The sequence below is a fragment of the Delphinus delphis genome, chromosome 19 (assembly GCF_949987515.2).
Source record: "Delphinus delphis chromosome 19, mDelDel1.2, whole genome shotgun sequence".
NCBI lineage: Eukaryota > Metazoa > Chordata > Mammalia > Artiodactyla > Delphinidae > Delphinus > Delphinus delphis.
In genome coordinates, this window is record NC_082701.1 from 55,425,242 (window position 1) to 55,569,420 (window position 144,179).

Consider the following 144,179-nt stretch of genomic DNA (forward strand, 5'->3'; position numbering starts at 1 on the left):
AGTTGAGGGGAAATGTGGAGTGCGCTGGAAATGCTGAAGAGCTGTAATAGCCTAAACTTTTTTTTTTTTTAATTTAGAAAGAAAAAGAAGAAAAAAACTGTTCAGGCCTAAATATAGTATAAAAGTGCTTTGACTCATTCTATATAAAGGTAAGTTATTATTATTCTAGAATATTTACTTGGACTTTTCATGACAAAGTACAACTGATCTGGGGTTTAAGGGGTAAGATCAAGTGGTCTGAAACAAGAACTATGTTTTGCTCTGAAGGTATCAGTTGATAGTAACTCATCAGGAACTCTGTTCCCTCTGAAAAACTGCAGTGAAATGACTGCAAAATTTTCTTGCTTCCTACTGTTCCCTAGTTGAACAGCTGTTGCAGGCTTGAAATAAAGAAACCTGAGCTTAGATAAGGCTTTGTGGGAAAACAGGTGGGAGGAAAATGCCATTGCCCAGACCAGAGGCAGACAACCTTTCAGGAGTGGAATGCCAAGTTGCTGACCCTGGTTCTTCAGGTCAGGGATGAAGGGCAGGGCCCTGGGAACCTGGGAGGTTCCAAGAACACCTCCAGCTCCAGTCAAAAATGTGCCCACAACTTTCACCTCTGTTTCATCCATCTTCCTTTGGGCCCTGTTTTCCTAATGCAAGTATTCTCTGGGAAAATGAAACTCATCTGACCTGCATCTGTCTGGGTGTCTACATCAGATAAACAGACTACTTTCCGTAGAGCTAAAGCTCAGAGCAGTTGCCCCAGGTGGACCACAAGGTTTTCCCCACGAATCTGAAGCGTGAAGTGGACACCATCAAGTATGGTGCTTCTGATGAGAGGGCAGAACTTAGACCAGTAGGGTTAAGCCCGTAAGGACACAAGGGAGCAGCGGACACAGGCAGGATGGGGGGAGAAGTTACTTGAGAAGTGAAGGAAGCGGGGGTCTAGGAGGTAGGAGGGGAAAAGGCACATCACTTCTCTTTGTGATGAAAACAAGCCCCCAAGGATGGTAAACACTTTATGATTAGTATAAAGTGACTTTGGGGACGTGGACCATAGTTGGACAACGTCTAGACCAGACAGTAACCTGAATGCCCCTGAGGAGTTATCAGTTAGCGCCAACCTAGGAATCTGGCCTCATCGTGTACCAGCCAGGAGGAGCTAACGAAGGATGCCATTTCTCATCACATGTGATCCTTCGAATATACCTAAAATATCAGACCCAGGAACTGGGGGATGAAAAGGACTCACAACAGAATGTATGATCCCTCTGTATTGTTACTTTTTATTTTGACAGTAAAATTAGAGGAGAATTAAGATGTTGAGCCTATAGCTATTAAAAGAACACAACCAACTGTTGGAAATTTAACTAGATAATTAGGGTTATAGCCTGAAACATACTAACTAAATATCCTAAATGTCCCACGATGGATTCATATATTAGAAGCAATTTCTATTTTCAGTTTTATTTCCTCCTGACGTAACGAAAATCCATTATTTTGTTACTCTGTATTTGAGGTTGCACTGCCTTGTAATTTTCCAAAATTCATTTCTTTAAGCTTTAAACGAAAGACCTGCCATTCCACAATTTCATGATGTGACAAACAGGTCTGTACTTTCCCTGTCCATGGTTTTCACCATATAATTGAGGCTCTGGATGCAAATCTGTCTTCACGTCGACGAAGATATTTCAAAGACCATAAATTCTGCAGTAGCGCTGACGTTTCTTGATGTTTGGGTTTTTAAAGTCCCCTTCTTCCTCAGTGATTACAGGATGCAATAGGAGAACAGGTGGGTGTTTTATTTCTACACTAAGACTTTCACTGGACGGTGAGCCATATTTTCTTAATTTGGGGAACCATACGATTGTCTCTTCCTTGATTCTGTGGTGGGCCCATACAAAGACCTGGGGTTTCTAGAAAATGTGGCAGTAAGAATTCATCTTCCTTTGCTATTACTCAGCCATTCAGGGCCAATTGTAAACCATAGCACATCTATCTGGATTTAGCTGGTTTACAGAAGTCGAGCCATTTACTTCTATTACTCGACACTTGGTTGTGTCAGGTGACAAGAAATACTGTCATGGCACTCTCATGGAGGCAAACTGAAGCTGCAAGACTTGAACTTGAAAAAGACTTCAGAAATGTTTTATCAGAATGACATTTTTCCACCCGAAGCTGACTGATTCCACTTCCCAGAAATGCAGTGATCCATTTGTTACAAGCTGCTCCTGTATCTCAGTTGTAAAAAGCCCAGCTCAGCGATGCTTCTCTTTAGTACTTCTCTTGACAAAGCACACCCTTAAACACTGATCTAGTTACTATAGTGGAGTCACTTGCAGAGTTAGAGAAGGAAAGGTTTTCAAGAGAAAACCTAGAGCGGTGAGTGAAAGAATTACTAGCCAAACCTTAATTAAAGTCTGGTTTGGACACAGACTAGCTGTAACTGGTGTACTTCTTCGTCAACTGGAAACCTCAGCACTACTGAGGTGCTGATGTCTATGTGTGATAACAAAGAATTATCACACATTTTGGGTGTGATAATACTTTGTTATGAAGGCTCTCATGTACATTATTAGATGGCATCTATAATCCACCATGCTTGGGACCCCCAAATATCTCCAGACATCACTTGGAATGAAAAACTGCTTTTCGTTGAGAGCCACTGTCTTAAGTGTTAGTTTTTGATCTGTACGGTGGAATGTAAGTGGAGAGTAGGTGTTGGTTTAAGGGGAGAAGATGTACTTAGGGTAATCTGCTACATTAATATAAGCTATTATCGCTTTATAGACACATTTATTCACATATTAAATGTTGGTTATCTTCATGGGTAACAGATTTGGCAGGTCTCAGCTGACAGAACAGGATGCAGGTGTTTAGAAGAAACGTATCCTCTTTACAACTGTAAAATCAAGAGTTAATTTAGAGACACATCAGTGTTTTAAACCCCTGCATAACCAGCTAAAGAAAGGACTCAAGTGCCAAATGGGGATTTAATCCGCATTACCATTCAGGTTTATTCTAACTTTGAGGATTTTTGAAAATAAGAAAATTACAGTGGGATTAATACTTCTGGAATAATAAATATCTGTTCTCTAGAAGCTTATTAATCTATAGTTAATAGGACAAAATTAATCTCCCTTAAAATTTCTTAGTTACTGGAAGAATTTATACACTATAGGTGTGGCCTCAAAAGCAAACGATTCAGAATGAAGCTGTAGACCTCTGGTTGTTCCCTAAGAGGGGTGAGCTTGGAGGAAGGATGATTACAATGTTCAAATCAAGAGCACAGCCTATGATCTGATGTAGCCAAATGGACGAACGAAATCCGAGGCCAAGTCCGTGTACAACAAGAGGAAGTACCACATAAAGGCAGAAATGGAAAATTCCTGTTCTGAGGTAACACTGACCCAAGATCTTTATACACTTGGCTGGGATCTAAAACCTCTACCACTCTTATGAAATCTTAGAAGTTAGAAGGCTTTCCTGGAATGCTCTGTAGTCATTCATTTTAAAAATCATATGACCAAACAAAAAATCTACATGCAAGAAGAGGTTCTTTGCACTCAATTCTGTTCTTTTATTATTTCTTAACACAAAAAGATGAAGGTTGCTGAATACAGTTGTCAGATGCACTTGTGTCCCTGTGCAAAAGCCACCTTCGCAGGAGGTCCGGCACATGCTTATTAGGGAGTCAGAAGCACAAACGTGAGTTAAGAGAAAAGACGAAAAGAGTTTAAAATGCGTTTCTTGTTGCTGGTAGTGATGATTCAAGTAGAACAAAAAAACAGGCTGTAGCATCGGGAAACTGAGGGCCTAGAAGGGAAGGCTGTCGGCTGGGAAAGGGGACCTGGATTGGGGGTTTACTTAACCCCCGTAAAAGAGAATTAATAAAGCCAGAGATTTAGAGCAATGATAGAATAGCTAGAAACTTAAACTTTTTTCCTTCATTTTAATCCCGTGTTAGACGTCTCAAGAAATATTTACTTCACCCGATGCAGCATCTATGTCAAATGCACAATGAAACTGCATATTTTAAAACAACTTTAGTTTCTTTTGATTGACAACACTGGAGAAGAATATTCTTTTAGAATACTGGAGTGGCTGGTCCTTTACATTTTAGCAGATATGGAAAATTTCCATGAGATTGGAGACATTTTCCTCTTGGGTTTAAACCTGTAATAAAAATGTTGCTGACAGACTAATTATGAATGTTTTATATAGTTTGTGCATATGTGCTCTTCTCTAAACCAACTTAATTCCCATTAATGCTAATCTCGTTAATGCCCACTCAGAGAGGAGAGGAATACTCTTAATAAACTATTGATTTATTTGAGCTATCTAAATGGGGAACAGGCAGCAACAGATGGGAGAAGAGGAAAAATCACCACTTTACCCATATCTGCACTTCTTGTTTTCCAAATATTAACGAATATGAGGTTATAACTGGTACAAAGAGGAAATGGGGAAAAATAAAGTGACAAAGTGACAGCCCTCCCTCCACCCATGAAAAATTGGGGCCTTGTAAATGAGATGTTGATTGACCTTCTTTTAGTACTAGCTGCAAGTTTAGAAATAAGATACTACAAAGAGAGGCAGATTTTCTTTGTTAAAAAAGAGGTTTGTAAAATGAGATTCATATTTGTAAGCTCTTACTGAAGTGGGTTTTTCTTTAAGAAAAAAAGGAAAATACAGTCAAAACAAGAATAGGTAAATTCTTCTCCTACCACACCTTGTACTCCTAGTGTGACTGGCCATCTTGTTCTCCATACAAGGATCCAATAATTTCTCTCAACTTCAATTGAGTCGAGATATCCATGTCTTAGGGTGCTTTAACAACCCAAGATTGGCTCTTAAAAGATGTTGTGTTCAAGACAGAGTGGTTTCCTTGAGTACAACTGTGTAAGGTGTCTGAGTGCCATAGAGGCTAGCCTAGAACTTAGAAAGCAACAGGAAACCCTCTCTGTTGGTCCCCAAACTAGCTAACCATTTCTAAAGGCTGTCTGTGCCTTTCCCATTCTCACTGGAAAAAGTGGCACAAAATAGGGAACAAGTGGAAGGTAAGGTTTTGTCCATAGTCCGCCATCCGGCCTTAGGACACATCACTTAAGCTCCCTGAGACTCAGTTTCCTTATCTGTAAACCGGGGGTAATAATCGCCGTGCATTATGTTATTATATCACATCTGAGTGTAAGGATCAAGAAAGACACTGTACTTGAAAGCCCTGTGGTAACTGGGAAGTGATGTGCAAACATACAGAATCACCAACTGGGAAAGGGGTTAAGAAAAAGTGGCACAGGAGAAAAACTACAGGGAGAAAAACATAAGGGTAGACATCAGTCTTATCCGGGCTTTGTTAAAAAAGGAGAGAGAGCACGAGCTATACCCTCAGGAGTTTCTTAAGAGTTTTCACGGCAGCTGATGCTCATACTTCATAACAACTGTGCCTATAAAACATGAAGTGAAAATGGAGAGAATTTAGTTAGATGCCTGCACGTTTCCTTTTTTGTTTCTCCAGATGTTTGCGCGCACAGTTGTACATGACGGTGAGGGCGGAGGCGAGAACAATCTCGAGAACAATCTCTTTAACAACATTCATGGGAAAAAAATACTGAAATATCAGCAGCGCAAATATTAAACTGCCTCTTCTCTACCGATTGGTAAAAAAATATATTATCTTCTGATATTTTTTTTTCTTTTTAAATTATAAGGTTATCCGTCCCAGCCGAAGTCGTGGCCCGTCATCTGGTAGAACTTGCGGTTGAAAGGCCGGTAGAAGTCGCGCAGCCGCCGCAGGACCTGGCCGTCGATCTCGGGGTGGGGTCTGCCCTTGGTCTTGCCCAGGCAGTGAGGGCGGCCGCTGCCCTCGGCCTTCTTGAGGCAGGGGAAGCCCTTGGTCTGGTTGAAGTAGAAGTGCTTGTCGGAGATGATGCGCTTGAGGCCCAGGAAGTCCTGCACGCGGCCCAGCTCGCCGGCCGGGTCGCGCACCAGCCGCTCGCCGCTCACGAAGAGCAGCTGGCGGGCGGGAAAGTGGCGCAGCCAGCGCTCCAGGTGCTCGGCGTACAGGCCGATCTGGATGGCGCTCCACGCCCGGTCCACGAGGCCCGCCGTCCGGTTCCTGAAGGCCAGGCTCTCGAAGCTGGGGATGTCGGGCCGCTTGGACAGCGTCTGCGTGTAGTCCGAGACGGCCCTGGTCACCGGGTCCCGCACCACCACCAGGAGCTTGGTGTCCTTGGACATGGCCGAGATGCGCGCGGGCGCCTCGCGTGTCACGAAGTAGCTGGGCGTCTTCTCCATGGTGATCTGCCCCTCCAGGGTCCTCGGCATCAGGTCCCTGAGCGGAGCAGAAAGGCACGTTAGGGCCTGAAAACTGAGCGCCTTCCCCTGATTGCCACCGCGAGCTCCTTCCCAGCAGAGGGAGGGTCTTACAGACCCGGAGCCTGAGTTGAGGTACTAACTGCTCCGCTTACTAGATGTGTGACCGTGATCGCGGAGAAGTTGCACAGACGCAAGACTGTGCACCCCTGGCTCCTCGCGGATGTACTTAATGGGAAATAATAACACTACCGATCTCCTACGGTTGTTGTGATGATTAAACGTATTCATCTACCTCAACAGCTTAGAAAAGTGCCTGGCATAGAATACGCGCTGTGTAATTTTTATTTTTTATAATTATCAACCCACAAGGCTGTAAGAAAATAACCTTGATCTAATTCTTTAGGTGAATTAGGATAGTGTAATAAACACAATTGTATGACTATGGGATGGTGTTAAAATACCCTGAGCCCTTTCTGTAGTTTTCTAACAAAGCAGTTACAGTCAACATAATACCATTGCATAGTACACAAAGTACTTCTCTTTATAATTCCTGAATTTTCCTGTAACAAGACATGAAATAATCCATCTTTTATCTAATAATTTCAAATGCCATCCTTCCAGTAGTCTGAGTATCTTGGTTCCTCTTTCCATTGGCCCAGTTATCACATTATGGTATATTTTCATGTATATCAAAGTAAATTCTGACTCTGTTGTTCAAAACGTTCTGAATGATTCTTGTCTGTTTATTCTTCCAGATGAATGTTAGAATCACTTTGTCCTGTGGAAAAAAGAAATCCTGTTGGAGTCTTGATGGAGCGGAGATTGCTACCTAGCTCAAGCATGCGTTCCTGCTGAGAAGTGATGGGTCTCGAAGCCAGTCCAAAACTGTGAGTAGGAGAGATAAAACCTATTTATCCTTCCAAAAGTGTACTGCCATTAAAGCCACTATTTATTATATATATGAAATACATATATATATTTTTTCTAATTTTAAGGCACCGTCTTGCTAATTCCAAGTTTTATAAGAAATAGACATTGTTCAAGTCAATATTAGATAAATGTATTTGGGAGATTTATTGCAATGACAAAATGTATTTTGTCCTTTGATCCACTGATCCAAACTGGTAAGTACCCTAATATTAGATTCACTTTTATTCCTGGAGTAAACCCTATTTGATCATGGTATATTATTCTTTCAATATAGTCCTAGACTTGATTCATCATTATTTTGCTTTGGATTTGTCATCCATATGCATTAATGAGATGTTCCTGTAGTTTTTCTTTTGATCAATAGCTTAATCAATTCTGAGAACATGAATTATTCCACAAATAAAATGAGAAATGTTTCATATTCTTCTATATCCTAAAGAAGTTTCAATAGCAAAATAATTTTCTATTCCTTCAAAATTTGATGGGTCATCTACAAAGCCACCTAATACTGGTACTTTTGGGGTAGAGGGTAAGAAAGGGATTAGAATCTTCAAGTATCTTTTCAGTTTCTTCTGTGGTTATTGTTTTTTGTAATACTCTGCCTCATCTTGTGTCAATTTTGGCAATTAATATTTTTCTAAATGAATTATTTTGAAGTTTATCTCAGACATAATATCAACTGGTTCATAAACACTCTGGTGCCCATCTGCATTACGCCCGGCACAGATTCCTCAACAGTTGTGGCCATAAGCCACTGGTGCTGTGTTAGTTTAATGACGCACGTTTTCTCACACTTTTGCCTTCTTTGATATTTCAGTCAAGTTATCTTTACTTTTTTTTGGAGGGGGAAATGATAATTAGATATCTCATTTCTGTTGCTTTTTTCTTTGTTGTTTTAAAAATCTGCAATTCCTTCTTCAAAAGAACTTTTAATGTGTGCCCATTCCCCATTTCTTAAAAATGCCTGAAGGTCTGGGTAGGATAAAGCGAAGACCAGGGAGGTCAGTGTTGACACAAGGGAGACACAGACTGTCTTTACTGCCGACGCAATGCTGGAGCCAGTGCGTGACATGAATTCACAGATTTCACCACCGTATGTACATATACATGCGCACTGTACATATATATTCCCTTCATGGAATTGAGAAACAGGCTAGGCCAACCTACTTTGGAAGTTCAGTTACACTTTTATAAGATGAGCCAGGAGATCTATCCAGAAACTGTTGGACTATCTCAGTGAAGAAAATTGGCTCAAAGGTGTGAAAAAGTTTTGGACTGTAAAAGCAGGCATCAGGCATCACTGAAACTACAAGAAGGAGTATCTGGTGATTTTTTTTAAAGTCAGCATTCTTGCCTCCTTCCCTATCATCTCTGACTTTTAACCACTCGACCTCATATTTCGGCCAGTAAAATAGAGATAACATACTTCACGTGGGAGCTACTGGTTGGTAATCTCAGCCTTCCTGCCCTCTGGCCCTGGGGAAAAGCACAGACTCCCCAGTAGCCTTTCAGCAGAGATTAGAGCTGCAGAATGTGCCATTCCAGAGGAACTATTACCAATATTTCTGAAAAAAGAAACCATATTTTAAATTATCTCAGTAGGGTAGGAAAAAGAGCTATCCAAAATAGGAGGAGTTTGAAGAGGAAGCAGCTAAAATAGGATTTCAGAGGAAAAACACATTAATTACTGTCATCTACAGGATGAGGAAAGCTGACGGGTTTAGCATCCCCATTGGGATGGGGAGTCGGGTTAACTATGAACTCTCTGCAGTCTACTTTCCTCAAAAACAAAGACGTACAAGTGTAAATAAATCCTCAATGAGGCTTACGTTGTAGAGCACAGTTGTTTGGTAAAAGGATTCACAACAGAATTCTTTAAAGAGCAATCTCCCTTTTAAATTCTACATTCATTTTCTTACTGCAATTTGAATTTTAACGTTCAGAAAGGAGATCCTCTATCACATAAAACAAAATGCACATGTACTTTGGAATATCGTATTTCGAGGTGTTTAGGCAAACTTAGAAATCTTCCTTCCTTACCAGAGTGAGGCATGTACTGTGACTCTGCTCTGTGCAAGGGCTCGGCCTGGGATGGGCGATGAAAGAGCCATCCCAGTACGATGAGAGCTTTGCAGAAACACCAGGCATGCGAGGGGAGCAGAAAGGTGTACGCAATGAGAAGACATTTGAGGTTTGTCTAAGGACAAGCTGGGGCGGAGGGTGAGAAATTCCACTGAACAATGGGAAGGGGAGGTCCTAGGACGCCTTAATTTCCAGGCAAACAGTATTGGCTATTCCATTCACTTCTCCATAGTGAAAAGAATTTGGAGACATTTATAGTAAGTATAGGAGAGGAGAAATGGGTAGAAACTAGAATAATAAAGAAAAATTAGAGACGCTTACTTGTTTTCTCCTGAAGATGACAAGGAGAAGAAGGAGTTTTACAAGCAAATGAAGGATTATTACCAGGTGTGTCCCACACATTTGTTCTTTGTCCCCAAAGAACAAAAGGAATTCTCCATAGCCAAAAAGTAGAAGCAACACAAATATTCACAGAGGGCTGGATGGGCAGGCAAATGTGATCTCTCCATGCAGTGGAGTAGTATTCAGCCCTAAAAAAAGAACAGGATTCTGACACCTGCTGCAACGTGGATGAACCTTGAGGACTTTATGCTGAGTGAAGTAAGCCAGACACAGACGGACACAGATTGTGTGATTCCACTTGTATGAGGTCTCTAGAGGAGTCGAATCCACAGAGACGGAAAGTAAGATAGTGATCGCCAGGGCCTGGGGGTGGGGGGCCGAGGAGTTCGTATTTGATGGGGACAGAGTTTTAGTTTTTCCAGATGAAAAGAGTTCTGAAGAGTGACTGCTCAGCACCGTAAATGTACTTACCGCTGTTGACCTGGACACATAAGAATGGTTGAGATGGTAAATATTATGTCTGTTTTACCCTGATTTATTAAAAAGAGAACTCACCCAGAGGGCAAAGACTTCAAATTGCATCAATAGACTTGAATTAGATAAATGAATCTTTTTGGCTTTGCAGGTAATTAAACACTAGCATGAGGTACCTGAAGAAGATGGTGGCCTTGCTTTCCTCTTGCAAGACCAAAGGGGAATATAATCATGATGAGATTTTATGGAGCTGAGATCAGAAATATTTGTGGCCTGTGTCATTTCTCATTTCCTTTTTGTTTACAGTGCTTCTGATTTTTTAACTACCAGCAGGGTGACCATGTGCTACTCCTAACCTTTCCAATCTCGCCAGAAAAATCAAGCCAAGAGCTTGGGAAATCTGGATTGTAACGAAGTGTCAGCACGAAAATTTCTACGAGGAACACACCCAAGCACTGCTCTTAAGAAAGTGACGCCCAGTGTGCAGAATTCCCAGCAGTCGGGAGAACCCCATTCCGTCCAGATAACTCGGGTCCAGGGGAGATCAGAGACCCCCGGGCGTGTTCCTGGGACGTCCACACACATGCTCGCTTGAGGCCTCCTGCTGAGGAGGTCTGGATGGTAAGGAGGCTGATGTGCGAGCTGTGAGCTGGCAAAGCCGAATTCTCTGGAAGGACAGAGGCTGGCTGGTTCTGGTAGGAGAGATGAGCTTGGCTTCTCAGGGGCAAAACCCACCTGTAGTGTTAGATGTCAGGACAGCTGTTGCCTTTGTGGAGGGGGGCGCTTATTGACCAAAAGGGGCCACAGGGGGCTTCTGGAAAGTCAGGAATATCCCAGTGCAGGACCTGGGTGCTGGTTTCACAAGTGTATCCACCTTGTGAAAAGTCACCGAGTTGTATGCCAGGATCTGTGTCCTTTTCTGAATGGTGCTATACTTCAATAAAAAGTTTACGACACTTACAGAGGGCGGAGGGGAAGATGGCGGAAGAGTAAGACGTGGAGATCACCTTCCCCTCCACAGATACACCAGAAGTACATCTACATGTGGAGCAACTCCTACAGAACACCTACTGAATGCTGGCAGAAGACCTCAGACCTCCCAAAAGGCAAGAAACTCCCCACGTACCTGGGTAGGGCAAAAGAAAAAACAGAGACAAAAGAATCGGGACGGGACCTGCACCAGTGGGAGGGAGCTGTGAAGGAGGAAAGGTTTCCACACACTAGGAAGCCCCTTCGCGGGCAGAGACTTCGGGAGGCACAGGGGGGAGCTTCGGAGCCACGGAGGCGAGCACAGCAACAGGGGAGCGGAGGGCAAAGCGGGGAGATTCCCGCACAGAGGATGGGTGCCGACCAGCACTCACCAGCCTGAGAGGCTTGTCTGCTCCCCCGCCGGGGCGGGCGGGGGTGGGAGTTGAGGCTCGGGCTTCGGTCGGAGCGCAGGGAGAGGACTGGGGTTGGTGGCGTGAACACAGCCTGAAGGGGGTTAGTGCGCCACGGCTGGCCGGGAGGGAGTCCGGGAAAAGGTCTGGAGCTGCCGAAGAGGCAAGAGACTTTTTCTTCCCTCTTTATTTCCTGGTGTGCGAGGAGAGGGGTTTAAGAGCGCTGCTTAAGGGAGCTCCAGAGACAGGCGCGAGCCACGGCTACAAGCGCGAACCCCAGAGACGGGCATGAGACGCTAAGGCTGCTGCTGCCGCCACCAAGCGGCCTGTGTGCCAGCACAGGTCACTCTCCACACCCCCCTTCTGGGGAGACTGTGCAGCCCGCCACTGCCAGGTTCCCGGGATCCAGGGACAACTTCCCCGGGAGAACGCACAGCGGGCCTCAGGCTGGTGCAACGTCACACTGGCCTCTGCTGCCGCAGGCCCGCCCCGCACTCTGCGCCCCTCCCTCCCCCCGGCCTGAGTGAGCAAGAGCCCCCGAATCAGCGGCTCCTTTAACCCCGTCCTGTCTGAGCAAAAAACAGACGCCCCCCAGCGACCTACATGCAGAGGCGGGGCCAAATCCAAAGCTGAGACCCGGGAGCTGTGAGAACAAAGAAGAGAAAGGGAAATCCCTCCCAGCAGCCTCAGGAGCAGCGGATTAAAGCTCTACAATCAACTTGATGTACCTGCATCTGTGGAATACCTGAATAGACAACGAATCATCCCAAATTGAGGAGGTGGACTTTGGGAGCAAGATTTATGATTTTTTCCCCTTTACCTCTTTTTGTGAGGGTGTATGTGTATGCTTCTGTCGGTATAGCTTTGCTTCCACCATTTGTCCTAAGGTTCTATCCGTCCCTTTTTTTTCCTAAATATTTTTTAATAACTTTATTATACTTTATTTTATTTTACTGTATCTTCTTTCTTTCTTTTCTCCTTCCTTCCCTCCTTCCTCCCTCCCTCCTTTCTTTCCTTCTTTCCTTCCCTTTTCTTCTTTCCTGCTTCCTTTCCTTCCTTCCTTTCTCTCTCTTTTCTTTCTTTCCTTCCTTCCTTCCTTTCCCTCTCTCTTTTTCTTTCTTTCTTCCTCTCTTTCTCTCTCTCTCTCTTTCTTTCTTCCTACTTCTACTAATTCTTTCTCTCTACTTTTCCTCCCTTTTATTCTGAGCTGTGTCGATGAAAGGCTCTTGGTGCTGCAGCCAGGAGTCAGTGCTGTGCCTCTGAGGTTGGGAGAGCCAACTGCAGGACACTGGTCCACAAGAGACCTCCCAGCTCCACATAATATCAAACGGCGAAAATCTCCCAGAGATCTCCATCTCAACACCAGCACCCAGATTCACTCTATGACCAGCAAGCTACAGAACTGGACATCCTATGCCAAACTACTAGCAAGACAGGAACACAACCCCACCCATTAGCAGAGAGGCTGCCTAAAATCATAATAAGGCCACACACACCCCAAAACACACCACCAGACGTGGACCTGCCCACCAGAAAGACAAGATCCAGCCTCATCCACCAGAACACAGGCACTAGTCCCCTTCACCAGGAAGCCTACACAACCCACTGAACCAACCTTAGCCACTGGAGACAGACACCACAAACAACGGGAACTACGAACCTGCAGCCTGCAAAAAGGAGACCCCAAACACAGTAAGATAAGCAAAATGAGAAGACAGAGAAACACACAGCAGATGAAGGAGCAAGATAAAAACCCACCAGACCAAACAAATGAAGAGGAAATAGGCAGTCTACCTGAAAAAGAAGTCAGAATAATGATAGTAAAGATGATCCAAAATCTTGGAAATAGAATGGACAAAATGCAAGAAACATTTAACAAGGACCTGGAAGAACTAAAGATGAAACAAACAATGATGAACAACACAACAAATGAAAAAGACTCTAGATGGGATCAATAGCAGAATAACTGAGGCAGAAGAATGGATAAGTGACCTGGAAGATAAAATAGTGGAAATAACTACTGCAGAGCAGAATAAAGAAAAGAGAATGAAAAGAACCGAGGACAGTCTCAGAGACCTCTGGGACAACATTAAACACACCAACATTCGAATTATAGGGGTCCCAGAAGAAGAAGAGAAAAAGAAAGGGACTGAGAAAATATTTGAAGAGATAATAGTTGAAAACTTCCCTAATATGGGAAAGGAAACAGTTAATCAAATCCAGTAAGCACAGAGAGTCCCATACAGGATAAATCCAAGGAGAAACACACCAAGACACATACTAATCAAACTGTCAAAAATTAAATACAAAGAAAGCATATTAAAAGCAGCAAGGGAGGGGGGACCTTGAAGATGGCGGAAGAGTAAGACGTGCAGATCACCTTCCTCCCCACAGATACACCAGAAATACATCTACACGTGGAACAACTCCTACAGAACACCTACTGAAGGCTGGCAGAAGACCTCAGACCTCCCAAAAGGCAAGAAACTCCCCACGTACCTGGGTAGGGCAAAAGAAAAAAGAATAAACAGAGACAAAAGGATAGGGACGGGACCTGCACCAGTGGGAGGGAGCTGTGAAGGAGGAAAAGTTTCCACACACTAGGAAGCCCCTTCCCGGGCAGAGACTGCGGGAGGCGGAGGGGGGAGCTTCGGAGCCGCGGAGGAGAGCACAGCAACGGGTGCGGAGGGCAAAGCGGGGAGATTCCCGCACAGAGGATTGGTGCCGACCGGCACTCACCAGCCTGAGAGGCTTGTCTGCTCACCCTCCGGGGCGGGCGGGGCTGCGAGCTGAGGCTCAGGTTTCGGTTTCGGACGGAGCGCAGGGAGAGGACTGGGGTTGGCGGCTTGAACATAGCCTGAAGGGGTTAGTGCACCACGGCTAGCCGGGAGGGAGTCCGGGGAAAAGTCTGCACCTGCCGAAGAGGCAAGAGACTTTTTCTTCCCTCCTTGTTTCCTGGTGCGCGAGGAGAGGGGTTTAAGAGCGCTGCTTAAGGGAGCTCCAGAGACGGGCACGAACCGCAGCTAAAAGCGCGAACCCCAGAGGCGAGCGCGAGCCACGGCTAAAAGCGCGAACCCCAGAGACGGGCGGGAGACGCTAAGGCTGCTGCTGCCGCCACCAAGGGGCCTGTGTGTGAGCACAAGTCACCATCCACACCCCTCTTCCGTGGCGCCTGTGCAGCCCGCCACTGCCAGGTTCCCGGGATCCAGGGACAACTTCCCCGGGAGAACGCACAGCGGGCCTCAGGCTGGTGCAAAGTCACGCCGGCCTTTGCCTCCGCAGGCCCGCCCCGCACTCCGTGCGCCTCCCTCCCCGCCGGCCTGAGTGTGCCAGAGCCCCCGAATCAGCGGCTCCTTTAACCCCGTCCTGTCTGAGCAAAAGAAAGATGCCCTCCAGCGACCTACATGCAGAGGCGGGGCCAAATCCAAAGCTGAGCCCCAGGAGCTGTGAGAACAAAGAAGAGAAAGGGAAATCTCTCCCAGCAGCCTCAGAAGCAGCAGATTAAAGCTCCACAATCAACTTGATGTACCCTGCATCTGTGGAATACCTGAATAGACAACCAATCATCCCAAATTAAGGAGGTGGACTTTAGGAGCAAGATCTATGATTTTTTCCCTTTTCCTCTTTTTGTGAATGTGTATGTGTATGCTTCTGTGTGAGATCTTGTCTGTATAGTCTTGCTTCCACCATTTGTCCTAGGGTTCTATCCGTCCATGGTTTTTTTTAAAATTTTTTTCTTAATAATTAATTTTAATAACGTTATTATACTTTACCTTCGTTCTTTCTTTCTTTCTTTCCTTCCTTCCTTCCTTCCCTCCTTTAGACAACGAATCATCCCAAATTGAGGAGGTGGTCTCTGACAGCAAGATTTATGATTTTTCCCCGTTTACGTCTTTTAGTGAGGGTATATGTGTATGCTTCTGTGTAAGATTTTGTCTGTATAGCTTTGCTTCCAACATTTGTCCTAAGGTTCTATCCGTCCCTTGTTTTTTTCTAAATAAGAATTTTTTAATTCAATAACTTTATTATACTTTATTTTTACTGTATCTTCTTTCTGTCTTTTTTCCTTCTTTCCCTCCTTCCTTCCTCCCGCCCTCCCTCCCTCCTTTCCTTCTTGCCGCCTTTGCTTCTTTCTTTTTTTCTTTCTTCTTTCCTTCCTTCCTTCCCTCCTTTCCTTCTTTCTTTCCTCATACTTCTACTACTTCCCTCTACTTTTTCTCCCTTTTATTCTGAGCCTTGTGGATGAAAGGCTCTTGGTGCTCCAGCCCGGAGTCAGGGCTCTGTCTCTGAGGTAGGAGAACCAACTTCAGGACACTGGTCAACAAAAGACCTCCCAGCTCCACATAATATCAAACGGCGGAAATCTCCCAGAGACCTCCATCTTAACACCAGCACCCAGCTTCACTCAACGACCAGCAAGCCACAGTGCTGGACAACCTATGCCAAACAACTAGCAAAACAGGAACACAACCCCACCCATTAGCAGAGAGGCTGCCTAAAATCATAATAAGGCCACACACACCCCAAAACACACCACCAGACGTGGACCTGCCCACTAGAGAGACAAGATCCAGCCTCATCCACCACAACACAGGCACTAGTCCCCTCCACCAGGAAGCCTACACAACCCACTGAACCAACCTTAGCCACTGGAGACAGACATCAAAAACAGCGGGAACTACGAACCTGCAGTCTGCAAAAAGGAGACCCCAAACACAGTAAGATAAGCAAAATGAGAAGACAGAAAAACACACAGCAGATAAAGGAGCAAGATAAAAATGCACCAGACCTAACAAATGAAGAGGAAATAGGCAGTCTACCTGAAAAAGAATTCAGAATAATGATAGTAAGGATGATCAGAAATCTTAGAAATAGAATGGACAAAATGCAAGAAACGGTTAACAAGGACCTAGAAGAAATAAAGATGAAACAAGCAACAATGAACAACACAATAAATGAAATTAAAAGTACTCTAGATGGGATCAATAGCAGAATAACTGAGGCAGAAGAAAGGATAAGTGACCTGGAAAATAAAATAGTGGAAATAACTACTGCAGAGCAGAATAAAGAAAAAAGAATGAAAAGAACTGAGGACAGTCTCAGAGACCTCTGGGACAACATTAAACGCACCAACATTCGAATTACAGGGGTTCCAGAAGAAGAAGAGAAAAAGAAAGGGACTGAGAAAATATTTGAAGAGATTATAGTTGAAAACTTCCCTAATATGGGAAAGGAAATAGTTAATCAAGTCCAGGAAGCACAGAGAGTCCCATACAGGATAAATCCAAGGAGAAATACGCCAAGAAACATATTAATCAAACTGTCAAAAATTAAATGCAAAGAAAGCATATTAAAAGCAGCAAGGGAAAAACAACAAATAACACTTAAGGGAATCCCCATAAGGTTAACAGCTGATCTCTCAGCAGAAACCCTACAAGCCAGAAGGGAGTGGCAGGACATACTGAAAGTGAAGAAGGAGAAAAACCTGCAGCCAGGACTACTCTACCCAGCAAGCATCTCATTCAGATTTGATGGAGAAATTAAAACCTTTACAGACAAGCAAAAGCTGAGAGAGTTCAGCACCACCAAACCAGCTTTACAACAAATGCTAAAGGATCTTCTCTAGGCAAGAAACACAAGAGAAGGAAAAGACCTATAATAACGAACCCGAAACAATTTAGAAAATGGGAATAGGAACATACATATCGATAATTACCTCAAATGTAAATAGACTAAATGCTCCCACCAAAAGACACAGATTAGCTGAATGGATACAAAAACAAGACCCTTACATATGCTGTCTACAACAGACCCACTTCAGACCTAGAGACACATACAGACTGAAAGTAAGGGGATGGAAAAAGATATTCCATGCAAACGGAAACCAAAAGAAAGCTGGAGTAGCAATTCTCATATCAGACAAAATAGACATTAAAATAAGGACTATGAAAAGAGACAAGGACACTACATAATGATCAAGGGATCGATCCAAGAAGAAGATATAACAATTGTAAATATTTATGCACCCAACATAGGAGCACCTCAATACATAAGGCAAATACTAACAGCCATAAAAGGGGAAATCGACAGTAACACATTCATAGTAGGGGACTTAAACACCCCACTTTCACCCATGGACAGATCATCCAAAATGAAAATAAATAAGGAAACACAAGCTTTAAATTAGATACACTAAACAAGATGGACTTAATTGATATTTATAGGACACTCCATCCAAAAACAACAGAATACCCATTTTTCTCAAGTGCTCATGGAACATTCTCCAGGATAGATCATATCTTGGGTCACAAATCAAGCCTTGGTAAATTTAAGAGAATTGAAATTGTATCAAGTATCTTTTCTGACCACAACGCCATGAGACTAGATATCAATTACGGGAAAAGATCTGTAAAAAATATAAACACACGGAGGCTAAACAATACACTACTTAATAATGAAGTGATCACTGAAGAAATCAAAGAGGAAATAGAAAAATACCTAGAAACAAATGACAGTGGAGACACAACGACCCAAAACATATGGGATGCAGCAAAAGCAGTTCTAAGGGGGAAGTTTATAGCAATACAAGCCCACCTTAAGAAGCAGGAAACATCTCGAATAAACAACCTAACCTTGCACCTCAAGCAATTAGAAGAACAAAAAAACCCCAAAGCTAGCAGAAGGAAAGAAATCATAAAAATCAGATCAGAAATAAATGAAAAAGAAATGAAGGAAACAATAGCAAAGATCAATAAAACTAAAAGCTGGTTCTTTGAGAAGATAAACAAAATAGATAAACCACTAGCCAGACTCATCAAGAAAAAAAGGAAGAAGACTCAAATCAATAGAATTAGAAATGAAAAAGGAGAAGTAACAACTGACACTGCAGAAATAAAAAAGATCATGAGAGATTACTACAAGCAACTCTATGCCAATAAAATGGACAATCTGGATGAAATGGACAAATTCTTAGAAATGCACAACCTGCCAAGACTGAATCAGGAAGAAATAGAAAATATGAACAGACCAATCACAAGCACTGAAACTGAAACTGTGATTAAAAAACTTCCAACAAACAAAAGCCCAGGACCAGATGGCTGCACAGGCGAATTCTATCAAACATTTAGAGAAGAGCTAACACCTATCCTCCTCAAACTCTTCCAAAATATAGCAGAGGGAGGAACACTCCCAAATTCCTTCTATGAGGCCACCATCACCCTGATACCAAAACCAGACAAGGATGTCACAAAGAAAGAAAACTACAGGCCAATATCACTGATGAACATAGATGCAAAAATCCTCAACAAAATACTAGCAAACAGAATCCAACAGCACATTAAAAGGATCATACACCATGATCAAGTGGGGTTTATTCCAGGAATGCAAGGATTCTTCAATATACGCAAACCTATCAATGTGATACACCATATTAACAAATTGAAGGAGAAAAACCATATGATCATCTCAATAGATGCAGAGAAAGCTTTTGACAAAATTCAACACCCATTTATGATAAAAACCCTAGAGAAAGTAGGCATAGAGGGAACTTTCCTCAACATAACAAAGGCCATATATGACAAGCCCACAGCCAACATCATCCTCAATGGTGAAAAACTGAAAGCATTTCCACTAAGATCAGGAACAAGACAAGGTTGTCCACTCTCACCACTCTGATTCAACATAGTTCTGGAAGTTTTAGCCACAGCAATCAGAGAAGAAAAGGAAATAGAAGGAATCCAAATCGGAAAAGAAGAAGTAAAGCTGTCACTGTTTGCAGATGACATGATCCTATACATAGAGAATCCTAAAGATGCTACCAGAAAACTACTAGAGCTAATCAATGAATTTGGTAAAGTGGCAGGATACAAAATTAATGCACAGAAATCTCTGGCATTCCTATATACTAATGATGAAAAATCTGCAACTGAAATCAAAAAACACTCCCATTTACCATTGCAACGGAAAGAATAAAATATCTAGGAATAAACCTACCTAAGGAGACAAAAGACCTGTATGCAGAAAAGTATAAGACACTGAAGGAAGAAATTAAAGATGATACAAATAGATGGAGAGATATACCATGTTCTTGGATTGGAAGAATCAACATTGTGAAAATGACTCTACTCCCCAAAGCAATCTATAGATTCAATGCAATCCCTATCAAACTACCACTGGCATTTTTCACAGGACTAGAACAAAAAATTTCGCAATTTGTATGGAAACACAAAAGACCCCGAATAGCCAAAGCAATCTTGAGAACGATAAAAGGAACTGGAGGAATCAGGCTCCCTGACTTCAGACTATACTACAAAGCTACAGTAATCAAGACAGTATGGTACTGGCACAAAAACAGAAAGACAGATCAATGGAACAGGATAGAAAGCCCAGAGATAAACCCACGCACATATGGACACCTTATCTTTGATAAAGGTGGCAGGAATGTACAGTGGAGAAAGGACAGCCTCTTCAACAAGTGGTGCTGGGAAAACTGGACAGGTACATGTAAAATATGAGATTAGATCACTCCCTAACACCATACACAAAAATAAGCTCAAAATGGATTAAAGACCTAAATGTAAGGCCAGAAACTATCAAATCTTAGAGGAAAACATAGGCAGAACACTCCATGACATAAATCACAGCAAGATCCTTTCTGACCCACCTCCTAGAGTAATGGAAATAAAACAAAAATAAACAAATGGGACCTAATGAAACTTCAAAGCTTTTGCACAGCAAAGGAAACCATAAACAAGACCAAAAGGCAACCCTCAGAATGAGAGAAAATATTTGCAAATGAAGCAACCGACAAAGGATTAATCTCCAAAATTTACAAGCAGCTCATGCAGCTCAATAACAAAAAAACAAACAACCCAATCCAAAAATGGGCAGAAGACCTAAATAGACATTTCTCCAAAGAAGGTATACAGACTGCCAACAAACACATGAAAGAATGCTCAACATCATTAATCATTAGAGAAATGCAAATCAAAACTACAATGAGATATCATCTCACACCAGTCAGAATGGCATCATCAAAAAATCTAGCAACAATAAATGCTGGAGAGGGTGTGGAGAAAAGGGAACACTCTTGCACTGCTGGTGGGAATGTGAATTGGTTCAGCCACTATGGAGAACAGTATGGAGGTTCCTTAAAAAACTACAAATAGAACTACCATATGACCCAGCAATCCCACTACTGGGAATATACCCTGAGAAAACCAAAATTCAAAAAGGGTCATGTACCAAAATGTTGATTGCAGCTCTATTTACAATAGCCCGGAGATGGAAACAACCTAAGTGCCCATGATCGGACGAATGGATAAAGAAGATGTGGCACATATATACAATGGAATATTACTCAGCCATAAAAAGAAACGAAATTGAGCTATTTGTAATGAGGTGGATAGACCTAGAGTCTGTCACACAGAGTGAAGTAAGTCAGAATGAGAAAGGCAAATACCGTATGCTAACACATATATATGGAATTTAAGAAGAAAAAAAAAATGTCATGAAGAACCTAGGGGTAAGACAGGAATAAAGACACAGACCTACTGGAGAACGGACTTGAGGATATGGGGAGGGGGAAGGGTGAGATGTGACAGGGCAAGAGAGAGTCATGGACATATACATACACACTAACAAACGTAAGGTAGATAGCTAGTGGGAAGTAGCCGCATGGCACAGGGATATCGGCTCGGTGCTTTGTGACCGCCTGGAGGAGTGGGATAGGGAGGGTGGGAGGGAGGGAGACGCAAGCGGGAAGAGATATGGGAACATACGTATATGTATAACTGATTCACTTTGTTATAAAGCAGAAACTAACACACCATTGTAAAGCAATTATACTCCAATAAAGATGTTAAAAAAAGTTTACGACACTTATAAAAAAATAAATGGACCAATTTTCCATAATTCTCCAAGGAACACATGGATTTCAAACAAGGGCATTTGCTAAACCAGCTACATCTCCAGTTTGTGGACGTTTAGGTCATAAAGGCAAAGGAACTGAGCTCCCATTTCTAGGAACCAGTGGTCCTTATAGTGACCTCTTGCCCCGCACCCCCGGTAAGCATCAGAACAGAAGCTGCCTGGCTTCTGTCCCAAACGAGGTTCTCCCAGCGCTATAAGCACTACCGGGTTCACGTTATCATGGAAGATGTGTCTCTAAGGTGTGGACACAAGCAGAGATACCTGAAGAATATATTACGCTTGCAAAACATCTTATCAATGGTTTTCTCCCTTAAGATAGGCATTATGCTCCCCCATTTTTCTGATGAAGCTGAAATTCAGGGAGGAAAAGCTGCAGGTCCACGTTCCCACAGTCAGTATATGGAAGGTGACAGAAGTCCTCCCAGTGCCTACGGCCAGGTTATTTCTGTTGCATCGGATGAGAGGAAGTCAGCAGACAAGAGGGATGGGAAAAGGGTATGCCCGAGGTGACTTGGATGGAGCCAGTTGGACGGATGGAGAACCCAAGGACGTGTGAAACTCACCCAGAGGGTAGCTGTGAAGAGCCTGAAAGGCCCAGACTCTGAATTGGACACAGATGAAGAAATTTGTTTGAAACAGGGGAACTGTATGAAATGAGGCTGCAAGTGTGAGGGTGTGATTAGAGTCAGTGATAGATTTAAATCTGAGTCGGAGCACAAGTCCGGACAGATCAGGAAAATCGTGCAGGTAGTGAGATATTTTGCAAGGCTCCTCCGGTGTAATCCAGGCTTGAGGAGCTGAAGACCCTGGGTTTGGGGGCTGATGGTGAGAGAGAAAAAGGTGGTGAGAACGAGAGGAACATTGGTGGGAGGACGGAGGAGGCTGCACAGCTGACTTATGGACGGAACACGTTTTCAAACGTGTTCCCAAAGCTTTAGAGGTGGAAAATGATAGAAATTTTACTTTAAAAAAAAACCCAAAACAGTTCTTTTCAAGGAATAAGTAGGGCCCCCTTCCTCTTAAAAAAGGGGGAAAAATGTAAGTTTCTCCTTCAGTAGAGTTGAGGCTAATTTTTTTTATACATTTATTTATTTAAATTTTTGGCTGCGTTTGGTCTAAGTTGCTGCACGCGGGCTTTGTCTAGTTGCGGTGAGCGGGGGCTACTCTTTGTTGTGGTGCACGGGCTTCTTATTGCGGTGGCTTCTCTGTTATGGAGCACGGGCTCTAAGCACGCGGACTTCAGTAGTTGTGGCACGCAGGCTCTAGAGCGCAGGCTCAGTAGTTGTGGCGCACGGGCTTAGTTGCTCTGCAGCACGTGGGATCTTCCTGGACCAGGGCTTGAACCCGTGTCCCCTGCACTGGCAGGTGGATTCTTAACCACTGCGCCACCAGGGAAGCCCGAGGCTAATTTTTTAAGTTAAGATTTCTGCCTGAGAATTCTAATGGAGACAAAAGACAACACATGATTGGCTTTATCCCAAAATACGGCTCAGATGGATCACATATTTCCATGAAGAAACCACAGTCTTATGGGACACTCAAAACTGGGAAGAGAAATGTGGATTCAGTCTTGATTCTGCTGTTAAAAGCTGTGTGATCCTGAGCAGGTCACGTCACTTCTCTGGGCCTTGGTTTCTTCATAAGCAAAATAAGACCACCGCCCTCCACCTCTCAAAGGCCATCCCACCTCTCAGGTCCCATGCAGATTCAGGGCTTTCACTCCTTAGTAACTTGTCAAATTCAAAGTTCTGCACAGCGTCACACTTGCTGCTCTGTTCTGAAGTGTGACTCCACCAATCAAATAAAGGAGATCTGTGTAAAGCATTAAGCAGGGCAGTTCTGCATCAACAGAATTGATTTCAGAATCAATGAGGTCGGAAAGAACGCGGCTCCCATGACAGATGCCTAGGGAAGGTGCTCAGGCTGGTTCAGACGAAGGCTGTCCTGGCCACGTCTCTCCTGCCTGGAGCTAGCAGAAAGTCCAGCAAGTCCACCAGCTGAGTGCTGTCACCGCCTTTAAGAGGGCAGGGATGAAGGAGACCCATCTCTGTCCCACGCGTCCTCTGTGCCCAAAACATCAAAAGGAGATGTATGTCCCTGCTAGAAGGTGAGGTTCCCAGATAGGGCACTGTTACCAATAACACACACAGGGCAGACAGGGTTTCAAGTCCAAGTGTCTTAGGAAGAACATGATGAAGCAAATGAGCACTTACTAAGCGTTTACCGTAGGCCAAGATCTGATGTATCCTTTCCTGTGTCTCACAACAGCAAAAAGCTAGAATTACTGGCATAATTTCTCAGATGAGATAGTAGACTCAGAGAGGTAACGTGAGTTGTCCAAAGACACACAGCGATGAGTGAAAGGGACAGAATGAAAATCCAGGTCTATTCTGCTCTAAAGCACACGCTCCTTCCACCGTCCCAGACACCCAGGCAGCATGAGCAAGAGTCGCTGGGTGGATGGTATAGCCATCTTTGATGTTCTGTCAAAACATAGGAATGTTAAATGCACTACTTCCCTATTCATCTCAGAGTATAAATCATTGGAATCTTGCAAACAGGTAATAGACATGTTTTTCAAAGGCTTTCTTCTGTAAGAGAAGGACCTGAGTGGTAAGGCAAAGGTAATTTACCTTGAGAAATAAATAAATCTGGCCTGTGTACACATACAGTTTTCTTTTTTTTTTAAAGTCTCTGCAACCAAAGAGAACCATGTGTCTGTTTTTGGAAGCCTCCAGCAAAAGCAGAAAATTCGAAGGGAAACATGCTCTTTTCACGGCCACGGCATGAAGGTGGTTCCTGGGGGCCCTGGTGGCGTGAGCTTGGAGCAGAGGAAGCAAAGCAAACTCCGGTGCTGTCGGGCCTGCATCCCTGGGGCCAAGGACCAGCCACATCGATATTTCTTTTCCTGCTGCTGTTATGCGGGACCCTTCCCCCCCCGCCCCCCCACCAAACGTGCCTTGTGAGGCTGGAAAGAAAGCTCCCTTCCATTGTTTTTTGAGTTGGCTTCTGTGGGAGAGGAGGACGTATTGTTTTTGAACCGGTTCCCACACTGACCGAATCTGGATGTGCAGATCTAATAAGCAAACTGTCGTCAAGATGTTCAAGCATCAAACTTAAAGGCAGGTACGTTTCCCAGTGCCCTTGATGGCAGGTTCCTTCTAAACCTCTGAACAATCAAGTAAACGGACAGAAAGGCATGCTTCTCACCCTCCCCAGGCTTAATGACAGAGGAAACAAGCTTATTTCAAGAAAGCAACACAGTGTTCCTTGGCACTGAGAGGAGAAGAGTCAAGAATTCTTGGTTGATAATTTGGGGTAACCCGTGAAAGGGCAGAAAACACATCTCTCAGGTCAGAAAGAAGGGCAGCCCTGAAAGGGAAGGGGCAAGGGTTATCTGGGATCATAAATTCAAGCAAGAATCCTTGATGTTTGTGTGGGACCTCAGAGTTTCCCAAGCAATTCCACAATTTTTCTCATTCGTGGGCTCTTAGGAAGTGTAAAAATAGACCAGTAACTTCCAAGGCTCATCGCTTCACCCTCTGATTTTCTCCTTCTAAGTTCACTTCATTGGGAAACTCATGTATTCGTAAGATTTAAAATATCATTTCTAACCTTGTTTACAGCGTCCCAAACTCTGTTTTAACATAGTGTCTGGCTCTTGGGAACTGAGAGCTTCTCCCAAAGTCCTAACAAACTATCAAAGAACATCCAGAAGGAAAGCCCTCACCCCCTTAAACACTAAAATGCACAGACCCGCTAATGATAACGGCAGAATCTATAAGAAAATCGGAGCCTGAGAAAAACATAGGAAGTCGCCACTTGTCCACGGTGGGTCTGTCTCTGGATGTCGGATGTTCTTTATGCTTCAAGCTAGAAAGGGACAACCATTGTTCTACCCAGATGCGAAGAATTCCACACTGCACTACCCAGAGAGGAAGCACCTCCTCCACTTCTGCACCCTGTGTGCTACCGATGCCTCGCCCTAGCTCTGGTCCTGGTAGAGACCTACACTCTGAAATGTATGAGCAAAATGCTTTAGAATTTGAGGATAAAGAAAGTACTTCACAGGCGTTCACATAGAAAAGCGAACGAAAGAGCATAATAACTGGGCTGCTGACGAATGAAGGTGACGGAGGGGGAGCTGGGCCCTGACTTCAGTAACGAGGGCCCAGAGCTTACGGAAGATTAAAGAGAACAAGACCTTTCGACTGAGCTCAGTTTTTACTTCATTGAAAGTAGTATCCAAATACCATCTTCAGATACGCAGTGATTCCAAACACTTGGCATCTAGGCAAGCTTGAGAAAAGTGCAACCTTGAGATTTCATTTCAACTGACCCACAGATAGAGAAATGAGAAGCTCACATGTTCAAGGAACGGAGGGGACATCTAAATTCAGTTAGAATAGAAATGTCTTCAAGAATGTTTCCAAATCTAGTTATAAAAAATGACCATAGAAAACAGAGATAAACTGTGATTAAATTAGTCAGGATCTACAGCCTGAAAAATATTTAGAAACCCTTAGAAGTGTGTGTGTGTGTGTGTGTGTGTGTGTGTGTGTGTGTGTGTGTGTATGAGAGAGAGAGAGAGAGATTGATTACAGAGAGACAGAGAGAAGAGATCAAGAATGAATGAGCTGGAGAAAGTAAGTCAGACAGACAAAGACAAATACCATATGATATCACTTACATGTGGAATCTGAAACAATGATACAGATGAAGTTATTTCCAAAGCAGAAACAGACTCAGACACAGAAAACAAACTTACGGTTACCAAAGGGGAAACATGGTGGGGGGGATAAATTAGGAATTTGGGAGGAACATATATGCACTACTATACATAAAATAGATAATCGACAAGGACCTACTGTACAGCACAGGGAACTCTACTCAATACTCTGTAATAACCTATGTGGGGAAGGAATTTGAAAAAAGAATAGATATATGAATCACTTTGCTGTACACCTGAAACTAACACAACATTGTAAATCAGCTATACTCCAATATAAAATAAAGCTAAAAACAAAAAGAATGAGCTGGAGAAAAGGAAGCCGGCAGACTGGGCTGTCCCGTGGGGCAGCATCACCAGAACTGGGAGGGTCTCAGAAGCCCCCGCCCCAGCCCCATGGTTTCACAAAGGCGGGAAGTTCTGAAAAGACATGCAGCCAGCTGGACCCGAGGCTTGGCTTCACTCTGGTCTCCTGAGCCCTGGTTCACTGTTCTTTCCATGATACAGAATTCTGCTCCAGTTCTAGAAATACAGCATGCTCAGGGTTTGACCACCTTGAAGTTTCAACTCCCTAAAAAATAAAGTTCATCCCTGCAGGGGAAATTCCCTCGTGGTACTTCTGAGGCAGGAAAGGTGCATTAAATACGAGCCCTAATTAAAGGGAGAACTGATTGTCCTTCATCCTATCTGGTACTTTTAACCACGTTCTAAGATCAACAATCCAGAGGGGATGTGGAATTCCTCATCAGAGTGGGCGGGGCCCGGGTCGGGGCTGGCGGGCAGCTGTCCCGGCTCTGCAGCCACGACCCCGCACACCCCCAGCTCAGCGCATCTTGGCTCCTGACAGGGGTTTTTATAAACGACTGGTCTGAGAGCTGCGCTATCAGCTTCTGTGGCACTGTGGATGGGGCCCTCTCATCAGCCTGGAATCATCAGGTTTTTGCATACATGCCGCTGCAGATAAGGGAAGAACCGTGCTTTCCTGGCCCGAGATCCACAACCTGAGGACACTGAGGCAGCTGAGAGACAGGCCGAGGGCATGATGAGGAAAACCCTGCCATTTTAGACAATGTTACATTTGGACAATGGTGCATTTTTTGTTTTGGTTTCCTTGATTTTTTTGTCTGTTGGTTGGTTGTTAGGCTCTGGACACAGAGTGGGTGCTCATCAATAGGTCTTTCAAGTTTAAAACAGGAAAGGTGACGTGAAGCTATTATTTCGCAGCGTCTGGGGCCCTGGCCTTCCTGGACGTTCTTTCTAAAGTTTGCCATCAGGACCCTGCCATCAGCCTCCCTGGGTTTGAACAATAGAAAACGACCCACATCCTGTCTCACTAACAGAACTTCCAAAATTATCTCACTCTGGTGACACAAAACAAACCTCCAAATTTATGGCGTCATCGTGAAGTGAGGCAAACGGACAGAACAAACTTCAGGAGAGCAACCAGTGAGGGTCGTTAGACCCACACCATCGGCGTGGCTGCCAGATGTGCCACCAAGAAGGGGAAAAGCCTGCAACAGGGACACAGGTGGCCCATGGGTCAAATCCAACTATTTTTTATCAGTAACGTTTTATGGACACACAGCCATGCCTGTTTGCTTACTTATTGTCTATGGCTGTTTCTGAACTTGGACAGCAGGCCAAGCAGTTGTGACAGAGACCAGATGGCCTGCAAACTCTAAAATGTTTCTGACCTTGGCCTTTTCAGAAAATGTTTGCCAACCCCTGCTTTAGATCATTATTGCCAGCAGAACAAAATTATTATGAAAATCTTGATGGTAACATATTTAGTATTTTGCTGAAATTAAGCAGGAGAAATGAATTGTACTGCAGAAGACATAATTGCTCATGATGTGTGTGTGTTTCCATTTTATTACTCACCCACACGTCACTGGTCCATGCACAGAACACCGAGCAGAGCAATAACAGTCAAATCGAGTTCCCTCTGGTATTTTGCCAAAACTTTCAGACATATAAAAACAATAGATTTAAGCACATTTTTTTCTGTTTTGTTGTCATGAAGGAATATTTGTCAAAATAGAATATATTATGTTTAACAGTTTATTAGCTTGATTTATCACTTTTGAAATGTTTAGGTGCATATGGGATGTGGGGCTTCCATGAGTAGTTTTGTCCAGGGACCCGTTAAGGGTGGATCAGAAGAGGATGTACCAGGGCTTGGAGAAGAAATCACAGAGAAATAGAAGGCAGACAGACAAGGCTCTGGCTCCAAACAAGCCTGAGGGCCTCCAGGAACTGGGCTTTCGAAAGGAAGCAATTCACAGGGCCCAGGTGGTCCTCCTACGGCAGAGATGCCACAGATGTGCTGTCACTACATCCCTGTGATGGACCAGGAAGGAATCTCTCGCCTATCGGCTCAAGGAAACAAAACACTATAGGCTGCAGGGTGAGATCACGGAGAAAAACAGCTGCTTTCCAGAAGGACTAGTTTTTTTTCATTAAAAATTTTTTAAATTTACAAATTGCACAAGTTAAAAAGAATTGCACAAAATTGCACAAACTGCACATTGTAGAAAAATGAGAAAATTCAGAGAAGCCCAAAATTCTTCTACACTCGGATGTAGTATCTTGAAGTATATCCATCCAGGCTATTCTGTGCAATTCTTTATAACATTTGTGAAATGAGATCGTTTTGTATGTAAACCATTCTGAACTGCTTTTCTGCACTGAGGAACAGGAAATTCCTGACCTTAAATGCACATCGACTTCATTTTAAACGACTGTGCAGTAACCCACTATATGAATCACCGTAAAGTGTTTAGTGAATCCCTTATTATTGGATACTTAGGTTGTTTCCAAAGTTAAACATTTTCATTCATGTTTAATTATTCCCTTGACGTATAAAGGAAGGTGTGTATACTTTAAAGGTTTTTGAATCATACTGCAAACTGGACTTCCATAAAGATTTTTAAACTTTATCTTTGAATTTGAATATGTTACTTTAGATATCTCAGTTCTATTTCCGTATGTTAAAATATGTCTTCTAATGCATTCATTTATACTGTGTATTATGATATTGCATAATTAATTCCAACAAACATGGAAATGATTTTTAAATATTTTAATACTTACATTTTAAGCTAGTGAGCATTTTCTCAGACATTCATTAGAAAAGCTACTTTTAAAAACACTACCTGGCTATGCATTTTTGTCTATTATTTTCTACTGAGATGCCTCTTAGATTTTAAGTATTTCCTTTATATTAATTTATTTATACCTTTTCTTTTATGTAGCAAATATTCTGGTTTATCCTTTCTCATTTCCTTTTTGTTTATAGTGTTTTTGATATTTTAAGTGTTTTTAAATCTCTCGATCTTTTTCTTTGTGACTTTTCCTTCATGATGTTTTCTAAGGTCGTCCTTACTTTAATAAATATTAAATAAACAAGTATCCATCTTTGATTTTAATTTTATTCATTTTGGAATCCATTTTAAATTATTGTTGAGGTTGACTTCTAAATATTTTTCTTTATTAAAAATTACAGATTTTTATCCATTACTGATATGCCACCTACTTCATATACCAAATTCTTGTGTAACTTTCATTTTGTGTATTAAGTTTTTATATTCTTTTCTACGTTTATTTTGGCACTAGTAAAGCAGTCTTTTAATTATTGTAATGTTATGATAACGTCTTAAATCTAACACGAAATTGCCCGTCCTATTCTTGAATATTTTTTATTAAATGTTTTCTTCCAAATGGACTAAAGGATTATCAAATATTTTCATCAAGTCCTCTTCTCCTCATTTCCATTGGAATTGGGATTTCACAAAATGTAAGGACTAATTTAGGAAGAAATCACATTTTTCTATATTGAGTCTGTCAATCTAAGAAGATGATATGGATTTCATTTATACAGATTTTCTTTTATACAGATTTTCTTTTATACTCCTCAGTAAAGCTTTTATTTTATATTTAAATTAACAGATAGTAAAATTGACATTTTCAAAGCATGATTCAATGAAATTCAGTTATATCTAGATTTGTGTAACCATGATGACAATCAGAATGTAAAACAGTTCGATCACTTCAATACTGTGCTGTCACTTTGTAGGTAAGGTATCCTTTCTTCACCCCTAACTCCTGGCAAACATTGAATGGTTTTCTTTCATGACAATTTTGTCTTTTTGAGACTATCTTATCAATGGAATCCTGCAGTATACAACATTTCGAGACTGGCCTCTTTCACACAGCATAATGCCTTTGAGATCCACTCAAGTGTTGCATGTGTCAACAGTTTGCACCTTCTCACTGCTGAGTAGTTTTCCATTGCATGGATGGACCACAGCTTCTTTATCCAACCACGTGTTGGAAGATAGTTGGGTTGGTTCCACTTTTCAACAATTATGAACAGAACTGCTGTGGATCTTTGGCACAGGTTTCTGTGTGAATATGTTTTTCTCTTGGTTAAACAAGGTGTGGGATTGCCAGGGCATTTGATAAGTAGACATTTCACTTTATAAGAAGCTGCCAGGCTGTTTTAAAGATTAGCGATACCAATTTGCATTCCCAAAGCAATGTATGAGGGTTCCATTTGCTCCAGTGTATGTCAGCACTTAGTACTGTCAGGTTTTTAATTTTTTGGTTTAGTCTTTCTGACAGTTACGTAGCGGTATCTCATAGTGGTTTTAATTTACATCTCCCTAAAGGCTAATGATACTGAACATCTTTTTGAACATCTTTTCATTTGCTTAATTGCCTCTTGTTTGAAATGTTTGTTAAAACCTTTTGCCCATTTTTAAATTCGGTTATTTTCTTACCATTAAATTTTATAAGTCCTTTATATATTCTAGCTAGAAGTCCTTTGTTGGATACAGTATTTGGAAATATTTGCCAAGTCTGTAGTTTGTCTTTTTTTCATGATTACTGCACTAAATAGTAAAGATTAAATTTGAAAACTTCTTTTTTTCAATTTTTTTCTTTTTCTTTTTTCTCGGTGAACACATTTAAGTTCTGCTCTTTTAGCAAATTTCAATTATACAATACACTGTTATCAACTATAGTCACACCATATAACTACAGTTATACGTTAGATCCTCAGACTTTATTCATCTTAAAAATGAGAGTTTGAACCAACCTCTCCCTATTTTCCCACCCCCCCAGCCCCTGGTAACCACTTTTCTTCTCTGTTTTATGATTTTGACTTTTTTTAGATTGCACACGAGTGATACGATGAAGTATTTGCCTTTCTTTTAGCAGTGTCTTTGGCTAAGTCGAAGTTTTTAATTTTGATGGAGTTCGATTTATCCATTGGTTTCATGAATTACGCTCTTAGCATCCTAAGAGCGCTGCCTCGCCACAGCTCATGAATCCTCAGTAAAGACCTGTACAGGCGAGTTGTGCACACTTCTTATTGACATTATTCCTAAAAGTTTGTATTCTGGCTACTCTTTTGCATGGGATACTGCTGTTTCATTTAATCTAAAAATACTATTTTTAAGTGTTTTTTAAGATGCAGAAGTCATATTTCTTATCCAGTGAATTTTTGAACTCTCTTTCCTCCGAGAAATAGAACATATCTATGTATTTACACAGAATTATGGTTAAGTAATGTCAAATGAGTCTTGAGACCTATTTGTGGTAGATGTTTCCCTTTTATATATCTGTAAGTCTCCAAAAATATTTTAGGGGTAGGTAAGGTCTCTAAAATATAAAGATAGTGATATGAAAATTCCATATTCTGGCCACTTGCACACTTGTCATGAAGTGAGAATTAAGGCCTATGACGGGGGAAGGGTCATGACGGATGCTCTAACCCCAAGTCCCCCAAATCTGTCCTTCGTGGAGCTAAGTCTGACATGGGGTCATGTTCCTATCAACTGGAGGTAGAGGTTCTCAACCGAGGTCCCAAGACTGAATACAGGAAGTAGAGAACTCACTGCAAGTGTATGTAAAAATGGGAACAAGTACATATACCTATTTTTCTGAGGGAAAAGTCTGAAATTTCATCAGACTCTCTCAGAACACCGTCCGACGTCAAGAAGCCACGCTGACAACATTCTTGCCAGCTTCTCATTTCAAGTATATCCAACTCACTGCACATATTCAATAAATATTTACTGAATCACTGAACAAATATCTATTAAATTATTTTGATATGGCTACCATTAGTTTTGACCCCCAAGTGTAAGATTTTTACTTAGCAAACCTTTGTCAAGCACCTACTTTGGTCAAGCACCCAATTAGGAAATGGAGCTATGAGGCTCAAAAGACGACATCCCTGCTCTCGGAGAGCTTTACCCTCTTGACAGAAAGACGTAGCAGCAAACGTGTTTGGGAAAATGACTGTAACGGGAGTGTTTAGATGTTCAGAGAAGGAGTACCAGTCTGCCCAAGGAGCTTAGAGAAGGCTTCACAGGCACAGCGGTGCCTGAGTGAAGACTGGAATGACGTTCAATTGCCAACGCTGTGAACCTGAGATACTGCAGGGTGCGTCTGGTAGGGAGGCTGGCAGCCAATCACCAGTGATGCTATACGCAGGTTCACTTTCTCCTGGGTGTCACTGTATCTTACTGGCCAAGTGGAAGAGGGAGGAGGATTTTAGAAGCAACAGTGTTTGATGAAAACATGGGGGCGTAGAAGATGGGGGCACATTCAGGGGATTACAAGTTGCTCAGTCTTGCTGGAAGATAAAGTAAGAAGGATCCCACAGGTTCAATTTACTGGAATATCAGTGTCAGTACACAAACCGTTATGCAAACGTGTCCACTGCAGCACTATTCCAAAGTTCCCAAAACAGAAAACAACTTACATGCTCAAAATTAGGGAACTAGATAAAAACTTCTGGTATATTCATATAAAGGAACATTTTGCAAGGTTAACAAGATTGAATTATATCTGTTTCAAATTAAGAAAGGTCTTCCATATTGTATACGCCATAAAATGGTAGGATAGAATACTATCTCATATCTGTAAAAACAGGCAATTAAAAACCTGCTCATGTGTTCATTACGTTTCACTGACTGTTAGGCTGGGTGTGCTGACGGCCCCAATTCTTCATTCCTCTCTCTCTCCCGGCCCTTTGCCATGAACTTAGCAGCTTTTTCATCATGAAGGTGGAATCTATTTTCCCATGCCTGGATACTGAGTGGCCATGTGTCTTGCTTAGGTCAATGAGCATTAGCAAGTGTATAGTTATTTCAAGAAGAGGCTTGAAAAACCTCCTGTATGTTCCTCTCACGTGCCTGGCCACCTCTGTGAGGACATGTCTGGATGAGCCTTCTGGAGGATGGAAGACAACTGGAGTAACATTGAGTGACCAAGTTATCTCAGCAAAGACCACCTGAGATCAGCCTTCGGCCAGCTAATTCCCCAGACATGCGAGCAGACCCAGGAGAGATCGGGACAGTCATCTGGTTGACTCACAGCTGACCACACACACATGAGTAAGGCCAGCTGCGACCTCAGGCCAGCCCGGATCAGAGGAACCCCGTAGCCTTGTCAGATAAACAACGGTATGTCTCTGAGGTTTCACGGTAATGTTATGAAACATGATTTTAGCCATAATAACTGATGTGATGTATTTGTGTATAATACTGGCTTACCAAAAATCTGGACGGATGCACACCAAACTACTAACAGTGGTGACCTCTAGGGAATGGAATTGCTGGTCAGCTTATACTTCCCAACGCCGAAAGTACTGCTGTATCTTCTAAGAAATAGAGTTGCACCTTCTGATTTGATTCATTTTCCTTTAACTTATTCTTAAAACGCCAAAAGCAGAGTAGATAAGAAAATAGGCCCTAGTCCTGAGAGCCTTAAGATGAAGTCTAAATGGTTACAGCACCGGCTTTGTTTGCAAAAGGTTTCGAATGGTCGTCTTTGGTTCCTGCCTGCAACACTGATGGTCCGAACATCAGTGAAGGAGCCACTTAACCTCTATTTTAGCCCGTTTTTCTTTTGTAAACAGGCAAGTAGCTCCTGCTTGGGGTGAGGTCATCGAGATAATGGTTGTGTCTCCCAGGAATGGGAAAAGCCAGGATGAGACACTGTTAGAGCTACCCACGATGCCCTACACACACGCAAACCAGCTGAAGGTGCCCGGTATGGTGAAGCTGATGATGCAATGAGTTTATTTTTCGCCACAGGAATGGCCACCTGCTACATGATCTCTTAAAGTCCTTGAGGTTGATCTAGTTTGGACTTTCAGATGATGAAAATAAACGAGATATTTTTAAATACCAGCTACTGGTGTGCATAGTTGTTTCATTCCTTCATGCCGCCTGTCTGGGAGACCATACGGCTATTGTTTAAACGTGACCAAGTCCAGAAGAAGAGAAAGTCACTACAGACTCTTAGGATGTGGTTGGATTTTTCTTCCCCACATTAAGCTTCAACAAATACTGTTAACTGCCTGTAAGGCATTTACAGTAACTAAAATCCAAAATATCAGAGGACCATCCCCTGGTGTGAAGTACAGAATGCAGAGGTAGTAAGATGGGGAAATGGTGTAAAAACGGGTCAAGTTTGGGGACTAAACCAGAAGCATCTGGTTCCATTTCCTAACAATTATCTGACCCGTAAGTGTCTTACTTTCTGTCTCAGTCTCTTCCTCCACTTAATGGAAACAGTCAGTGCCCCACCGTAAAAGTCAAACTCAGTCATTTGCCACCATCTCCCCACTTCCGCCTTCCTAACAGTAAGAAGCCTGCAAAGGATCAACGAAGGCAGAGCTGGTTTACATACCACTGCTACTGACACTCTCCATAATTCTTAGAATCGGGAAGTTTTAATTCGTTACTAACTCCCCTTCCGTGGTATGCTTTTATTTTCTAATTCTGCTTGGGTGGAGATACGTAGAATCTGCCGTAATAGACCAGTTCTATCATTATCCAACTCTCTTAAGTCCATAGTAAGTTCAAGGGGAAACAAAGCTTTATAGATGACACCAGTCCAACCACACATTTAAATATTACAAAAGCCTGGCTGGGAGATGCAAAATAATTTGCCCAACATTCTACTAACCAAATAGGAACAGAAGTCTAAGACTGCAGGCCAGAGCAACCTCTAGAATATTTCCTAACCAGTGCACGTCTGTGGAGCCAATCCACAGTGATTATAGCTAAGAATGCTGAAGGACAGGCAACATATTTCCGTCTAGATAAATAAAAGGCATCGCTTATTCATAGAAAAACCAGAACCGCATCCTGTATGCTGAGTTTGATGAGGGCTTGGTGAGACCACCCTAAACCTTCCACCCAAAGCAACTTCATCAGCTTCCTTCCAAATTCTCCATCTTTCACACGCATCCTGCTGAACTTCTCTGGCCCCACTGGCATCTTTCCTTCCTACTCAGGAGCAGCTGTCTGCAGAGGCACCCTTCCCAAATCCAGGCTTCTGAGTTTCAGTCACAACCTGCTTCTTGGCCGGGTTGGTCTACAGACTACATTCCAAGTCTCTCCACTTTGGGTTCTGCTTTCAGATTCTTTGCTAAGCGCCTGTTTCTTTTGAGGGGCACAAAAAGGGCCTTTGCTTCCTTGCCCCAGTGGGCAGGATGTCCTCTGCTTTCAGATGTCTTAGCCCTTCCAAATATAGTCTTCATCTTGGGAAAGGAAGTAATTAGCCTGATGGGGAAGAAACCGCCATTTCAGCAGTTTTCTCCCTCTTGGGTTTTGAAGTAATAGAGGCCCAAGCAGGTCAGAAAGAAGTTGAGGGCTGTTGGGTCTTAATGCCCCACTAAGCTCAAATACCAACTACGGGCACCCGAAGCTCATTAGCTCTAACCCGACCCTGCTAATCACCCTGAGTGCTGAATCAGCTTCCATGGACGCTTAGAGAAGCATTCATTAGTGTTTTAACCTCAAAGTGCCCTGTGTGGCCTTGAAGACCTAAGTCTCACTAGCTGACCTACACTTGAAGAAAGAGTACGCCACGCACTAAAGTAAGGAAAAATGGGTCTATTCTGTGGGGAGCCCTTAAAGACAAAAATTGTACTTCTTATTCCCCTTGGAAGAACCTTGGCATATTATTAGGGGCAGTGTTCCCCCTTCTTGGTAACCCTAGCAGAGAAGTGTTTTTAGATCTGAGGGCACAAAGCTTCAGATCAGCACTTCTCAGCCTCAACACGACTGACATTTCAGGATGGATAATTCTTTGTGGTGGGCTTACCCGGGTTGTGTAGCACGTGAGCAGCACCCCTGGCCTCTACCCACGAGATGCCAGTAGCACCCTCCCCCCAGCCCCTGCGGCAGGACAACAAACAAAGATGTCTCCCGCCATTGCCAAATATCCCCTGGGGGAGCGAAACCTCCCCCTGCTGAGAACCACTGCTTTGGAAGATTGCCACCTGCATTCAAAAGAACAGACCTCAATAAAATAGGAAGGATAGAGATCACCAGACAGCATCACAGAAGAATTCTTTTTTTTTTTTTGAAAAGCACTTGTTTTATTGTTTTATTTTTATTTATTTATTTTTTATTTTTGGGCTGTGCCGCGCGGCACGTGGGATCTTAGTTCCCTGACCAGGGATCGAACCTGCGCCCCCTGCATTGGAAGTGCAGAGTCTTAATCACTGGACCGCCAGGGAAGTCCAAAAGCATTCCTTCTTGAACATGTATTTCGCATTTTGTTTGTATGTATATGCACGTAAATAACGTGGGTCATGGTAAAAAAAAAAAAAAAAAAGTGAAAAATTCTGATAGAGTATCTTGACCCTCACAAAAACAATTACTTATCTGTGCTTCTGCTAGGAGATGGGTATTAGTCTCCCACTTAAAAATCTCTAATTTTTCTTCAAAAATTTATTGCATGTTTTTTACTGGGTTCTTTTTAATTTAACATGGCTTTATTTCAACAACAAATGGGCACTCTGTCTTCTACCTTATTAAGACAATTGTGCTGATTTATCTCTACTCTAGATTTACAAAATCATCAAAACAAAACATTGTGGGTCATCCAGCAGATTAGGGAGTCTTGACTATGGGCTGAAAGAAAATGTGTGAATCCAAACGCTGCCATTTCAGGGTTTATCATCTGTTTTAGGAGACCATGCATTAAACGATGTTTCTTTAAGTCTAACTTTGCAGGCAGATCACACAGTTAGTCGGTGAATATCAAGTCATACAAGAAATGATATCTGCTCTTTAGGGATGCCTGACGTAAACACATAAAAACTGAAACAAGTATGCAGTGGTAAAATAATCTTTCACAAACCAAAGCTGTTATGAGTCAAGCTTCACAGATTCACCAAAAACAAAAACAGTGAGCACAGAAGAACATATTACTCCCAGTTTGGGCCACATCACCATAGAACACACAAGTGAAGTTTTGTAGGCGGTGGCAGAGCACGTTCTCAAGCTGAAATAGACATCTGGAATGAGGCAGAAATGCTGAGTGTTTGGAAATGAATCAGAAGTGGGTCAAGATAGGAACCAGAGGCAAGAGGTAAGGTCAAAAGTGAGACATTATACAAGCCAACAGGTTCATAAAGGAGAGAGGAGGAACTAGATCTCAAGGGTTAAGCATCGAAGACTGTAGAGTCATCTGAGACTCTAGAATCAAGCAGAAGATCAAGAGAAGTTTTGTCCACTTTCCTCTGACATTAGTTCCTTTCTAGAAAAAAGATGTCAAGATCTGGCCGTGTAGTTGTGCAGAAAGTGGGTAAAAGAAGGAAAAGACAAAAAGAATCTGGTTAGTTTCTTGAGAAGGAAACAGGATCTGGTGATTGAAACAAAGAATATAACAATTGATGGGACAAAGCAGGGGAGGAAGAGGGTAGTGTCGATGAAAAACGAAACAGGGGACGGAGGAAAACCTTTTAAAAAGCAGTCCTGACCAACAATGTCAAAAATTAAATGCTGCAAAGATGTGGGTAAGGATGGTGAGGGCTGGTGGATTGGAAAACATGGTGTACCTCTGTTACCCAAGGAAAGTACGCCCTCCACAACTCCCCATGGTGAGGCTGGTATTTTCCGTGCCTTGGATAATGATAAGAGAGGAGCGTACTTTTCCATGGAGAAACCTCTAACAGTTTTCTCTCAGTAAGATTTTGTCTGCTTTTCTTTGGTTGTTTTTAATTTACTTTGGATTGCCTTTCAATAACTGATGTCCTTCGTGTTTCCTGCAGACAGTTTTGGTGACTTGTGTCTTTCAGTAGATTATATATTTCAGGGATATAGATGGTCTGTGATTTATGATGCTTCAGCCTATGATTTTTCAACTTTAGATCCTGCAAAAGCAATATACACTCAGTGGAAACTGTACTTGGAATTTTTTTTTTTTTTTTTTGGCCACACCATGTGGCATGCAGGCTCTTAGTTCCCCGACCAGGGATCAAACTCGTGCTCCCCTGCAGTAGAAGTGCAGAGTCCTAACCACTGGACTGCCGGGGAGGTCCCCCGCACTTGGAATTTTGAATGTGGATCTTTCCCCAAGGGAGTGGAGCGACAGGAGGTACGATGCCCTCTCATGACGTTGGGCAGGGCAGCCATAGTTCCCAGCCAGCCCCGAGATCACAAGGGTGAACCACCCATACGCTTAACAGCCATCGTGGACCCAGACAACCGTTCTGCTTTTCACCTCAACCCATTATAGGAGACGTTCAACACTTTGTTATCAAGTAGGCTTTGAGTTAGATGGTTTTGCCCAACTGCAGGCTCAGGCAAGTGTCCTGAGCACATTCATTTCCTTCACCGGAGGACACGTGACGGACAAGAAGCGAGTGAAGGAAAGGTCACGGACAGAGGTGGTTTCCTACGGGGGCCCCTTGGGGAACCTCCACCACACTGGGCTTCTGGCTGGATGCTTCACTGTTCTGGGGACCAGGGCCCCATCCCCAGGGACTTCCTGCCCCTCTGCATGTGTCCACCCCAAACAACCTGCCCGTTTCCACTCCTCAAGCCCCAGGAGCTGTAAAGAGAGAGCTGAGACCGGCAGTCTGGGTCTGCCCTCACCTACCACTGCTCACGTCCATCCTTTCCAACTGCTTGTTTTTTTTTTCTCCCTTTTCTGCCTGGGCTTTAAAAAAAATACGAAACAAAGGCTTTCTATGTCCACAAAGTGACACTTTAGGGGGAGGGAGGGAGGGAATGGGGCACGATAAAGAGAGAGGATGCTCGAGAGACACAGAGTGGATTCTGCCTAATTATACTTTTTAAACTCCCCTAATTGCTCTGTTTAATTATTGATGTGGAAAGTGTTTCCTTTGAGGGAGTTCAGTCATCAAGAGCCCTCAGGACCAAGGAGACAGACATCACCTGCTTTGGGCTTGGTAATTAAGGCGCAATTGTCACCCAAGAGTGGGGCAGACCCCTTGGGAGGGGAAGGTGGGGCTGTGCCCACCGCCAGTGCACAGCCCCCAGCCCCCAGCCCCCAAGCACAAGTGCACCTAAGGCCTTGTGCTAAGCCCAGCAGCTTCTAGGAAGAGCAACTGACAAATAGGACGGGACTCTGCCACAATCGACTCCCATTCTGTCACTGATCTTCCTCCTTTTACAAACAAACAGCTGCCCACAGACTCCCAGCTCTTGCTGCGGCTCACGTGTCTTTGTGGGTTCAGCTCCCCTTATGACCTCTAATTGTTTGGGGACTTCAAGTCACAAAAGCCTAATATTTGAAGTGTCAATACAGTTTTGTTTTGGTTTTTTAATGTGTAGCTGGACCACTGGGCCTAGTGCCGATATCACAAGTAATTTCCTCATTTCCTTCCCTGGCGTCCAGCAGTATTCATTTCCTTGGCCCCCAGGAAAAGGCGGTGCCTCCCGGGGCGGCCGGATAAATGGATGCTTGAATGTCACTGGAATGAAGGAACAGGAATGGGAGTGGGTGGATTGATCTAGTAGATTCTGATTGAGATGCAGTTCAGAATGGACCCTAGAATGAAGGAAGTCATAAGACGGTGTCTCCACTTCCTCGTCTGTAAAATGCGGGGGCTCCAGTGCACGACCCTTAAAGGCCCTTTCCGGTTCTCATATTCTGGGTATATGTAGGTCAAAGAGTAAAAACTCTGATTAGCAGCAAAAAAGATGGAAGACACAGAGATGAACTACTCTGATCCCCTTTCATGCAAGGACCTGCAGCCTGGCTGTGTGACCAGCTGCCAGGTCCCAGTCGTTTGAGCCCTTAGGGTCCATCTTACTGCGAAGCACAGGCTCTGCTCCCGGGGTCTCTCCGTCAAAGCCTGGACAAGGAGGCAGCCTGGGGGCTCAGCCCTGTCTGCCCAAGTTGGGACGCCTCTGATGACTGATCTTTGCTCTGGGTCTCCCACTGCGGCTGGCAGAGACTGTCAGGTCTACACTGGGTCTGCCCAACCCAGATTCCTTCCCTTTTCCTCCGCAGGTGGCCTCTCTCCAAGACATCTTTTATACACCTAACTCCTTCTCAGGATCTGCTTCCCGGAGAAGGAGAACCCAAAGGGTGATGGGGAATGAGCTGTAAACAAAATGGCATAAAACTCAGGAAAGGATGCCATGATTCCAACCATGGGGGAAAGCACGGTCACGAAGGAAGTGGCATTCGAGGTCGCCTTTGACGAATGAGTGGGTAGAAAAAGAAGAAAATCGGCCTTGCAAGCAGAGGGATGGATGCGTGCACAAAGGCACAACGATATAAATATATAGGACGTGGGACCACGGGCAGTGCCTGGAAATGGAGTATTCCGTGTGTGCAGCGGTGGCGGCCGGAGGGTGGGCCGGAAAGGTAAGGCTGGAAAACACGGGACCCAAGATATAGAGCTGTCACAAAAGCCCCGTACATACAGCCACTGGTTTGTAGACTCTGACATAGGGAACCGGGAACCCTGGGAGAAGAACGAGCTACCCAAAGCAATAAAATACGGGAAATTCCATAGCACAGTACTTTCGACAGCCCTAAAAAAAAGATATTTTACCTCTGTGTAGGTGGCTTCCTTGAACGAAGACCACCAGCTCTTTGTCAGCGAGGAAATGAATTGCTTGTCCCACGTTACGGCAAAATCAATCATATCGTAACACCGATCTATCAGGGAGAATTCAGTCTCTAGGCCCGTGTTTTCAGGGGCAGTTAATACTCCGATCCCTTTTTAGTTATTCAGGAGAAAAAAAGGACCTGCCCCCTGGGTCTCAAAATAACTTCCTTACGACCGTTATCAAATTCTGACACTGAAGTTCATCCGTCCTAACAAAGTTTTCATTTTATAAATCACAATTTGCTGTAATAAAAACAAAACAGCATTTCCCAAACTTTGTTCCAAGGAACACACAGTCCTTTGGGTTTTCACTGTCATCAGGGAGACACTGTGCATGACAAATCCCATTTACTTGTCATATTGAACCTTAGAAACACAGCTCTTAGAAGTCCACCATGGGAAAACACTTAAAAGACCACCATTTAAGTCTGCTGAATCCATTTCCCATTCATATCTGACCACAAAATCTTCCTGCCCTCATGACACCCACAGACACTACAGAAGTCACATTATAGGGAATACATTTTGCAGGCTGACTTTGAGGATTTCAAAAGCATTTGCTATCGAAATGTGACAGTAGTGAACAAAACCATCGCTTTCACAAAATCCCATCTTTTATTCTTGAACTTGGTGCCTCAGGACTCAAGGTAAAGTTAAAGGGGTTTCACTCCCAACCAGGTATGTGCATGGTCCTTCCAACCGGTCATGGTGTGGAAGGTCCAGTGAAAGGTGGGATGGGGAATATTAAATTTACTGTTTCTGTGGTCAAAAGAAAAGCTCTAAGCTGGAAGCACACACTGAAGGTATAAATGAGAAGCTCCAGGCCTATGGTTTGCTGAGCTGCCAAACAATCATCTATTGAACGAACTTCCTATTCTGCAAAATTAAGGAACGTTTGTATAGAGTTGTCTTAGGGTTTGTGACCCCAGGGCAATATTCCTGTGTTCCCCTGAAGTCTCGGTGATGTGATCAAAATTGCACATTATTAAAAAATGATGCAAATCTGTCCCACACAGCTAGAGAAAATGCAAGCCAATGAACTGTTCATTCAAACTAGGCTGAACACAAACCTCCAGGCTTCTTGGAAATGTGTTAGGGACACCCTACTAGGTGAGAGGGTGGGTCAAGCAGGTGGGTTCTGGACACCCGCCCTCCCTCATTCAGTCAGCACGGATTCTTTTATAGACTAAGAGGTGGCAGGAGGTTTGTACGAACATTTGAAACCAGAACTGTAATCTATCTATCAACATGCACACACTGGAAGGTAAATCTGTCATTAGGAAAAGGGACACGACCAGGGGCTTGATGGCAGGGGAAGAAATGCCCTCCTCTTTATTGCTCTGAATAAATGCAACATGAAGTTCCCAGGGGATTCTCCTGGTTAGATACCCACAATCCCACCCAAAATACAGCTCTTATTTTCGGCTTTGAAAATAAGAGGAAATTGCCGGGTCCAATGTCTCCAGTCACTTTAAGTGCAAAGGATGTTTACAAATGATGGGTCCAGAAATGATGGCTTCATGAGGTCATGGGTCAAATGACAAAAATCACAACAATAATAACAAGATAGTTCACATACACTATCTCTATGGTCTCCAACTTCCCGGATGGCGAAACTGAAGTGTGCAGAGATTCAACAACTTGTCCCAAGTTACCTGGGGGTAAGAAGGAGTGTTGGGACTTGAACCCCAGATCGGCAGTGCTGTTACAAAGGCAGTGGGTCACATTAAGCAACTTTAAAAGGCCCTAAGTAACACATCTGTTCAGATACAGGACAAAACAGGTTATTCTCAAGGATCCTCAAGGGGAGCTCGCTTTGTGGAACTTGGAGGCAACTGCTACCCACCAAAATTTAAATGGTGCTCAAACAGCTTATATCCCTGAATCATGGCTTCCTCTGCTTGAACTTGCCAGCGGCTACGCTCGGTACAATGTGCAGTCATTGCACGCGGACACGCATTTAAAGCTTTGTAAATGTGACGAGGATGAGGCGGGCATTTCCTCTCTTCCACCCAGTGGTTTTAGAGCATTGAGTCAAGGCCTTCTCTTCCCTATCTCTTTGAGGAGGGCCAGTGAGTGTGTGCTCACTCCAGCCTGCCCAGGAACGAGCCCACTGGCCACCTATTCTGATAAACAGAATCAAGACCCATTTCCACTTGAGCCAGTCAGGCAGCTCTTCCCGAGGTCAACTTGGTGTCGCCCAGAATTCGAGAGAATCCATCTACTGCCCAAGTCTGGATGTCTTGACTCATTCAATCAAACACTTAGGGAGGAAAGCACCAAAAGACGGCTGTGTAATTTTATCATGGCTTCTCTCCCAAGTGCATTCAAAGCAAAGCATGGATTGAGTTTGTTCAAAGAATGGCCAGCTCCTTAGACACACTCATTAGTAAATAGCTCGCCTTCAAAATCTAGAACCCACGGTTGCATTTTCCATTTTCAACCAGTTTTCGTCATCAGTGCAATTCCTGGGTGATCACCTATCCCCGCGCGTGACATCCCCTCTCATCAGAACAGGAGTTTGCAAGTGGCAGCGCTTGTGAGGGCGGCGTGGGGGTGTTGGTCCTACCCACATCCCAATATCGGAGCGAAAAAATAAATAGGTTTTGTTCCCTTAAAATGTTTCAGGCAGGAGAGACCGCCTTGAATGTTATAAACTTCAAGAGAAAAAAATGTCCATTCTTCTTCCCCACACCCCACTCTGTTCGAGTCTCAAAAAACATGTAAATCTTGGCCCAGACTAAGCAAATCACCTTAAAAAGGAAGGTTGGAGAACTGTTTATTATTTGAAATGTCTCTCCCTAGGCCTTATTTTTGATAAATTGGCTTCAGCTCCATTACTTCATGATATATCTCCCTTGACATTTAATTATACTTACTTCAAACACATTAAGCGAATCAGTCTGAACAGCTTCTTATTAATATGCAAATTTCTCCTTTGAAAACCCATGAATCTGTGGAAAATCTCTTTAGGCTTCCGTTAGACCCACTCAGGAAGTTGTATACCTCACACAGACACTCGCTTCATTCACTGACTCAATGATTCAGCACTTACTAATTGTCTGAGTTAACTATTCTGACCACATCAAGGGGAGTTGGGAGGAAAGCGGGGGGGGGGGGGGGGAGAGGGGGGACAGGGAACCAAATGGGATTCAGAAGCTGAACACTTAAAAGATGAATGATCAGAAGGCCAGGCCTGAATTAGCGGCTGTAATTAGAGTTGAAAAGCCTCTCTGCAAACACAATCAGCCGTACAGCCAGATGAGCTGACACAGCCCCCTCTGTGGCGGAGGAGGCCCAGCTCACCAGTGAGCGACTGACTTCTCCGGCCACTGCTCTCCAGGACAGAGGAGGGGCAGCCGAAGGTGGGCTCCTGCGTGCGAGAGATCTCCGTGCAAGCTCAAGTGTTCCCTGCCCATGTGTTCACTTACGATCATATTTGCAAAAGACCTGGTTGTCCTGTAACAGGGGGACCAACATGGACTCTTGTAGTTCTCAGAGGAACAAAACAAAGACCAAACGGAGCGCTCAGAAGTTCAGACTTCAACTTGGCAAAGGCATGGTCCTGAGGCTGTCGGGGGTCAGAAGCAAGTTCCAGAAGAAGAAGCCATAGCTCCCCAAATCAGGACAAGAAGGCTACGCTTCCGGAGCAAGGAGAAGTCCTGGCACCGAGGAGACAGAGACAAGATGGTGCGAAAGTGAGATTTCTAGGAGAATCCAAAGCCTGAGGGGTCAGAAAAGAAGGGGAACAAAGTAGAGATCAAGGGAGAAAAGGAATCTGGAGAGCCAGACTTCACGAGAGAATTAAGGGATTCTTGGCTCTCTGATGATGGGATACTCAAGATGGGGAAAGACCACCATTCTCCACGGTCCTCGGACAAAAGTGTGGGATTTGGGACATCTGGGCAGCAGAGGATAAGAACATCGAAAAGCAGCGTATGCCGGAGGCAGATTCCGTGGCCTTATAACCGTGATGGCATTGAACATGCCCAAGAAATACTTGCAACTGGTAAGCAATAGGGTGGCGTATTTGCTTTGACTCATGATGAAAATGGAGGAGACGTAACAGGTTATTTTCAGTGACATCTGTGAGTGCCACTTCGTAGCTGTGCCAGCCGGAGTCTTTGCTCCTATAAATGGTTTAATGCCCTATCTGCAGCGCTGCTGAGAGAATCTAAAGATGATATATTTAAGGTACTTGGAATGAGGAGTCACGAATGGTCGGTGCTGTCATTAAACACTCCTTGAGGATGCAATGTGTTCTACTGCACTTTGCATCCTTCCCCTGAACAGGTGGGCTCTCAACCACACAGTCTATTCTCCTTATTCCAGGCACTTTACAACGTCCCGCAAACACTGAATCAGAAAATACTGAATCATGCTCCTAGGGGAAACGCAGGGTTAGGCTCCCATGAGCCTCTGGTCACAACATTTTCATCAATCAATCAGTACATCGCCTTGTCTTATGTGTGTTTCTGTTTAAAGACACCTCACTTAATATATCCTGTTGATTCATTAATGTTGAGCTTGCAGCCAGCCATGCTCTAACTCAGGCCTGAACGAAGCTCACCTAACACACGGATTTTCTCCATAGGGCACCTCGCAGCCTCAGGAACACTGGACAGCCCTTCAGTTCTACGCTTCGGGGCCACTTTAAAGAGTGAAATCACCAACAAAAAGCACGAAAATGAGAAAAGCATGGCACTAAACAGATCCCCAGAAGGACATCTGTTCACAGTCTGAGCTGAAACGGGAGGGCAAGGCGTTGCTTTTTTGTGATCTCAGGTGGGAACACACACACAGGGCGACTTAAGTTTTCTGTGCTCTGCCCGTGTCCAAAAATGACCCCGAAAGCGCTGCAAGTGAAAACTGGGGGATTGCAAATAAATTTTAGCAAGTAGGCGAATTCACAAACACAAATCTGTGAATAACAAAGGTCCACTGTATTTATTAAGTGGATGAATAGAAAGTGAAATGAAAAACCTGTAAAAAGCAGGCCAACTGCATTGCAGGGCTTCTTCCAAATTAGGTTTTCTGCTCTTACCAAAAAAAAAAAAAAAAAAAAAAAAGCAAAACATCTTTAGGTCAGAAACACACTCATTCATACGAAATGGCACGTTGATGTCAAATTGCTTTCCCTATGCTAATAAATGAATGTACTGACCCACTATCTATTCTCTGGGGCATAAAAAGGGAGAAAAGAACAGATCTACAGAATTATTTTAGATTCTCTCATCAAGACCCAAAACGGAAATATCAGCATGTTTTTCTGACTCCAGAACCTTCTCTAAAGAACGCAGAGAACCCCAGAGTCACCCACTGTGCGGCTGCGGCGTGCAGAGTGCTGTTCCTCGGAGCTCACACACCAAACCTGTACGCTCAGGTTCAGTGACCCTTTCATGGTTCAAGCCAGAAAAGTTATACCTAATCCCATTCTCATTTGTCAATAACCCAGAAGTTCAACTTCAGAGCGCAAGCTTTAAAGAAGGCGCTCGGGTTTCAAGGTCTCTTTCCAAATAGATAAACCTGCCAAAGTCGGCTGCAAAGTCTATTCCAAGATAAATCAGCTTATGCTAGTTTTTAAAACTTCTGCTTGGGGACCAAAAAAGAGGTTTAAGTTGTTTTTTAAAAAAAAACTAATTTTTTAGGCTAACTTTTAGGCTAATTTTTAATGCAACTGAATGGACTTGGTTTCATTTTGTAGATATGAGAAAATACATTCTTTTTTAACTTAAGTTCTCCTTTGCTCTACAAGACAACGGCCACAAGCTTTCTGCTCCCCACCTTCTGGGTACCCACGAGGGTCCACAGACCTCTCTGCACAGATGCATGGTTTGCAGAACAGAATAGGGAGAGGCCCTTCGGACTTAAGGTTTGAATTTCTTCTCTTCTTCGAGAGAAGATCCTACTTAATAATAGTGTTGCTAACTCATCCCACCGATGCTCCCCCCGGCCAAGGTGAAAGCTGACAGTCATGTCCAAACCATTCAAGGCATGAAAACCGAAACCTCAAGATGAGCAAAAGCTTCTCGTCTCAGACTCGTCACCGGGTCGGGATGAGCTTTGCGGGCATCAGACCCACCACCCCACAGGGTGCACGCTCAGAAGGGCTCCACTCCCTGCTCAGTGCTCTGCTGCTGCACCTAAAACTTCGCAATAACTTTTTAACAAGGACCCCTCCATTCTCACTCTGCATTGCGCCCCGTAAGGTACGCACCTGGTCCTGCACGGAGCTAATTACTGACTGAGGGAGAACTCCCCAGATCCCTGGTCCAGTGCTCCTTCCATCTGGACAGTCACCACACCTGAGGTCCATGGGACAGCTCACCTACACAGACATGTGGCATCAATTTTGTGCCCCAAGAACCCATCCATCCATCCGTTCATTCATCTGTCCATCCATCCATCCGTTCACTCATCTGTCCACCCATCCATCCATCTATCCACCCATCCATCCATCTGCCCAGGGCGGGCTGTGAACCAATCTCTCTGCACTGCCCGACTCGAACGCACTGGAATCACAGCCTCCGCTCTGCTCTGCACAGACCCAGTTTAACTTTATTAAAAGAATGAGCTAACAGACAGGCAGGTTAGGGATACAATTGTTTCCTGGATAAATAGCACGGCCCTCATATGACTGCATCGGTGGCATATTTTATGCGTATGTATTTTTATAAAGCAGCTAGAGAAATAAAGCAACGTTATATCATGTAAGAACAACAATACGTGACTTTCTGTTTGGCCGGCTGCCCCGCAATCCTTCCCTCCACAGCTCCTGGAGTGGTCCCCTGCCTGTCCCCATTACTCTGCACAAAGGTGAATAAATCAGCATGAAACTCTTACTATCTCATTTTCTCTCTGCTCCCCCCGCTTCTGTCCTCCGCATCTTGAACGGCTTGAGAAAAATTAATGCCCGTGTCTCTGGCAAACGTATTGCACCTATAATTCAGCTTTAAAACAAGCACACCAGCAGCGGCCAAACCTTGGGTGGAAGGTTCATTTTTCACATGAGTAATTGAATCCTTCCCTTCAATTCCCTTTCAAGTATTAAAGACGACTTATGCCTCGCTGAAAAATCTTATAAAACTTCCACCAGACACTTGTCAACTGAGGGTAGAGATGCCTCTTGTACCAGACAGGGATGGGGGGAGGGGAGAGGAGACGAGACAGCGGGAAAGCATTCTCCTGTGGTTCACAGGTAGAAGGTTATCCTGAGGTACTGAAAGTAATAAGAATCCTCTATTTCTTCAGCCTCCACTCTATGCCATCAACATTTCAGTAACATGAAAATCTGGACTTCAGTGTTTACGTAGGTGACATCGCCAAATTTAACTGAGTTTTCAACAAATGCAATAAACATTCTTTAGCAGATTGCTTTGCCCTGCCAAGGTTTTAAAGAGTGTTTTCTACCAAAAAATATCTGTTTGGCCTGTAAGTGCTACATTTGTGTATTTCAAGTGACACATAAATTTTATAGTGTTTTTCTATCCAACAGAAGTGACATGTCTGACCACTTAATCGTCAGACAACCAGCAACAATTTCATGCAATGAAGCTCACTGTGGTACTGCATAGCTAAGTCACCCTTTGTGTTTACAGACGGTGATTCCACCTTTTTGTTGTTTATCAAACTTCTTTTACTGTTCCCTGAAATGGCTCAGTGATTCACCTCCAACCACCTGGACTGGCCACTGAGTAGCCCAGGAGACATGGACTCAGCATTTTCCGAGTCCACCCAAGTTGTCTCTTGATATTTTGACGGTAGCACTTTCTTTTCCTTGAAATTCATCCCCCCACCACCTTACCTTATAAGTGTCTAATTTCCCATTTCTGGTCCTTATCACTACCCCCTTCTCCCTGAGGGTTTGTATTCTTAAGAAAGTGTGTGTCACCTGTCACTGTCTTCCTTTGCCATGAGAATTGAACACAAAGCACCAGTAAAATAACATGGAATGTGAAATTCAGAAAACTGTGACCCGCACTGGTGACCACTCCTACGAAGCTGGGAGTCACATCAGGACACTGGGGCCAGGTCCTCCAGCCCCATCCTTCAGCCCCATTTGGGTGGAAGGGAAGTTCTGCAGGGTCTAACACTGAGAAGTCCCAGATGTTTTGTTTTTGTTTCGCTTTTCTTCACCTAGAGTCTGGGCAGCATCAGAAGACAAAAGAGCAGAAGAGTCTATCAGAAGGAAGGGAAGCGTCTATCAACCAGAGTCCATCAGCAATCTCCCGGCCAGTTGTCTCAGCTCGCTACTGCTGCTTAACAAAGCACTCGATGCTTAGAGTGACGCAAAGCATTTTGTGTTTTAAGAAGAGCTTGGCTAGGTGGTTCTTCTGCTCTACATGATGTCATTTGGACTCATTTAGCTTTATTCATCTTGGAGCTCAGCTGGGGCTAGAATGACCAACATAGCTTCCATCACACGTCTGGGTCCTCAGCTGCAGAGACCGAAGAGCTGGGGGCTGGCTAGCCTCTTTCTCCAGCAGGGTTGGACTCCTTGTACGGCGGCTCAGGGCGCCAAGAGAGCAAAAGCAGAAGCTGTCAGCTCCTTGCAATGGCTAAGCCTGGAACTGGCATGGCATCACTTCTGCCTCCCTCTACTGGCCCCTGCAAGTCACATGGCCAGCTCAGATGCAAGGGGAGAAGAAATAATTAGATTCCACCTCTTGATGGGAGAAATGGATGAACAAATATGGATGGGAGGAGCTGTCTGTGGCCATTGTTGGAAACAACCCCAGACCAACCCCCAGTGTTCTTCTAGTCCGAGGTCCTAGCTTAGGGGAGGGTACTAAAGGTCAGTTGGGGGAATTTGTGGTCATTCTCTATGATTTCGCTTCACAGGTTAGACGCATTGACAAAGAACACCTTTTCCCTTAAACAACACCGCATACTTGCTATTATATCCTCACTTCAAGTTTATTTGAGTTACACATCAGTGCTATCACTAGGAGTCAATTTGTGGATAAAGTAGGAAACTTGTATAGTGGAATCAGATCCCATGCAATTCCTCAACGTACTCAACTAATCACTCTCAAAGAGAATGAAACATTCTAAAAAAGAATGGAAAATTGGGAGATTGGGATTGACATATATACAATAATATGTATAAAATGGATAACTAATAAGAACCTGCTGTATAAAACACTAAATAAAATAAAATTCAAAAAAATATAAATAAAACGACAAGTTTGTAAGAGTGCTATGAATAAACAGACTGATGAGGTTTAAAAAAAAAAAAGAATGGATACATGTATACGTATAACTGAATCACTTTGCTGTACACCTGAAGCTAACACAACATTGTAAATCAACTACACTCCAATAAAATTTTAAAAAGAAAGAGAACGAAATGTATAATATATTTATGCTGCCCTGCTTAGTTCAAAAGAGACCTTGGCTTCCAACAACACAGGAAAAAGAATATCTCAGCCAAATGTCCAGGAAGAAAAATAATATATGATTTGTCTTTGGGCTTCTATGGGTCTAAAGGATTCTCAGAGACCATTTTGATTTTGTAGCTCACTGATATCAAAAGCTCAGCACAAATCATATAAGATGAGATTCCACTCTACACGTTCCAAACTTACCACAGAAGAGCTATAAAGAAAGGGTACCCGCCCCGCTCCCGAGTCTGGGCTCAGGTAAATAAACCCAAATTCCCTCCACGAAAACATCTGAGCCTTGCTGGTGAGACTGACAGACTCATCTTTAGAGTTCCAGCAGAAATTAGCTCCTTGCGATACATCTCCGGTACAGATGAAATGCAATTTTGTACAAAGAAAGTAAATGCTTTCTTTTAAATTTCTGATTGCCTCTGATTACCGAGCTTTTCTGATAGATCAGATCGTCCTCAGGCAACAATCCATACTGTTCTAGTGTTATCTGTGTCACCGACTAGCTTCTCAACATCGGGCAAGATATTTTTCCATTCTCTGAGCTCCAGTTAAGGGGTTCAGTGGCTGGTCATCAAAGGAATGTTAAAGAAAAGGAGTAAACATCATCATCAACACTTATTCTTGCAAAGTGTTTTACAGGTTACAAAGCACTTTTATGTCATTATCTCATTTGATTTCAATTTCTAGGGTCCCTGCCATCTTCAACACTATCGATTTGATGGATTAAAAAATGCATGGTCAATTGATAAAATATACCTTGTTTCAGCAGTTTGCTTTAAAGAGTCAAAGAGTTTTAAAAGCTCCTGCTGTGGGGAAAATCTGATTCTTTCAATCCCTACATTTATGTTGGAAGACCACATATCATTTTCAAAATAGTTTTCAAAACTTAAGGAGAGGTGTGATTTACTACTTAACGATCAGCTTCCACTCCCACATGCTCTGTGGTCCAGGAGAAATTCACTGTAGAATGAGAACCTCCCAGAGAAAAGGCATTCGATCTATCTTGGAAGATCCTGGCGTTTGTTTCCGTTGGGTCTCTGCGACTTCACATCCTTTCTTCAGGCAGAGCACCTTGCTCTTACCAGTACTGTTCTATTTTACCTCAGTGTAAAATTTCAGTTGAACCCAGAGTCCTAAGGTCACCAAGTATTTGAAAACTACTGCTTAAAGAAACACATGTGGATTTGTACATCTTGCTAAATCTACTTAAATATTGTGATGTAATTCTCCCTACCGATGCTGCAAAAGAACTTTTTTCTACGGAAATCTACGATATGAACTATTTAGACTGACCCTGCCTATCCCCAAAGGCCTCCTTCATAGCTCTACCCTGTAGTTTGAGTGAGTGTTGAACGGATGCCCAACATTTCCTATCTCTGGGCTAAAGAGCCTAAGACGACAAAAGAAATCACGCCAGGAGAAAATAAAAATGAAACAAAGATCCAGCCATAGAGTTTGAAAGAATTCTCAGATGTTAATTCTGACCCAAGTGCCAGTGTGAGGCACTGTTGGGGGAGATGCTGAGTGATCTCACTCTGGACTTCTTAATCCATGTTCTATTAATGGATTTTAGCCACAGCTCCAAAGGTTAGGAATTAAAGACCACATTTCCACCTCTTCTTATTAAATTATTCTAACCTCACCCTGGGTAATTCATCACTGTCTCACTCACTCCTGGTATACATGTTGGGAATGGAAGGGCCGGTGTGTATAATTACCCTCTCCACCTTCCCAAACATATTATAAGAAATCAAGGCCTGAGTCCGGTTTCTTTGAGATTTGAGAGGCTGATTCTTCCGATTTTACATCCTGTGCTATAACAGAACAGCCAGTTCCAAGAGACTCGTGCTCCGGGAGAACTCTCCTCTCTCGGTGGAGTCCTAAGCTTGATTATTTTCAGCGTTGATTTAGGTTGAGTCTTCAAGCATCACGGCCAGACGGCTCTCTGTTGGCTGTTGACACGGCACTCGTTCGGTGCACACGAATTCCGAAGGCTGTTCAAATGAGGGAGGTGCAGGCCTTTCTCCATCTGTGGATGGTGCTGGTTTTCTCTGTTCTCGGCATATGTAATAAAGTATGCTGAAGAAATGAAAACCTTGACCTAACTGTACCTGTTTATGCGCTCAGTGCGGCTCCTTAAAGTCTGTGTGTTGAAGCTTTAACCCCTAAGTGACTGTATTCAGAAACAGGGCCTTTAAGGAAGTAATTAAGGTTAAATGTAGTCATAAGGGTGAGCCTTAATCTAAAAGGACTGGTGTCTTTATAAGACGAGACAGAGACAACAGGGATGCACGTGCAGAGGAAAGGCCCCTTGAGGACACAGAGAAAAGGTGGCCATCTGCAGCCAGGAAAGAGGTCTTACGAGAAACCAGCCCTGCTGATACCTTGATCTTGGCCTTGCAGCCTCCCAAACTGTGAGAAAATTAATTTCTCTTATTTAAGCCACCTAGCCTGTGGTATTTTATTACGGTAGTCCTAGCAGACTAATACAGTACCATATAACCGCAAGACCTGGAAATCAGCATAAAGATTAGTTTCCAGGAGACATTAGGACTGTCTTTATGTGAGGGGCTGCTACACAGAGAATCTAATTTTTTTCTCTGTGTACCTAGGAGGAAATCCAGAATCTGCTAGAATTATAAAGCTAAAGATTTGGGCTCAATTATAAAAAAGAAGTTTTAGTGGCTAAAGCTATTCAAAAGAAGAATGAGCTATATACAGAGAGAAATGAGATCCCTTCACAAAACAATCATCTGTCAGGATTCTGAAGCATCATGTAGAATGTCAGACTACTATGAGTCTATGATGACGTTAAGTGGTATAAGTAGGACTAAGGAGACCTCTCATCAAAGTTGACCACTAACCAGATCATGATCTTGGCAAGCTGCATAACATCTCTTCATCTCAGTTTCCAAAACCTTTTTTTAGAGCAAGTACCATTGTTGTGAGAATCAAAAAAGACTATTAGTGAAGCACGATATGAATGGGAAAAACTACTCACCATCACCATCACCACATGTTTTTCGGGCCATCAGGCGCACCTCGTTTCATTGCATCTAGGAAGCTTTATCGCGCTTCACCGATTTGCACTTTTTACAAGTTGAAGGTCTGTGGCGACTCTTCCTCAGGCAAGCCTAACGGCGCCGTTTTCCCAAGAGCATCTGCTCACTTCAAGTCTCTGTGTTACACTTTTGTAATCCCCACAGTATTTCAAACTTTTTCATTATTATTACATTTTTAGGGTGTTCTGTGATCAGTGATCTTTGATGTTACTGTCGCAAAAAGATGATCATTTGCTGAAGGCTCAGATGCTGGTTGGCATTTTTAGCAATGAAGTATTTTTTAAGTAAGGTATGCGCATTGCTTTTTAGACATAATGCTCTTGCACACTTGACAGACCACAGTACAGTGTGAACATAACTTTTATGTGCCAAAACACCCACACGACTTGCTTTACTGCAACACTCGCCTTGTTGTGATGGTCTGGAGCCAAACCCGCAGTATCTCCGAGGTATGCTCCTGTCGGCCTCACCCAGAGCATCAGCACAAACACTTAAAAACCATCAGATGAATCTTTATCTGCAGCCTCCTGCCTGCGTCTATATACAGTTGGCCCTTGAACAGCACAGGTTTGAACTGTGGGGTTCTTGAAGATTTTTTTCAGTAAGTATTACCTGATCCTCGGCTGGTTGAATCCATGGACGTGGAAACGAGGATAAGCAGGGCTGGGTATGGGACTTCAGCATCTGTGGATTTGGTATCCATGACGATTTTTTTTTTTTTTTTTTTTTTTTTTTTGCTCTGGGCTTGCTTTAAAAATATAAACATTTATTTTTGAAAGTGTTTATTGAAAAGGCAATCATCTATACTCCTTTACAAACCAAACCCTAAACTTTTGTATTACATCAGAAGAGGAAGAAAAAGCAGAGGTGAACTTGGACAGAGGGTTCTGTTTTCCAAAATAGGTGTAATGGGATCTGTATCAGCTGTAGATGGAGAGAAAGAAATGTCAGTCCTTCATGATAAGGTCTGGGATGACCTTTGTAACTCGGGCAAAACTGCCTTTCCTGTGAGTCACCCTTTGGAGGAAAGGGCCGTCTGCCCGGGAGCAGATCTGCTGTCTCCCATGCTTTCATCCATCACTCCTCAGGCCCTGGACGTCCGGCACAGCCCCTGCCTCTTTCCTGGCTCCCCTTGGCTCCTGCTGCCGTGGAGAAGAGAGGTCAGGAAACTGTGACTCAGGTGAGCGACAGGGAGCAGATGGCGCCTACACTACCCCAGCCCCTCCGTGCACCCGGCTCCTTGGAACACGAGTAATTATTATAAATGGGCGGGTGACTGGAGGAGCAAAGACGGGGGTTTTCCAAGGGGACCTGAAAGCCTCATCCTCTAAAAAAGAAATGCAGCCTCGGAGCTGGGCAACACAAAGGGACCCCTGACTGGACACTGTTTTCTGACACGATGCTCCCTCCGCGGGCTGTTGTTCTAATCTGATTAATGAAAGGACAGTGTTAACGGTGGGGGCGGGGGGGGGCGCACAGCCTGCTGCATCTCGTGGCGGACCAAGTCGGGCAATTCCCTCTAGAACATCAATTCTCGGTGCCCTTGTCAGATAATTGTTTATGACGAGATGAATGTATGTGGCCATCTCGGGTAAACGAGGCTGATGGATGGGTTATTAATGATGGCAATAATCAGTTTGGTAATAGCCGGCTCGCGTGTGTCAAGTGGCAGCCAGGAGGGGTAGCCTTCCTCAGTGCCCGCATCTTTATCTCCAGGCTGGAGTCTGACAACTGCCCAAGATCACCCGTGAATAAACACTGCGTCTTCCCCAGACATCATTAACCTGCCAATGCTGATACGCCTAAGTAATGCTGATATCTTAGTGACACCAGAGAGTGTCCAGGTAATGAGAGTGGCATGAGGGGTCGGGGACAAGGCATGGAGACATCGACCCTCTGCTCACTCCAGGGAGCAACTCCCCCAGTAACCCATCCCAGGGTTTGCTTATCATCAGGCTTTCATTTCTGGATTTTCCTCTCCCCTTGGTTTGCCATCACCACCCCAGAAAGCTTTTCTTTCCTTTCTAGTCTTGGGGGCTAAGCATCTCTCCTCATGAAAGAAGTTTTCATGTTTTCTATCCCACTCCAATGGGCCCAATTTCCGTGGTCACGTGGCCTCTGAAATAAGCCAACTGTGCTCCGGACACGGATGAACGTGAATGTGGATCCTGGACCTGGAGCTGCATCACCGTGTCCGTGAGGTCATGGAAGAGACCCCGGTCCTGGACGTGACCGTCTCCTGATCTGTCTGCATCACCCAGAGCATCCAGCCCAATAACTTAAAAAGTACCAGATGAATCACCATCCAACCATCTTATGGCCTCAGGGGATGCCCCTAACACTGATTCCTCACAGTGAACCACATCCATTGGTCCTTTTCTGACGGTAGCTGGTCCTTACTCTCAACTTTTGTTTACAGAGAAGCTCAGATCGGGGGATTTATTCAAAGACAGGACTAGGGTGACATGAGTGAGAGATTTTCCTCTGGTATGCAATTTAAGGGGGCACAAAAAATTCAGTCATCAAGATAAATAAGATGTTAATGCAATATTTTAAGAAATCAGAACTGATGCAAAAAATATCGATCACAAACAAATGAGCAACCTTTTAAATAAAGGCAGGATCACCGTTCATTTGCTCCAGCAGCGTCCTCTCCTAATTTGATAGGTTTCCACCCTCTACCATGCACACAGCACCAACGAACTGTCCTAAAGAACAGCTTGGACCTCACCCTGCCCTGTTCAGAGGACCACAGATAACTGTAAACTCCTGAGCCAGCGCCCTTCGCGCTCAGGCTCCAACTATTTTCCGTGCTTTGATGAATTTCTGTCTCTGAAAAACAAACGAACAAACAAACTTCTATCTTCACTATTCACTTCTGCCTTGATGCTGTGCTTAAACTTTTTCCCATTCTTAAATTTTCACTCTTTACCAAACCCTCTCCATTAAGATCCAATCATCTCCTTCATGCAACTTTCTCATAACGACCTCTTTGCCTCCTGCATTTCCTTTTCTGTTTTTCATATATGATTTAACCCAAGAATTACTATTCAACTTTGTAGGGCTGAGTCTACTTTATTCAACTAAGCTGTACGCTTTGTGAAAGTGAAGAAAGTTCTGTCTTATCCGACTGACAGGCACTTAACTGATTTGATTTAGGCCTGAGTTTATGGCTGTCTGACCGGCAACTGCTGGTTTTGGTTTTGAACACTTTAATTTTCCCTTGGCTGACCACGGTACTTACAATCCAAGTGCCAAGGTACGTCAGGGCAAAATACGATTGCGACACTGATCGATACAGCCTCCCTGTGAAAGCATCCTCAAGGGTGTACGGAAAGGGGATGTGGGGAGGGTGGGAAGGGGGTCCTTTCTGTCTCTTCTTAGGTGGATGGCTTTGGCTCTGACACCTCATTTGTAATCTTATTTGTACAAAGAGTTCCCATCTGTACTGAAATGTGTTTGTCTCCAAACTCTGCCCACTGGCTGGAGCGGCAGTGCCCCAATCGACCTTCAGCATCATGATGATTCAGTACTGCATTTGTTAGTAACTTTTCTGGCAGGTCTGGGGGACTTTTTCAAGTGCAAATTAAGGCAAAGAAAGGTAAAAAACTATAAACAAAACTACCATACGACCCAGCAATTCCACTACTGGGCATATATCCTGAGAAAACCATAATTCAAAAAGAGTCATGTACCAAAATGTTCACTGCAGCTCTATTTACAACAGCCAGGACATGGAAGCAACCTAAGTGTCCATCATCAGACGAATGGATAAAGAAGATGTGACACATATATACAATGGAATATTACTCAGCCATAAAAAGAAACGAAATTGAGTTATTTGTAGTGAGGTGGATGGACCTAGAGTCTGTCATACAGAGTGAAGTAAGTCAGAAAGAGAAAGACAAATACCGTATGCTAACACATATATATGGAATTTCAGAAGAAAAAAAATGTCATGAAGAACCTAGGGGTAAGACAGGAATAAAGACACAGACCTACTGGAGAATGGACTTGAGGACACGGGGAGGGGGAAGGGTAAGCTGGGACAAAGTGAGAGAGTGGCATGGACATATATACACTACCAAACATAAGGTAGATAGCTAGTGGGAAGCACCCGCATAGCACAGGGAGATCAGCTCGGTGCTTTGTGACCGCCTAGAGGGGTGGGATAGGGAGGGTGGGAGGGAGGGAGACGCAAGAGGGAAGAGATATGGGAACATATGTATATGTATAACTGATTCACTTTGTTATAAAGCAGAAACTAACACACCATGGTAAAGCAATTATACTCTAATAAAGATGTTAAAAAATATATAAAAATTTAAAAATAAATAAATAAATAAAAAATAAAACATTCCCTCTTCCAGCCTCTTCTCCAGCCCTTGAACTTGAGAAGGGGGAATGGAAGCTGCAGAGTAGGGTAAAGAGCTTCCCACGTCTAATCTTTCTGCAGCAAAAGCAAATAATCAGAACCTCCAGTAACCCCGTTCAGATTATTTGGTTACTGACTAATACTGCTTCCCCTTTAGCAGAGAGAGGATTGAAATCAATTGCTTAGAGAGGTGGCCTTTTGGTGTCATTTGGACATTTGGTTCCCCTGGGACTAAGGCATGCTGGCTTTTTCCATGATTAAGTAACTTTTTAAAAAAAAACTTTTTATTTTATATGGGAGTAGTGCTGATTAACAATGTTCTGATAGCTTCAGGTGTACAGCAAAGTGATTCATTTATACATATACATGTATCTGTTCTTCTTCAAATTCTTTTCCCGTTTAGGTTGTTACATAATATTGAGCAGAGTTCCCTGTGCTATGCAGTAGGTCCTTGTTGGTTATCCTTTTTTTTTTTTAATATATAAATTTATTTATTTATTTATATTTGGCTGCATTGGTTCTTCATTGCTGCGCTCCGGCTTTCTCTAGCTGTGGTGAGCAGCGGCTACTCTTTGTTGCGGTGCGCGGGCTTCTCATTGCGGTGGTTTCCCTTGTTGCGGAGCACGGGGTCTGGGCACGCGGACTTCAGTAGTTGTGGCTTGCGGGCTCTAGAGCGCAGGCTCAGCAGTTGTAGCGCACGGGCTTAGTTGCTCTGCGGCATGTGGGATTTTCCCCGACCAGGGCTCGAACCCGTGTCCCCTGCATTGGCAGGCGGATTCTTAACCACTGCACCACTAGGGAAGTCCCCTGGTTATCCATTTTAAATATAGCAGTGTGTACATGTCAATCCCAATCTCCCTAACTATCTATGATCGATTTAATTTAAATTCCTTTTTTCTTTCTTCCCACAGAGCAGAGTCAACTCAGTAAGCATCACTGTGGCCCAAAGGCACACACGAAATCCAGAGCCCTATGAACAAGGGGTTGGCTTGTGTCTTCAAGGCTGAGTAGAGACTGGTGCCAGTGCCCCCTCCAGCTCCACGTGGACACTAAGCGTGCAGGGGTGGGGAGACAGGAGAGAGTTGGGGTGCTGTGAGTTCACACGATGGGAAACTTGATGCTGCCTGAGCAGGTGTAGCGGGTGGGTGGAAACCCGGGAGAGCACCTCCTGGACCCCGTGCAAGAGAAGCTGCCTGTGGGAAGAAGCAGCTCTCACGGCAGGAGCCATCCTGAGGCATCACTGCAGGTTCCGAGTGCGCTGATACGGATTTCTCTGCTGATGATACTATGTTTTCTCTCTTCATTGAAAAAAACACAGATCTTTTCTACCTGTGGTTCCTTCAGGGTCCTCACGACTTGTCCAGATCAGATGACGTTCTAAAGAAACGATCCAGGTACTGAAATTCTAAACAGCAGTTCAGATCTCCCTAAACATCTCTGAGATGATGCCTCACCGATCAAGTTGCCATCCACAGCACTCCTTGCTTTAAAAAAGGGGTATTTCGCCTGAAGTGCCCCTGGCCGGCTGCTATACTACTTTCTGAACGCTCTGGCATTTTTCCCAGGCACGTGAAATAGTGTTGATTTCCCAAAATATATATACTTTTTAAGTTCATCATCCCTAACCTCCTCCCCTTACCCTTTCAGGTACTTCCTTTTAAAACTGTAACCATCTTGGCCTAACCCCTCACATCTTTATCAAATTTCCCTTAAAATGATACCCAGGAGGAATCTTACTCTTTTGGAAGCCCTTACAGATAGAGACTTCAGAGCAAGGGATGATCTAATAATTTTCCTACGAAAACTCCAGGCAGGAATCTACAACGGAAAGTAGACACTGAGATAAGGAAACGGAGCCTCTGATATGATCGCCAGCAAGTATGGGGGCTGGAGACCCCAAGGAAAATCAGAGATTCAAACAAAAAAGAACCTTCTCGGTAAATTAACCAGCGTTGGGGACACTTCCTGCCACATAAACGAGACATCTTATCCATTCGACAGATCACAGGTTTATTCCTTGGGGTTTTCTTGCTTGTTTGTTTTCTTTTGCTTTGTTTCTGAGAGCTTCTATCGAGTTGCCAGCCTGTGCTCCAGGCAGGACTGAGGCTCAGAGCTTCGCAGGTCCAGCTGCAAAGCCCACGGCCCAAGTCCAGCAGTTGAAGCGGCCTGGAGCCCTCCACGGACTGCAGCAAAGCAGCAGGGAAATTCGAAGTTCTCAAAGCGGTAATTGCCAGTTATTGCTCTACTGGTTCCAATTTTAGTAGTAAATTAGCAATGCATCAGGCTTATTAAAAAATAAAAATGAGAAATAAAAGTGCTCCAAGGGGAATGGCAAATCCACGAAGTTTTTCCAGACACAGCGGTGACCAGAGCCGCCATCTGACTGCTCAAGGCCCCACGTGGCACTGATGTCCCTGGGATGCGGCCACCCGCCGGGCGCTCAGGGGTCACTGCACAGCCCTGACCGGAGCACAGCCTTCCGCGCTGAGTGCCAGTGATTCAGGGACTGTCATGACCCAACCCTATGAGGGCGACCTAGTTAGCAGCGCACTCAGCCTTCTTCCAAAAGAGAGAGAAGGCAAAGGCTTTGTTTTTCAAGCAGGAAGAGGAAAGGTTCATCGAGGTTTTCCAGACCTGCTGAGGTGGGGAAAGACGCTGTCCCCGCCACAGATGTCACCTCCCTCCAGCATCTGTCCGCCCTCCGTGCCTTCTTATCTGTAAACTAAACTATGTGATGTCCTCGTAAGTGACCTCCTTGTAGGCAAACCGCGTGAGCATGCTTCTGCTGAAAACAGACAAAAACAGCAAAGTCCCGAGAAGCCAAAGCCCACGTCAGAAGCAGCCACGCAGCTCAGCAGGGTCACAAAATGAACAGGGGCTGGGGGACAGGCTGGAACGTTTCCCTGGCAGGGCCTGTGAGACGCCACCTCCTCCCTCCGGCTCACAGTTGCCGAATCACTTAACGAGACTGGATTTTTCATTAGCTGACCCTCCTGTTTATCTGGGGTGATTCACACACTCTATTTTTCACGCAAATGAAAAGCCTGAATAAAACCTTGAGCGTTCAAGTACGAGTCAACAGATAACAACAGAAATCAGCTCTAGAAAGAGGAGCCACAAAGTTAAAGGAACAAAGCCCTAAATAGAAAGGGACTACAAAGGTACATTTTGGAGAGAAAAAAAAATTTACAACAAATAAACAAAACCCGAAGTAAATTTTAAGAGGTATTAGCCCGATATGCCCACAAAACTTAAATATGGACCTTACGGAAACAGAGATAAATTGTGAAATAGTAAGGATAAAGAGAGGCTCAGAAAGAGCGAGTGGATGAAAAGAGTTGCCGTACAATCCGGCAATCCCACTCCTGGGCATCGATCTGGACAAAACTCTAATTCAAAAAGACACGTGCACCCCTACGTCCACAGCAGCGCTACTCGCGATAGCCAAGCAACCTAAAAGTCCGTCGACAGAGGAATGGATAAGGAAGATGTGGTACACATATACAATGGAATACTACTCAGCCAGAAAAAAAGAATGAAATAATGCCATTTGCAGCAACACGGATGGACCTGGAGATGATCACACTAAGTGAAGTAAGTCAGACAAAGACAAATACCATATGATATTACTTACATATGGAATCTAAAATATGACACAAATGAACTTACCTACATAACAGAAACAGACTCACAGACGTACAGAACAGACTTGTGGTTGCCAAGGGGGAGAGGGTGGGAGAGGGATGGATTGGGAGTTTGGGATTAGCAGATGCAAGCTATTATATATAGAGTGGGTAAACAACGAGGTCCTACTGTAGAGCACAGGGAACTAGATCCAATCTCCTATAATAAACCATAATGGAACTTTGCTGTACAGCAGAAACACAACATTGTAAATCAACTATATTTCGATAAAAAAAAAAAGTTACAAAAAGGAGTGGGTTGAAAGGTAACAGAAATGGGAAGGGAAACAGGACAATCATTAAAAGACACGAAAAATACAAAGGTAGAAAAGTTCATCATCACTGTGGAGGCCAAAGGTGACTCTGTGTCCTCTTAGGCTGCAGAGAAAAGTTGTGGAGAGAAAAGGACAGAAAAGGGGGAAGGGCAAACAGAGACCAGGGCTTCACGATGTGGGGATGGGCTACTCCAGATGAAGCTCTCATGACCCTGAATCTTGAGACAGAAAGGGTTTACCATGGACAAGGACGACTACTGAAAAGGGGCAAACATATGATGTACCCAGGTAAACAGTTTGAATTTTAAGAATAAAGACAGAATCATACAAGTTACCTAAAAGCAAGACAACAGTTGCCTAAGGCATCTCTTTCACAGCATGAAATACCATAAAAGCAGAAATCAGCTTCTGCGGAATTTGGTGGGGGAAATATCTGTGACTCAGGAAAGCTAACATTTACCAAGATTTCATTTAAGAGAAGATTTTTTTTTTATATTGGACATGCAAAGAATCATAATGAAATGCTGAAATATTAAAGTACTACAATGAATACATGGATAAATGGAAATAAAATGTTCAAATATCTTACATAAATTTTAAAAACAAAAGAGAGCAGTTATTTATGGTATGCGTCAGTAATAAAAATAAAAATATACAACTGAATGATTTTAAAAAAAGATTACCACAAGGGACAGAGTATAGGGGCTGGAATCAAACAGGGACACAAGGAAACTGACATGAAACGACACCAGTTTATATCTTTGAAAAACATCTATATCCATTTCTACCTATGTCTGAAGCAAATATGGAAAAAGGTCAGGTCTGGTACATGAGAGATCAACTGTATTATTTCTATGCTTGACATTGTATATGTCCGTTAAAAAATAACTGAATAAAGGAGAGATCAGAGAATAAAAGGCTTTATCATCAAATAAGCTAAATACAGAAGTCTAAATAATTGTCATAAAGAAGTTTATAAAATGCCAAGGTCAAAAATAGCTCTTGAAAAAATGACAAGGTTAATGAAAAGTAATAATAAGATGCCAGGGGATATAATATTAGCGGTTTGAGGTCTGAGTTCGGGGATAACACTGATCTGTGTTCCGAGCCTGACTCCAGCACCTAATGGCTGTGTGACTTTAGGAAAATTGCAGCACCTCTCTGAATCAGTTTCTCCCTTTGTCTTACAAGGTTCACAGTGATACCTGCCTCCAAGGATAACTGTAACAATTATGTGAAACAACAATTACAAATCTCTCATCCTAGAGCCTAGAACATATGGATTCTGAATTAATATTAGCTATTACCAGTATTATTAAAACAAAAAATGGGACAGGGTGGAAAAAGTGTTGCAGGAAATAAAAGCAAGAATATCAGTTCATCTTTCAGAAAGTAAATCGGTACTTTCTCTCTCCATATTCTCATTATAAGAGAAATATAGTTTCAATTTTTAAAAAATTAATGATAAAATTAGCAGAATTAAGAATACGATAAACTTCAGCCAAGTTAATAAAAAACATAGTCTGGGCTTCCCTGGTGGTGCAGTGGTTGAGAATCTGCCTGCTAATGCAGGGGACATGGGTTCGAGCCCTGGTCTGGGAGGATCCCACATGCCGCGGAGCAACTAGGGCTGTGAGCCACAACTACTGAGCCTGCGCGTCTGGAGCCTGTGCTCCGCAACAAGAGAGGCCGCGACAGTGAGAGGCCCGCGCACAGCGATGACGAGTGGCCCCCGCTTGCCACAACTGGAGAAAGCCCTCGCACAGAAACGAAGACCCAACACAGCAAAAATAAATTAATTAATTAATAAACTCCTACCCCCAACATCTTCTTTAAAAAAAAAAACAAAAAACAGTCTGTGTAGAAAAAGAAAAGTTTAAAAATAAGTAACAATGACAACAAAACGCATGAAATGGGATGATCGTTTGTCCAAACATACGATATGCTTATATGAACAGATACATGAATGAATGTTCATTCATGCATTTGTTCATCAATGAACAAAAGTGGGTTCAGCCTATCAGACTGTTACACGTATTGTAAAAAACCCAGCAACGATTTGCTCTGAAGAGATATACGTAAAACAAGGTGGCATCAAATGGTTTTAAAAAGTAAAATTAAGGCAAAGAACTTGAACAAGCAACAATGAATAAACACATTAAGTAGGAGAGCGACACCAAATAAATCAGAGTTTAAGGGCAAATGCACTGAATAATGGTAACAGTCAAAACCTCTCTGTTGCCCATATGGCACCTTGATGCAGATGTGGAAAAGCGCCCCATCCTTGGGTGCTGCAGCCCCGGGTCAGGATGCTCAGTGTGGCATCACCAGCCGTGAGCATCTTTGTTTCAGCACCCCAGCCCCTCAGCTGGGTACCAGCACCGAGCAAAGCTGGGGAAGGTCATTTCATATTAGTGGACGGTTCCTCCCCCAAATATCTAGGAACTCAAACAACTGTATATCCAAACTTTAGTTCTAGACTACACTTACAGCTAAAGAGAGATTAACATATATATTATCCATATCTCTATATAGCTACAGTATATGCAAAAAGGTTTTAAGCAATTTATTATGTTTATGGTATCCTTCCCCTTTATAAAATTCTGGAAATGAACACACTGTGACAGTAGATAGCTTCAACGAACAGCTGACAGGGACCAGCATTTCCTTAGACACGTTCTAGGCACAGAATGTCAGCACACACCAGCCTTAAGATAACTGAGGAAACTGATGAACAACAGGCAAATACAGATTTTGATTTTTTTTTGTTTAGGTTGTGCAATTAACAATATTCATTTTTCAAGGAGTTCATTTATAGTTGGGCCACCGACTTATTTTTAGTCAATTCTTTGATTCCATAAACTTTTATTTTGAAAAACGTCAGAGTTCTAGGAGAGTTACAACAATAGTCGGAGTGAATTGCCCGTTAAATTCTTCACCTAGAATCACCAACTGTTTTTGCTTTTTGCCACATGTGCTCCTGTGTGTGCAAATGTATATATTCTTTTGATGAACTATAACAGAGTTAGTTGCAGGCATAGTGACACCTCATCCCTAGATGCTTCCACATATATCTCCTAAGAACAAAAGTCATTCTCCTAAATAATCAGAATACAGTTGCCACGCTCAGGACGTTTAACATTAAGGCTTTTTTTTTTTTTTTTTTCTTTTTTGGTCACAACGTGTCTCGATTTTTGGTTTAGAACATAAGGTCTCCATTAGTCTGGATACCTTTGCTGATTATGCTTATGCTAAAGTGAGCTGACCTCTTCCAGGGCAAAACAATATAGCTCCCTTGCTCAAAGGATAAATCTCTCTAAATGATTCAATACCACAACTCTATTTAACTCAAAGTAAACTGCAATATAGGTATCTAATAGAGAAAGTGATTTTGAACTAAAGTACTCAGTGCTTCAAGAGAACTCTTTTCAATGTTTTCTTCTTTTAAATGATAAATACACCAAAGTTTGGGAAATTAAAGTGGCATTCCTCAAGTTCACCGGCTGAGAAAAGGCTGGTGAAATTCAGACAAATTCCAGCAGCGTCATCCAGCAAAGCAAGAGAACTTAAATGCTCAGCCTGTGGGGGGATGTGGCCGTAGAAGAGTCGCAGAAGACCAGAAACACATGTTTCCCTCTCCCTCATTCCTGTAACTAACACATCCAAACAGAAGCCCCACCCTTCACGCACATTAGAATCATCCTGGGACCATTTACAGGACGCCCAGATGCTTTGGCGTCCAGCTCAGACCAATTAGATCGGAGAGCCGGGGCATCAGTAGTACCAGCTCCCCAGGGGGTGCTAGAAAGTGGCCAGCCCCAGGACCCAGTGCCCTGGAGGGACGGCAGCCTGGACATTAGCTGCAGCCAGGCACTTTTGTCCACTTCCCACAAGTGGGAAGTTTCTCGTCTTAGGAGGTAATGCTAGTCTGCATTTTTTCTCTTCCCACTGCTGACTCTCTCCCAGGCATTCTCCCTGAGATGCTGCCAGCCCAGAAGCATCCCTAAACGCACTGGCCACAGACCTCCCAGCGAGCTCGAGGCACCGAGGAATCCCACCAGTAGGCGGGCCCAGCAGCAGGCAGCAGCCCTTCGCTCACAGAAGCACCCAGAACGCTGTGCATTTTGCAAGAGCGAAGGTCCCCATCACAGGGGTGACAAGAGGAGGCTCCCGAAGCAAAGTGGCAACGCTGTGTGCTGGTCTGTGCTGAAGGCAGCTTCCGCGGATAAGCTTTTGGCCGTGATGGGGTTCTCACTGCGCTGGCGAGCTCGGCGGCAGGAGGACCCCACACTTGCCAAAGCAGGGTGCAAGGTCCACCCTTATGGACAGCTGGCTCCTCAAGCAGAGACCAACCAGCAGTCTGTTCAGCCTGTCTCCAAAAACCTAAAAATGGGAACCGACTACGGATCGGACTCCGCCCCCTTTCCCTCCACCCGAGGCCTTCCAGCCCTGTCCTGCGTGGCTGAGACCAGCAGTGTCTTTGGCTGTGTCTCCAGCTCTGCTGGCCACACGACAGGCCAATGAATCGGAGGTGAGGTGACTGGCCCGCAGACAGAGAAGATGGCAGACTAGCGTCTCCGAAAAACGACCTTCAGGGGGTTTGGATGCCAGTTTCTTTTATAGCACAGAGAGGGGAAGGAGATGAGGAAGTAAAGTAAAAAGGCCATACGTTTCGCAAATATCCCCTGGAATGGCCAGCCTCAGCGAGGGGATATGTTAATTTCTTCTTCCTTGCAGCCATCCACAGGTGGACAGGGTCCAGATGTGTCCCTGAACAAAGGCACTTTAGTTTAACATTCAGGCAGAAGGACAGGGTGCCCCGAGGCAGGCCGTTATGTATATAGAGGCAGTATCCTTTCAGTGAACAAAAGCAACGGGAAGCAAATGTTAAAGTGAAAGAAAGACCCTTGCTGTTACAGGGGGTGCCCAGCCGCCTGCAGGCATACCACGTACCAGTAGATGAGTCAGACACAGACCTGGCCCGGAGGAGTCCAGGGTAACTCCCTCTGCAGAAGGCAGGGACAGGCCCAGCTGCCTCTGACGGACACCCCAAGCCCTTCTGTGAGCACTGCACATCCCGTCACCAGTGTGGTGGCCGGGGACTCACGGACCGTAACCCTATCCGATTCCTGACACTGCCGCCCCCTGCCACCCCCTCTGATCTCTCTTACATCCTGGGATCAAATGGCCCTATAAAAATGTCCAGTGTGAAAGACAGATTCAAAAACTGGAGAAACATGACCCCGAAGGAAGTGCTTTACCATCCTCCCCCCAGGCCCCTCCATCGCCGCCCTACACCCCAGCCCCGGTCAGGCAGAGAATTTATGGGCTGTAAGTCCTGTTTTTCTACATCGATGGAAACTGCTGGCAACACTTCCATGGGCCAAACTCCATCCAGAGTCAAACATCAAGGCAGCCAGCTGGGCTCCAGGACCCAGGCTTTATGAAGCCAGCCGACGTGCCCCGCGACCACAAACCACCTTAGATTTACTATGACAGGACTGTATTTGAGCTCACAGAAAAGGTGATTTTTGTCTAACTTCGGCTGCCTGGAAGGCCTGAGCTTCTTCTACAAGGGGATTGTGTATGAGGAGTGGGTACACAGCCTGCGAAGCTCAGTGGGCCCGCTGTTGCTGCTCGCTTGGTAGGGGTAAAGGAGTCGAATCAACCCCATGCGACCCACGACAAGACCCCCGAGATCCTCAGGGCTGCACTGGACGTGGGAAAGATACAACCTGTGATGTACAGTGCAGACGGAAGGCAGGGGAAGGGGAACCCATCTTCCCCAAACGAGTACCAGACCCTCCTCCCTCCAGGGATGCATGGATCCCATTCGGAAAGTAAGTGATGAACCTTTCGGACGGGCCACCAGAACCCTGGGAAAAGTGAGATCACAGGTCATCTGTTCAGGGGGCAATGGTACTGAAAGACACTAACGGTGGGGCCCAGGGAAGTGGAGGAGTTAGAAGGGCACTGACGCTACTGAAACAGGATGGCGAATTCTCTGCGCTCTGAGGCACCTGAAGGGTCTGTGTGCTGGTACCAGTGTTGTGTTCGGATCGCGATGCAGGAGATCGTTACGTCAGCTGGAACCAGGGCAACCGGAGGAGGATCTGTGTAGGTAATCTAGAAGTCAGAATCTGGGCAAACTGTGAATGGCACAGATGTCCAGCTCATCTGCCGATCCCAGCGCAGGGAGCATTTAGCTTGTTCATGTCTATAGCAGCTTGGCGGGTTGGAAACTCAGAAGGTTCTTTCAAGCTCTACCTCTAGGAATCACTAATACAAAGGCGTTTGGCTCAGCAAAGCATCACAAAATGACCTTCCTCCAAGACACGGGTTCCCCATGCCGGACTCGAGGCTCTGTCCTCTCTCTTTCTGGCTATGGAAATGTGTCCCCAAAGAACATGGCTGGAGCTCCTTCCTGTCTTGAGCAGATGTCTCTGAACTCTTAAAATGCTTTTCATCAACTGAGAGAGGGCAAGTGAAAAATCACAAAATTGCAACTATTAGCACTGGTGCTGGGCGTACAGTTTTCCTCAATTACTGTTGAATGCATGGCCCAATGTACTGGTACACAATGAAACACGTGGACGGGTCGCCCCGACCAAAAAGCTGCATTACCACTGCTCTGTAGGAAACTATAGAGTTTAGGTTTGATTTTAGGAAACTTTTAATGTTAATCCAAGAAAAGCCATTCTTCCATCAGCGGCACCTCAGGACACGTGTTAATGATATTTTTTCTACACACTGATCTTTATTCAGCCTGTGCACAGCGACATGTATTTTAATGCCTTGGTGTAGAAGATACTAGAAGTGCGGTGTACTGCGGAAGTTTGAAAGGAGTAGAAATTTTCTCCAAAGATCCAGGTTCTTTCTGACAGAGACTTATGTTTCTGAGAAAATTATCCAATCCGAGAATCTTTCGATGTCTGAGTTTAATCCATTTACATTTATTTTGATTACTTATAAATTTGGACTTCTTTTCTGCCATCTTATTTGATGCTTTCTAGATTCTACGTCTATTCCTATGTTTTCTTGTTCCTATTCTATGGGGTTTTTTTTTTGCTACTTTGTTGACTTCTGTTGGGTTGACTGAGTTTATTTATACTGTTTTACCATCGCTCCAGTTTGAAGTTATTTTTATTCTTTTAGTGGTTACATGCAAATGGTCTGCATGATGGTTAACTTAAGAAAATCTAAAGTGAATATCACTCTCCTTCTCACTATCAACACTACCCTTCACCTCATTCTCATTAACGATCCAACAAATTTATGCCTTTTATTAATTTTATATCCTTGCTCATTTAGATGTACTATAGCATGTTTACCCAATTCTTGGCTCTACACGGCTTTTATTACATCATGCTTTCCTTACGGATTCAGTCTTTCTTGCTAACGTATATCATTTAGTAGTTGTTTCAGTGAAAGCCTGTGTGTAGTTAACTATTTATCTGAAAGTTCTCCACGTTCTCTTCTCTGGATGTCTTACTAAATGTACCTTGGACCTAGGTTAGTCTATTCTCTGTGCCTAGAAACCACCCTCTTCTAGTTCTCTGCCTCTTTATCTCTTTGGTAATTTCATCAAACCTTTTAGTTATTAATATTTTCCAGCTGCTTGGTTCTGCTGTTTGGTAAACCTATCAGACTGATCTCTTAGTTATTACTAAGTTTGTTTCTGCTATTTTAATCTGCAGCTTAGCCTATCCATTGAGTTTTTAATTTCAACTCTACTGTTCTTTTCACATTCTCTTTGGTTCTTTTCCAAATCTTTTTTATGCTGTTGTAATTTTTCATTGTGACTTTTATATATTTTAAAATTTCTCTAATAATTTAAAACGAGTTATAAACACCTTTCAAAGTGCTGTGCCTCTGAGGTCTTTCTGGGGTTTGCTGAGTCCCCTGTTTCTCACTCATGGTTGATTTCTTTTCTCAAGTGATTGAAATTGCTAATGGTGGCCTCATCCTCCATCCTGGCTGCTCATTCTGGGGAATTCTCCTGGGAACCAAGTTATAAAAAATCCAAAGCAGTTTTTTTTTTTTTTTTTTTTTGGTCTGCCAAAGATACCAGGGGTTTCAATGGCCCTGAGACCAGTTTTTACGTTGATTTCTCAGTGTGTGAAATCACAGTTTATACTTCTCAGTTTATACTTCACAGGAAGTATAAACTCAGACCACATGCCAACATACAGAACTGCGGTTTTAAGTTTTTGTGGGTGATTTTTTCTTTTGTCCAAAAACCTGTTGAGAAGGCAAGCCTCCTGGCCACATTCTCCTGAGCTTGATAGGTGAGCCACGAGGACAGAGAGCAGGGCATTTGTCACGGCATTTGGCAGATGTAGGGGCCACCGTTTTGTCTCTCCTGGCAAACACAGGCCGCATCCCAGAACCCCGGCCTTCCGCCTGTGGGCCCTCCCTCCTGGGCATCCTCTGTGGGTACCACAGCCTCGGCCTGCATTGCTCTGGCAGGAGAATTCCCTGCCTTTGGACTCTGGCTGGGGGTACTTGTTTTTGTTGTGGTGGTTGTGATATTTTCTGCAACATTCCTGTGTATTTATTGTTAGTGGCCAAGGGAGGTGGGAAGGGGATCATATCTTTCCCCAGCTCAGTCCTTCTCATCACTGGAAGTGTTTCTGAGATAAATAAAGGTTCTCATGGTGAGGCTATATTAGTCCCACATCTCACGAGCGGAGAGGCTAAGCGTACAGCATCTCCGTGCATTGCAGGAACACACGGCAGATGCATACAGCACAGGAGCCCTCCGAAGGAGACGACCCTGAAATGCAACACCTGCCCAAAGCCTGATGCTCACAGAGGACCCAAGAATGAATTCGATGAGTCATCACTCCTGTTCCCAGGCCGCGTCCTGCCAACTCTTCCGGTTCCTCTTTCTCTGTACAACCAGCCATGACTTTTAAGATGTCCATTTCTCACAACTAGCAGCCTCTGAAATTTTAATGCAGGAAACTAGACTGGAAGTAAAATTCTGATGCAGATCCCTTTCCCTTGGGAAAGACAGTGGGGGGAAGAAAAGGGCAAAACAGAACTTCTGAAGAGCGCACCCAAGAACTTCCAGGACGCCTGCCCTCGCGACCTCGCTGGTGTTCGCATTCTCTGCTTAAAAACCTAAAACGGGGCTTGAGCTGTCCCTCGCTCCTCCCACCTTCCTGCTCACGGAAGCTGGGCCCTGGGAATTCTATTCCGGGTGCCACTAATCCCGCCTGGGAAATGGCACAGTGCGGAAGACAGGAGTTTGCAGGTTAGCCAACGGTTAATCTAACCTCTCAAAGTCTTCTCACAGCTCCAAGTGATAAAATCTTCTAGAATCATTGACAGTCAAATCTTCTCCACACATTTGTGAGACCCCAGCTGTTATCCAGGGATGCAAAGTAAACAAATGTTCTTAGGCTACAGAAGGTATAGATCAGCAGTCAGTACTACTCGTAGGCAAAGAAGGTTCATTTCTGCGAGATTTCAGTTTCTCCCCCAAATGACGGATTGCTTCCTTCTTCCACTACCTACTACAAAAGTCATTTCTTGCTTTTTGTCCTAAAATGATGAGAACAACAGATGCTTAGTCCTAATACACTTTTTCATGATAAAGGGAGTACCACCGTATAAACAATTTTGGAAAACAGGAAGAGGAAACTATCTCTGGTCCCTAATTCTAGCATGCTGGCATTTTACTGGATCTCCTTTCAGTCTTTTTTTTTTTCCTTATGACTTTTATTTCAATATCATAAAATGATACTTAAAATCATTTTACCCCATGTGTTTTTCATGTATTTACAGGAGCTTGGGGTTCCTAAGTATCTCATTTTTTTTTTCATCACAACCACCCTCCCACTTGAGCCTGGTGAAAATTCTTGGCCATATTTTACAGAGAAAGAAACAAGCACAAGCGTTTATTTGGTGGCGAGCTGCTCAGCGTCACAGAGAGACAAGAGAAGCTTGCTGTCATGAAAGCTCTCGCCTTAGATGTCTGCAAACACAGGGAACTCAGCCCGCACAAGCTCATGGGTGCTGAGAACAGTAGCCACAGATGGGATTAGAGGGAGAAAGGGGGACGAAGGGTGGCTTGGAGGAGTAGCGTCACTAGTCTAACCTGCGTCTGTCTGTTCCGAGCAAGAAAGCCAGTTTTCTTATGAGCTGTATAGTCCTGAGGGGAATTCCAAAAGAAAAAATCCCCCCAAATACTCTGGGTGATGGCAACACTGAAGGAGGCATATAGCCTCCACTGGAGACTGCTTTGATGAACTCTGCTCATCTGGATCTACAGATCCTGTGCCTTTTTATATTCAGTCTCCTTATTCTTACATTTTATATTGTGCAGTTGATGCATCATTTCAGCAAAAGCTCTTTTCTGTGAAGCTGCAGGAAGAAACTCTTCCTCAGAGGACATCCAAGATGGCGCTGGGTACCAATCTGCTGACTCCAGTGGTCTCAGTGACTAACTGGCAACTTACCCCAACCTTCCCAGGGCCCTGTGGTGTCTGAGGAGAGTCACCATGCCCTAAGGGACCGTGCAAACAGAAGAGAGTCCACAGTGCACAGAGGACACATCGATGGAAAACTATGTGATAAAACGAGCACAATAAAATTCTAGGAACAGACTCGAGGTAGTGAGCAGATGGGTGTTTACTGCAAAAGTCTTTCAACTTTACTGTATACTGAAATATTTCATAACAAAATGCTGTTTTGAAGATTAGTGTTCTCCTAAGTAACAGAATGCTGCTGGATAGATTTTTTTTCACCCGCCTTTATCTCTCTTCACCTCACCCCCTCACCGTGTCTTCCTCACCTCTACGATTCCTTGAGAACACATCTCTAAAGATGACCAAATATGTTCAGAAAACACTGAGTCAAACCCAGTTTTTAAGAAAACAAAACTGAGGTCCTACCAAGGGGAACAGACTTGTCCCAAATCAAGTCATCACCTGGTGGGTTCAGGAGTACGTCTCCAGTTTCCAGATCCCATTGTGACACTTTCCTTCCTAGGAGATGGACAGTTGGACCTCTGTATTGTGGACATTCCTTGAAAGGATTAGAAAACCAACACATCTGGACATTTTAGAAGGAGGTTTAAAAGAAGCCAGGGTGCTAAGGACAAGGCAAGAGCCAGCAGAGGCAACATGTGAGCAGCAGAGCAGCTGATTCTGTGGATACAGGGCTCACATTTTCCCAGTCCAATGAAATTGTCTCTCTGTTGTTTTAGAACCCCAGAAACAGAGAAACTTGATCACACTCCTACCTGTACAATACTGCTGGGAGTAGAAATTCACACAAGCCTTCTGGAAATCAATTCAGCGATAGGTATCAAATATTCACAGCCTCTGACCTTGTGACTCTACTTCTGGCAGAGCATTCCAAACAACTTGCATTCAACATAAAAAAACGCGTTACAAAGATATGCATCAAAGCACTGTGAATAAGAGCCCCAAATTAAAAAGTGCCTAGAGCCCAAATGATCAGTAAATTATGATACATTCTTAAAAGGGGATTTAGAAGTCATTACAATATTTATAAAAGGTCTAACAATATAGTTAGAAAATGTTTATATGATATTCCTCAATGATAAAATTTCTAACAAATTGTACATGTGCCCTGAGCCTAATTAGATTAACAAATTTAAAAATATGTGACACATAGTAAAAGGCCTGAGAGGAAATACATCACATTGGTTACAAGGCTTGTCTGTACTGCATTTGCTACATTTTCTGTAATGGTATCCAGTCAGCTGTGCTATAACTCCAACATATGCATTCCTAAAATCCCTCCACTACGTAAAATCACACAATAAAAACCACAGAGCTTATGGGGAAAATGGACTTAAGCTACAACACTCTCAAAATCTATCAGTGGCACATTTTTTGAAAGGTAGGAACCAATAATAACAGTACCCCAGTTTTCACACTTCAACTGGTTAAGTGATTCATAAACACATGACACTTGACCTTGAAAAAGCCCTGAAGTTTTCTAGTGGAATCGCGCGTTGGGAGCGTTGCAGCTTGGGAGTTACTGCGAAGTGGTGGAAAGCAGGTTATCAAAAATGGGACTGTTCAGCAGATGTAGATGAATGTAACTCAGAACTGGCTCTGAGCTGAGGTGGCTGGTGGACAGTTGAGGCACATGTGTGCAAATGTGTGCACGTGTGTGTGTTCTTACACGACTCACTTCAGCTGAGTGCAGTTTTCTGCATTCATCTAGTGTTTCTTGCTGATGAAAATGTACACGAGCTACAAACGTACAAATCTAAAACTGGCAGTATACGCAAACGCTTTCCTAAACTATGAATTCCACTGGAACAAACTCAACGTGTTCGAAACAATCACTCTAGCAGAACTGCTGTATCATCTTTCTAATAAATAAATAAACGTGAATATGAGCTACTAAAATCCTCTTTCTAAAGTGGTCTACACCCTCTGCACTCTCTCAAAACAACTAGTCACGTGAATAAAGAATAAATAGATGAGATTCTGCTTGGCAACCAGTAGGCAAAAGAAGCCAAGAACTGACTAAATAGTTTACGCTTCAAATAAGTCAGGTTACGTCAGTGTTTGAAGACGTATCAGAAGATTATTTGTTGACTAGAGCAGCTATGGGACTCATTTAATATACTTTGGTCTGTCAGATAAGTATTGGGCCAGATGACCTGGAGGTCATTTCTAATGCTAATAGTGAGATTTTATGATAGTGTACTTATTTCTTAATAATTAGATAATTTATTTGGGGGTGAGAACAAGCAAGTTCAGTGCCGAGAGAATTGAGATTTAGTACAAAGTCCGTGAAACTCAAACAGGAATTGAATATCATAGAAGTAAATACGGTCACACTGTTCTGAGCCTAAATAGTTCAAGTTTTCAAAAACTGTTTATGATACATTTTACATTTTGTTGTGGCTGTGTCTTAAAAAAAACTGCAAATCTGTCTTATTTCCATCACTGTTATGTGAACATACACTATTAAACAGTCTACATTACTTTCCTCTGATTACGGATTCCTCTTTCCTTTAACTACTGTCTTAGCATTTCTGTGCCGACAGAATACAACCCACAGACTCAAACTTGTAAATATCACCTGAGAACAATATGAAATTTTCCTCTGATTTTAAACTTACCTTGACTTAAGCAAACAAACACACGCACAAAAAGGCCTTCCTGGGACACAGTTTGTCCAACAGAACACTTCCTTTTTCTGATGGATGTGATAAAAGGGGAAACGACTCATTTGGCAAAGTATAGCACATCATTACTCAAAGCTGGGTTCAACAGTTCAGATTTTTAAGGCCTTGGGAGTAAGGAAAAGAATTTTCTTTATTTAAGGAAAATGATTTTGCCCACGCTTTCAAAACGGAGCTAGCATTCTACAAAATTCTGATAAGAGGCACTCAGAAATCAGACGCCGAAATCAATACATTGAAATTGTTTACATATTTAGTTATTATGCAATTTCAAGAACTTCCTGTTTTGAAGGGCAACGATTTCACCCAAACCTTTAAAACTGTGCTGCAGATCATGACAATAGGTACACATACATCCCATGTTCAAGCCAATGTACTAATGGAGCTGTTTAAATAAACTATTATTTATTTGCTTTCTTTTATGAAGGAAGGGGAAACAATGCCTGAAAGAAGAGAGTCAAAATATAATCTATCTGAACGGACACACGAGGTCCTGCTGTAGAGCACAGGGAACTAAATTCAATGTCCTGGGATAAACCATAACGGAAAAGCATAGGAAAAAGAGTGTATACATATGTATAACTGAGTCACTGTGCTGTGCAGCAGAAACTAACACAACATTGTAAATCAACTATATGTCAATAAAAAAACCCATATATATATATAAAAAAAAAAATATATATATATATATATAATCTAACCCTTGACGTAGTTTGATGAACCATCAGGGGATTGGCCACGGAATGAGACATTTCACGTCCAACAGATTTCCAAGTATTTCATAATAATCATCTTTTACATCTGCATACCCCTGTTCATACATTGTATCATGTGACTCATGATTTTCCTGTTTCCTCTCCCCAAGAAATCGATAATCTATTAAAGAAACTATATTTGAAATACTGTCATATTTTTCTGAAATCCTCTTTGTTTGTCGTAGATAGTAACCCCCAGCAGACACACTGATGATACGTAAGCAGACTGCACAGTTCACAAGGTTCAGACACACGTTAATTTTGTAGACGCAGATGATGTGAATTCCTGTGAAGGCACATAGCCGTTCAGTCTCCGCGAATGTGGGGAGATGCTCTTTTTCAAGAAAGATCAAGTGGACAGAATAATGAGGACCTTTACTGGAAACCGATGGCCACAGGAAGGATTGTGGACGGGGAGACACACAAGGAGGGGCAGGTGCGAACATTTCCACATCTGAGAATTTCAGGACTCACAGAAGTCCCCAGAGGTATCTACCGAAAACATCAAGAGCGCCAGATCCGAGCCAGGTCTGAACCCTCTTGCCCACCCCACGCCCCTCCTCGTGGGTCTCTGGGCCCCTTTACTGGTGGCCTCTGAAGCATTAGCTCAGCAGTGCCTCTCTTTCTTTTCCCCTTCTAGTTTTCTATTTTCGCCACTGCTGCAATTATGCAGCCCTCTGGCCACGCAATGAAAAGTTCTCCAGTTCTGTCACACAAATGCAAAGGGCAACACGGTGGCCTGCTTCATTTTAATCAGGATATTAGATGAGTGAAGATTTCATGCAGTCATTTGTTTACACTTAAACCCTCGAGCTTTTGAGTTCCTCGGTTCTCTGGACGTCTCACCCCCCCCTTCCCTCCTCCCTTATACTTTCCAAATCTCACCACCAGGCTGTTTAAAGGTCCACCCTCAATTTCTGAGTGGACTAGAAAGGACCATCATGGTGAAATAGATGAATTATTTGCAATACTCCAAGACTAAACCTAGAGAGATGCCATGAAAATAGTTTCTGAACTTTAGGTACGCGAGTCCCCTTATTTTAAGCAATTTTCAACTTGAAATGTCCTTCACGTCCTTTCCCTAAGAGCCTCTATGAATCAGAGAGAAATGACTGCCATTGACTTAAGTGAGAAACAAACACTACAAAAACAATTTTTTTCCCCCATACGCAATAGATCTGTGAGTCAGACAGTAGGAATAAGTTGGTTTGGTTTTCTCACGTTTTTCCTTTTTTTCTTTTTTTTTTTTAATGCTTTCTCAGCAGCAGCAAAATTTCCAGGGAAAAGAAAGGAAAATATTAGAAGCATTACAAAGAATGTCTTCAATTTGGTATTCCTAGAGAAGAAATAAGATGTCACCAATGGGGACTTCCCTGGTGGTCCAGTGGGTGGGACTCCGCACTCCCAGTGCAGGGGCCCAGCTTCGATCCCTGGTAGGGGAACTAACTAGATCCCGCACACATGCCGTAACTAAGAGCTCTCGTGCCGCAACTAAGACCTGGTGCAGCCTCAATAAATAAACAAATAAATAAAAATCAATCTTAAAAAAAAGATGTCACCAGTGAAAGAATATCCATGGTTGAAACTTTAAATTTCAGTGTTGGTGAGAGAAAACACAAAGCATTCACAAGTCCTCATTCTTTCAGGGAATTTTCAAGTGAGTTTTCAAAAAGACGGAGATTCTTAAAGCAAGTTTCTTTTGCTGCCCGGCCTTGCAATGGAGTTTAGAATAGGCTGGTACAGCACTACCTTGAAAGTTAGCCACTACACTTTCACCAGAATGTTCAAGAAACTTAAACAGGTCTATCAGATGCTACTTGTGCTCAGTAACTAACGCAGGAAGTTTTAAGCATCCAGCCAAAGAGCACAGTCTGCAATTTAAAAAAAAAGGCTTTTTCCTAAGACCTTGTGATAAAGGAACTGCTGATCAAGCCACCAGGCCTAAGTAACGACATCCACGCAGAAAACAGGACACACAAATGCAGTAACCAGGACAGAAACGTACTAAACACACTGTAAAAACCTCCTTTCTATATAGGGAAGTTTTATGTACACGGATGACCAGCCATAATGGTCACAAAGCAAGCAGGAGGACCCCACTGGCCAACTCAATCCAGGAAAAAGAGGGAGACAGCAAAGATCAGGCAGACACATGGATGAAGTTCATCACACTCTCTGCCTCTTCCGAGTAGCTTTCTTTTACCCATCAACACACTGCCTGCTTTGTCACACGCCATAGCCCACCTGGTCTCAGGGTCACCAATAACTTCCTAGTTGACGAGACAAACATTCTTTGGTCTCGGACCTCTATTCACACCTTCTGTAGCATTTCATACCACTGACCTTGAAAACGTCTCCTCCCTGCTACTGCCAACATTTTCTTATGAAAATTTTAAACGTGGCAAAAATTGGTAAGAATTGTACAACCAAACACCCATCTACCCACCAACTAGATTCTAAATAGGGATTTTTCTGCACTTTTACTATCACATATCTACACATCCGTCTACCCATCCATCAATTCATCTCATCCTTCTGAATGTGTTTCAAAGCAAACATCAGTACCTTTCCCTCTAAACACTTGCATGTGCACAGCATAAACTGTAGAAACGGTCCTTCTTTGGGGCAAGAACATAACCATGTCTTCCTGCTCCTGCCCTTCCCTCCCTCCCCTGTGTCCTTGCTGCACAGTTTCGTATCTCGGCTACAGTGACGCTGGCACAGCCTCAGCCACCAGGCCTACGGGGGTCCCAAGCCTGACCTTATTTGTGTGCTCCAGCCCACCTTGAGGCTCCATCCGCTTCATGTGCCAAAACAAAGTTGTCTGTTCCCCTTGGTACCTGTTAACTCCTTCTGTGTCCCTCCCTATGACAGTCACAGTTAATCATAAATATCCCTGAGCTGGAAATCTTCCAGTCTTCTCCAGTTTCTCCCCCTTTCCTCCTTGCTAGCATCCCACACAAAGTTTTATGATTCCTTCCACCAAAACGTCCAGCAAATCTCCTTCCCACCACTTCCCATGGCCATGGCCCTGTTCTAGTTCAAGCCTCCATCTCTGTCCTTGAGACTCAACAACCAGGGGCTTGGTGTGCATCCCCGCCCTTCCCATGCCACCTCGGACTGGGTTTCCTGGGCAGAATCAGAGGACGTCTACGGAATCAGCTCTCTATGGAAAGCCTTCAAAACCCCTCCCCGGCCCTGCCTCAAGAGCCGTAATTACCCAATATGGTAGCCACTGGCCTCAGGGAGCTACTGAATACTCGAAATGTGGGTACTCGGAATTGAGAAATGCCGCAAGCATAAAATGCATATGAGGGACTTCCCTGGCGATCCAGTGCTTAAGACTCCATGCTTCCAAGGCAGGGGGCACAGGTTCGAACCCTGGTCAGGGAACTAAGATCCCACATGCTGTGTGGCACGGCCAAAAAATAAAAATAAAATAAAGTGTTAAAAAAATAAAACAAAATGCGTATGAGATTTGGAAGATTTTGGACGAAAAATGCAAAATGTCTCATTGATAATGTTTTATTGTTGATTACATGGTGAAATTATAATATTTCAGACAACTTGGCTTCAATCAAAATATTATTAGAATGAACATTGCCTCTTCATTACTACTTTTTTTTTTTTTTTTTTTTTTTTGCGGTACGCGGGCCTCTCACTGCTGTGGCCTCTCCCGTTGCAGAGCAACAGGCTCCGGACACGCAGGCTCAGCGGCCATGACTCACGGGCCCAGCCGCTCCGCGGCATGTGGGATCTTTCCGGACCGGGGCACGAACCTGTGTCCCCTGCATCGGCAGGCGGACTCCCAACCACTGCGCCACCAGGGAAGCCCCATTCCTACTTTTTTAAAGAAGTTACCAGAACATTTAAAAGGACATATGCGGTTCCCGTTACATTTCTTTTGGACAACGCTGATCTAGAATAAAGTCCAAACTCCCTAAACATGTTACTGAATGGTCTCAAAAATCTTTTCTGACACTTTGATCCCAACGTGAGACCTCACTCTTCAGCTGCAAACTCAGACTGTTGGCTGAAACTGCTGGGTGGGATTGCTTCTCAGGACAGAGGTCAGGTGACCCCATCACAGGATGCCCAAGCGTCCAAAAGACAGACGGAAGAATGGAGAAGCAGGGGAAGCTCATGTAAACTAAACAGGTACTCGAGACAAAGTCCAGGAATCCGCAAAATGCATTATTAAGCTTTTGCAAAAACAATGACCAAAGACTGCCGATTTGTGTTTATATGATGTCTCTTCCAAAGTAGAACGTTTGTCATTGAGCATAGGAATCACCTTTACATGGAATGCCACCTGCTGAACAAGTCTGCATATTTCAAAAAGTTCCCACTGGTCACTGCCTGGGATGGACACTTCTAGCTTCATCCAGCCTCGAGGAGCTGTTATTTCTGAGCGGCACCTCGCACAGGGGTCCCTCAGCTACACCCTCAGCACCTCCCATGAATGTTCGTGGTGGATACTCACATGCTAAGTAAAGTAAGGGAAGGGCCAGGGACATATCTGAAGCTTTTAGCCTATCCTAGAAGGCTGCAAACCAGGCCAGTGAGCCAAAGGCCTGTTTTGGTCAACAACGTTTTTATTGGAACATAGCCACACCCATTCATTTACATATTGTCTAAGGCTGCTTTCCTGCTAAAAAGTAGAGTTGAATAGCTGTGACGGAGACCATATGACCCACGAAACCTAAAACATTTACTATTGGCCCTTTCCAGAAAAAAATCACTGAGCCATGGCCTAAGGCATCATTTTTTTTTATTAAACAAAGAGTGAATCTCTTCTGTGACAGGTACAGTTCCAGGGCTCAGAGATACAAAGTTGAAAAAGACCAAGGTTAGTTTCTCGAGGGACCCTGAAGCACGTTCACTTTAGTCTCTTCACACAGGACTTCTGCTCACACCCGCCAGTGTTTTTCAAACTTTTTTCTATTGAAATCCACTAATAACAATTACGTTTACATCCAATCTTTCAGCACACACTGATCTATTTATGTATGTACATACCTGAACCAAGCTTGTCAAGATAATATCTGCCCAGCTTACTACCTGGGATTCGCTCTCTTATTTTATCCTGTTATAGTCCCTTCCATTAAAAAAACAGTAATTGGTTTTATTATACACTAATGTCTTGGGATTCACAGTTTGAAAATCTCTTAATACACACCAGCTTTTTGTTGCTAACTCTGATCTTCACTGTAAGCCAAAGGTTATAAACTAGCAGCCCCTCTCCTCCAGATGAAATTGATTTACTCCCTCTATGCAGAATTTTGGTTTGTGTTAGTTTTGGTTTTTAATATGTTAATTATTTCTCAATATGTTTTTTAAAAAATCAGTATCCCGAGATTCTTTAGAAAAATCAGAGGGCAGGGCAATCATGAGTCTACTTTCTTTCTTGGTAACTGTCAGCTGGAGCTGAGAAGTGGTTTCTCCAATGTCTGCTTCCAACTTGCCACCCTCTGCCACAGGGCAAATGCACCTGAAAATCCCAAGAATTTTCATCACAAGCATTAGCTCCCCATGAACTCCCCCCGCCCCATATAAATATAAAACAGATCCAATGTGTTTTCTTTCCATCATTAAACCCTAGCAAGGCATTCTAGTAGACCCTCTGGCTTTGGGGAAAGCCTTTTTAACAGATACTGTTGTAATCTCAAGTCCCCCTACACCAAGAAGAAACAGAAAGTCCTCATTAGAAAGAAAAACAAGCGGCCTTTATTTCTTTAAGAAGAACCCACAACATTTGATGAAAGAAACTACAATAATTAAAGTCCACCAGAAAATTAAGAAAAAACCCAGATGGCAGTTTTTGTTTACTCAAAAGCTTTGTTTGTAAAACGAAATCACTTCATCACTGCAGCCTTTTCTTACCGCCAGAACTTTTCAAAACATCGACTGCAAGCAAACATGGCTTCAGTTAAGAAAGGTGACCAGGGGCGCAGCAGTTAGCCCTGGGAATGTAACTTTCGTTGCGGCTTAATTCAGTTCCCTTTTTAAATACCTGAGCTTAAGGAGAATCTGCAAAGATTTACGACCGTAACAAACACACCACTTTTGAATTTGTCATTCAAACCAGCCTGGCAACTTTGATATTTCCTATTGAAAGGAGAGCTCTAATCCAAGTAAGAACTCTGAAAAAGGGAAAAGGAATTTTATTCCCATAATTTGATTGATTACTTCCTACTCTGAACACTCGAGAGAGAAAAAGCAAACTTTTTTTCTGTCTGTAGTTGGATTTCTCCCACTAATCTTTTACAATCAGGTAACAACCGTAAAACACAAATTACTTACAAGGATCCACAGGCCAATCGTGCTAGCTGGGTTCCAAAGTCCATAAGCATCAAAATACTGGGGAAAACATCTGAGATGAAAACCACCAATTTAAAGATGAATTGATCACTGACCAAATTCAATTCAATACTTTAATTCACCAGTTCTGGGAGGAGAAAGAATAATGCTATCAATTGTTCCATTCTCTGGAATAATTCTGCCATCGATACAAATCCTCCAAAATGATATTTATGTAATTTAGAGCATGCAATGGTTTCCCAATTGTAGTCTCCAGAATTTTACCCTGAAAAATGGAAGTTCTAAGCTCTTGTCTTTTAGCTTAACCTTGGGCAAGGCACCGTTTTCTCATAGGCAGAAGACAATCTCTGAGATACTTTCTAATTCCAACTTCCTTTACGGTTTATGATTCTGTCTGGTTAGAGCCAGAAAAGTTCAAATCAACAACCATGCCTTATTTGGCAATGATCCGACCAGTACAGTAAAGAGCTTGGCATTATTAATGACCAGTTGGCAGGATAATTAGATAAAAATTATTAATAACAATAATAATGAAGATAGAAGAGTGCCTGGGGCTAAAAATTGGGCTATGGCCTGATTGGGAATATTAACATTTCTAAAGAAAAAAGGTGTCTATCAGAAAGTGCAAGTACATGTGGATGACTGAGTCACTTTGCTGTGCACCTGAAACTATCACAACATTGTTAATTGGCTATACTCCAATATAAAATAAAAAGTTAAAAAATAAAGGGCAAATACAGAAAAGAGTGAGAAAGATGGACTTTGGCATGACTCAGCCATGGCTGGTTGGGGGTTTCCTACAAAGTTGAAGACACCAGGGAATGGGTACAACCACCAACTCACCTTGCCCCACTTCCAGGAGCAGCCAGCCACCTTCTCATATGTCTCTGACAATATCTTGGCTTCCCCATGCAGCCATTTAGAAGGAGGAAACTTGCTCATTTGGACCACTAAACAAAGAGGTTCTTTTCACGGTGATTATTTTTCAATGGGTAGGTGAAAAATCAATTGAATGGCTCAGGATTTCTGATATGATCAATAAGATGAGCTCTGTGATCAGATTATATTATTTCTTAAAAAAAAGAATTACACAAAAAGTAGAGGTGGTTTTAGTTATTCCAGATAGGCCAATATACTCACAAGGATATTTAAAGACTTAAAAATTCGCTTTGTCAACTCTATGTTGATATGTTGCCTAGTTTTTAACTAAATGTCTAAGGCCCAGAATCAAACATGTCCAAGTCCTTCTATCACATGGGACAGGCTTTCAATCCCTACCATCTTTGAGCCACTGATGGCTGGATATCTAGGCAGGAACCACACATGGGCAATTCCATCTGAGAACATGATGCTTCCCAGCGGTGAAGCATTGGCATAAGGTGGGTGGACTTGGATTCAGCACTAGTTCTACTATTTACTTGACTATATGACCCTGGGCAAGTTACTTCATCTTTTTGAGCCCCAGTTTCTTGAGCTATAAAAGTAGTAAATAATAGGACCTACCTAATGATATTAGTCATATTAAAAAAGTATCCAGACTACATGCAGCAGGTCATGCAGTAAAATCTAGCAACACCCAGTGTGGGCTCAACAGATGCAGCTATTATTACCTTACATCTAAAATGACAGATAGACCATTCAGACAGGAAACCAGTGAGGAAGCATTGGATTTGAACTATATGCTCAATAGTTAGGACCGGATAGACCTAACAGACGTATACAGAACATTCCATACAACAGCAGCAGGATGCACACAGAACATTCTCCAGGGTGGATCACATGCTTGGCCACGAATCTAGTCTTAACACATTTAAGAAGACGGAGATCATATCAAGTATATTTTCTGAACACAATGGTATGAAGCTAGAAATCAGTAACAAGCCGAAAACTGGAAAATTCACAAATATGTGGATGTTGAACAACATCCTACTTAAAACCAATGAGCCAAAGAAGAAATCAAAAAGTAAATCAGAAAATATCTTGAGACAAACAAAAATGGAATCCGAACACACCAAAACTTATGGGATGCAGCAAAAGCAGTTCTAAGAGGGAGGTTCATAGTGACAAATGCCTACATTAAGCAAAAAGAAAATCTCAAATAAGCAACCTAACTCTACCCATTAAGGAACCAGAAAAAGAAGAGCAATCCAAGCCCACAGTTAGAAGAAGGAAAGCAATAACAAAAATCAGAGTGAAAATAAATGAAACAGAAACTAAAATGACAGATTTCGTCAAATGTACTTTGCAGGGTTCAAATATTTTGCTATTTTTAAAAAGTTTCAACATGCATGAAGAAAAGCATTATACCAACTAAGATGGAAAAATGTCAAACAACAAGCCCAGAATGGCATTAAATCACGGAAATTATTTTTATCTACATAAGCATCTAGTAGCCTGTCCTTTGCACGATACAGGTTCATAAGACAGATGCGACCAAGGTAAGTGAGCCAACGATTAAGAGGAAGTACTGTTAATTTCTCTGAGTCTCAAGACGTACCAGGTATTGTTTTGTTTTGCTTAAGTAAAAATAAGATTTTAATTTTTTTTTTTTTTTTTTTGCGGTACGCGGGCCTCTCACTGTTGTGGCCTCTCCCGCTGCGGAGCACAGGCTCCGGACGCGCAGGCTCAGCGGCCATGGCTCACGGGCCCAGCCGCTCCGCGCATGTGGGATCTTCCCGGACCGGGGCACGAACCCGTGTCCCTGGCATCGGCAGGCGGACTCTCAACCACTGCGCCACCAGGGAAGCCCTGATTTTAATTTTGACAGTTCTTAAAACTAGCAAAGGAAATGTTTTGAGGCAGACTGTCATGACTCTATTAAACCCGAGCCTCTGATGCACAACAGAGGCCGAAAATGCCAGCACGCTACCTGGACAGGAACTCTGAGACTGATAATGCTGGCGTCCCAGGCCTAGCTGCTGCAGCAGGAAGAGCCCCCAGGATGCCCAGGTCCTGTCCTCCAGCGCTCTGGAGGTTGGATGTTCTCCCTTCCACCCTCTCCTTCAACCCCGTGATTGCTCCAGGTCCGCTTCGTTCCCGTGGCAGATCCCGTAAGCCAGGGTCTAAACCAAAGGTTAAAGCACAAGGGCAAGTAAGCAGGTAGAACATTTAAGCTGACCCAGAAGACCCAGACTGTGTTGTCATCTTAGCTGTAAGGAGTGTCCCCAGGCACGGCCCCATCGCGTCACCGCATCGCCAGCTTCCCCAGCTTCCCCAGCCCTGACAACTGCCCCTCCTACACTGGAGGCAAAAAAGCCAGATGCCCACGTCAGATTTTCCTCTGACCCCTACTTCAGTTCTCTGTGTTCTCAAGAAATTGCCACCGCCGTCAAAGTGTTTTCTCTCCAGGCAGAGAGGGATTCAGTCAGGGCTGGGTGACTTTTTATACCTTCTCGACTTGACACCTGCCAACCACAAAGAAGAGAAAGAAAGACAAAACAGTCTCTGTCCGTGTTTCAGAGACAAGAGAGTAGGAGGGGGGCCCTGAGCCAATGGTATTATGCAATAAGCTGAGGGGGAGGTCAGCATGCCTGGAGCAACAGGTGCTGGCGTGGAGGGAGCCAGCGGGCTGGTGCTGGGGGCCTTGGGGAGGAGAGGAGTCAAGGGCTGGCTGGGTGGAGAGTTTCGGGATGACCCCTCACACTCTCTGCCTTCTTTGTTAATGGTCTTCTTTTCCCTTTGGTTTTGGAATCATTCTAGACAAGAAAACTGTTAAAAAAAAAAAAAAAAAAGCAGTACAGAAAAATCTCAGAGACCCCTTCAGCCAGACAGTTTCCCCTGAGGTTGTCATCTTCCATAACCCTGGTAAAGGATCAAAACCAAGAAATCAACCTTGGTGTGACACTGTGAACTAAACCACACACATCAGTCACATTTCCTCAGTTTTCCACCAATGCCCTTTTTATGCTCCAGGATCCCGTCGACGGTACCAGACTGTATTTATGCATTAGCAATTAGCCTCTTTTTTCCCCTCCCAGGGTGACAGTTTATCGGTCTTATTTTGTCATTCATGATCTCGCCATTTGTGAAGAATGCTGGTCAGGTATTCTGCGGCTGTACCGTCCACTCATGCTGGTCTAACGTTTTCTCATGATAGATGGGGGTCAAGGATTTACGGGAAGAAAACCCCACAGGTGAAGCCCTCCTCCCTGCCTTACACCAGGGGATACAAGATCTCAACACGGCAACTAGGGAACGTCACCCTCAGTACTTGGTTCAGTGGGGTCCGCCAGGTTCCTCCACCATAGCGTTCCCATGTTACCCTTTCCCCCTTCCTTACTTTTTTTTTAAATTGAATTATAGTTGATTTACAATGTTATATTAGTTTCAGGTGTACAGCAAAGTGATTCAGATGTAAACACATATCTATCTAATCTTTTCAGATTCTTCTCCCTTATAGGTTATTACAGAATATTGAGTGGAGTTCCCTGTGCTCTACAGTAGGTCCTTGCTGGTGATCTATCCTATATATAGTAGTGCGTACCTGCTCGCCCTCCCTCGCCAGGCCCTGGACCAAAGTCACAGGAAACAGTCTCCCGTTGGAACTCCGAAAACACCTTCCTATAAAACTGTCCCACATGGTGGACCTTCCCAAAGTTTATCTCAGGTGTGTTAAGGGTTAAACAGGCTTCTGGGTGCTGCCTGTTAAGAACCCTGGGACCCTCTTCCGGAGCCTATACCACGCGGGGATAGAAATAAGACTGCATTACTGATGTTGAAATAAAATCATCTGGGAGTGTTTTCACGTGAAGCTGGCTTTCAGAAACAGAGGCAAAACACACTAACAAAACTAATCTGGGCATATGGCATTCCTTTCAGGCACGCACATTCCTAATATAAATCTCCTAATCACTTCTCTCTTCTTTTTCAGGTTTATTGTCAAGGCAGGTCTTTTCTATTTCTCTCCAAAGGATAACCTCCCTGCCTGAAAGAGCCGGCTCAGGCAGAGGGGCTGTAAGTGCTACCCAGGATGACTTTTTTTTTTTAAAGTGAGACCAAATATACTCTGATCATGATGAGGTTTTCAAAGTCCACCCTTTTGAGTTCCTTGCTGACTCTCCCTCCCACTAGGTGGCGCTACAGGTCACATTCAAAGTGGCTGCTCTCAAAAGAGACCAGGAAGAGGATTTTCTTTTTTTAACCTTTGTGAGAATATCACAAGTACTAAACTAACCGCAAGTACTAAACTTCCTTCTTACTAAGCAGTTCCCCTTTTCTTTTTCACATTTACTGCCATCTGACAGCTTCTGAAACTGAGCAAATCTGAACTTCTGGAATCCAGCTTTCAAGGAATCACAGAATAAATGTAAATGTTAGAGGCGTAAGGGTCATGACCACATGAGTGATATATAAAATCAGCAGTTGCATCATTGGAGGCAAGCAGCTGGGAAGATGTTTCAATTCTCTGAACTCAGCATTTCCTCAGTTTCTACGTTCTGCTTTCACATAAGTTCATTTCACTCAAGTTTATTTATTAACTATATCAATATTCCCCCTCCAAATAGATTTTTTAAACTGTATCAAATGAGCAAGGATTCTAAAGTGCTTCTGAACATTTTTAAGACATTCTTAAAAATGCAAAGACTAGGGAGCTAAAATATTACTTAGGTGCAATTTCCTCTGGTAACACATCAAAGGCATATGTTTTAATAAGAAACCTCATTTCCACAATTATGATTCATCACTTAAGGAAAAACAAACTTTCTAAAAGCTTCGAGTCTAATATCATTGGGAAGCACACGGAGAAAGGATGCTCTTTATCAGCCCAGTTCCTGTTCCTTGGGGGAGGAAGACGTGCCCCTGAGGGAAATCGCTACGTCTATCAAGTTCCCAACCCAGCGCAGCAATGTGGCTGATGGTAATGGTGATGTGCAGTCCTTCAAATGCATCCCGTAGAGATAGCAGGCCTTTGCTGTTTATACCAAGTCAGTCTGTTTGCTCCGTGACACTCTCCTACTATGATGTGAGCATCTGGTCTGTGTAAGGTCAGCCCCTGTTGCCATTAATTGCACAGGCTTATTTTGTTCTCATGACCCCTCCAGAATACAGATTTGGCACGTACTCTTTCTGGGCCAATCAACAGAAATTCTATGAGACAAATATTTGGGCCAGAGCGTTTCTTGATTTTTTTTAAGAGGAAGGCAGAAGATTCCAATATTGTGGAGGGCTTTCGCTCCAACTTGGCCATGCATTCCACACACACTACATCAGCACCTGATAAACCTCATCACTACAAGGGCATAATCACTCACACAAGGTATTCCAGTTCCAGGCTACACCAAACATGGTTTTGCTATTGTTGTTTTTAATGCCTGGACTAAATAATCCTAGACCTTGCTCCCCCTGGGTGTCTGATGCTGCTCAGAAGTTCCCCAACCACTAAATAACTTTTCTGTGATCAATTCTATCACTTTCCCCACCTACTGGGTACCTGCTCTTGCATACATGTGTGTATGGGTTCATGCGTGAACCTCGTGAGCCACACACACACACAGAAATGAGACTGTTGGACTGGTCCTGCTGGGTTGGTCTACTGGGGAGATGAACCCGGGGCAAACGAAATGGCAGCTTGTAGCTTCTCAAAGGGGTTCTTTGCAACCTCACAGTTGATGGAGAGTGTCCAGTCACTGAGGGCTCCAGGGAGCAAATGCATGAAAGAAATTGGGCCCTCCCCTCCCCCCACCACAGACATGTACCCTAGACTCAGGGCCCAAAGCTGCTTCTCCACGATCCGCCCCCCCCCACCTCTTATCCCTTCCAAGGTCCTTGGCTTCCCTCTGAGGACACAGAGCCCCTTTGGATGTCAGTCCCCAGGACCTTGCATGGGTGGCCAGACTCCCTTGGCTCGAATTTCACTTCCAACCCTTCATGTAGAAGGGCTGGTGGCTCAGGAGGGTGGGAAAGTACGCACGGAGGTACTCTGCAGCTGCTCCCAGCTGCTCCAAGATGCCGATCACCCCCGATAGGAACCGGAAGTGCCTCTGCTCAGCCTGCCTCTCCCGTGGACTTGATAAACAAGGCAGTGATCAGGAAGGGCCAGAAAACTTCACATTCTGATGAAGCCACGGAAAGGACCAACTCCTAAACTGCAAGCTGAGTAATCTTTGATCTTTCTGGATGCTACAGAGTAAAATAAGTTTAGCGACATTCTTCTCTGGGGAAATCACCCAGTCTCACTAAAGAAAATGAGTCAAAATATAGGAAAGATACGTGCTAGCACAGGAGATTAGATGATGAACACTTACTATCTTGTCCCCAAATAAAAGACTGAAGTGTTACAGAATCCAAACGTTTATATTCATATACATATATAAATATATATATATGTACATAGTATATATAAGCACACACATATCTTTAAGTACTTTATAAACAGTTATCTTTTGTCTTAGGAGAAAAATAACCATGGCCTCCAGCTGGTGCAGATATACAGGCAGAGTAGGGGAGGGGGCTTCTTTTAGAATTCCAAGGTCACCTGCTCTTGAACCACAGCACACGCATTTGGTCTTAACTTCCAGAAAAGATCTCAAAGTTCTGAAGGTAATGAAACAATTACCCCCTTTTCTTGAGGAACCCATCACACATCCGATGGAAATGGAAACCGCTCACAGTGAAGGATTGCTTTCCTGTGACACGTAGCCACAGACATTTGTTGTCCTGATATCATGTCAGCTAAATTAAGTAATGTGGAATGTTTTTTTAAACCCCATCAGAGCGGAGTTTCATATCCGGAAAAGTCCACTGAAGTGTCCTAAATTATCATCAACAAATTTCCCGGCATATTAAAATGTTCATTTATTTCATTTATTTTAGAGTAATATTAGGACATTTTTAAATCAATAAGAATAACTTCCTTTTTAGAGATTTTAAATAAATTCGTTTTCTTGGCCTTTACTACACATTTGTCCAAACGAAGAAACCATTGATTACACTGTTCTTGGGATGTAGTTTATAAAGTACTTTTAATTTTTTTCCCAGAGAGAGAAATTTATTGACACATCCTAACAACGGGCATTTTTAACTCTCAAACTCAGTTTCCAAGAGATTTTCTCCCAACTTCGCAGCAGCAACAGATCTGTCCCGTTGTCAGGACGGTAGGGGGCGCTGCCACAACAAACTATTACGACAAATTGAGAGAATTTTCACTGGGCGAAAAAACAAGGCTAGACATCATGATTCTCCCATGTCAATGAGAGAAAATATTGTACAAATTTTTTTTTAAATTATTGTAAAAAATATTGTACAAATTTTTTTCTCTTCTATAATTCACTTCAGGGTTCAAATACTAGGGTTTTCTTTCTGTTCGTGTGTGTGTGTGTGTGTCTGGTCATAAATGTGTGTTAGAAACCCTATATTACAATTTTGGGGCTGACTCAAGAAGGTCTTACCGAATCCCTTTACCTAAAATACTGGCTAAACACAAGCAGCTAAAACGTGCCTAATAGTTAAATGGCATTCTGTGTGATTTTTTGTCATTGGTAAGTAAGTCTTCAGTCTTTTTCACAAACATCTAACTCCAAGTTCAGGGCCGAGATGAAAGAGAACTGTAGCAAAGTTTCATTAAATAATCTCATAATCCAGGCCCCATAGGTTGGACTTCTTAAATAGTTTTCCATGTAATTGATTTAAACTTAAATTTATGCGTCCAATAAAAGACCACTGCAAATGGTAAAACAAAGACACTGCTCCAACACTTGGAAAATTAAATTCACCAAACCATGAAGTCTACTGTGCAGTTATTTTTGTAACCACCATAAACTGCTTTATAAAACTCCTCTACCGAAGTAAACAGTCCAAGGAGATATTTACTTTATAGCATGCCTCCAGTTTCCAAACGAGACAGCAGCCTCAAAGTTCATGACTTTTTCTTCTTTTTTTCCTTTCCTTTTTTTTTTTTTTTAAATACTTGTGTTTCTAGTTACCTTGAAACCTTCCTTCTCTTACACAAGCTCAGAAAGGTCAACGGAAAATAAGATCCAGCTCTGTGGATATACTGTGCCCCCAAATACTCATTTCTGGAAGAGGAAGAAACAGTCCTACTTTGTGGAAATAAAGGCTATATAGCAAAATGAAAATAAAGGGTTTTAGTACTAAATGTTTCACCATATTTAATAGCACCTCTGAGTCCAACATTGTCTTAGATGTTTTTGGGCAGTCGGCTTGAAATGTGTTCACTTATAGCCCTGTACCAGGCCACATACAATGCAAACTGCTATAGATAAGAGTTTTAGGGGTCTTTAATCACTTCTTTCTTGTGTCCTTGATGGAAAAAACAGAGCTGCCTTTGTGCTAAGAAGAAGGACCTGTTGTTTCCAGATTCAACAGGTCATTTTTATAAGAACTTCCCAGAGGATACAACATAAATGACAGAAACACAAGGGGATTTTTTAAGTGGCTGATGATTTTAAATGATCTATATTCTATAGTAAGGGAAGGTTGTTTTGTCTTCCTCTCCAACAAATGGAAAGTTACTGTTTTAAACATGTTTAATGTTCTAGTTCGACTTTTAGGACCAAATGTTTTCTCATGAGTTGGGTTACTGTAAATTTGCTTCCTGTGCTTGACCCTCGAGTAAATAAACTTGTCAAATCACATCCATTTCTCTTTTGGGGATGAATGGTTAATTGAGTGGGCTTTTGAAATATATTTAAATGGTATTGTAACTTTTGTCCTATGATTTCAGTCAAGATAACAAGGAGATTGCAAATTTAATGAACAAGATAAAACTTTATAAAATGGAAAATTCTGGCCTATTTTTCCATATACTCAGAGGAAAGAAAAAAAGGCCAATATTTTATGGCAAACAAAATCCAGGTGACACTAAGATTTATTAGAGTTTGGCTTATTCTATTATTAAAGGTGGTTTGAATTTGAGAAGACTGGTAAGTTTAAGATTAAGACCTAAATCAGACTTGTTTCCTACACTGTATTAGGAGGGTTTTTCACAATGTAACCAGGATCTCTGTTTTTCCCCAAGTTTCTTCCTTTCAAAAAATTTTGTCTACCTCATTTTTAAAGGGAATTGTTTGGAGATCTTTAGAAAAGTTTCTGCCAGTCCAGAATCAAAAGGTACTCTTCCCTACAAATACAGAAAGCATTTTATACGAAGTCATTCCTAGCCCCAAACAAAAGTTATTGCCAACGAAGCCATCTTTAAAGCACGCTGCTCTCACATATATCTCCCCAAAACCTAGAGTCTAGTTCTTGACACTTTAACTCAGTGTCTATATTACTTACTACCTAGGACAATTAGGCAAAGAGTTAAGGTAAATAAATAAACAGGCGATGGCAAAGCCTGCGTTAACCGCAGGGAATCGCCCAGAAGATGAAGAAGAAATAAAAACAGGCTTCCTTGGGAAAGGGATCCACTAGGTCACGTATCTAGTAATTGGTGAACAGGTTTCTAACTTGGAAGACACATGTTTCTTTTTTTTTCTCTCTTTAGCTACGCACAGGGAAACTTTCACAAAGCAGGAGAAAATGATGAGATTGGCTATTTGGGGAAAAGGGAATTCCAAGAACTAAAGACAAAATCTGCAAGGCCAAAATTTCCCTCCGACCCGCTCCCTCTTCCCCGGGAGAAGGCAGGGTGGGGAAGGAAACCCCTCATCTTAAGGACAACTACCGATGACCCTCTGCCCTCTGCATGAAGCCGGGGAGGGCGATGAACTGGGTGGGCGTCACCACGGGCTCCTCAAGCCCCTACCCCGGGCTCTGGCCGCCCCCGCCTGCCCGCCTTGTCCGGCCCCAGCTCACCGGTACCAGGCGAGGCCCTTGTCGTAGCTGCGGTCGAAGAAGTGGGGCTCGGCGCCCACGGCGCGCACGTCGGGGTGCACGCGCAGGAACTCGAGCAGCGCCCGCGTGCCGCCCTTCTTCACGCCGATGATGATGGCCTGCGGCAGCTGCTTGCTGCCTTCGTCCAGCAGCAGGGCCAGGGTCCCCGGCGGCGTCTCGGCCACGCTGCTCCCGGCCCCGGAGCCGCCGGGACTCCCCGCCAGGCCAGGAGTCTCCTCTTCCCAGGCCGCCACCTCGCCGTCGTCCCGCAGCGCGGGCGGCCGGCGCCTCGGCCACGGCTGCACTTGCAGGAGGCGCTTCCTTCGCGCGACCGCGGGCCACGCCACCGGCTCCCCCGCGCCTCCCGCCAGGACGCCGCGACCCGGGGCCCCCGCCTCCTTGCCACCGCCCGACCGCCCCACGACGGGGCCCGACAGGGTCTGGCAGCGCTCGGCCAGGCAGTAGAAGACGTAGAGGGATGTGAGCAGGGAGCAGAGCATCAGCAAGAACTTCCGGAAGATGCTGCGGGACAGCGGCTCGGTCGAGGTGGGGTGGGAGCCGGCCGGGGCCGGAGGGGCCATCCTAGCCGGAGGCGACGTCGGGCAGCGCGCTGGCCATGCTAGGCCGGGACTTCGCCAGGTGCCGTGGCATCCTCCGGGGGGGCCGGCGCGCTGGCCGGAGGCCACATCGCCCTGCGCCCCTGCGGCCGTGCGAGCTGCCCGGGCGGCGGCAGCCGAGGCTCCTCGGGGAGACGGAGCCCCCGGAGCCCCGCGCTGGATCCCAGCCTCCGGTCGAGGGGGCGGGAAGGGGGACGTGGTGCCGTGCTTAAGAAACCATCGTCTGAGAATCGCCCAAGTCCTGAGCCCGGGGCCGCGCTCGGCGCCCCCGGTCCCCGAGAGTCGCCGGAATGGGGGTGTCGGCGGCGGTGGCGAAGGCGTGCGTCTCAAACCCGGGCCGAAACGGCCTCTCGGCGGGAGTCCCAGCTCAGCGATCGCGCATCCCTCGCTCGGTCCCGGTGAGGGGACGTGCGGCTCCGAGGCCGCTGAGCTCCGTGCGCTGCAGACCGCGGCGGGGACTGTGCCTCCCAGCCACCGCTTCCTCGGTCCCCGGCCCGCCTGGGCGCGCGCTCTCGGCCCCGGGGCGAGGTCCCCCGAGTCCCTCTACCCGAGCGGGAGCCAGAGGACCCGCGCCGAGCCGTCCGACCCTCTTGGTGCGCGCCCAGCCGCTCCGGCGGCTCTCGGGCCCCACCTGGGAGCGGCGTGGACAAGCCGGGCTGCGCGGGACCTGTCAGCAGCCGTGGCCACTGCGCTCGCCGCCTCCCGGGCCGTCGCTGCAGCCACACGTGGGGCTCCGAGGGCAGCAAACTTGGAGGTGACGTCAACGGCCAGGGCCGGACAGGCCCCCGAACGAGCGCAGCGGGGAGGGCGGGGTGCGACGGCGAAAAGGTGGCGCGGACCCCGAGGCGGCCGCCCAATGACATCGGAGAGGGCGGGGGCGACAGGGGCGACGCCCCTTCCCCACTCCGCCCACCCCTCCCCGCCAACCACAGCCGGCGGCCTCGCCCCCTCGGAGCGCTGCCGGGTCTGCGGCGGCTCCTGGGGCGTCTGACAGCCAGGGCAGCCGGATCCCCGGGGACCTGACTTCCACCCAGCCAGCCGCTCGCTGGATCAGGGGTTCCCAAACCTCTGCGACGCCGCTCTGCCCTTCGCAGCCCTGACCCCTCCGAGAGCCCCGGTTCCCTCCCTCCGGAGTCGCTACATCCTTCCCCCGCTCTGCCCCGCCCCCCGCCCCCTCCGCGAACCTTCAGAAGTTTTGTTGGCGGAGGTTCCCGGGACCAAGCCGCGCGCCACGCCCCCATTTGTCCTGGACTAACCGAATTCCTCCGCTGCGGCTTCGCCTTCCACCTACTCTGCTGTCCACTGCCGGCTCTGAAGCAAAGCCTTTTCTCCCCGCAGCAGTTTTTGGTGTTTTTTGTTTTTTCATCTGATTGTTTTCCTTTGTATTCGTTTAGGATGATCAGAGTTCCCCAGCACCTGGAAAGGAGCAACCTCTTAGGAAATGAGCCAATAAATAAGGGGAGAAATTAAGATTTAAAAAATTATATCAGGTACAATTCCAAATCCATATGCCCAGTTTTTGAGGGATTTTTTTAGTGTTGCTTACACTGGGGTGTGTGTGTGTGTGTGCGCCCGCTCGCCAAGCTAAAGGAGTTATACGTCCTTTCCTAAGCGGTTTCCTCTTTCTCTTGCCTCCCCCGACCCTATATCCTCTCCCTGCCCTCCTCGGAGAGCAGGTCAGGAAGGGATACAAATCGCCTTGCTGTTTAATGGAGGGAGGTGGCCCGTGGAACCTGCATGAGGTGGTTTTTAATTCCAGTCCGATTTGTTCCTGATTTCTTGGCTTCCTCGTCTCGGCAGGACGCCCCGCAATGTGGGCGGTAGCCTGACCTCTTCGTACCCACCCTTGCAAGCTGTGCAGGCTGCTTTCGGGGCGCACTGCGGTTGCTGACCAGGGCTGGCAGCGGCAGCAGAGCTAGGGATGCAGGAAACTCACAGGGGAAACTTCTGCTTCCTGTGCTCTATCTGACGTGGAATTGAAGTCCTTTTTAACCTTCCAAAGGGGACCTGGTGGTTCTGACTCGGTGCCTGGGTAGAATCGCTGTGTTTGTGCCGGTTGGATAAATACCCAGGACTGGACGTGATTTTCTGTTTATGAAGTGCCAGTCCCAACCTATTCTGTAAACTAGTGAAGAGCTTGTTAGGTTCCACTGCCGCAGAGCAATGGCCTTTTATGTAAACTAGTGAAGAGCTTGTTAGGTTCCATTGCCGTAGAGCAATGGTCTTTTATGTGAACTAGTGAAGAGCTTGTTAGGTTCCATTGCCGTAGAGCAATGGTCTTTTATGTGAACTAGTGAAGAGCTTGTTAGGTTCCACTGCCGCAGAGCAATGGCCTTGTACAAGGATGAACAGTAAGTCCTGCCAAGCTTTAAGGCCTCTTTGTGTCCTAAAATTGGACATCAGAAATCTAGTTGAGGTTTAATACTAACTTGAGCTTTAATATATTCTAGTTTGTCTCTTGGTATTTCAGTCTGACTTGCAAAAGTGAGACCAAAAAAAAAAAAGGCAGTTTTAAAGTTATTCTGAAAGTATACGCAATCCCATAAATGTTGACAAACATGCTTGGGTTTTCCCATCTGGAAAATGGTGGTCGCCAAGTTCCCTTCTAGCTCCAACACGGTAGGATATTATGCGTTTTGCTTTCACGTTCCCAGCACAGGTATTTCCTTTATGTGGGTATTAAACACCCACACTATGAAGGAGACAGGGTTCTAAGGACCACTCACACCGTATCTAGCTCTAGGGCAGCTCTGTACATTAGAAATAAAATAGAAGCCATGAACACAAGCCTCACAGATCATTTAAAATGTCTAGTAGCCACCTTAAAAACGGTAGAAAGCAGGTGAAATTAATTTACTAATACAGCCAACATACCTAAAACTGTGATTTTACCATGCAGTCAATATAAAATTCCTGAGGTCATTATGTTCTTTCTTTTCACACCACGTCTTCAAAATCCAGTGTGTGTTTTACACTCTCAGCACTGCTTTACAGGGACGGGCCACATGTCAAATGTTCAGTCACCACAAGAGCTAGTGGCTCCCATGCTGGACGGCACGAATGAGGATGTTGTTTTTGGTGAGAGGAGTGTCTGGTGTTGATGTGCACTGATTCATGAATGGTTCTCCTCAAAGAATTTTGGGTGCTTCACTGGACCTTTCATACTGCCACCCTTCCCCCAGAAGACTGACATATCTCGGGAACAACGCTACGGCGCTCCACTGCCCCATTCCTTGTTTTAGGAGCTTATGATCTTAATGAGACAAAACGTACATACACTCTTGAGAATGCAAAATCACACTGTGTTCAACTGAACACAGGTGTGCTGCCCACTCACCGGATTCACATCCAGCTCCGGGATGTGCCCTGTCCCTTCCTGTCCCAAAGCACATGGTGTTTCGACCCAGAATGTACACCCTCTTCATCCCTCAGATGTCAGCTGTACACATCTTTAAGGATGCCTTCCCTCTGCATCCCCTGTCCCTGGTTTGATCATGTCTCCTGGTACAGATTCTCAAAGTTCCCGGCAGTTTCCTTACAGACTTGATGAGGGTTTGCAATGTTACAGGTGTGTGGTTATGTCTGTGTTTCCCCGTTAGAAGCTGAGTACTCCAAGGAGCCAGGAACCACTCCTCAGTAGCACACCTGGAACATCTAGCATATTAGTTGGTGCAAGGAGATGCCTGGTGAAGATCTGTTGATGAACTAATGAACCTAGAGGATTGGGGGCTGGGCATCCCAGTCTGAGAGAGCATCACCTAGAAGCCAAGAGATGGGAGGGAGCATCGTGCAGTGTAAACCGCTTGTGTTCAGTGTGAACCAAGTGTGGGCTGGCCTGGGGAAGGCACTGGGGGGACTAGAATCAGCACAAAAACAAGACTAGAGAAGAAAGCAGGAGTCCTGATAATTAGCTAGAAATAAGGAGGGAGATTTGGTGGAGGGGCTGGATTTCAACATGGGTCTTAAGGAACTGACTGGGGTGGGGGGACATGATATTTTAGGTCACAAGGAATAAGCACTAAGGTGTCTGCTGCAAGACACAGACAATAAATGTTGAGTAATGCCCTGTGACCAAATCTTCATTTATACTTATTTCAGCCGTAAGGAAGTGTTTCAGTGCTCTCTCTTTTAACTTAAGAGACAAAAATGTTAGGGTCTGCGATCTTCAGACTTCAAATTCGAGCGGCTGATTTCTTGTGCTCAGTCCAGGAAGAGTGAAGGTAACATTTTAGAAAATTACTCTGCGAGCTGAATGCTGGATTAAGGTTAGAAAAGCTTGGATGTAGACAACCCAGTGGAGAGTCCAGAGTTAGATGTGAGCCATGAAATCATAAAGTCCCAAACTGTAACGTTAGCAGAGGGTACAAATAGAGAAAATCTAAAATATCTTACAAAGAAACATAAAATCTGTGATAGGGCAGATGTCGCAGATGAAAGAATACTCAGAAGCCATTCCAAGTATCGCCACTGAATGGGTCCTTCTCCAGCTGGCCTGGCGTGTGTTTGCTAGTCAGCTTTTTTCGTCTATCTTTGCAGTTGGGCATGCTGGTGAATGCTCTAAACTGACTCGGGGACCCGCGAGTAGGACTGGAGAAATGGAGCTGAGTAGGTAGCAGTCAAATGGCCAAGTGGGAGTTGGAGGTGAATCAAGTCACTGTCAGAACTGAAGATACAGCACTGGACAGAAGACCGTTCTCACCAAAGGATGAAGCAGACTTGACAAGAGGTCCCAGTGACTATTCTGATCATTATGATCCTTACTCATCTCATGTGGGGGGGGGGGGGCAAAATGGTTTTCTCAATCTCAGGTGACATGTTGATTAATATGTATTAATGGCTATCCTGTGAGTCATTAAGAGTTCCAATAAAATAGATCACCAAGAATTCCCAAAGTAAGTGGAGTTTAAGAAGGACCTTGTAGAAGAAGGAGTAAGAGTTTTGCAGATGGAGACGAGCATGGTGGTAGTTCCAGACCAAGAAACAAAATAAACAGAATTACAAGACAATATTAAAAAGTGTTCTTACCACTGTTGGTGATCAATAATAGTCTTTGTAGTTTGGACAAGAAAGGATGATGAGAGAGAGAGACTAGTGATATCCCCTGAAGGCCAGACACTGTGCTGGGTGCTGGAGCCGTTCCTACTAGGTCTCACTCGGAGTGGATGCTCAAGTCTTTGCTTGCCATTTCTAATGCTGGAAGAGGCCAGAGTTTCCCCAGATATAGCCCTAATCCTGGGAAATGTTCCGTAGCAAAGTATTCTGTGATAGAATAAATTGGAAAGACTACCCTCTCTTGAGCATTCCTTATAAACATTAGCATGTTACAGTCTCTGAAATGACTTTTCAGTAAAGATACCAGTTAAATTTTGCTTAATCCAATGTTTTCCAAGGCTTTTGGACCACGGACTCCCACTACCCATGCCCTATCCAGTAATATTCCTTGTTCTCAGGAACACGTATCAAGAAATGTAACCCTAAACTTTACAAAGGCTTGCTGTTGTCAGGAACCTCGAAGGACAAATGTTTTCTGAACGCACAGGGGCCTCAACTACAAATAGCGAGGGTTTGTTTTCCTTTGAGACCAGGTAGGGGACATTTCACCAAGTATCTGGACTTTTCTTTGTTCTATTATTTCTCCCGGGACCCACCTCCCCCGAGGGATAGGGCTTTAACTAAGGTCTTGACAAATGGTAATTTTCATGAATTATTGATTTAGCCAAAAATAAATGGAAAGCTTGATAATTACACAGAGATTTTCTCATGCGTCTTGCTTCTGTCCTGAGTCAATTCTTTCAGATTCTCTGACATATGAAAGAAATGGGTGCAGGTTTTGAGATACACCTTATTAAGAAGTGAATTAGCATGCAAAAGGATCAAGGGACATTTTCAGTAGACTGACCACTCAGTTCTCAAAATCTCCAGGCTACAATGTAAGTTAAGCAGGAAGAAATAAGAACTGTTTGTTAAAAAGCAGGACCTATTTAAATAAATAATAGAGAGCTAAAAGTTGATTCAAGGAGGGCTATACGGTTATTTTTTATTTATTCTCAGTTTCTCTTCTGAGAGTAGAGGACGCTGAGTCCATAATTTTTTCTTTGGTTTATTATAATATTGGTATTTCTTTTATTTAAAAGATATCACATACTTTTTATGGTAGTAGGCCAAAATTGAGTTTATTCTTTAGGTGAACTTTAGAAGGATGTGGGGCATAAATAATGGACCTGAAGGATAAGGGGAGTCAGAGTGAGTTTCCTTGGTTCTCCACCTCTAGAGATTTTTAAGCTTTCCTTATGTTACAGGAGAAGGAGGTATGAGTCAGAGGGAAAGTAGGAGAGCGACAGCCTGGTGCTTCCTATCTGTCCCCCTCCCAAGGCAGGAGCTGGAGGAGAGACATCGACCCCCTAGATGAGCCAAGGGAATTTGAGAGCAAAGGAGCCTTGTGCCTCGGTCCCCAGGGAGCACCCAGGGAAGCGGCAAGCCTCAAAGAGAGAGAGCAGAAGAGGAGAAGGGCTGTGGATTCCTTAGAAAGCACCAGCAACAACTCCCTAGGGGCCCCTCAAAACTCCAGAGGCATGGAAGAAGAATCAGTCAGCTGAGACGGAGCAGGGTCTGGAGAAGACTGGGGATCAGGAACAAGGCATGACGCAACCGTGATAGGCGTGGGCTGGTGACCAAGGACAGGAAGGACAAAGTACAGCTCATCAGATGCCCAGTGGATGGGTAACAACGGCCGAAACCCAGACTCCCTATGATATCTTGGCATCTCTAAGACCAAACCAGAGATATGGAGTGAGAGCAGGACTGGGGGCAGGGGGAGGGAGGGGGAGACCCTGAGGGTCCCCAGAATGCACTGAGATTACATTTCTGCTACTGTGAAAACAGGCGCTAAAAATGGAAACCCAGCTTCAGAAGCAGGAGACGGTTACTTTGTGCACACCTGATTTCCAGTTGGAGATCTGTGTGCTCATTATACTCTCTGAAGTAGGCATAGACCCCCCAGGCTTAGTTAACTCACCAGAACGTATAAGGCATGCCTTGACACACCCATGCACAGCACCTCTTTCAACAAAGGTTGTTACTTTCCTTTTTAGTTCTGATTATTATTTCTCGACAATCATATACCTTTTCCAGATATATTATTAGGCAACTGAGGGCAAGACCGCAAGGTTCATCACTGCTGATATTTTCCTGCATACTGACTTGGTCATTTTATCCATCTGATCGCCCCTTCTCTTTAGCATTCTGCCCTTCAACTACTGGCATAATAGTAGCTGGGGCTGCAAGGATAATGCTTATCTTTACTAATTAAACACTAAAAGCCCAAGCTCACCTCCGAGCTTTTTACAGCTTAGCCTCTGACACGGCTCTCGCTCTTTTAAAGGATTTGGAATAATTCAAATCCTAGACTATATAGGAATGTGATTTTTATAGACCCATTTGCCCAGGAAAAAAATAACGGTTTCAGACATGGATATATATTGATTTTAAAAAATAGTTCCGGGGCTTCCCTGGTGGCACAGTGGTTGAGAGTCCACCTGCCAATGCAGGGGACACGGGTTCGGGCCCAGGTCCGGGAGGATCCCGCATGCTGCGGAGCGGCTGAGCCTGCGTGTCTGGAGCCTGTGCTCTGCAACGAGAGAGGCCACAACAGTGAGAGGCCCACGTACCACAAAAAAAAAAAAAAAAAAAAAAAAAGTTACTTCTTTGTATATGATTAGGTCTCTTTTTTTCCTTTACAAACAGGAGAATTCAATCCAGTGTACTAAACATCTCAAGAGATTATGAATGAGACCAGGGAAAGTTACCAAGAAAGGGTTATTCTGAGTACGTTTCTTACGTAAACAATTTCTCTATGTGTTGTAAGGTAACCATTCAATGTTTCCCCCCCACCCCAAATGATGAACTAGTTTTCCTAATACCTATTCTTTCCTTGCTGACTTGAAATGACATGTTTCTCTTATATTTAGCTTGATACGTACTTGAATCTGTCCTGGGACATTTTATTTTGTTCTATTCATCTGTTACTTTCAGGACCACACTATCATGATAGTACTTACTATGTACCATCACTTTGAGACTCCAAACCCTAAACTACCATTCCAAAGTGTCTTGACTATTCTCACACCTTTATTTTCCTAGAAATTTAAGTTTATTAGATCAATTACCCCCCAAAATATGCTGTTTATATTTTTACTGGACTTTAATTTCATTTACTGATTTCTTGAGGGGAAATTCAGGTATATATAATATAATATAATACAATATAGTCCCTTCCAAGAACATGGTATGCCTTATGCTACATCATCACCATTAGTCTGTTCTATTGAATTATACTGCATGACCACAGGAAGAATTTTTCATTGTCTTCATAAAATTCCTGCATCTTTTGTTATGGTTATTCCTGTATGAGTTAAATGTATGATTGTTTTGTAAATGAATCTTTCCGCAAGATATTTTTCATGATTTTTCCTTGATATATAAGCAAGTTATTACCTTTCCCACATATATTTAATAACTGGCACCCATAATGGATACTCTTACTAGTTTCAATGTTTTTCAGTTAGACAATTATTTAATCTCTAGTTGACAAAAATTTTAAATCCTCTTTCCAAAAAGTCTAACTCATTCATTTTTCTTGCCACATTGCATTGGCTAGAACTATAAAAATAATGCAAAAGTGATGATAAAATATCAGATGTCCTTCTTCTGTTTATGCTATTTATGGAATAATTCTGTATTTTACCTTTAAGTATGACGTTTGTTCTTTTTTCCACTATGGAGTCTTCATCTTATTAAAGAATTAGCTAACTTCATTTCTAATATAAAAATACACTTTAATTATAAATGAGATTTTGTGTAAGGCCTTTTACAGATACTGAGATACCTGTTCTTTTTGGTTTGTTTTCTGTGATGTAATATTTTATGTTACGTCAATTTGTGTTAATGTTGAAGTGTACTCATATTCACCTCCTTGGTAATGTTGTACTGTTGTTATTATTTTATTTTGCCATCGTATGTGTTTTGCTAAGATTTTATTTGGGATGCTTGTATCTATATTCATTCAAAAGGCTAAACTTTTATTGTATTCAATTTTGGTCAGGTGTTTTTATTATGATTAATCTGGCTTTCTAAAAGGACATGAGAAATTCTACATTTTTTCCGTGTTCGGCAAGAGTATAAATAATTTATATGAGAGTAATATAAAAATTATCCATAAAGCAATTCAGATCTGGAGCCCTAATGGGGAAGGATATTCATCAACAATTTCAAAAAAATCATGGTTTTTATATTCAGATTTTCTAACATTTCTTGAGTCAGTAATTATTCCTTAAAATCATTCATGAGAATTTAGATCAATATAGTAAAGTGAGCATGCTCATTACCTTACGGGGAGGAAAATAAAGGAAAAAGTGTAACAAGTGTAACAAGTAGACCAGAAATGTTGCAGAATGCATGAAAGCAAGACAGAAGAATAGAGTAGATACAGGGAACCAAGTGCTACCCAACATGCTGTAGGGCAGCGGTCCCCAGCCTTTTTGGCACCAGGAACCCGTTTTGTGGAAGACAATTTTTCCACCGTCTGGGGTGGGGGTGGGGGGCAGTGTCGGGCGGAGGGGAGCGGCTGGGGGGGCGGTGGTTGGGAGGAGATGGGTTCAGGCGGTAATGGGAGCGATGGGGAGCGGCAGATGAAGCTTCATTTGCACGGCCCAGGGCAGGGGTTGGGGACCCCTGCTGTAGGAGACGCTGTCGCAGAGATGAGCGTGGTCCCATGTAGTCTCAATGCCACAGTCAACAGGTGGGTATGAAAAGTGGAGGAGCAGTTCCTCAGGGTGATGAAATGGGAAGCAGTGCTCAACCTCCGCCCTCTGCCCCTCCCGCTTGCGGTGTGGCTCGGCAGTGGGAAGCCCTCGGAGGTTCTGGTTCACAAGGGGCCAGCCCACCCCACCTGGTAACCCTATCGGTGACCAAACAACATAGAAAAGCATAGGCAGAGAAACAGAGGGTCTTACGAGACTTGCAAAATATGAATTCACTGTTTTTGTAGGTTACAAAATAGTCAAACATTAGTAATAACATTTGGTCAACCTGCTTTGAACCACCAGGAAAGATCGATACTTAACTGCATTAAAAGAAGGAACAATATCCACAGGTAAAACTGCAAAGAGAAGCAAAAACGCTTTTCAATAAGTAAAATTACTATTGTCAGTGATGAGCAAGAGACCACTGCATTCATAGAAAAGAATCAGCTCGACTTCTGCCTTAAGACTGAAATTTCTTCACAGAAAACCTCTTTGCCAATACCTAAAGAAATGAGTAAAAATTAAGAAACAAGCTACCTCTCTCCCATTACAAAATGTATCAGGAAAGAAGGAAGGGAGGGAGGGAGGGAGGGAGGAAGGAAAGAAAGAGAGGAGACCTAATTCAATTTGAGCAGAGCTGGGGATAAACTTGATTCTGCTCCTACGTCTGTTTCAATCCCTAGAAACCATTCTGGTGAAGAGACATAAACCTGAGAAATTTTACTAATATTCCCAAGTCTGGAGAGATGAAAACTGAGGAGGGAGCTTTATCTTTTGACTCTTCTGATCAATAAGTAATAGAAATTACTGGGGAGCAGTGAAAGCATGAGATATATTGCTGGGTGGCCTCATCCAATTGGCAGAGTAAAAACACTGATGATAGAAAAGATTTTCAAGAATGAGCAAAAAAAAAAAAATCTAAAAGAGTAATGCGAAAAGTATATTGGTGTTGACTTTTAGGAAGGTGAGTTGCCACCCTCTATCAAACTAGAAATGATAAATTCTTCCAGGAATTTATGCTAAAGAAATGCTTGTACTTGTGCCCAAAGATGCAGAGATGCTCAATTTCCATGTTGTTGATAAAAGCAAAGTTTCTAACATCCTAAATGTCCATCAACAGAGACGTGGTTAAGTAATTTAAAAGGCTACCCTCCCAAGGAACACGCTGAAGCTGTAAAATTGGATGAGGCAGATCCACATGTCAACACTAGATTTACCATCAACTCATTTGCTTAAGTGAAAAAGGAAGTTCCAGAGCAGCATGGATAATATTATCTCACATGTAGATTTTCCCATATGACACCGAAGACATAAATACACACACATGTATAGGCCTCAGTGGGGGAAAACAATGAACACTCAACTCTTGACGGTGGTTATCTTTAAGAAGACGAGTTCAAGAGATATGGAAAAGGGGATTTCTTGGTTTTGCTGTACTTAATTGTTTGATTTCTTTCTATGACAATACGGTCGTGTTTCACTTGTATAATATTTGCTTAATAAACATAAAACATGCTAAAATCATTCTATTCATCAGTGTTCAAATTGTGTATAGTGTTCAATTATAATTTTTAAAATATTGGATCTGTTTACTTCATGATTCTAATTCTTATTTAGTACACTTGTGTTTTATCCTCTCCTTTATTTTTTTAATTAAGCTTGCCAGAGTTATGCACATTTATTTTGTTCAAAAACAAAAAACTGAGAAGTAAAACTACCATTTTCTATTTTCTGATTCATTGATTTTTGCTTGTAAGTTTATTTCCTTTTTTCTTCTTTCCTTAGATGCATTTTGTGGTTCTGTTCTAGAATCTTGAGCAAGAAGAGAGATCATATTTTATTTATTTTCATTTTTTTTGTTGTTCAGTGATGGAAGTTTTTAGGGTTATAGATTTTATCTAAGTAGAACTTTGTCTGCATCCCAAAGCTTTTCTATGTGCCGTCTGTATTGAGCTAATGCTTACTTGCTATGGGTTCGGCATTGTGTTATGAACCTCATATACAACCTCATACACAAGACTCCTGTCTCATTTTACACGGGCGAGCCAAAACATCTCTTTGGGGGAGCGAGCACTCCCTCATTCTTAGCCCATGTGGCCTCGGAAGCCTGGATCCAGCCTGATTTACAGGCGTGGACACAAAAGCCAGAACTTGGCCATAGTGATTTGTTCACAACCAGGCCAATGACCCAAACCCAGTTAATTAAAACCTTTCATGAGACTTTTACTAAGTCTTAGAAGAAAAATACACTCTTTATCACGGAATCTTTAGCTACATAACAAAATGAAAACAGGTGTCTTTGCCTCCTTGTGGATAGAGTTTGCCTGAGATTGAAAACAAACACAAGGGTGTGAAACTGTACTGCCTAAGAGCAAGAGAGTGACTTTATCCAGAAATGTAGCACAGCAGCCCACCTGGCACTTGTGGCCATGAACTTAAAGTACAACAAATCAGCACAGTTGTATTTTCTTGAGTCATGTGCAGTTTGTTGCCTGTGTCCAGGCTGAAATACATCAAGATTAGAGACGAACCAAGGTGGAGTGTGTCAAACAAATACTCTGAAGTCAAAGAAGAAAAGGGAGTTAAGGGAGGGACTGTATGAAAACGACAGAACCTAAGCTGAGTGGGAGAAAAGGGAAGGTGTGAGTGTGTATCAAACAGTGAGAAATGGTAAAACCAGTGGATCTGAGGGGAGTGACTAGAGAAATAAGATGTGACGTTACAAGGCTTTTGGAGGTAGTGCAATTATTGGTCATGATAAGACCTAAGGCAGTACTTTTAAAAGTTTTTGACCTTGACCTAGAGTAAAAAATACATTTTTTTATCACAACCCAATACACATATACATACATGCATCTCTACATGCATCTCTCTCCATATATCTTATTTATTTATTGGAATTGGCTCATATGATCATAGAGGCTGGCAAGTCCAAAATACTAGCTTTATGCTAGATGTTTTATCTGTATCAAGTCTAAACCTTACAGCTCTCCTACAGGATCTTAGGTGCTGGGCCAGGCTCAGAAAGCTGAACAGGTGTCAGTGGGGATGCATTGCAGATCTGCCTGGCTGTGATCTTTCCACTCCACTGCACTTGCAGTGATCTGGGGGCCAACGGTGTGCCCCAGAAGGCTTGTTAGCAAATGCTCTCTATCAATTTGGCCAACACACATGACTTCACAGGAGAGCAAGCATTTGCCACCAGCCCCGCTGGTCCTTTTGTAGAACTAACTTTGCCAGGTGTACCTCTAGCATCCTTGGATCAAGTACCAATTATAACTGAAGTGCAATGTCATTAGTCACACAATTTTGAGCAGCTGCAGTTTAACTCCATTAAATTCACATCACCAAACTGACATAATGAAGGACTGCTGACAGAAGGAAAATAAGTATAAATCATACCTTCATGTACATTTGAATCATGGTGGAGTCATATCTAATACTCAACCACTAAGTGTAGACACTCTTAATTCAGTAAAATTTATCATTAAAAGATCCTTGGAATTTATACACAGATGAATTTCTGATCATACACCCGTTACAGAAATAAACTGGGATACATCAGATCAAACCTAACATCCCCATTTTACAGACGAGGGACTGAGGGATTATATGAAAGAGTAACTAACATTTATATTGTGCTGAGTTCTGGAGTTAACCCTGACTCCACCATCTGTCAGCTGCCTGATCTTGGACAAGTTACCTAATCTCTCCTGGCTTCAGTTTCCTTTTCTGTGCCATGAAGATAACAGTAATGTGATTGTCTATCATGATTGAGTTGATGTGAGCAATAAATGAGTTAATACATATGAAAGGCTTTATAGAGTGCCTGACTCACAGAAATTGCTCAAAAAATGGTAAATATGTAATTGCTATTATTCCCTTTTACTTACTTTTAGACATGACAATGGGAACCTCTTGTAGCCAAACTTATGGGATGGGTGCTTTATATCTTGTTTGCGAGGGTATCTCCACAGCAGGAATAAAGGACTTTAAAACATGTAATTCTCTTTGAGGAAATAGGGGTTTCTTGCTGGAGAAAACTGGGAGATTGTGAGCTCCATGACAGTGAAAATAAATCTGCCTTGAACACATTTCGCCAGCACATGGTGGGTGTTCAGTAGGTCTTTTCCGACTGATATACTAACTGACCATCTAGTTAGAACAGAAGGCAGGCACTAGAAAAGCTCATTAACAATAAAAGGAAGAAAATAAGTACCCATCAAAGAAAGAGAATTTGGCCAAAGGAATGCCAAAATGGAATTTATAATGTTCATGGATCTAATGAAAATGTATAATTGAAATGATATTTAATGACACAAACAACATGCAGTCAAATGCAAACTGTGCAATAAAGATCACGCAGGATTAGGGGATCTGTTGCCAAGGTGCCAGCCTGGTGGGCCTAAGGGGGCGACGTTATTGGCATCCTCTCCCCCCCTTTCTGGGGGTTGAGAAGTCGGGGCTCAGCTACCCAGAGATGGAGGGCTGTCGTAACCTGCTCGGCCTATTGGACAACGACGAGATCATGGCCCTATGCGATACCATCACCAACCGCCTGGTGCAGCCTGAGGACCACCAAGATGCCATTCGTGAAATACTAGTGTACAGTCAAGGTGCAGAAGAACTTTTGAGGCGTAAAACAGTCCACTGAGAAATCATATTTAAGTACTTGGCGACACAGTGGGTTATTCTACCTCCAGCTACTGAAAAACACAACCTTATTCAGCATGCGAAGGATTACTAGAAAGAGCAGTCACAACTGAAACTGAAGGAAGTGGCAGGGCCAGTTGAGACAGAGGACATGAGACTCTCTGAACAGCAGGAGGAAGAAGATAGAAAAGCTGAAAAGTTTGATTTTCGTCGATTAGGCGCAGAATTCTGTCACTGGTGCTCTGCACTTCTTAATTCTCAGAATGCTATTCTGGGACCACGTCAAGAAGAATGGGGGCCACAGCACTTCTGGCATGACGTCAAGCTTACGTTCTATTACCACACATCTGAAACAAAATGTGATAGACCACCATGGAGCAGAAATTGTGAGACTTCGTCTGCTGTCACTAGTGAATGAAGAATAACTTTTTCTCAGTCCCAACCTAAATTCCCATGGACTGAAATGCACTTCTCCCCATGGTCTCATTATGGTTAGAGTTTGCTGGGACTGTCCACCGAGGGAACACCTGTTGGGGCATTTTTGAACAGATTTTTGGACTCATCCACTGCCCTTTTGTGGAGAATACTTGGAAAATCAAACGTGTCAACCTGAGAATTATTGGAGAGAGTTCCCTTGCTCCTGCGACATTAATGAAAGCAGCTATTACACTTGAACCAAGTGATCTAGAAGCCTTTTATGATGTAAACACTTTATGTGGTCCAGTGAAGTATGACTCAATGTGAGGCAGGCCCTGGATAGTGGGACTGGAGACCAAACTTCATCTAGTGGAAAGGAGGCACTGTTGAACAAAAGAGAATTAATTTTACCTAGCCCTTGAAGCACTGAGTACTATATGTCAGTCTGAAAAATCTTGTATACAGAAACTCTTCCAAATACTACATCAGTGATGTTTAAGTGATTTCAGATTGGGGGACTGACATACTTTAGCTGAAATGTCTTTCTTGACTACAGGTTAACATATTATGTGAACACTTGCCTCCTTCTACTTGAGTTGCAGCAAATGTTCTGAAAGCTTCATGCAATTCATCAAATAAATCCCACTTTAAATGTTGTAAAAAAAAAAAAAAAAAAAGATCATGCAGGATTAGAAATTCAGAGAAGAAGTTGCTCACTGAAGGCTGGAAGAATCAGAAGCCTGAGGAGAGGATTCCTTTTTTTAATGCTTACAGTTTGGGTAGGTGGAAGGACAGGAGAGAACTTCCAGGCAAGGGGAACGGCACAAGTAACAGCATCAAGGTGGCGATAAACGTGGGCAGAGATGATGAAACGAACCAGGAAGAAATGACGACTCTTTTTAAAGGTGTGGCGTGTGGTGCCATGGCTGCGTTGCCCGCAGTAGCCGGTGCAGTTTGCGATGCCGTTCTTTGAGATCTTCCTCGCGCTCAGGAAAGAGGAGCCTCTGTATCTATTATGTGGATGCTTCAGGTCACCTAAACAGGTGCCTCCTCACAGCCTCTAATTTGGATGAGCCCAGCAGCCCGACGAGAAATAACTGGACCTCACCTATAGGTAGGGCTATTACAAATATGTTTGAGAATTTTGGCAAGGGTGTGCGTGTGCATGTGTGTGTGTTATCTAGTTTACAGGTATGGAAAAGAGGGCGGTTAGTGACAGAAGGAATGAAAATCAGGGACAGGGCAGTCACGAGGTGGTGGCCCTGACATCAGTGTCACGTTGTGATCAAATCAGCCCCTTCTCAGGGTCTCTCTGGGTGGCAAAACTGAAAAGAGCTGTTTCACCAGGATCCCAAGCTGCTCTCCGGGAGGTGAGCAGAATCTGAAGGGACTTAATCACCCAGTGTCCCTGTGCCCCTCCTCCTACACAGGGAGCCACCTACAGGGGAGAGAACCGAGTACCAGGTACCAGGAGGCAAGTAGCCAAGGACTCCAGGTAATGGCAGTAAAGTGAAACAAGCATGTCAAGGTGTTAAGGGTCAAAGGTGGTCCCCGAAACACCTGAACGGCAAAGGTGGACCGCATCACCAGAGAAGGGGCAGAAGGCATGCAGCTCAGGTTATATGTGAGACCCCAGCTCACACCAAAACTGTCACAAACACACTCTTTTGGGCAATGTGACCCAGAGTTTTCTGCTGGCCAGACTCCCGTGGGACCCTTGTTAGGTGTGCTGGAAGCCCTGCCTGCCCTCACTACTAAATAAGGGTCTCTAGTGGAGGGCCCAGAAAGTCCTTTGAATAACAAGCATGTACCCCGAGGGAAGGGGTTATTCTCACCACTGAGGAAGTCTGCACAACTCTAATTTCAGAGACTTCTTGAAAGGTGCCAACGTGGAAGGTGGCAGTCTGGTCACTTAGCACATAGAGGCTACTGACACGGCAGAACTGTTAAAGTGAGTGATGCTAGCTGGTGGCACGGAGAGGATATTTGGGTGACAGCTGTGAACAACTTCGAGTTGGCATGCTTTGCCGATGTCAGCCTGGGCCTGTGGCACGCATTAAATAGGCCACAAATCCTGGGCAAGAGGGACAGTCCGCCATCAGCAAATGTATCCTAAGTCTTCCTCCGTAAGAATTTTCCTGATGACAGTGTAGGAAACAAATCTAGATATTCCACTGAATCAATGCTGTCAGTAACAGATTTACAATGTAATCAATAATATAGGCACTTTAATCAAATGAACCACATAGGAATAACAGTATTAAATGCCTGACAGCTTTAGAAGTTATATATCTGTCCCTCGCTCTATAAATCTATACGTATTTTTCTATCAATAGAGATAAAAGGAAATGCATATAGAAATACAGATATATTCCTTTGAACAACTACCAGCTTCCCCTTAAACTTACCTCAATTTTCAAACGGCATGCTAACTATAAAATAAAGTGTGCCACAAGTTTGTCAAGCACATCTTTAGGAGCTGGAATAAAGTTTCCATGCCCCAGAAGATAAAGCTTTTGCACAAGACAGAGAGAAAAAGACTCACGGGAGCTTACTGGGGAGAACCTTCTATGCCTTTCTGCCTTTGCATCCTACAAATATTGTCTACTTTGCAAGTTGGAGGTGTCCCACAACTTTAATATTAATTTGCATTTCCTGTCTTATATCGATTTGGCTGGAGTTTGCATAAGCTGCAGCGCTTTGCCCACCAAGAGAGAAAGTCATTCAAGTAAACTTTTCTTTCTTTCTGGAATTCACCCCAGTCCCCTCCTTTTCTCTCTCCCCCTTCGCCTTCACCCCTCTCTCAGCCCAGCTCTGCCCTTCCCTTTTAAAAAAGTTGCATTAGTTCTTTACAAGTGAACAAGAACAGAACCAAATGTTTCACATCTGCTCTCCGAGTTCACGGATTAGCATGAGAATGAGTGGCCAGTGTTTCAATGATGCACAGTCCAGTGGATGAGAATGGGGGCTCAAGCCCGCTATCAGAGGGCTCTCTGGCTCCTGCCAGATGTCCTAGGCCCAGGACACAAAAGCAGTGAACCCAGGGCTTTAACAAATCACCTTTCTCTGGGTCTAATCACTCAAGAAAAGGTTTTGTTGTGGGTTTGGAGAGGGTCAGGTTGGTCTTTCTCCAGTGATCTGTAGCTTCGCCCAGCCCCTCCAAGCCTTCACCCCGGGGGCTTTCTAAAGAGACCTCTTATTTCTCTCCCCCAAATGCAGGGCTCTGAGGGCAAAAGCTGCATGCCAGGGTCCCCCGAAGGCTCAAGGGCTGCAGGGGACTCATTAATCAACGGTGGCAACGTCGCTGGTCTGGCACTCACTCTCTCTGTCTGCACAATAAAGACTTTAGCAAGAATAAAATGGCTCAATGGGCATGTACAGGGTCAGGCCTAGTGGCAAGATGGTTCCAGTGTGACCACAGTCGGAGGAATCCTGCACTTCCTGGAGGAAAGGCCCATAAACTGGAAAGCGGTGGTTCTCAAAGTGTGGTCCCCGGACCAGCATCATCAGCATCACCTGGGAACTTGCCAGAAATGCAGATTCTCCGCTCCACCCTGACATCCTGAGCAGAAACTCTGGGGTGGGCTCAGTAATGTGTTTTTAAGACATCTGCCAGGGGACTGTCATCTCTAGAAAGTCTCCTTAGTTCCAAAGAAAAGAAACTCTAGGAAAATTTTTCGTTTTTTACAGTAATTTTACACCCGTACATGTTTTTTTGTTTGTTTGTTTGTTTTGCAGTACGCAGGCCTCTCACTATTGTGGCCTCTCCCGTTGCGGAGCACAGGCTCCGGACGCGCAGGCTCAGCGGCCATGGCGCACGGGCCCAGCCGCTCCGTGGCATGTGGGATCCTCCCAGACCGGGGCACGAACCCGTGTTCCCTGCATTGGCAGGCGGACTCTCAACCACTGCGCCACCAGGGAAGCCCCCGTACCCGTTTTTATTCTCATCTTAGATAGGGTGACCAACCATCCTGATTTGTCCGAGACTGTGGGGTTTCCCAGGAAGTGGGACTTTCAATTCTAAAACTGAGAAAGTCCCCGGGAAAACTGGGACAAGTTGGTCACCCTATCTGAGGAGCAGGGCCAGTTTGATTATTCCTGGACTGACCTGCATGCCTTTCCACCTGTCTGTTGCTGCCCTGCTGCTCCATCACCTTCTGGGTTGGAGGGGACAAAGAAAAAGAGATTAGCGCGAGAGCCGTCAGCCAAAGGATAGAGTTCTCATAATGCAAGAACAACAGAGGGCTCAAGAAACAACGAAAAGAAGGCAGCAACTATGCAGAGGCCGTGGGTTTTGTATGAAAAATGTCTCCTTTGACAAGGAAGTGCCGCCTTTAGAGAGAAGGCTCGGAAGCTTCTTCCTGCACTCAGGATGACAGGGTATATATTCTTGGTCACCCTTCCATAGTCTTAGCAGAAAAATCATTAAACCAGTTAATTCTTTATACTCCCCATTATACATTCTATATATTTCAGTTAGGATGCTGTCCTATTTCATCCTGATTTATCTCCTCTGCTGCTCTTTAGGAAGTCATGTATCTGGGCCCCGAGGTTAAAGGTGAGATTTAAACCAGAGATAGAATTTGAGAGAGTTCCCTGCACTTGAGAGCGTATATGGAAAGGGAAGAGCTGCCTTTGAAAGTCAGGGATCTGTAAACTAATGCGATGCCAGACACAGGTGGAAGGAAGGATTACACGTGGTCACTCTGGACTGGAGGGGGTACTTATGCGATAGGTATGCAAAGGTCACAGCACCTCCATGCTACTTGACGTAGAAGTCTTACACCACAGGAAGTGATGTGATCCGGCAGCTGTGCAGGGCCAGAGAGGTAGTATTTGGTCCCTAAGGTAAGAAGAAAAGGTCTGGTAGTGACGGTGAGGAATATGCTCATTTGCAAAGATGGCAACGCATTATTAAACTCCTGATCAAATTTGGGAATGTTTCATTTAAAAATTATAGAAAAAACGAGAAAGGGAAAAACTAAAGTGCAGTAAAAGGGGCATAGGTTTTGGAGCTCAACAACGTCGAGTTCAAACCTTGCCCTTTTACTTACTTATTATGGGACCTTGGGCAAGTTACTTAAGCCTCCTTTTACTAGAAATCTGGACAAATAACATCTGTCTCCAAAGGGTTCTTTGAGGATTAAATAAGGTGATAAAATCCTTTGCAGGGTACCTGGTACACAGCAGGTGCTCCCTAAATGCCGAGGAGCAATGTGATATAGTAGCAAGGGTTTGGATTTTTGCTTCAATAGAGACTTAGGTTCCAACTTCTAACTCTGACCCTTTTGAGTATGTGTCTTTAGTCATTTAAGCTCTCTGTGTGAAATTAACTGTGTTTGTCTCTGAGAATGCTTTAAGGATGAAATGCGCTTTCATACACAAAGCGCTCAGCACTTGGCTGGGTGTCACCCTTCCTTCCCCAAATCGTGTTAACCAAACCCTTCTCGGAATTCCCACATAGCTCTCTTAAACTCCTCCCGCCCCCCATGCATGGTCATTGGGTACCTTCCAGGCTTCTCCTCTCTAAGTTCTCTGTGTGCATCTGTGTGTCTCTAGCACCTGGCAATGAACACTGAGATGAACTGAGCCTTACAGAATGGACATCTGGTAACTATGAGGACCAGTTTAACCCCAATCCCTGGATCTGGGAAAAGCAGGTGGGAGAATGCCTATAGGTTCACTGATTTCCCTGGGGCAGAGCCTGGGCACCAAGGGGTGAGGGGCAGGGCTTGGACTCAGGACTTCGCCCCCTGTGAGTGCTCCTCCTACAGGCAGGCCCTCTTTTTTTTTTTTAATTGAAGTACAGTTGATTTACTATGTTGTGTGAATTCCTGCTGTACAGCAAAGTGATTCGGTTATACATATATATACATTCTTTTTCATATTCTTTTCCATTATGGTTTATCACAGGGTATTGACTATAGTTCAATACTGTATATTGAATACAGTACGACCTTGTTGTTTATCCATTCTATATATAATAGTTTTCATCTCCTAACCCCATACTCCCAATCCATCCCTCCCCCCACCCCTCCCCCTTGGCAACCACAAGTCTGTTCTCTCTGCCTGTGAGTCCACTTCTGTTTCATAGATAAGTTTTTGTGTCATATTTTAGATTCCACATATAAGTGGAATATCATATGGTATTTGTCTTTCTCTTTCTGACTTACTTTTTTTTTAATTAATTAATTTAATTTATTTATTTTTGGCTGCGTCAGGTCTTCGTTGCTGCGCGCTGACTTCCTCTAGTTGTGGCGAGCGGGGGCTTCTCTTCATTGCGGTGCGCGGTCTTCTCATTGCGGTGGCTTCTCTTGTTGCAGAGCACAGGTTCTAGGTGCGCAGGCTTCAGTAGTTGTGGCATGCGGGCTCAGTAGCTGTGGCTCTGGGGCTCTAGAGCACAGGCTCAGCAGTTGTGGCGCACGGGCTTAGTTGCTCCAAAGCACGTGGGATCTTCCCGGACCAGGGCTCGAACCCGTGCCCCTGCATCGGCAGGTGGATTCTTAACCACTGCGCCACCAGGGAAGCCCCTGACTTACTTCACTTAGTATGATAATCTCTAGTTCCATCCACATGGCTGCAAATGGCATGATTTCATTCTTTCATGGCCGAGTAATATTCCATTGTGTCTCTGCACCACATCTCCTTTACCCGTTCATCTGTGGATGGACACTTAGGTGGTTTCCAGGTCTGCGCTGTCGTGAATAGGGCTGCTCTGAACATAGGGCTGCGTGGATCTTTTGAACTACAGTTTTGTCTGGATCTATGCCCAGGGGTGGGGCTGCTGGATCACATGGTAGCTCTATCTTTAGCTTCTTCAGGCACCTCCATGCCGTTTCCCACAGTGGCTGCACCGACTTACGTAGGCAGGCCTGCTTCTTGCTGCCCCGACTGCTGTGACCCTCCTGGGCTCTGAGGATCTGGGAACCATGTCAGGGAGTCCACGTTGGACTTCACCAGACCTCTGGTTGGGTTTTGTTTCTGTGCTTCTGCTCTCCAGGCAGTGAGCAGCCCGCAAAAGAATCCTGGAGTTGCAGTCGGCCTTTGGGTCAGACCTCCAAGCTGCATACACCTGGGCAAGAACTGTGGCCCCATCACCATCCAGGGGGCACTCACCAGGCCCAGCCCTCCCGGGTGGTCTTCCCTGCACCTCGTGAGGCAGGCAGGAGGCAAGGCCCAGGTGTGGGATCATACCCAGAGGTGACCTGGAGATCACTAAGCTGCCTGACATCACCGGCTGGTTGGCAGCCCACTTAGGACTCTGGGAAGCCTCTCTGACTTGGGCTGCCCTACCACACGGCCTCCTCCAAACCCGCCTCTTCACCCCCAGTTTCCTCCTCTGCAAAATGAAGGCGTTCGATGCAAGGAGCTCTAGAAGGGTGAGCCCAGGACAGCCCATCTAGTCCTAGGACTCTCCACCTCCTTAGCTCTGACTTGTGGAAGCTGCTGGGGGTAAGACCACACGCTGCGAGCTAGTCGGGCAGCCTTAGGATCCCATGTGACCTTGGGGAGGCATGTCCACAGGCCTTAGCCTCCTCAGAGAAATGGAGATAATGATACAAACAGTTACAACGTCCTAGGTTTCTGGTGACATCTGCAAGGAGTCGATATATGTGAGCCGCAGGAGCTCCACCAAGCACTGAGGGCCACCACGTGTTAGCCGAGGTCCCCTTGTCATGGAGTGGCTCCACCCCGCAGTGATTTCAGTGGGGGCCTGGAAAACAAGGACTAGCTTTAAGCCCAACTCTGGGGCTCTGTCCCCTGTATCTGCTTGATCCCCTGCTTCCAGCCTGACTCACCCATTGTGGTCAGAGTGGACGCCCCGCCTGCTGATGATAGCTAACATTTCCTGCTTTTGCTGTGTGCGTACCCTTTAATACATCCTTCATAGCGCATACGACAGATGCAGTGCGAGGATGAGGCAACAGAGGCACAAGGATGCTGAGTAAGTTGCCCGTGGTGGTGAGTAAGTGGCCAAGTCTGATGTGAGACCCTGGAGGTAGGGCAAGCAGAGGTTTTGCCGAGCAAACTTTCTAGAAGGCGTTGATGGAAGGGGAGGCCACTTGACCTTGAGCTGGTTTTCCAGCAGAGTCCCTGCTCCCCAGGGCTGCTTGCAGCGCCTCTGTCCTGGAAGAAGAAAAAGGCAAGGGGTGGGCTGAAGGCTGACCTCTCAGCAGCTGTTGTTTCATAACAATTTCCACTTGTTTATAAATCATAAGCGGAAGTTGATGTGTTTGTAACCCCAGCAGGGTTATCTGCGGGCTTGTCCCTGGCTCTGCCTTGGGTTTGGGGTGATGCTGGTGAGCTCATGTGAAGCCTCTTTGGCTCGCTGGGTCCACCTCCAGTGCAGAGTGGACCAAGCAGCATCGGTGAGGGAGACAAAACCAGGCTCTTGTTGTGTTTTTGTTGCAGTGTTGCAAGCAGATGGCAGCATGAGTCCGGCTGTGGCCCAGTTCAGTGGAGCAAGTACCACCACCAGATCACCAGGGGCTCCCTCTGCACCAGGAATCAGGGCAAAAAGCAGCCCAGGGCCCCAGTCAGCTGAACAAAGGAGGCCCCATCACCCATCTAATTGCCCCCAAGCACAGGACCAAGAGGAGGTGGAACAAAAGGCAGCCTCCTTGCAGAGTGAGCCCCAAAGAAGAGCAGCCCAGCCTGACTTCCACTGGCCTCTAAATCTTGAACCGGGATTCAAGTGCTATTTAGCATTGGTGAATTGGGACTTGAAGCAGAATTAATGGCCTCCAAATTGTATCTTTCCTCCCAGCCATCCATTAGTTGTTCTGGCAGAAGGATAATGACACTTCAGGAAATACAGCCGCAGAATCGAGTCTTGTTCATCGCATCCCTGGAGCGAGTTCAAAAAAGTAAAAACTTTCCAATAATATATTTTCCCTTAGGGTGAGAGTGAATAGGTCACCATTCCTTTCTCTTAAAAGAAAAGCATATTCGTTTGTTTTCAAATAATGAAATTTTGGAACCTTCCGGATTTTACGGTAGAGGACTGTTTTTGTTTTAAATTGTAGTAATAGTGTCTGATCTTTATTTCTGGGGTGGTTTGTTTTACCCAAGGTGCATCTCCTTCCTGGTGAATCTCACTGCCCAGAGAGAGGGAAGTGGACACGACTGAGGTCGAGATGGTGCTGTGACATGCATGGTTCCCCTTCAAGAGTCTTTTCAGTCATTTTGGGAAATTGGTGCTGACGTCAAAGCTGAAAGCCAGATCCAGTAGAGACTGAGAGTGACACTGATGAAGCCACTGGCTCCGTTAGAGAAAGGGTGATGCCCGTATCATTTTAAATCCTTTTGAAGGCACTTAGCATTCAGAAGTAGCAGGAAGATGTCAATGAGGAATTTAATGCCTATATTCCAACCAGCGCTGGACTAGAAGCTGAAATACCCCAGGATCTGTGACGCCCCAGCTGCAGATCAAGAGGGGCCGAAAGGATCTAACCAGTAGTGCGTGTGTGTGTGTGTTATATGAGTTCTGCTGTGGCCAGGTCCAGTGGAACAAGTACCAGCATCAGCTGATAGTGAAGAAATATAATTTAAAAGTTGTTTTATATTTCAGGGCATGTTGTATTTGTAAACAGAAAATAATACTATCTAATTCGTGTCATTGTTTAAATCAGGGCCCCCAAATCAACTGTCCACGGAGGAGACAAGTGATGTGAACAAGTGAAGCAGTAGAGGACAGAAAGCAAGTTAATCCAACGACAAATCCAACTTGTCGTTGCCAAGTCACAATGCACACCCAGTATTGCCATATATATTCACTTTTCAGGAGACCCTGGAAGCTCTGGTTTTTTCAGTGTGAAACTTTTCTTTTAAATTGGCTTAACTGTTAAACACATATACCTACGATCCCATCTATGGGCCTCATCCAGCCCACAGGCTTCCTGTTTGAAACCTCTGATCTAAATCAATGCTTCTGCCTGAAGAAAAGATGAAGCAAGTGCTTCGCTGATATTCACAGTCTCATTACTGGTGCCTGGAGCCAGTGGAAACAGGGGGAGCAAGGGGGAGCTAACACGGGCTGCTTGGAAGGAATTAAATCCCTTTTCAGAATTGGTCCTAAACCCGCAAGCCCTGAAGTGTCGCCTAATGTCAATATTTTTTCTCTTCCCCTCTGTTCTCCACACCTGCCCTTCCCCTCCTGCCACCAAGCTTATGTTGTTTTAATGTCTGGCTGGTTGGCTGTTCATAATTCAATAGAGGAAATGAATAAGAAACACATAAGTCTTCTGCTTACTTGTCGAGTCAACAGTAAAGCAGTCTCACGGCTGAAACCCCTGTGGGTTCTTTAGATTAGGATTGACATATATACACTACCATGTGTAAAATGGATAGCTAGTGGGAACCTGCTGTATAGCACAGGGAGCTCAGCTCGGTGCTCCATGATGACCTAGATGGGTGGGATTGGGGGGTGAGGTGGGAGGGAGGTCCAAGAGGGAGGGGATATAGGTATACATATGGCTGATTCACTTCATGGTACAGCAGAAGCTAACACAACATTGTAAAGCAACTATACTCCAATGAAACAAGAAAACAAAGGAAAAAAAATAGGCCTTGGGTTTTCCAGGAAGCTGTGATATGTGGGAAGGGTCTGTGAACAGGAGGGCAGGAGTCCTGGGATCAAATCCTGGCCCTGCCACTAACTAGGTGTGTGCCCCAGGTGAGCCTCATGTGCTTCCTCAGCAGGCATGGGGAGACTCTGGTTGGGCTATGATGTCCAAGGCTTCTCCCAGTTCTGCACGATCATCTGCGATATTTGCTCTTCTTGTCTTTTCTTTCTTTGGATGGAGGGCAGAGGCTGAACTTGAGCACAAATTGAATTCAGCTGAGCTTGGTACTGGACTGGGTGCAAAGAGGAGAACACGCAGTTGAATGAGTAAAAGCCTAAAATCCCATAACTAAAATTACAGTGAGATACTATCTTGAGGTATTATTCCATGTTTGCACACTTTCTCCTTTATTTTCTTTTTTCCCCTTCCTCCAAGTTAAGTAAGTAGCTGGTTCTGCCTTTATTGCTACTAGCAAAGGATTCAATAGAATATTCTAGAAAAAAAATGATACTGTCTTCATATTCTTGGAGAAGGCAGAGGTTTCTTAAACAGGATATTAAAAATAACGGTAAAAGAAGATTTTCTAAAAATAAATTAAAATTATTTATAAATGGATAAATTGGACTTCATTAAATTTAAGTACTTTCATTGGGACAAAATATTTGCAATGCACATAACCAGTTAAGGACCTGTATCCAAAATATGTGAGCAACTCCTATAAATAGATAGTTTTAAAAAGAAAGAAAATCCAGTTGAAAAGTGAGCAGGATACCTAAATGTGCACGGCACAGAAGGAACTACCCAAATGGCAATAAATACAGTAATATGTGCTCTACATCGCGTCCGTCAGGGGAACGCAAACTGAAACCACAGTGGGATCTTACTATATGCCCACCTGAATGAATAAAACTGAGAGACTGAAAATATCAAGTGCTGATGAGGATGCATAACAATCAGAACCCTAATGCATTGTGGGTGTGTGTGTAAATCGGTACTACCACCGTGGAAAGATGTTTGGCAAGATCTTCTCAGGCTGAGCACACACCTAAACTATGTTCCAGAAATTCTACTCCTGCAACGGTGGTCCAAAAGCAGTTCTACTCTATTACAGACGGGTGCCTGTGTCCCCAAAGACATACACAGAACTTATCATAGTGACTTTACTGTTAGCCCCAAATTGGAAACAGTCTGATGGATAAATAAAGTATAGCTGATTCAAAAACAATGGGCTAGTACATAGCATTAAGAAAGAACTGCTGATGCAAGCAGCAACGTGGATGAATCTCACAGACTTTTGAGTGTAAAAAAAGAGAAAACACACAAAAGAGTTCATACAATATCATTCCATTTAACTAACAGCAAAGGAAACCACTGACAAAGCGAAAAGACAACCTACTGAATGGGAGAAGATTTTTGCATATGATATGATTAATCAGGGCTTCATATCCAACATATATAAACAGCTCACACAACTGAATGTCAAAAAAACAAACAACCTGATTAAAAAATGGGCAAGAGAACTGAATAGCCATTTTTCCAAAGAAGAAATACAGATGGCCAACAGGCACATGAAAAGATGCTTATCATCACTAATCACCAGGGAAATGCAAATCAAAACCACAATGAGATGTCACCTCACACCTGTCAGGTAGCTATCATCAAAAAGAACACAAATAACAAACGTTGGAGAGGGTGTGGAGAAAAGGGCATCCTAGTGCACTGTTGGTGGGGATATAAATTGGTGCAGCTACTGTGGAAAACAGTATGGAGGTTCCTCAAAAAACTAAAAATAGAACTACCTACCATATGACCCAGCAATTCCACTCCTGGGTATATATCCAAAAAAAACCCCACACAAAACACTAATTTGAAAAGTTACATGCATCCCAATGTCCACAGCAACCTAAGTGTCCATTAACAGATGAATGGATAAAGAAGATGTGGTGTATATATACAATGTAATACCACTCAGTCATAAAAAAAGAAGGACATTTTGCCATTTGCAGCAACATGGATGGACTTGGAGGACATTATGCTAAGTGAAATAAGTCAGACAGAGGAAGACAAATACTGTATGATATCACATACATGTGGAATCTAAAGAATACAATAAACTAGTGAATACAGCGAAAAAGAAGCAGACTCACAGATATAGAAAACAAACTAGTGGTTACCAGTGGGGAGAGGGAAAGGGGAAGGGGAAACATAGAGGTAGGGGAAAAACAGTATACGTCAATTATATCTCAATAAAACTGGAAAAAAAAGAACAAGCAGAACTGACCTTTAGTGACAGAAGTCAGAGTAGGGACTGCCTTTGAGAGGGGTCATTGATTGGGAGGGGCACACAGGAGCCTTCTGTGTTGTAAATGCACTGTTTTGATCCGGACAGTGAATACACAGGTGTAGAAGTTTATTGAGCTATACAGTTAAGATTTATGCACTTTACCTAGAAGTCTCTCTGGCTTTTGAGTTTGAAAAACATAAGAAGTGGCTTTAAAGCCCCACATTCAAGGACACTTTTTAAAATTACTGTTGGCTGGACCTTCTCCAGATCAAACCAGAACCTACGGGAAGGGGATGGGGTGAAGCATCAATTCTGATGGAGCAGAAATGGCGGCTGGAATATTACACACACGCATGTGCACACACAGTCCTCAGGTAATTATCATTAACAGCCAGCGCTGAAAACCAAAGCCTAAGGGGAATTTCGAGTAATTGTAAGTAAGAGAAAGAATTCTGGCACAATAGACAATCATGTTGGTTAGAAGCAGCAGGAAATGGGAGCCTTTCCTACCAGTCCTGCAGTAGCCTGAAAAGAGATGCCTCAGGGCAGGACGAGGAGAGAATAGTAGGGCAGCTCACGCAGGACCCCAGATAGGAAGTGGCGCAAGGCTGTGCCCTGCGCAGGAGCCAGGCTCCAAGGCGGCCCCTAATGACACATGCTTCCTGGCATCCATACTGTTGTGTGATTCAGAGATGCCCCATGTGGCCAACAGGATAGGTGGCAGGGACAGGGAGTCATTTCCGAGACTAGTCATCACAGACATTACAACTGCCGCCTTCACTCTTTTGTAACTTGTTGCCATGCCGTGAAGATGCTCAAGCCGCCCCGTGGAGGGGCCCATGTGGATAGGCGCTGAGGCTCCTTCATCCATTGCACCCCATCCACCTACTCCTCTGTCCTGTGCTTCTGAAACCAAGCAAGACCCTGCGGGGCTCCTGGGCACAAAAGCCTTTCTGTGTCCCCCCTTTCTTGTTTATAGGAAATAGGCTTCATTCAGCCTCCATGACCTTCCCTGAGTTGCAAAGGGCAGGTTCAAACAGCTGCTAATCAGGGAAGGGAGGGGATGCAGAGACAAGGGAGGAGCAGTCAAGACACAATGGTGTAGCCTTGGGGCAGCGTCCTGGTTCCCCCTCAAGGGATACACGTAACAGTATATTTGAGCTGTTTTGCAGATACTGAAATCCCCACCAGGTGAGAGAAGTTAACTGTGTGCTGCCCACAAGCAGTAGACCCCAGACTGGCTGGAACCAGAAGGTTGACGATGCTCACTCCCACTTACCTCCCCACCAACCAATCAGAAGAATGTCCACGAGCTGACCACGCCCTCCTCTTTGAACAATTACTATAAAACTCCTCACTACCCCCTCCAGGTCGGGACACACAGTTTTGAGGGCATTAGTGCACCATGACCCCCCCCTTGCCTGGCAAAGCAATAAAGCTATTCTTTTCTACTTTACTCAAAACTCTGTCTCCAAGATTCAGTTCGGTACCTGTGTACAGAGGCCGAATTTCAGCTACAGTTCTGCTGCTCTTTGTGGGTATTGATATGCCCATTAGCACATCCAGAGGTATATGCAGAGGGCTTTGATGAGCAGACCAGAGCTCTGTGACTTATAACCATTGCAGAGCAGGTATCACAGTGAACTGTCAGAAAGAAGAATGGTTCAAATCAGCCTATTACCTTCTACCATTTTTTACTACCCATTTGGCATGATTTCTGTTATGGAGAGCTCATAAGATGACACTCAAGAGATCTTGTCTAGATAAGTGAAGCAGAAATCACAAAATGAAAGAATTTCCCCCCAAAGAACCATGATTCCAAAATTAACCAACAGAACTCGATCATTTAGTTACACAAATGATTCCTTCTTTTTAAAACATGTTTCATATATTCTGCATGTGAAAAGGCTATTTCCTTATGCTCAGTTCATTTAAAAATGTAAATAGAAATATATATTAATATTATGTGTTAAAAATAAATATGTTAGCAGTACTGCATGGTATATTTGGACTTACAGCCCTTATGAAGCAGGCATAGGTTTCCGAATCACTATTATCAGTTACTGACTATCCTTAAACTGGAAATTCTTATTTATTGAAATGCTTTCTGTCTTAGCTTATGCTACCATGAAAAAAATACCTTCGACCGGGTGGCTTAAGTAACAGAAGTTAATTTCTTACAGTTCTGGAGGCTGGAAGTCCGGGATCAAGGTGCCACCATGATTCAGTTTCTGATGAAACTTCTCTTCTTGGCTTGAAGACGGTTGCCTTCGTGCTGTGTCCTCAAATGGCCTTCCCTTCACCTGTGCAAGTGTGTGGAGAAAGAAGGAGAGCTCCAATCTTGCTTCCTCTTCTTACAAAGACAATAACCCTATCAGATCAGGGTCCTACACTTATGATCTTCTTTAACCTTAATTAATTCAAAAAGGCCCTAGCTCAAAACACCATAATGCTGGGGGGTTAAGACTTTAACATATGAATTTGGTGGGAGGACACAATTCAGTCCATAGCACCTTCTACTAACAAATGATCTGGGTAGGAAAAGCTTTTAAAATACTAACATGCAGGCTTTCTATGGAAACCTCTTCTCCATGGTGGTTGTTTGCATGATTCTCTTGTCAAAAATATAAACAATGAGGTTTTTTTTTCCTTAAACCTATACCGCATGAATGAAGTAATGCCCACACTACTCCCATCAAATTAATATTGTCAATTTTAAGCCCAAACTGAACACGATGTAAAAAAATACACTGAGATATATGGAAAGGAATGCATTCAGAGTTATTTAAAATGTGTTTTCACGTGTAAACTCTCACATACTGAGGAACTGACTATTCAGGGTATTGTTCCAAACTGATGGTGAATAAACTTTTAAGAATTTGTAAGTTATACTTTGTTCAAAACACAGCACAAGACAGAAATTTGTGTAATCAATGCTTCTTGCTGGTCCCTAGAGAAATACAATAAAACTGAATTTTTTTTTAAACAAAGGCAATTTCTGAAAGCCTCAGAAAAAAGAAGACGCAGTTTCTTTCAGTAAATTGGAAGAGAAAGCAGACAAGTGAGGACAGGTAACAGGGCCTGCGTTGTAGGCTCTGGAGGCTTTCTGTGGAATGAGGATCACCCTGTCTCTTTAGGACATTCGGATTTTACCTCATGACTGGAGGAAGGCAAAGGGATGAAATGTCTAGGAACCAGGTGCTAAATTCAAGCAATTAATTTTTGTGTGTATGCATTAAAATATATACAACATAAAATTTACCATTTTAACCATTTTTAGTGTATAATTAATTCAGCGGCATGAATTGTTTTACCATCACCACCCTCCATCTCCGGAACTTCTTCATCATCCCAAACAGAAACAGCCCAAACAGTAGCCACGAAACCATAATCCCCACTCTCCCATCCCCCAGCCCCTGGTCATCTCTATTCTGCTATTTCTATTAATTTGGCCACTTCGGTATCTCATATAAATGCAATTACACAGTATTTACCTTTTTGTGACTAGCTGATTTCACTTAGCATAATGTTTGCGAAGTTCATCCATGCCGTAGCATATATCAGAATTTTTTTCCTTTTTAAGGCTGAATTACATTCCATGGTATGTGTGGACCATATTTTGCTTATCCATCCATTGTTGATGGACACTTGGGATGCTTCCACCCTTTGGCTGTTATGAACAGTGCTGCTGTGAACATGGGTGCACGTGTGTCTCTGCCTTCACTACTTTTGAGTACACCCTCAAGTGGAATTGCTGCATCACATGGTCATTTAAAGTTTAATTTTTTGAGGAATCACTGTACTGTTTTCCACAGCAGCTGCACCATTTTGCATTCCTCCTAATGATGCAGGAGTAAAATCTTGTAATACACTTTTATTATTCTTATTATTTTTCTTTAAACAGTCATTAGTCCTTTAAATACATATATCTCTTTTTTTTTAATTTTTTAATTTTTTAATTTATCGGCTGAGTTGGGTCTCTGTTGCTGCGTACGGGCTTTCTCTAGCTGCAGCGAGTGGCGGCTACTCTTCGCCGCAGTGTGCGGACTTCTCATTGCAGTGGCTTCTCCTGCCGTGGACCACGGGCTCTAGGTGCACGGGCTTCAGTAGTTGTGGCACGTGGGCTTCAGTAGTTGTGGCTCGCGGGCTCTAGAGCGCAGGCTCAGTAGTTGTGGCGCACGGGCTTAGTTGCTCCGTGGCATGTGGGATCTTCCAAGAGCAGGCCTTGAACCCGTGTCCTCTGCATTGGCAGGTGGATTCTTAACCACTGTACCACCAGGGAAGCCCCATATATCTCTTTATATATAACTTTAAACATTTTTTTGTGTGTGTGTGGTACGTGGGCCTCTCACTGTTGTGGCCTCTCCCGTTGCGGAGCACAGGCTCTGGACGCGCAGGCTCAGCGGCCATGGCTCACGGGCCTAGCCGCTCTGCGGCATGTGGGACGTCCCCGGACCGGGGCACGAACCCGTGTCCCCTGCATCGGCAGGCGGACTCTCAACCACTGCGCCACCAGGGAAGCCCTACAACTTTAAATAAAGTATATACATATACTATTTCTGTGGACTATATAACTATGACTATTAAATGCCGTTTCATATTTGCATACATACTTACCCTCTCTGGTCCTTTTCAAGTCTCTTTTCCAGCAACTCAGGCTTCCATCTCATGGTGTTTTCTTTCTCCCTTTCTTTCTTCCTTTAGCATTTCTTGTGGTACAGATCTGCTGGGGATAAATTTTCTCAGGTTCAGATTTTCTGAAAGAGTATTTCATCTCCATGTTTGATGAATATTTTTTCTGGGCAAAAAATTCTAAGATACTTACTTCCTTTTTGCTTCCTCAGATGAAATGTTAGCTATTACATTTTATTGTTTTACCCTGTTTCTAATGTGCCATTTTTCTCTGGATGCTTTTAAGATTCCGTGTGTGTGTGTGTGTGTGTGTGTGTGTGTGTGTGTGTGTGTGTGTGTGTGTGTGTGTGTGTGTGTGTGTGTGTGTGTGTGTGTGTGTGTGCGCGCGCGCGCGCCTGTCTGTCTCTCTCTGTTTCTTAGCAGTTTGGCCATGATGTGCCTATGTGTGTATTTATCCTGAACGTGGTTTGCTACACTTTTTGAATCTGTAGGTTAATGTGTTTTGGGAAGTCTTTCATTTGTGTTCAGATGCTTAAAAAGTTCTTAGCATTCACTGCTTACAGAGGACCAACCCAATTTGCCATCCCAAATGAACTATCGGAAATAGTGGGGATAAAAGGGTTTGCTCCACAGAGCATCTGAGCTGTAGAGCCTCACTGCAACTCCATCCGGCCCTTCCCTCTCTGGAGCCCTCCTGGCCCACTACTGGAATATTCCAATCTTAATTAGCAGTGGGGTGTCCTGGAAAGGAGCTACCTTTGTATTTGAGGTCTGAAAGCTGCTAATTATGTGACCCTTTGCAAGTGACTTAAGTTTTCTGAGCCTCAGGTCTATCACATGGGCCCCTATATTGCAATACTGTAGCCAAAACTGAGATCGTATATAGAAAAAACCAGCACGGTGTTTGAGGCATGGTTAGACCCTGCAGTCTCCTTCTGTTCAAAGCAAATATACTCAGGGTTTCTTCACCCCGTGACCAGAACTGGTCTCCGCTGATTCTCACTGATTTCTCTGCTCAAAATGTTCTTACCACTAGCTCATTCCCACCTAAAATCTCACCTGACCCCCAAGGCATCCCAGACCGCTTCCTTGACCCTGCAGTTCCCAAGGGGCGCTTCTCTGAATCTGACCTTCGCATGCACGGCCTCTTTCCCATCTGGGTCCACCGAGCCATGTCTTCTTATATCCTAGGATGGTTTCCCTTGATCCAGGTACTCGGCAAACCTTCAGTTGACAGGTTTCACAAGACTTTCCAAGATTGTGAAAGCCTCTTTATTTACAACTAAAATTTTAGACTCCTCAGCAAATATGTCAGCATGCCTAATGGGTGAATGAGTTGCACTTGGATTTCCACATGTTTTTTGATGAGGAATCACTTTATTTTTTCTAAAGCTCTGTGGCCTGCCTCAAATGCTCTCGTAGACTCTCCTGAGTGTCATTATGGGGGGATTCCAGACTATCTGACCCCACGTTGCATTTTCAAGTCCTCGCACACATGCTATGAGCTCAACACATATTTGCTGAATAAACAAATGAGAGAGGATGGGAAGAAAGGCATCACCTAGCCTCCCCTCCACACTCAGTAACCTCAGAATCCTTGGCCACTTAAAGCAGCAATAAAATCTGCCACGTCGGGAATTCCTTCCTAGCACCAGATCTCATACCAAACTTAGATGTCAATCAGTGGATAACACGGATGGCTGTTATAGTCGTTAAAAATGCCTGAGGATGCCACACACATGCCTCCCCAGGTCATATAATTTTTTAGAGCCTGGATTCTCTTATAAAAATGACATTCTTCCATGTATTAATGCAGTGATATAGCCATTTTTGCATTTTCATGCTTGCTTATTTGTATTCTCATGTCTTTTTTACATGGATTGTATATTCATTTGTACTATAAGATATACCAGATACACACCAGATAATTATGCATCATGTTCTGATTATAGAGGTCCAGAGCGTGGGTAAAACTGAGCACTACAGCAGATCAGTGATCTGTCCTCGAGTCCTGCGTCCGCCAGCAGCTTACTTTACATCCCTGGGGAGGGCTTCTTAGCTCCTTCTCCTCTGTAAGCTGAGGGGGTGTGAGCTCAAACCAGAGGCCCCACTGCAGCTCCAGGACTCTCTGTCCACAGCTCTGCTGGCTAGCTTATGAATATACACACATCTCAGGACACAACACGCTCTATAATGTGTCACTTTCACTTTGCACTGAGGCTGTTGTTAATGCTGCCAATACCTGTGGCATTTCAGGCACCATGAGAATGAGCACTTACTTCCTTCTGAAGGTCAGAGACCATGGGGGTCACCGTCACCCCGTCTCTGGACCATCTGGCTGCTGACGATACAATACTAATATCCACACTCAATTTCCCTCTTGGGGAAAAAAAGGATCCAAAAGAGGCAATGTCAAAACAACTCATATAATGCAAATCTGATCCTGCAGAGAGCAGCTGGCCGGGGGAAGTTGAGGGAGGAGAAGACCTTCAGCCTGGACGCGTGATGGGACTGTCCCTTTGATAGTGGAGCGAGCAGTCTCTTGAAGTGTGATTTAAGAAGGTAAAGGGACACAGGCAAAGTATGGGGGGATTTCTCTGAATTCTGGACAATCCTGGGTGTGAAGGAGGCAGTGGCCACCTAAGAAGGAAGCAAGCACAGCCTTTCCTTAGTCTCACAGCGATAATGACACGGCAAGGAGAAAACCCTGGAGACTTTTGTCTGGATAACACATAAGGATGTAGGGCCCAGGCACAATGCAGTTACCGATCCCGGGAAAAGTGGTACAGTTCTCAGAGGACCTTACTCTTTCCTCCTCACAAATGAGAACAGGTCACAGTGAGCCCTCCTATAGGAATTGCAGGACATGTAAACTTTTCTTTTTTTTTTTTTTTGGCTACATCGCGAGGCATGTGGGCTCTTAGTTCCCTGACCAGGGATCGAACCCATACCCCCTGCTTTGGAAGTGTGGAGTCTTAACCACTGGACCACCAGGGAAGTCCCAGGACATGTAAACTTCTGAATTAGGGCTTTGACTTTGAAAGCAATTTGAGCTGTATTTTAAATTTTTTACGTATTTTGAAGTTGTTTACAGTTAAATTATTCTCTGTGAGGTAAAAAAAAAAAAAAAGAGTGGAATTCTCTCCAGTTCTTCTTCTTTTCTCTAGTCCTCACTTGCCATCTCGACCTGAACACTCATGCCATTTCAGACTTAGTTTCTGTTGTTAGCTCCTTCACCTATTGCTGGAATTTGGGCTGTTCATATCCTGAAGATAAAACCTTTGGCATCCAAGGGGGGAGGGGGGAGGGAGAGGGACGGATCAGGAGTTTGGGATTAGCAGATGCACACTAGTGAATAGAGGATGGATAAACAACAAGGTCCTACTATAGAGCACAGGGAGCTATATTCAACGTCCTGTGATAAACCATAATGGAAAAGAGAATATGAAAAAGAATGTATGTATCTGAATCACTTTTCTGTACAGCAGAAATTAACAAAAGCTTGTAAATCAACTATACTTCAATAAAATTAAAAAAAAAAAAAAGGTCAGGCATTCCAAGTGTTGACCCCGCATTCATGTTGTAGAAGCAGTTTCCTTAGAAAACAAAACAAAACAAAACAAAGCAAAACCACCAACAACAAAAACCTTTGGCATGAATTGGTAGTTTCCAGGCAGCACTTAAAGCAAGGATCCCTGCCAAGGGGCCGGGACCTGGTAAGACAGTGATAGAAAGAAAACCTAGGAGATCACGGGAGACAAGGCTTGCATATGGAGGCTGCACGAGCTCAGACCTACACCATTTCTAAGGGTACCGTGTAGATCAGGATAATAAGCTCTAGGAGATGGGCTAGTTTGGGTCACTCCTTCCTTAGGAGGTTGACCAGGATTTGGAATAATGAGAGAACATGTTAAACCAGCTCTGCTACTATAGAAAGAGTTGACTTAGTGAACCAGACCTAAAAGGCAAATATCCCGATGGACCACAGACGTAACAACTACCTTGGGCATCACACATCTTCATGAACTTGGAATTGACAATGATGATATAACATCTTGATCTTCCAGGAAGGTCTAGGAATAAAATATTATTAGATTCTAGTCTTGGTTCTGAAACTTGAGGTCAATCACTTCCCCACAGTGACGGCGTTTCTTTACTTGTAAAGTTGTTTCCCAGGATGAACGTTTATTGACAAAAGATAGTCCTAGTTGAAAGGTTCCAACTAGAGATAGAGGATTTTGACGAACACACAAGTCCAGCTTCTCTGCGTGCAGCTGATGTCAGGGCCTGCTGCGCTGGAGCTCCCTCCTTATCCCACGGCCACAAGCCTCATGACACTGGCTTCTGTCCTTTTTCCTTGCTCCTACTTCCAAAGGGCTCCACCTCTGTAGGGTGGAGAAGTTTAGAGACCCTTGTTATCATCTCAGTAAGATTTCCTGAGTGTATGAACATGGAAAACAGAAAACCAGGTTTTCAGGACACCCACAAAACTGGGCATCCTTTACAGTGTTTTCTGGGGAAGAATTTTCATTCCCTTAAGAATTAATGTCTATTGCTGAAACCCTAACGCACTTTTCTTCCCACTGACTGGTTCCGTTTTTCTGGGAAGACGTCTGCCAGTAATTTCCCCACTAAGCTAGATCTAGAATAGCCAATATTTGGAATCTTCTTGAATTTATTTATGGACACTAGATTTGGAGGATTTCTTGAAAAATGTTTTTTTAAAAAGCCCAGTCAATTGGAAGTCAGTGTGTCCAGCTCTGTTGCTACAGATGTGGGGGGATTTTGAGCCAGTGACTTGACTTCTTTGGGGACTCAGTTTATACATTTGTAAAATGAGAATGTTGACCTAAAATAACACTTGAGGTTTCCCAGCTCCAGCGTTCAATGCCTCTATGTTTTCAGTATTTATTGATGTTTTAAATAATGTTACTTCATTCCCAGAGGCCCCTGGATCTGCCATACCTCTCTCCAGATTCCTCCACAGATAAATAGTTCCAGGTGGAATTCGTTTGGATTTATTATTATTATTTTAATAGCTACCATATATCCAGTGCTTGCTATGTGCAGAATATATATTATCTGACATAATCCATGTGTAACCCAAATACGAGGCTTACCTTCCTCCGTATTTTGGGAAAGGGGAATTTGTCTTAAAACTGTTTCTTGCTCCCACTGGCAGCTGCTTCTCTGGGCCGCACCCTCCCTGCTGCTGCTCTAGGTTGCCTCTTGGACAACGCCGCCTGCGCTGCGAGCCGCTGCCTGAAACCCTGACGCTGTGATCCTTTCAGGTGATTCTGCTGCTGCTGTGCTGGCATCAGGGGACTGGGAAATGTGGAGCGTACTTCCCTTCCCTCTTGTAACTCTTAATTCCTCCATCCCAACCATACATGTCTTTGTGGGGTTTGTGTTTTTGTTTTGTTTTGTTTTGTTTTTTGGCCACGAGGCTTGCAGGGTCTTAGTTCCCTGACCAGGGATTGAACCCAGGCCCCGGTAGTGAAAGCGCCGAGTCCTAACCACTGGATCACCAGGGAATTCCCGATTCTTTGTGTTTATAACAGATGTTATTATATTATAAAGATAACTACTCCTATCCAACAGAGGAAACAATAATGCACAGCGGGATGTGAAATTATGATTGTGTCCAGAGCCCCAAATAAGACAGTGAATGAAGACAGATGGATGGGTGGATGGACGGGTGGGTGGATGATGACAGGAAGCTCTTTGCCATATCCTTTAGGAAGTAGCTCTCAGTTCATATTCTTGTTCTCTGCCTCCAGAGCCTGCCTGCCTTCCCTCTGAGAGAGGTACATTCTTTTATTCTTATTTCAAACCTCTACTTGTCTTTCAGAACCCACACCTGCAGTCCACAAGTGTTGATCGTAGCTTAGATTTCATCACCTTCCTCCTCCAGGGCAAACCATAGGTCATACCAACCACAGCAGTGTATTTCCCAAAAGTCTGAGTTACTAAGCAGAGAATCACATCACAGGTTGTTTCATCCGAGCAGTTCAGTTATGAGTCTCCAAAACACATTAGACAAGTTCAGGGTGAGTTTTGACCCTTTAAGTCCTTTCTTATTCAAACCTCTCCTCTCACGTGAGGTCTAGGTAAGCTTCCCCATTCTTTTTTTGTTTTGGCCGTGCCGTGCAGCATGTGGGATCTTAGTTCCCCGACCAGGGATTGAGCCCATGTCCCCTGCAGTGGAGGCGTGGAGTCTTAACCACTGGACCTCCAGGGAAGTCCCAAGCCTTCCCCATTCTTCCTACTGTTTTCTTAACTATCAGACCGAAGATTTACACACACCTTCCAACATAAACAAACACTATTTTTTTAATAGAACATATAGTGTATAGAAAATATGAAGCCCTTTTTTTCCTAAATGCAGCATAATCTGCACAGATTCCTTGGTCCACCATAGAGGTGGTGCTGGACATTATTCCAATAGCAGTTCTTCATTGTCTTTCTGGCAATCATGCCCAGAAGAGATGGACTGAACAAAATAGTGCTTATTTTCTGTTTCTTCAAACCACAAAACCATCTATATCAAGTAGTTGCTTGCAAGTACACAAATACTCTAAATAATGAAAATACAGGGAGTAGCAGCCTGTAGATATCGAGGCCATGTTGGTTAACTGTACTGTTCAACTCTTCTATATCCTTTACTGCTACTCTTCTATTACCGAGAGAAAAATGTTAGGCTAAGCATGAGTTAAAACTGACGTCCCCAGCTCTAATCCATTACTGCATTAATCACTCCAATCTCCTCTCCTTGTTCATATGTAATCTCCCACTTCAGCAGTGAAAACTTGGCTGCCACCATCAGCCACCAATTTACTTTGTTCAATTCCAGGATTCATGCACAATTCTTTTCACAATCATTAACTCATACTGCTGTAGGAATAACTTTATCAACTAGAGTACAGTTCTAACATACAATTCATTTTGCCGTTAGTCTTATAGATTTCACTCATATCAAAAGTCATTAATCTTGGGATACGATCCTTCGTTCTTTTTTTTTTTGAATCTTATTTTTTTATACAGCAGGTTCTTATTAGTTATCCATTTTATACATATTAGTGTATATACGTCAATCCCAATCTCCCAATTCATGATCCTTATTTCTAACGTGTGGCCCTTTTCAAGTTTCACTAAAAAGCTCATGGTATTTACCAGTTCCTTCTACTTGGCAGGAATTCAACTCCGAACTCTAGTTCCAACACCAGACAGTTGCTAAAATATCTACCAAGTTATTTATTTAGCTTTCTAACTGCTACTCTCTGATGGGTTCCTTGGGGTTACTGTCCTGAATAGGAATAGTTTAGAAGTCGGTGAGGGGAATATTTTTTTTTAATTGGGGTATAGTTGTTTTACAGTGTTGTTTTAGTTTCTACTGTACAGTGAAGTGGAGCTCCCTGTGCTATACAGCAGGTTCTCATTAGTTATCTACTTTATACATACTAGTGTATATATGTCAATCCCAGTCTCCCAATTCACCCCACCACCTCCCCTCCCTTTGGTGTCCATACGTTTGTTCTCTACATCTGTGTCTCTATTTCTGCCTTGCAAGCCGGTTCATCTGTACCATTTTTCTAGATTCCACACATATGCGTTAATATACGATTTGTCTTTCTCTTTCTGGCTTACTTCACTCTGTATGACAGACTCTATGTCCATCCACATCTCTACAAATGACCCCGTTTCATTGCTTTTTAGGGCTGAGTACTATTGCATTGTATATCTGTTCGGTGAGGGGAATTGTTATGCAAATGTTAGGGCTCCTGGCTCTCGATCTCTCATCTTTAGAGACTTTCCCTTCCGTTTACAAGAGCTGTGCCAGCCCTGAGTTCTGGATTCTGTTTTTTGTTGTTGATGTTTGTTTGTTTTCCAGTTCAGTTACATTACCATTTTCTCCTTGTATTCTATTTCTGTGTGCAGATGAAAAGTGGAGAGTGCCCTCAGGAGAAAGAGCATCTTGATATAAGCTCACTTCGTGTTCTTCTCCACTTTAACATTTCATTTCCCTTCCAGTTTCTGCCATCTTTGGAAGCCTTTCACACAGTTTATGCTTATATTTTGTACAACATTTATCATTGTTATTGGCGGGAGGTCAGTCCCATAAAATAGTTCTTAAACAGAGCAGGTAGGGTATTTATTCCAGTGAGATCATATAGGTTGGCACGAACTACCCGATAAATATGCCCCCATCTAAGTTGTGGGTCTCTTCCTGGTAGATTCAGAAACCTGATTATGTCAGGAGGATCTGTTTATATTAACCAATCACAAGACTAACATGTAAAATCAGAAAGCCATTTTATTAATTTCCGAAGATAAATAAGACTTGGACCAGAATCCTCACAGCTGCATGACCAGCAACTTTCCTTTCCTGTAGGCAAACCCACATGGAAGTCAAATTACAACTAGGGGTTTGTTTGTTGAGCATGAAATCAGAAAAAGAGAAGCAGGTTGGGTGTTCGATGGAATCAAGCTAATATAGCCTCAGGTGTACCTCCCCACAAAATGGAAAACCTGGCGATGGACCAAGCCTCCTCCAAATTCATTGACGGAGTTTCTTCTCTTTCTCTGGCAGCTCTTGTTTATCTCTGTGTCCCTCTTTTTTCTGGATTTCCATGGCTGATCTGTACCTCTATCCAAGGACACTGTTCTTCAATAAGAACGTCAATAACATTAACATGACTCATATTGCACTGGTCTAAACACTAGTCTACCTTTTTCTTGTGACTTTCCATAATTCTACTTGAGTCCTGTATTTATTCATTAAAAGTTTAATTCTAAGAGAAGATCTTATTTCGTCAAAGTTAAAATCGTAGAGAAGATGTCCCGAACAGGGACTACAGTATCGACCTCTTTGAGTTTGAAGATACAATGGGATAACATAGGTAATGCTTCTGCACCTACTTGATAAGCGTTAAAGAATTCTTTCGTTTCCTTCCCCTTATTTAATGAAAACAGGTGTTGAAGAAAACACATTGATTTTTTTTCTTGTATGTTCCCCACATGAAAATCATTTTCTTAAATTTTTGCTGCAGAAAAACAAGGGTCCTGAAAGCATTTTTCAATCACAAGCCCAGATGGAGATTAAAAGGCAAAACAAAACAAAAACATTAAGGCTTTCAATGACCAATTCTCCTTCACAAGACACTGGTAATTCAGAACCTGACTCCCCCAAATAAATATCAGCATTGGAACATCGTGTGTCCTGAGTTCCATCAGTCAGGAAGAGATCTAAGCCAAGGGTCTCGGGCTTAACCTTGGTGGTGAATTCAGAGCCAGCGTTGCCATCCCCATTAGCAGCAGAGTTAAATTATATGCATGATAATTAGATACACTGTAACACATCTCTGTTTACATCCCTTGATATTTATCATAAGAGTTAACTGCTATGTGGACAACACTAAGGTGATATCTCTGTTATTTCATGCAATCCTCACAGCTCCAACAGCTAGGGTTTGTTCTCATTTCCAAATAAGGAAACTGGTACAGAGTGGACTCGACATAAGTGTTTGAATGAACGTGTGTGAGCGGGCTTAGTGACTTACTCAAAATCACGCATCCAGCAGGCACCAGGGTTGGAAGGTAAACCATCCATGTCTAGTTCTAGGGCCTGTGTTCTTTCTAACACCTCACGATTCCTCTTAATAACATAGTTCATCCTAGTCACGGCTCGTGGAGATCACAATTAAAGAAACGATTCTGATAGGGAAGATGTGGAGACCTGGAGCAGAGTCAGAACGATGTATTTGCAAAGACAAAAGTTTCGGGGGCTGCCCATCAAAGACAAAAGCCAAATCTCATTGATCCTATTCCTGTACCAGCAGAGATACACTGCCATGAACCTGTGTCATTTCCAAATGAGTGCAATTACTATTTATACCAAGAAAAGTTTTCTTTTTAGAGAAGTATTTTGTTAAATGGAAAGAGCATGGCAGAGGGAGTCGGGAATCCTTGAGAGAGTCAGAGAGCCCTCTTGGCCTCGGTTTCGTCATCAATCAGAGAAGGGCATCAGCTCAGATGATCTTTAGAGTCTAAGAATGCAAGGTGCCTTGTCTCAGTCACATCCATTCTTTTCTCCTGACCCACCTTCCCAGCTGCATGCTCGTGGAACAAACTGATTGACAACAGCCATCACAGAGTCAAATTCCCATTTAAAACACGAGTCTTGTTATGTTGGTACCAATTACAAGGTTATGGATCACGCTTAAAGGTGTTTAATATGCTGTGGTGTTTAGACACACTTGGCTCCAACGTTTATGGGAGCTGTTTGTAGCAACAAGCAGCATGCTGTCACTCTCTAAGTATGCAAGACTGCTGGAAAAACAGTACAGATGGGCCGGAAAGAAAGAGTCTCCAACCAGCTACAGAGAAGGGCAGCAAGTGTTTTTGGCTGCACTGTGGGCTTACCTACTGACTCATCTCTCATCACCCACAGCCTGCTTTTATAGGTGTGTATTTTGTTGTTGCTTCTTACTTTGTTTCTATGCCTGATGTGGAGTATTTGTAAAAATGGTATGAGGGATTTTTATGGCCTTGTATGGCCATATTGTGCTAGGAGTCATATACTGTTTTAATGAGACCATAGTTCTGAGACTGTGTTCCTGTTTATCCCTTCTCACCACATCAAAGTGACAGGTGGCTACTTCTCAGGTGATGTGAAAGTGTCCAAAAATGTGAGGTGATGCAATGATAATAGGAGAGAGCACGGTTGTCTTTAAGCCCAAAAGCTGTAGTTGTGTTTGAGTCCTAGAGGGACTGTATGTCTGAGGTAAATCCAGTATATCTCCATTTTGAAAACTCTATTCAAATATGCTTTTAAAACTGAGAAGGAAGTGAAATGTCTAATCCATTTAAGAACCAGATTCCTGGCTGAAACCAAGTTTTACAACTTGGGGTTGGGGGAGCCTTCACAAAGAAATCCCTCTCAGCACTCATTAGCTCACGAGCACGGGCCATGCCAAAATAACATTTTCCATGTTGAAAACAGGCAGCCATGTGCATGCTTCTATAATCTTTCTCGAAAAAAAAAAAAAAAGAAAAGAGAAAAGCCTCACTGACTTTGCTGCAGAGCCTTGAACTGAAGGTATCATGTTGACAGAGGAGCAGCTGAACTTGAAGGAATTAGTTTAACAAAGTGAAACATATAAAGTGGCAAAAAGTTATAGGAGGTGAGAAAGATTCAAGGAAGCAGAATAATCTAGGAAAAGTCAGCCTTAACAAACAGCGTTCTACATTTTGAGCATCCTTGCAGGGAAGGTGCCTACACTGCGATGCAAAGCAAAACAAGATATGACCTCCAGCCTTAAGAAGTTTCCCTCTAGAGCAAGTGTCAGCAGACTACAGCCAGCGGGGCCAAATGGTCTGTTTTTGTACTGCCAGTGGACTAAAAATGGGTTTTCCTATTTTAAAAGGTTAAAAACAACTAAGAAAAATAAAATACAAGAGTTAAAATGAAAAAGAGCATGCCAAACCGCCAGTGGCCCACAAACTCTAAAATATTTACTATCTGGTCTTTTACAGAGAAAGTTTCCATGGGGAAAGTCAGATCATTGAATTACAATCAAAATGACAAGGGCTAGGGTGGGGTAAATGTGTGGTTTGCCAGGTCCAACAGAGAGGTGTGTAACACAGGTGTGAGCAATCAGTGGAGACTTCTCGGAGAAAGTGGCAACTCCCCTGGGATCTACAGAATGGGTAGAAATTAGATAAAGATACTGGAGTGACGACTGAACATTCAAAGCAGAAGGAACACCATGGTGTAGGAATGGAAAGAAGTTGTGTTGCAGAAACTTAGACGGAAAGTGAGTCGGAAGAGATAAGGCTGGTTACCCAGGTGTAAACAGGGGTTGTCCCCCTTCCCAGGTCCAGGTTGTTTCTACCCTAAGTCCAGCCTGTTCTTTGAGGGCTTAACCCCTACTCACAGACTGGCAGCAATTAATGGGGGAGCACCAAAGGCAGCAAAACAGCTGACCTCAAGGAGGGGTCTGTAGATTTGGGTAGAGTGTGCCCTCCAGGCTGGGACAGCCCTCCTGCAGCAGGTGCTCTCCATGTACTAGTCCACCACCCAGGCTGCAAGCCTGCCAAAGTCCTGCGTCATCGTGGGCTTCATTTCCCACCACCTCCCAAACTCAAAACCTCAGCTATCCTCCTGGGGACCCAAGAACCTCTCCTTTTAACCTCCCAAAGCACAGATTTCTGATAAAACCCTGTTTTGTGGACAAAGGAGCGCCCCACTGCATTGTTTACCATCAGCCAGATGAGGCCTGGACTTCTGAGATGCCGTTGGAAATACTTAAAAGGTGAACACACTTGGAAGATTTACAGCAAATTCACATTCCATCGTGGCTGACTTCAGTGTTCAAGAAAATGTGACTCGTTTTCTATAATTCAACTGGACATGTGATTCCGGGCCCAGTCTGCCAATTTATGGTAGCCATTTTCAAGGAAACTAAGGCATTTCTGGAACTACGTGAGGTCACTTTTTTTTTTCTTTTGGCTTTGTTGGGTCTTTGTTGCTGCACGTGGGCTTTCTCTGGTTGCGGCGAGCAGGGGCTACTCTTGGTTGCGGTGCACGGGCTTCTCATTGCAGTGGCTTCTCTTGTTGTGGAGCATGGGCTCTACAAGCACAGGCTTCAGTAGTTGTGGCTTGCGGGCTCAGTAGTTGTGGCTCGCAGGCTCCAGAGCACAGGCTCAGTAGTTGTGGCACAAGGGCTCAGTCGCTCTGTGGCATGTGGGATATTCCTGGACCAGGGCTCGAATCCGTGTGCCCTGCACTGGCAGGCGGATTCTTAACCACTGTGCCACCAGGGAAGCCCCACGTGAGGTCACTTTATGAATTAACTGTGGTCAATTCTGTATTTAACATGCTCGATTGAGATCTCTCTGCCTCCACTCTTCCCGGGGGCGATGATCTAAGTTCTGAGGGCTTCCAGAGCGTGAGAAGGGAGACAAGCTCGCGGTCCTCAGCATTCGTCAGCCGGCCTCTGCTGAGACGTCCAACCCTCGCTCCTCCTTGATTACTGCTTCTTACTCCTGCACATCCATGGCCAACTAGCACATTCCTCGCCTCATCCTGAAATCCAGTCCAGGAAGGGCTCTCTCTTCCTGACCACAAAGGCCTGCCCTCAGCCAGTTCTGAGCCACATTTAGGACACAAAAATGTTTACTGTCCTCCTTGGTCTCACAGGAATGTCTCAGGCCCACTCTGCCCAGAGACATGTGACTAGCATTTTTTGTTTCTGTTTTAATTGAGGTACAATCTCCGTAACATAAATGTAACCACCGACCACTTTAAAGAGTACAGATTCAGCGGCATTTAATACATGTTTGAGGTTGTGCGGCCATCACCTCTGTCTAGTTCCAAGACATTCCTCTCTCCCCAGAAGGAAACCGGACACCTCAGAGGCAGTCACTCCCCATTCCCCCTCCCCTAGTCCCTTGCAAGCCCCAATCTTCATTCTGTCTCTACAAAGCAACCTTCTCTGGATGTATCCTATAAATGGAATCATACATGTGATACTTTGTGTCTTGCTTTGTTCACTCAGCACAGGGTGTTAGAGGTTCACCTACATTGTAGCAGGTTATCAATAATTTATTCCTTTTTAATGGATGAATACTATGTAATTGTATGGATATACTCTATTTCATTTGACTGACATTTGTGTTGTTTCCATCTTTTGGCTATTGTGAATTGTGTTGCTATGAACACTCATGTACATGCATTTGTTTGAGCACCAGTTTTCAATTCTTTGGGGTGTACACCAAGGAGGGGAATTGCTGGGTTGTATGTTAACCCTATGTTTAACTTTTTGAAGAACTGCTAAACTGTTTTCCACTTCAGTGTTCAAGAAAATGTGACTTGTTTTCTATAATTCAACTGGACATGTGACTCCCAGCCCAGTCTGCTAATTTAGGGTAGCTATTTCCAAGGAAACTAAGGCATTTCTGGTAGTGACTAGAAATCAGAAAAAAAAAAAAAAGGACTGGTTGGTGGAAAGACTTGGAGTTCAGTTTTATATATTTGGTTTAATGTTCAAGGGAGACAAGAATTTGAAGATGTTTGTAGAGAGTGTTTGAAGTGATATATTGTAGAACCTAAAATGAAAGAAAGTGAAAATGCAAAGGGTAAATATTTAAGGAAAAACTAGAAAATTCAAAGAACTAAATGAGACTGAAAAACGTTGTAGACTTTTACTGCCAGGATTAGATTGGAACCAGTCCTCTTCTGCAGACAACCAGAAAAGCTGGATAAAATTAAAGAAAAAATTCTGCTTGAAATCAATGGAGAGATGACAAGAGAGTAAAGCACTGTCCGGCCAGGGTTACAGTAGGATGAACTCAGAATTTGGAGCCACTTTTCACCTGACGATGTTTGTTGACTCCCAAGAAGGCAGCTCAGAGGCTGAGTCGCTAGGCTGTGGTTCTGACAGCCTTGTGGGACTAAGGAGACAGAAATTGGCATTCCAGGCCTGCCAAGATTGTCTTACTACTGAAGCCCTTCATTTTGGTTTAGATCCAAATTGGCTTAATCCACAGAGGAGGCATGAGCCAGAAATAGACAAGCCCTCTCAAGAACTTCTCCACAACTTCATGTCAGTCCTTGAAACTAAACCAGGGTAATCCAGGACTGATAGCACTCCCGGTCAGCTGGCAAACACAATTCTTCAGAAGAAGATAATGTCATCCAAGGCCTCATATTACTTCTACAAACTATTTTGCAAATGCAACATCCAGTGCACACACATGTATACATGCACAAACAAGCACAAAAGGAAACAAGACTACTTGTTAAGGGTATTTTATTTTCCATTGATTAAGAAAATATTGTAGAGTTGGTTCAAGACGGTGAAGTAGAAGGACGTGCGCTCACTCCCTCTTGCGAGAGCACCAGAATCACAACTAACTGCTGAACAATCATTGACAGGAAGACACTGGAACTCACCAGAAAAGATACCCCACATCCAAAGACAAAGGGGAAGCCACAGTGAGACGGTAGGAGGGGCGCAATCACAGTAAAATCAAATCCCATAACCGCTGGGTGGGTGACTCACAAACTGAAGAACACTTATACCACAGAAGTCCACCCACTGGAGTGAAGGTTCTGAGCCCCACGTCAGGCTTCCCAACCTGGGGTTCCGGCAATAGGAGGAGGAATTCCTAGAGAATCAGACTTTGAAGGCTGGCGGGATTTGATTGCAGGACTTCGACAGGACTGGGGGAAACAGAGACTCCACTCTTGGAGGGCACACATGAAGTAGTGTGCAAATCGGAACCCAGGGGAAGGAGCAGTGACCTCACAGGAGAGTGAGCCAGACGTACCTGCTAGTGTTGGAGGGTCTCCTGCAGAGGCAGGGGGTGGCTAGGGCTCACCATGACGACAAGGACACTGGCAGCAGAAGTTCTGGGAAGTACTCCTTGGCGTGAGCCCTCCCAGAGTCCGCCATTAACCCCACCAAAGAGCCAGGTAGGTTCCAGTGCTGGGTCGCCTCAGACCAAACAAACAACAAGGAGGGAACCCAGCCCCACCTACCAGCAGACAAGCAGATTAAAGTTTTACTGAGCTCTGCCCACCAGAGCAACACCCAACTCTACCCACCACCAGTTCCTCCCATCAGGAAGCTTGCACAAGCCTCTTCGATAGCCTCATCCACCAGAGGGCAGACAGCAGAAGCAAGAAGAACTACAATCCTGCAGCCTGTGGAACAAAAACCACATTCACAGAGAGATAGACAAGATGAAAAGGCAGAGGACTATGTACCAGATGACAGAACAAGATAAAACCCCAGAAAAACAACTAAATGAAGTAGAGATAGGAACCCTCCAGGAAAAGAATTCAGAATAATGATAATGAAGATGGTCCAGGACCTCGGAAAAAGAATGGAGTCAAAGATCAAGAAGATGCAAGAAATGTTTAACAAAGACCTAGAAGAATTAAAGAACAAACAAACAGAGATGAACTACAATAACTTAAATGAAAAATACACTAGAAGGAAATCAATAGCAGAATAACTGAGGCAGAAGAACGGATAAGTGACCTGGAAGACAGAATAGTGGAATTCACTGCTACGGAACAGAATAAAGAAAAAAGAATGAAAAGAAATGAAGACAGCCTAAGAGGCCTCTGGGACAATATTAAACACAACAACATTCACAATAGAGGGGTCCCAGAAGGAGAAGAGAGAGAGAAAGTTCCCAAGAAAATATTTGAAGAAATTATAGTCAAAAACTTCCCTAACATGGGAAAGGAAACAGCCACCCAAGTCGAGGAACTGCACAGAGTCCCAGGCAGGATAAACCCGAGGAGAAACACGCTGAGACACACAGTAAGCAAATTGAAAAAAATTAAAGACAAAGAAAAATTACTGAAAGCAACGAGGAAAAAATAACAATTAACATACAAGGGAACTCCCATAACGTTAACAGCTGATTTCTCGGCAGAAACCCTACAAGCCAGAAGGGAGTGGCATGATATATTAAAAGTGATGAAACGGAAGAACCTACAACCAAGATTACTCTACCCAGCAAGAATCTCATTCAGATTCAAGGGAGAAATCAAAAGCTTTACAGACAAGCAAAAGCTAAAAGAATTCAGCAACACCAAACCAGCTCTACAACAAATGCTAAAGGAACTTCTGTAAGTGGGAAACACAAGAGAAGAAAAGGACCTACAAAAACAAACCCCAAAAAATTAAGAAAATGGTACTAGGAACATACATATCAATAATTACCTTAAACGTGAATGGATTAAATGCTCCAACCAAAAGGCACAGGCTCACTGAATGGATGCAAAAACACCACCAAAATACATGCTGTCTACAAGAGACCCACTTCAGACCTAGGGACACATTCAGACTGAAAGTGAGGGGATGGAAAAAGATATTCCATGCAAATGGAAATCAAAAGAAAGTTGGAGTAGCAATACTCATACCAGATAAAATAGACTGTAAAATAAAGAATGTTACAAGAGACAAGGAAGAACACTACATAATGATCAAGGGATCAATCCAAGAAGAAGATATAACAATTATAAATATATATGCACCCAACATAGGAGCACCTCAATACATAAGGCAACTGCTAACAGCTGTAAAAGAGGAAATCGACAGTAACACAATATGGGGGACCTTAACACCTCACTTACACCAATGGACAGATCATCAAAACAGAAAATAAATAGGGAAACACAAGCTTTAAATGACACAACAGACCAGATAGATTTAATTGATATTTATAGGACATTCCATCCAAACAAGAGATTACACTTGCTTCTCAAGTGCACACGGAACATTCTCCAGGATAGATCACATCTTGGGTCACAAATCAAGCCTCAGTAAATTTAAGAAAATTGAAATCGTATCAAGCATCTTTTCCGACCACAGCACTATGACAACAGAAATCAATTACAGGGAAAAAACGTAAAAAACACCAACACATGGAGGTTAAACAACACGTTACCAAATAACCAAGAGATCACTGAGGAAATCAAAGAGGAAATCAGAAAATACCTAGAGACAAATGACAATGAAAACATGATGATCCAAAACCTATGGGATGCAGCAAAAGCAGTTCTAAGAGGGAAGTTTATAGCAATACAAGCCTACCTCAAGAAACAAGAAAAATCTCAAATAAAAAATCTAACTTTACACCTAAAGGAATCAGAGAAAGAAGAACAAACAAAACCCAAAGTTAGTAGAAGGAAAGAAACCATAAAGATCAGAGCAGAAATAAGTGAAAGAGAAACAAAGAAAACAATAGCAAAGATCAATAAAACTAAAAGCTGGTTCCTTGAGAAGTTAAACAAAATTGATAAACCATTAACCAGACTCATCAAGAAAAAGACGGAGAGGACTCAAATCAGTAAAATTAGAAATGAAAAATGAGAAGTTACAATGGACACCAGAGAAATACAAAGCATCCTAAGAGTCTACTACAAGCAACTCTATGCCAATAAAATGGACAACCTGGAAGAAATGGACAAATTCTTAGAAAGGTATAACCTTCCAAGTCTGAACCAGGAAACAATAGAAAATATGAACAGACCAATCACAAGTAATGAAATTAAAACTGTGATTAAAAATCTTCCAACAAACAGAAGTCCAGGACCAGATGGCTTCACAGGTGAATTCTATCAAACATTTAGAGAAGAGCTAACCCCCATCCTTGTCAAACTCTTCCAAAAAATTGTGGAGGAAGGAACACTCCCAAACTCATTCTATGAGGCCATCATAACCCTGATACCAAAACCAGACAAAGATACTACAAAGAAAGAAAATTACAGACCAATATCTCAATGAATATAGATGCAAA

At 43.8% G+C, this 144,179-nt stretch overlaps 1 protein-coding gene and 1 pseudogene across 1 annotated transcript; one reads left to right on the forward strand and one right to left on the reverse strand.

Moving 5' to 3' along the window:
- Positions 1–5,630: 5,630 nt before the first annotated feature.
- Positions 5,631–93,471, reverse strand: LOC132414800 (heparan sulfate glucosamine 3-O-sulfotransferase 3A1). The gene is made up of 2 exons (XM_059997702.1): positions 92,873–93,471; positions 5,631–6,319 (listed from the first exon to the last, which is right to left on the reverse strand). Exons 1-2 carry the CDS (start codon positions 93,469–93,471, stop codon positions 5,698–5,700), a joined length of 1,221 nt encoding a protein of 406 aa, XP_059853685.1. The 3' UTR covers positions 5,631–5,697.
- Positions 93,472–103,262: 9,791 nt separating this feature from the next.
- On the forward strand, positions 103,263–108,704 carry LOC132414269 (uncharacterized protein C3orf38 homolog pseudogene; annotated as a pseudogene).
- The last annotated feature ends 35,475 nt before the right edge of the window (positions 108,705–144,179 follow it).

Bases quoted from the DNA above. Each gene is read 5' to 3' on its own strand.
- LOC132414800 (XM_059997702.1), bottom strand. From the start codon at position 93,471: ATGGCCCCTCCGGCCCCGGCCGGCTCCCACCCCACCTCGACCGAGCCG. The intron at 6,320-92,872 runs GTGAGCTGGGGC...TGCTCCGCTCAG, and splicing joins AAGGGCCTCGCCTGGTACCG to GGACCTGATGCCGAGGACCC.